Here is a 144,179-nt window from a genome sequence, read left to right on the forward strand (position 1 = left end):
TGGAGAGATGGTCCATCCCTTTCTAGTAAGAGCTAGCACTTCCCCCTTACGGAAAGATACCACAAAGGCGTCCGTCACTCACCCTGCGAATCAACAGGTGTGGAGTTCTCTCCACCTACACTCTGGGCTGCCAGGCCAATAACTGAAGTTAAATTTCAGCATTTCTTGGCTGGGGACAGGTTGGGCCTGACAAGAAAGGAAAGACATTACACACCAAAGGAACTATGAGAATTTGCTTGTGACTGGTGGGAGCCAGGTGACTGCTGGTGGAATTGAATCCTATGGGTGGTTGATCAAAAGGGCAAGAATGTAACACTAAAAAAGGAACAATGCATCAAATTGGGGCACTTCCTTATGTCATGGAATTGAGCACTCTGGCAAGGCCCCAGGGGATGGGGTAAACTCAATGCTAGGGTGGCTCTTAGATGCCTGGAGAAAGTGCTGGTCAATGGTGAGCAAAATGGAACATACCTGTGTTGTCCTTGTAGCTTGTAGAGGAAGAAATGAAGAGCTGGGGGGAGATGGCATGCTGGATGGATATATTATGCAAGGCCAGAAGACTACCAGATTCTGTTCCATGGGGGAGTCTAGAAGATACATTACTCACCAAGGCCAACAGGAACGTGCTAGTGAGAGGAGCACTAACACCCAAAAGTTCAGTGCTGGTCGTCCTCTGGAGGCCAGAGTGAACGGTAAGAGAGCAGTCCCAGAGCTGGGCTCTTTAAATTGCAGGTGATCATGTCCTCACCCTCAAATACATGCCAGTAATAGAGGCCAGGTGGCAGTGCTTTAACCATTAGAAGCCAGGAGGCCATAATGTTCAGCAAGGTTGGAGAAGCAGTCAAACAGCCTTAGTCTGCAGGGAGTTAAGGCATGGTGTCCCTGAGGCAAAATGGACATCCAGTGAGGATTCTCCTTGACATGTACAACCAGAAAAAGGCAAGAATGGAGGAGTTGGGGTTTGAGTGAAGTCACAATAAAAAGGCACAATCTCTTGCCCAGTTACCAGACCCAGGCCAATTTTCATACCATGGAACCACTGAGTGAAGAGGTGGCTCGGTCCCTAGGAGAAAAGACTTCACAAACCCCACCCACCCACCCACCCACCCAGGTATGTGCTACAGTGGTTCCTCAAAAGAACCTATGGCCATTTACTTAGGTAACTGCGCTAGGGGAAGGAGAATACCCAAATATTTCAAAGACTATTGAACCCATGGTCTGAGATGACATTTGATTCCCAAAGCTATGAAGAGTCATCATGACCCTGTTGGAATGGCAGCTTATGGCGGTCATTTAACAAATGGAGATCTAAAGTCGAACTTAACCACATCTTTTCTCCAATGATGGGCACTTGGGCTGCTTCCAAATCTTGGCTATTGTACATAACACTGCAATGAACATAGGGGTGCATATATCCTTTCAAATTACTGTTCCCAGTTTCTTTGTATACAGTCCCAGAAATGGAATTTCTGGGTCATAAGGCAGTTGCACTTTAAACTTCAACTTTCCACAGTGGCTGCACCAATCTGCATTCCCAACAGTGCACATTGGATACCTTTTCTCCACATTCTCACCAACACTTGGTTGTTAGTGGATTTATTGATAATAGCCATTCTAACGGGTGGTATCTCATTGTGGTTTTAATTTGCATTTCTCTGATGATTAGTGACTGACACCTTTTCATATGACTGAGTAGAGGGTACTAGCAATGGCCCAATCTTACACGTGGGAATCCTTTGACAAGCTACTTTGGTCTAAGGACACTCCATCAGCCTTGCCCAACCTTTTTTAAGAACTGCGCTGCAGTCTGAGGCTCTTCTGACCCAGGCCCCCTTCCTACCCCCTCTCCTGTCAAGCCTACAGTACAGAAGGCTCTCCTTGCCTATTCCTGCTCCCTTCTCTTCATCCTTCAGACAGTTCCTTTTAATAAATCTCTTGCATGTCTTATCCCATTCAGGAATGTGCTTTTTAAAGGACTCAAACTGACACACAGGATCATGCTTATGGATCATTATTTACATATTGTCTTTGAAACCACACCCAAACTATTAGCAGTACAGTGATACCTTGGCTAACAAGTGACCCTGCTAACAAATTTTTCAGCTAACGAAGGTTTTTTTCGCTGTTTTTGGACTCGGCTAATGAATGTTTTAGTGGATGCACACGCTAACATAGAGCAGCAAACATGAACAGTCAGGCCATTCCAGGAGATTATCTTTCCGTCTGTATGTGTGTGACAAAGAAATGAGCTGACCACATCACACAGGGGAGACCCACCAACCCGACTGGGTTGTTTACGTTGGAGACAGAAGTGAGACGCCCGATAATGTAGGCTGCTTTGGATTGGATGACGATGTGCTGTAATGGTTGTAAAGACCGTCAGTTTTTCATTCTACTTTCCATTCTCCTTCATCCATTTGGGTAGCTGTTCATCTCAACCTTTGGTGAGTTTTTGCCCTTTTATAGTGTGCTTTTTACTATTTTATAAAACTTAACCTTAAATAGTGGGCAGCATCCAGAACAAATTAAATGATTTTCTATAGAAACTTACAGGAAATCACGTTTCGGCTAACGAAGGTTTCAGCTAATGAATGTGATTCCAGAACAAATTATCTTCGTTAGCCAAGGTATCACTGAATAGGTTCACAAGAGAATTTGGTTCACCTTGAAAGTCAAGTAATCTGTGGCCTACACTAGATCATGAGGATTAAGATAGGTGATCTTTTCTCAGCCTTAAAAAAGATGATGATGCCAAAAAAGCATAAAAAATAAACACAGAGCTTAAGAAATAAACCTCACCAAAGAGTTGAAGTCTTGTGTATCCCACCCTAACCATATCCTCCTCCCACTCTCCAGCTTTAGATCTTTATCATCCCTGTGCATTTATTTTTACTACAAATATATGTATTCATAAGTTTTTTCCTTTGGATTTTTAAAATGTCTTTTCTTAAAATTTCCTAAAATTTAGGTGTATATATATTTATAGTAGAGTTTACTACACTGATTTGAAAAAAAAAAACAAAAACCCATGTCACAAAGAACTATGTACAACTTAGTGAGATTGAAATTATTTAGCAGAAATGGATGAAAGTTACAATGCTGAAAAAAATGTTTTATTATTGCAACTTGACAATAAATCATTTATGCAAGTTAAATAAATGCAAGCTGATTACCTTTAAAGTCTCAAAATGCCAAACATAAAGCACAGAAAATACATTCGACTGAAAAACATACTGACATAATTCTTCTACATGTTATGTGAAAACCTAGGAAGTATCATGGCAATAATTACTCAAAGTAATATGAAAGGTAGCACAAGAAATGTTCAGTCTTATATGTTAATTTAACTGTATAGTGTCTACAATAATAGATCATTAAAGTAATTTGCAATTCCTAACAGAAAAAATAAGTTAGTTTGCAAATACTCTCTGTATACTTCAATGAAATAAGAAAGTAGATCAAGGATAAAATGTTGGACAGTCTTATCAACCAGGCCACCTTTTAAAGATAACTTTTTAGGGTAGCTAAAATGAGTAACAATAAAGGTTTACACATACAATACTAAACTGTTATACTACAGCCAGTACAGCTGACCCTTGAAGAATGTTGACTGACCCCGAGCAGTTGAAAATCTGTATAACTTCAGTCGGCCCTCCACATGCAGGGATTCCCAACCTTTGATAGAAAATAGCGTTTTGATCCAATGTTGGTTGAATCCATAGATGCACAACGTAGGAATAAGAAAGGCCAACTGTATATTTATTGGGAAAAGAATGTTGCATTTAAGTGAATCTGGCCAGTTCAAACCCATGTTGTTAAAAGATTAACTGCATTTTTATTTGTAGAGTTTGCAAATCAAAATGTAAAAAATAATTATCTATCAGTATTGGCCAGAATGCAAATATTATTTCACAACTGCCACTATGTGTTTCTTCTTCTCTGACACAATCGGCACAGATCCAGGCTTGCTATGTTTGAGACGATTCACTTCCCTAGAATAAGACAAAATACACAAAAATATAAGCAAGTTCACAAGAAATCATCTTAACTAAAGAAATCTTTCCCCCCAAAAAATTACAAAGTGTTTTCTTTCATTGGAAAACCAGTCACTGAAAAAGAAGTTTTCACAATGAGATCAGGTAAAAGTGGCTAGAAAAACAATTTTGTTAACCTAATTACTTGTTACAATCAGTGTCCTTTATAAGTTAAAAAATGTGCCACAGTTGTTAAAATATTTAAAAGGGACTCAACCCCAACATCTATCCAAAGACAGCAAAAATAATAATCATTTGTATAGTATAATTTAAAAAAGAAGAGTTTCATTTTAGAAGTTCTATAATACTTTTCATGAATTGAAGAACTGCATAGAGAAGACTATTCCACAGGGGAAATAGTGGTGGTACTTCAGAGTCAAAAATGTTAGACCCAAATGTTATAATGAAGCATATTAGAAAAATTCTTACTTAAGAAATGTGCACACTGAGTTCTTTGCATAAATACCTCTTAAGTCTAGCTACATTAGAAATCATTTTTTAGACCCTGGCTGCTGTGGCTCAGTGGACTGAGCATCGGCCTGCGAGCCAAGTGTCGCTGGTTCGATTCCCAGTCGGGGCACATATGACTAGGTTGCAAGTCAGGTCCCCAGTTGGGGGCGCGAGTGAGAGGCAACCACACAGTGGTATTTCTCTCCCTCTTTCTCCTTTCCTCTCTCTCTAAAAATAAACAAATAATAAATAAAAAATAAATTAAAAAAATAAAATAAAAAGAAATCATTTTTTAAAACATTATCTAATTACTATAGTTCTCTAGTATGAGCAGAAGCATTTTCATATTTTGATAAAAGTAATTTTCACTGTCCTTTAAACATGGTCTCAAAAATAGGTATCAGAAATTCTCACAATCTTATAGGACCGTTGTTCCCCCTTTTAATAGGAAAAAACACCAAATGTACAATAGCACATAAACTATTCCCTTGAAAGGCAGGTTTTTTGTTTGTTTTGGGTGATAAGGGGCAGGAGGGTGAGTTAGAAAAAGGTAGTGAAATAGTCAAATGCCCCCAAACATACTTCCGTCGACGAGCTTCTTTCATGACGCGCTGTTCCTGAATCTGGCTGTAGATGGGTTTGGGCAGATGTCGGTGACGAGCGATACGTTTTATATGAGGATGATGCTGAAATTTCTCCTTCAACTTCTGGTTATAATCTTTGGCTGCCTTTTCTCGTGATGTAAGCTGAAAAAATGCATTTTGATATTTTAGCGAATGGTGTGTTGTTTTGCTTCAGTATAAGAAAGCTCGGAGGACCCCAGAATTCCTCCCCAAACTACACTTTTATGACATGCAACCTGTCAGGGCCCCCATGGGAAAGTATTGAGACTTGTAGCCCCATGCAGGACAGGAGAAGAAAATGAAGCCTGTAAGACCCGACCGGAAAACTGGGAAAGCTGGGTGCATTTGTGCCTTGATGCTATAAGCCAGTGGGCCCTGGTGGGAAGAGAGCCATGAGAAAATGCTTTATGTCCTTTGAAGCTTGCGCTGTTCTTTTACCTCACTTGATCACTTCGTCATACCAGCAGCAGAGGTTTTAACTTTAACTCAAAATGAACTTACCTTCCCTATTTTATGGCCACCTGAAGTCTTTCTGTCCAACACACCCTGACCTGAAGGAAATCTCAACGTTCCTTCAATTGTTATCCCTGAACAATATCTGTTTCCTATAATCAGCACTATTTAACACTGATTGATGAGCTTTACATGCACGCTATATGCCCTTAAACTTACTGCACTCAATAAAAGACCTTGGAGGGAGGTGGTCGAGGCATCTGTCTCTCAGAAATTTGCCGGCCTTCTCTCCCTAGCACAGCTGCCTGGAAGTCTCATTTCATCCGCGACACCAGGGGATCTCTGAGGGTTGGGGCTCCCCAACAGCAACCAAAACTGCCGATGTAATCCTACCCTCTGCAAGGTTACAAGGGTACTCCCAGCCCCGCGAGCCTGCATTTGCTATCAGGCAGCATGCCTATGATGCAGCCAAATGCCAGCAATGAAAAGCCGCAGTGCCAAGGGGGGCAGGCCCATGTGGACCACTGAGCTGGACCTTCCCTAGGCATAAGTAACATAGAGAACCACCTAAATCAATAACTGAATTTTTTTTTAATTGTAGAAATAACTACTGAAACAGAAAAGAATAAGTGTTCAATTGGTAACAACTAGCCTTTGTTTAATAATGTGAAGGATGATAAGATTTAGAGGAACATTTAATGATGAAGTGAAACCAGGGCAGAGTATAATACTTAGAAACCATTAAACCTAAAATAGAATTGTCTTTAATTATCTTGGATTTTTCTACCAGGGCTAAACAGAAAAAAATTACCCTTAACCTTTCCTCCTTAAACTTAATAACATTCTGTATGTTTCTTAGATAAAACATGAGACGATTAGAAAAACATCAAGAACAAAACAAGAAGAGCCATAACCCCACAACCCAGAGGTGGCGGCCAGTGATGACATTTGTTACCTTTTCACTGAGTCTTTTTGAAGTCTGAAGCTTTTGTATTCTTTTTAAAGTTAAGTGTTTCACTGTGTCTTCAATATTAAAAGACCCTGCAGAGAACTGCAGCCTTTAATCTGCCAAAGAAATAGCTGTTCTAAGTTCTGAGCCTCTAGACCCTATAGCTTGTCACCCCACCTCAAGGGAAACACAAAGAATCAAGAAGGCTCAAATTACTATCAAATATCTGAATTAACAAAGGCTTCTGAAGGTGCCTTTCAAGTGAAAGAAAGTAAATCTCAATACAGCCATGTCTGTTTTGGTGCCAACATTTCTTTTTATTACAACTATGCCAATTTGATCAAATACCTAAAGCACTTCAAATAAATTCTCTCTACAATATAATGATATCTAATAAAATTAGAAACGAGCTTTACTTGACAGTGAAAGAAAATGGGGTCTCTTACCACACCCAATTTTTCAGAAGCATTAGCTTTCCACAGACGAATGTTCATTTCATCAGATCCACACATAATGTACTTGCTGTCAGATGTCCATTTTACACAGATGACATGTTGCATTCTCTTTGTGTGATACACTTCCCTGTGGAAGAGGAATTAAGTTAAAACCTTTAGAATTATGGTGCCTAGCAATTATCAGAATACCATTTTTGAGTCCTAAGAGAGTATAAGAGAAGTTGAAATTCATTTTAATATAGTCTTATGGAACCAAACTAAAAAGATTCTATGTTAAATGCTGGAGAATTAAAACTATTCCTCAGAGAAGTTACAATCCAGTAAGAAAAACATAAACAAACTAAGCAAACTAGATGCTGAGAAAAGTTCACAAAATCACTAAAGGCATATAGCACAAATAAAATATGTTGAAGATGAAGAATTCTGTAACAATAGATACAAATTTTTTTTTACTAAGTCTCCACATACTCTCCAAATCAGTTCTGGTTAACCATCATCCTTTCCTTTTTTAATTTTACAGGAAAACAAGATAAATGAAATTGATATTCAAAGAATATGTTGATCCTAATATCTGAGTTTTATTTTGGCCAAATTGGTTAAAAAGCTTAATTAACTGAAGTGAGAGTTGATGTAACATGTGTGAAACAAAAGGGAGGGCTACACAAGTGTCTGATGAGTTGATGTAAGAATCATTTAATAAATGGAAATGTAAAATATCAGACCTATTCAGAAAAGCTGTGAAACATGCTAAGTGAATTCACAGAAGATACTATATTAAGAAGTGTGAAGAAGAGCATTAAAAAGCAAGCAAAAGACAAAGTCAGAAAAAAAATAAAAATGATGAGCCTTCTGGAGAAATAAATTTTCCATATCTGGATTAAAAATTATTCAAAGTGCAGACCACTTGAGAGCAAGGAAATAAGCTCAGCAAATCGACAGTAAAGGAAAATCTATACATGGTGACCAAATCAGAGCTCACGTCTACAAAAGTATCTCTGAGGTTCACTCACAAAACCAGTCTTTTACACTGTTTCTAAGATGTTTGTTTTGAGCTCTTAAAGGAATTACTTCTAAAAGTGGGGAAATGGTTTGAAAGAACATCCGGTTAAAATGAATATAGATGAGACAGACTGCTTTTTCTTATCCCCCCAATACTCTGCTTCTACAAGACTCAGTTCTTATATCTCTACATATTTAAGAGACCTCCCTTTTTCCCATAGCCATGTAATGAATTTCAGTATTAGGAAATTCAATCAGGCTTTGGCAACCATTAAAAATAACCTGTTCATATATTAGACCAGTCAAATCCAATAATTAGTCACTTAACCAACTTAGAATCCTCCCTACTGGTAAACTATGCAGAGTTTTAAATTTCTAGATATGTATTTGCTTGCACATATGATAGAAACTAATTGTTTCATGTGAATGCAATTGATTTACTTGGCTGCTTAGTTATTAATATCAATTTAACTATAGTTTTTTTTAATCTACTCAAAATTTACTTTACAAATACACTTTAACAATTTTAAGGTCTTTCAAAGGAAAATATTTTTAAAATACAGATCACTTAAAGCACTGCCTATGTCATTTGATGTTTGTAATGATAGGAAACTAAAGGAGACCACACAGAAACAAACTAGAACCCTCTTTCAAGCAAATGAAGGCAAAGGGCAGAGGGAATACCATTTATAGCAAAACCCAACAGGAAGTAAGACAGATGATAAAACCCCCAAATGATATCAGCAGACAATCCCTTGAAAATGGGGTGTAAGAACACCTCACGTCACATAATTTTAGAATAATTTGATCTCTGTAGCCAGATCTGTATTTAGTTGTCCACACTGGCTTTGGAACAATTCAGAATGAATTTAGCTACTACGCCCTTGGGGTTATAGACGTCTGAACAGTCCCATTTCTTACTTTTTCCTCTTTGTTCCTTTACCATGTTTTCTTCTGTGTGTCTACTTATTCATTCTGTTGGAAAAATACTGTCCTACTACCTTTGGAGGTTCTGGTGTGAAGAAATGATGAAGGGCCACATTCTCTTGATTCTTAATATTTTCCAGAGGCGAGAAAAATATAAACTACCAGCCTCACCTTGGGCCTGACTGAATAATCCCAACAACCATTCATGACAGTTTGGATGATCTCAAGTCAGTTGCAACAGCCATATAGAAACCAACACTGGGAGTTCTACCATGAAGATGATAGAATGAAGATTTGGAAATGGAATGAATATCAGTCACCAAACATTCTAGTCAGTATGCTTTGGATTTAATCAGATGCACAGTGATAATGACAATTATTTGCTGGCAATTGATACACTGTGCTTTAGGAATCAATATGGCTTTCTCAAATTGGAGGGGAGAAGGATGCAACTATGTAAATAAAAACACCCAAGGAATTAGAGAAGTAGATTGGCTATGACCGAAAAAGGTATGGAGGAACTGCCCAGCTCTCAGGAGGAGAGTCTGTCTGAAAGGCCTTTCGGCCGTGAACACAGGGCTGGGGCTACGGTGAGGCAAACAAGGTGCCTAGCACATCAACTCTTACAGAGGCAGGCACTCGGGGTGGACACTTGCTTAGCCCTGAGGATGAGGAACTCCCTAATTCTGCACCCAAGGCACCTCACTCAGTGGCCCTGCTGGAACAGAAAGACACTGAATCAGGAAGAGGACACAATATGCCTTTGAAAACGAACAGCATTGTTTCAAAAGGTTCAGAAACTTTCAGCATTGTAGAAACCAGGCTAGCTTTGATTAAGAGTAATGATTAAAACTCTCATCACTGTACTAAAATGGTGAGATTTCTCCACCCTGTTGTAGTAAGAATAGCAAACTAAATGTTCTCCAGATTTTTTAAGTGAAGGAAGGGTCCCATCCATTTTTATGAAGCCACGGACACTGTTTTCCCAGCTCCACACTGTTGTCCTCTCGCACGGATCATCCCCTCCCACCTTCACTACAGAGGTTCTCTCTGTCCCTTCTTCCTGTTCTGGATTCTACCCATTTTTCTCCTTTCCTTTATTACTGTCTCCAATCATTCCGTTATCTTCCACCAAGTCCCTCGTTCGTCTCCCCACTAAACGATTATAATTTCATTAAGAAAGACCAGGCAATTCCATAAAGTATGTGTGTATATGTATGTATATGCATGTATCTATTGTGTGTACATATATATTTTTATTGTATTTTAGAGAGTAGTTAGATTTCCTTTTGAAATTTCAAGGTTATGAATATGATTATATTAAAATGGAGGTGGTCATATCTTCAAGTGTGAGTGACATGACCGTAATCCTGTAATTATCATTATTTTTATGGGTAAATTTCCTCCAGTTTACTTGGAATTGCTTTGAATATGTTTCCAGGAACACATATATGACCTTACTAAGAATTAAGAAGAATGTGTATAAAAGTGCTGTGTAAACTGAGAGGCTTTACACAGGGGTTAGGTTTTAGTCAGCCTGTAGAGTAAAAATCAAGTGCAGTCAAAAGTGCCCTTAAAAACGTTAAAATGTCAGTTTTCTGTGAACTACCTCAATACAAAAATATATAATACAATACAGATGTATAAATGTATACCACATTCAGTAATGTGTAATATATAACAGAGAGCCAAGTTGTACAAAACATGTCTTAAACACGAGAATTACATTCAATGTGCTGACAGAAGAGACACACAGAGAGTACAGGAGAGCAGAGAATCACATTGCCCACCTCTTGAGGCTTTCAGGGCATATGCCTACTAAATGGAATAGAGGGAGAATCATCCTGACAACCGATATTTTGCTCTTTTATATGTTTACCTCAGTGTATAAAAGCTGAATTTGAATAAATAAAAAATAACAAAATGTAAAGCATTAGTTTTTTGAAAGCTTAATATTTTGGTACAATGATGGATATATGTCATTTTATACATTTGTTCAAACCCAAGAGTGAACCCTAAGGTAAATTATAGGTTTGGGGTGACTAAGATGCATCAATGAAGGTTCATCCCTGGCACAATTTTGGTGAGTGATGTTGCTAATGGGGAAGGCTAGGCATGTGTTGGGTAGGGAGTGAATGGGAAATCTCTGTATCTTCTTCTTAATTTTGTTATGAACCTAAAACTGTTCTAAAAAACAAATGAAATCTGTATTTTAAAAAGTTTACTAAATAATTCTAAAATAAAAAGGCTTTGTCCTAAGGCAAACACTAAAATTTCATATCAACAAATTATGTAAACACAACATCCTACTTAATGAAAGAAAATGCGCAGCAGGCTGATGTTTCACCCATACATGACAGAGTGAAAGTTGGTACTCCAAGTCACATCACCAGGGTGTGAGCCCCATCATATATACACAACCAAACAACCTTTCAACAAAGATAAATGATGATCAAAGCCAGGAAAAAATAAATAAAAATAAATGGTTTATTGGCAGTAACATACCTGCTTCTACTTTTGTCCACAGGAAAGATACGAATAGATTTATCAAAACTGGCAGAAACGAACTCTTTCCCAGTGGGAGAGTAATCCACATCAAGCACCGCAGATACGTGATCCATGTGCACCATGACAGGCGTGTCCAGGGCACGCATATCAAAAGTATATAAGCTGTGAAAGGATGTTTAGTTATTTGATACATATTTCTATAAAGCAGCACATGCACTACTACAAGACACTAGTGAAAGTAACACTGACAGCAAAATAATGCACATCCAAATAAACAGCTCAATTCTTCACACAGCAGGTAAGAAACAGGGAAAAATATCAATTGTTACTATTCCTTAGGATTACACTTACACACTTTCATCCTGATAAATACAAATCCTCTTGTAGAAAATGGGAATTTCAAACAAGTACAGAATACAAAACTTACCTTTAATTCTATCACCCAGAAAAAGTCGCATAGTGATTTCTAATCTTTTCACAATACAAATTAAATGTATACTTTTAATAAAACTGAGATAATATTATATAAAGCTCTGTATTTTGGTATTTCATGTAGCATATTATGAACATTTAACCATTAAATAATCTTTGCAACTATTTTACTGGTTGCATTTTTAAATGAGTTGAAGTAATTTATAATTTAAGTTCATTTATAAATCTTAAATGAAATGCCAATATTTGAATTTTTGACACTTAATCTTTGATTGAATGAGGTGATCTCAGTTAAGTCTGGACAGACTCCTGCAAGTAGAATTTTTAAGTCCAAAGGCACGAGCATTTTTGAGGCTTTTGAGTTGACAAGTGATTTCTAACAAAATTGTACTAATTTATATACCTATCAATGACATACAGGATGAGCACAACTTTTCAAAGAGTGTACTAAAATTAGAAAACTATACTTTGTGCACAATTGATAAAAACAATTAACTGCATGATTGTCGAGGTTTAAAAATTCTTAATGAACAGCTAAAAGAATAACGAGTGCTTCAAATGAGCCAGTATGTTCCATGGACAATCTAAGATTAGGGTGGGCTGGGTGTGGGGGAGAAATGGGGGGGACAACTGTAATGGAAAAACAATAAATAAATCAAAAATATTTTTAAAAATGAGCAAAAGTTTAAGGAGAAATAGGATATCTACATAATTTCAAAGTCATCTCCCCCAAATATATATTAATTACAAAAGAGAAAAATAGTAACTTCATAGCAGAGAAACCTGGCAGATTCCACCTTAAGTAAGTGATCAAAGTTAACATCACCAGTAATAAGACATAAAGACAGCATGTAATACTTCTTCAATGCACCAAGAAGGGCTTATCAGTTTTGTGGTATTCTTATCAAAAATGCATCATAATGAGAAATGCCAGTTAAGCCCCAATTCAGGGCAGTCTACAAAATAACTAACAAGTAAGTCCTTTTCAAAAGTACTCAGGTCATGAAAGACAAGGGTAGATTAAGGAACAAAGACTGAGCAGTTTAAAGAGACATGACAATCAAATGTAACATTTGATCCTGCACTGGATCCTAGAAGAGAAAAAGAACATTAGACTGGTGATGGAATAAGGTCTGTAGTTTAGTTAATAGTATTGTACCAATGCTAAAAGTCTTGTGAGTATCAGCTACCTGAAGAGCTATAAGTTTTGTAGGCAGATGTTTTTAGTTTCTATTGAAACATGTATGGTTCAGTCATTATATGGTTTCTATCAAAGATAGCAAACTTTTTCTGTAAAGGGGCAGATAAACATTTACAGCCTTGTGGGCCATACAGTCTCTGTTGCAACTACGCAACTCAGGCATGAAAGCACAAAAGCAGCCATATTCAGTACATAAATGATTGTGGCTATATTACAATAAACCTTCACAAAAAATAGGCAGCAGACAGGATTTGGTACACAGATCATAGTTTACAATTCCTTTTGTGTATCATTTTGAAAACTGAGAATACATTTATAATGACACTGTTCTCCAACTTGGGGAAGTGTGTGTGTGTGTGTGTGTGTGTGTGTGTGTGTGTGCGCACACACACAAAACAAATAAATTTTCTAACATATATGAAGAAACACTACATAGGAAACATTTCATTAGTAAAACATACAACTGAGCCATTTCTTTTTTTTTTTCTACTGAGCCATTTCTGATAGAAATAAATAAGTTTTAAGGGGGAAACTCACTTGTAATCTTCATTTGCAGCAGTAAAAATGAAAGCTTCCATAGGGTTCCAACAAATTGTGTTTGTTCTCATATCTAAGATGACCTGAGGAAAGAAGCACACACTAATCTATTACTATGTATTCAATTCCCTCAAAAATTAATAAACTTACCACTTCATTTCCTCTCTTTTTTTCACTGATTTAAGCAAATATTTAGTAAGTTCCTATTATGTGCTCAGTACTTCGTGCAACAGGAAAAGAAATCAATATTTGCTTTCTGAACACACATAGTGATAAATAGTGAAAAATATAAAAATGTCTAATAAATAGCCCCTGGACCTCAAACAACTTAATAGTTTAATTAGAAAAATAAGACATATATGAAAGTTAAAATATAAACAATGAAGTAGTAAATAAGTATTAAATCAGAGGCAAAATTAATGGTGAGCTTAAGAGTTAAAATAGAGAAGTTTCAAAAGACAAGCGTGACTGGAGCTAACAGGAGAAGAACCAGTATATTACAGTTTCTCAACAGGAACATTTTGGGTAGGACAATTTTTTCTGCTGTGTGTGACTGTCCATTGTAGGATGTTTAGCCTCTCAGGCATCTGTCTATTAAATGCCAGTAGCAGTCTCTAAAATGCCCCTCCCACGTTTCCAAAAATGTACCTGGTGAGAGAGTAATCTGATTGAGAACTACTGCAGTAAGGAGAGAAAAGATGAAAGAAACACTGAGAGTCTAGTAGACAGAACAAAGAATAATAAAATATAACACTGATGCATCCATCAAGGTGACTGTGACAACCCCTCTTTGTAAGCTGCCTTACTGACCAAAACAAAGAAATACATGGAGTACACACTGGGCCCAGGTTCTGGAGGGCCTTGAAAGCCAGGCTACCGCTCTTTTCTTCAACCAGAAAGTACCAGAACACCATTTCAAAACTGAGAATGCAGGGGCGGGGAGCGTGGGGCAGAAACTACTACTTATTAAACTAGTACTTCATATTGGCATTCTGCTAACTGCTTAAAGTATCATGTTTCATCCTCACCAATGTGTTGCAAGGTTGTTATTAATATCACCATTTTACAGGAGAAACACAGGTGAAGTTACCCACTTAAAGTTTAAAACCAAAGTTCATGTAGGACCTTCCCATTCTATGACATGAATGAGTAAAATGATAAAAGTGGTACTTTGGAAAGGGTGCCATACTTATCAAACTCAAACTTCAACAAATATAATATTTCTAAATGTATTAGATATTATAAAGTGATTTAGGAACAAAAATATTAAAAGCATTTCTTTTACATGTGGACTATAACAATGAACTTGTGGTCCATCAATGATGTCTAGCCCTTCCTGCATGCTCACAACTCTTCTATCAGCACGCCTCTCTTTACCAACAGTATTTCTGTCCCTTTATAGAGTTAGCCTAGGGTTGTATTAGCTTTGATATCTAACTCCTGGAGAGACTGCTTAGCATTGTTGGGAAATCTGTCACTTTGAACAGTTGAACAGGATAGTGTTTGTCTAAACAAAATGATAAACTAGTATCTGTCAGCATGTAACTAAACAAATAGAGCTGGTTATGTAAATCAGTTATAAAACTTTCTGGAATACTATATGTTTCATATGATAATCATGGGGCCTGAAATGAAGGGATGCAATACTTTTAATTAAAGAGCTTTCCATTTACTAAGTACTAACCAGATCCCTAAAATTTACTGGCATTATGGAAGCCACCAAGAAGACTACAATATAGTACCTAGTGGAAATGAGGGTCTCTAAAAAATAATAGGGAGCTGAGAGAATGCCACTGGGATCACTCTGGGTTCTAATAACATCTCTATGAAAAGAACTTTTTTTAGTTCTGAAGAAAGAGTGCTCCATATTTTGTCACTCAGTTTACCAAAGAATGCATGAACAGCTGTGTAAAGCAGTAGGTAAATTGAAACTCACCTTTTTCAGAGGGGTAGCTTGCCTCATATCATATAGTACGATATTCCTGTCAGAAGCACAACTTCCCAAGAGAAATGTCTAAAAATAAGTGTAACAATCACTAGTTAAAAGCCAGACTTGGCAGCAAATCATGTCCACTCGGTGTACCCTTAATGTTTATGTTTAAGATGCAAAGTTATAACATTAAAGTCCATTTTAAGAGAATGTAATAAATCACTCAATCTCAGCAACCTAAATATTGTCACTGTTAAATCCCCATGTGTGTTTTAGATGCCAATGATGACTGTTCAGATAATTCTGTATTCTATAACAGAACGTATTTTACTCATCCATTCTTCAACTTAGATCTGTTTTCTGTTTTTCAGTATTATAAATAACACTTCAGTCAACACTTTCATACACTTAGCTCTTCTCTTTCTACAGATAAAATTTCAGTAGTGACATTACTGAATCAAAAAACATTTAAAAATTTATGGCTTTTGATATTTAGGGCTAACTGGTTTCCAGAGAGCTGTACCAGTATACACTGCAATCTGGGAATCTGTCAATTTTACTGCAACTGGGCAGCATTAGGCGGTGTCATTTAAAAGTTAGTATCTACATAGCAATATTTTCTAATTATATAAACTATTACTTTGAGTAAACATATCCTCAGGTAATACTAAGTCTCTGTATAAATTAGGTCTGTCCTTTAATTGTTTCACGATGTTTCAAATATTTATTTCTAAGTCAGTTATAAATGTGCAAGGTACTTACATAACCCTTGGCGTTTGTGGAAAATAAGCCCTCTAGCCACCAGTGAAGCCTTGACCCCTGCCCTTTATAGTACCATTGCTCCTCACTCAGACTCCCTGACACTAATAACTTTTGACTTCTCATATTAGTTACTTTCTATTGCAAGTTTAAGAGGAACAAGACTTATTTACTAAATATCTGTATGGCCAGTTCCTGCTACATGTATGTACAGAGTTCAAATAAAACACCATTATGACCTCCAAACCACTCCTTTAAAATCACTTCCTCTCTGAGACTTTCTCCTAGTTAGTGACTCCTCTCAAGCTCTCTTGGTGTTTCATTATGTCACCTCATGATCTGACCAGTTTCCACTTATAAAGACTTTGATGTGAGCAAAGCAAAAACTCTACCTGAACTGAAAACTGACTTCCACACTGTAAAATGTAGCAATGCTTAGTATCAAATTTCGGCTTTATTAGAATTCTACGCTTCAATATTTTCACAGAAAATTTATTATTAATACCTAGAAGAGACAAATATACTCTATTTGTCCAAAGCAATGTGCCCTTTCTATTAAGTTTAATACAGGATAAGAGACATGCACACCATTTGCTTTTACCACTAAGTCAGTGCACAAGGTTAAAAACAAAACCATATACACAGCTGAACAAATAGTTATTACATATGCAAATTTGAAAAACATGGTTGTCAGGTCATCACTAATTATTATAATTCTAGAACTGCCCATCAGTTCTTCTGACACAGGTGTTCACAAAAAGAGATACAAAAGATCTTCCCTCATAGAAGGAGAAATCAGTATCTGTCTGTTCCTTTTTTTTTTTGGTTTTTTAATTTACTAATAAGAAAGAGAAAGAGAGAGACAGACGGACAGACAGACAGAGAGAAACATCAATTTGTTGATCCACTTATTCATGCATTCAGCGGTTCCTCCTTGTATGTGTCTTGACCGAGGCTCAAACTTGCAACCTTGGCATATGGGGACACTGCTCTAACCAACTGAGTACCCAGCCAAGGCCTGTTTTGTTGTTGTTTTTAAAAATATAAATAACATTACCCGTTAAACTTGAATAGCACCTCCTAAAAATATTCACATACATTATCACATTTTACACTCACAACAAACCTATAAAGTATGCTGAAAAATAGAAGTTAATCTCATTTTAAAAATAAAGACACAAATACAGAGAAAAAGTCTGGATGGTATAAGGTCAAAGGCACACACACTGGCAGTGGGTTATGTGCTAGGGGTATCCTCTGACTGACTTCCTAGCAGCACAAGGCCAAGCTCATAAGGCAGCACCTCATGTTCTAATACATCATACAGTTTTTATACCTTGCTACTTTCGCTTGGCCTTTCTACCCTCCCTTTGTCAGCATAGGTCTCTGAGAGTGTAAAACTTGCATATCAATCAGGATTTTCTCTTATACTATCTAACATGATAATTTCCTGACAACTTCTAAAATCAGCTTACACATGCAGAGATTTCCTTTTTTTCTATAGGAAAAAGCATCTCTACTGAGTCTTCTGGGAAATGAGTCCACCTATAGTTATACATTCAGAAAAAGCTAATGAAAAGATCCAGAGTCCAAGGGCTAGCTTAGCCTGCAGGGCAGCCTCCTTTCCTAAATTCAAACCTAACTAAATAATTAGTAGTAGCCAATCTCCAACTCTTCCCTTGGACCTGGAAAGAGTTAGGAATCACAATTCATACTTCTTAGAAAAGAAAAATATAACTACTTATCATGCGGTACAGTAATCAGGCATATTATTAGGAAGCACTGGTACCCTTGACACTTACAAATAATTACAGAAAACAATGCACAATTGCCATTCGTGTGACCTCCAAGAGAGTTAATAAAAATCAACGTTTTCCTAAAGGTATAATGATGCACTGTACTCTATGGTACATGAGGGTTGAAGGTATAAGCAAAACTAAGTGTCACAGTATGGTATCTGCCTGAATTCTACCACCATGAGCACAAGCACACACCCTTCTCTAACAGTGCTTTACACTGGTAGCTGGGACTGAACTGTGGACAAACATGTTGAAATCTCATTAAAAGTGTCAGAACTCAGATGTAATCTGGAAAATTGACCAAAGACCAGAAACACAATGGAAACTCAGAAAAATTACAGCACATGTTAAAAAGTTTTCTACACATAGCTAAAATTATTAAATAATAAGGAAACAATAAGCAAAAACTAATTCAAAAAGAAACATTACCTCAATTGGGTTAAATTTAACACTACTTATACTGTCAAGTCCCCAGGTCATTGAACATATAGGGCTGGTTCGTTGTTCATCCCAAATGTCTACTTGCTGTCCACATGTGGCAAAAATAGCTTCTTTCCAGTGATGATCAATTCCTGTATACACTGTCTTTAAAAGCAAAGAGGTTGTTACAGATGGGTCTTCATTACTACTTCAAGTCTATTTTAATAGTAGTATTTTAAATATATTTATCTACTTTTTTTTTTTTCTTTTTGAGAAAAATCCCTGTTCACAAAGAAACTTCAAAGCCCTTAAAGGAGAAAACAGTACCATAAGGAGTGATGTGTCTTATCACACACTTAGGGAACAAAGAAAAAATATTAACACGGGATGCATTCAGTTAAGCGTGAAAACATATCACTGAAGCAATTTTTAAATCATCACCGGGTTCCTGAAGGACCTAATGAAATACAAAGGTAATTTCTAAAAAACTTCACTCCACATTTGCCATGTAAAATACTGACTCCCAGGACAGAAACATAGATAAAACAACTGGATTAAAATTTAGAGAGAAAAATAAAACTGGTGAGGGTGGATGCTGATATTGTTAAAAGCAATAAAATGTTATACATTTTATATTATCCACTTAAAATATGTGATTTATCTATTCAGATCCAAATTAAAGTCTGCCTTTGTACTATATGGTAAAAATTGTTTGCAAAGCAAGTTAGAGGAAAATATTTAGCCAATAATTGAAGATTTAAGAATTCTTGCAGCATCTGCAGGTTTCTAATTATTTTCTATTCATGAAGGCAAGTCCTACAAACTTTTTCACAATTAGCATTAATTGCATATACCAGAGGAAGAGGTAAAACTAAATATTTCAAACATCTTTTGGAACTTCTAGAGAAAAAGCATTTTACAAGTATGAAGCCGATTTTGATTCAGACACTGCTGACAATTTTTTTACCACCTGCAAGTTAGTTCCATCTCATTCTCACACCCTGCCTCCCTGTCCCTTTAAGAACACTGACAACTTCTTGAAACCTAAAAAGCAGAACCTAAATCTGTACTAACTATAATAGTGAAATGACAAAGTGAGTTTAAAAATGCATATATTTGAAGGTTAAATCTAATTTTAGAATTTTGCTTACTATCAAATGAAAGCATTATAAAACATTGGGTAACCAAACATTCTGAATTATACTTAAGCTAGAACTTGTCCATATCATGATATGTAGAATAATGTTCTAAAAAATATAAATAAGACTTATACAAAAAGCATCACCATATTATTACACTTCTTCATTTCCTAAAGGAGTCTTTCAAGCTAGACATTCTGAGCTTTGTGTAAGATCTATGACGGTATAAATCAGACAAAAGCTGACACACTATTTTTTCTCATCTTTTTACCTTACAGATGTCCCTCCCAGGGCCTTGCTAGAGAAAATGTCTCTTTGCATCCTCTAGCTAAAAACAAAAATTGAACCTTACTACAAGGACTGAAGAACTGTTCAAATTCTTTAGCTACAAAGGACAAAAATTGCATTAAATATTGCTTAAAATAGGTCAATTATTACAGTCTAAAATCTTTGAGTTCTTATTTACACCTTTTTTGGAAAAGAATTATGAAATAATTTGAAAAGAGAAGAATTTTAATAGACAAAGTATGGGTCGACTTATTTTTCTACCTTTCCTAATATTGTATGCAGCGGTTCTTCCTCTTCTCCAAAGCCTGGTCCGTCCATTTTCCACTGCTTCACAGTTTTGTCATCACCAACCTAAAAATATTTATTATGGTGATGATAATAAACAATCATTATGAATTATTAACTTGCCAACATATACATCAAAGTATAAACATCTCCACTTTTAAAAATAACATATATTTATTCTGTATCATAATGATTCATGCATTTATCTCACTCTGTTATAGCAAAGCTTTGTCACAAATACACATAGTACATAAAATTAAAAATAAAATAGTATCAGTAGAGCAAAAGAAAATGAGAGTGGGAAATTTAGGTAATAAAGGTTTACTTTCGCAACACTGTATATTAAATATTTTTTGAAACAATAAGAACTGAAATTATGCCCATAAGTAGTTTATGTGTGCACCTCATCTCTACCCAAGCACACATTACTTAAAAATATCTAAAGGCAGAAATGAATAGTGAATGTAAAACATTTTCAGCCTTTATTCATTTTTAAGCACTTAAAAAACAGCAAATCCTCTGGCTGGAATATTAAGCTAGTCAATATATCCAGAATAATAATCAACCAGAAGAAGTGTAGCCACAGTCTGCTCCAACTCCCTCCCCACTTCCTTCTGTAACACACACACCTATACAGGGTTATGAAACTTGTCCGCCGCCCCTCTAGTGAAAAGCTACTAAATGCTTTGCAATGTAGCCTATTTTAGTTTTTGACAGCAAGTAAGTTTTTCCTTACTTTTCACATTAACATCTATTCCTAATGCTCCTATATGAAACAACAAATAAGTCCCTTTCCTCTTTCACAGAGCAATCTTCCAAATATTTAAAGGTTGCTCTCAGGTTTCCCAGAAGTCATCTCCTTCCTTCATTATTCCCTTGCTATATGGGTTTTGTACCCAGTGTGCTACTCAACTTTTCTTTAAAAAACCACTCCTGAATAAAGAATAAGGAGGATTTACAAGTTGGTTAGTGTGTATGGAGACAAAAAAGGCTGTGTATATAGGGCAAAACATTTGAAAAGATATACATCAAACTTCTAACAGTGTTGTAACTGGAAGAGTACCTTAAACTTCCAATTTTTTGCAGGTCTACATTCCTAAAATATTCTTCTCAGTCTTCATTCTCATCATCCTCTGTAGCAGTTCACAAAACCAACTATCCCTTCCTTCTGGGACATTAAGCTTATTCGCAGGTTCTAGTTCTCCGGCTATTCCCAGAGTTTCCCCATTCTTAAAGGTGGGCTTCCTTCAAGGCTATTTCCCTGACATCTGATTTCTGTATTTCCCACCTTACTTTTCTCGCCAGTGATGCCATACCATGGCTTCAATAGTTATTTCGCTGGCTGCTGTGGCTCAGTGGATTGAGCGTCAGCCTGTGAACCAAGCGTCACTGGTTCGATTCCCAGTCAGGGCACATGACTAGGTTGCACGCCAGGTCCCCAGTTGGGGGCATGTGAGAGGCAACCGCGCATTGATGTTTCTCTACTTCTCTTTTTCCTTTCCCCTCTCTCTAAAAACAGACAAATAAAATAAAATAAAAATAAAATAAAGTCACCTTGTTAAAAAAAATTGTTATTTCTGTACTGATGCTTCCAAGTTTAACTCTGACTTCCCCCCTCCACCCCAGATCTGTATCTGCAAGGGTCCCATAGACATCTTTGCTTCAATAGCCCAAGGCAGTCCAACTCCTCACACCACATCCTTCCCATTCTCACTGTCTTCTAGTTTCTGACACTCCTGGCTTCCCCATTTCTGTAACAGAAAGCAACATCTTCTTAGGTATCCCACAATTATCAAGCCTGTCAAACTGCCAAAATGTTTCTAAACCTAAAAACTCATTTCCACTGTTTTTACTACCCAGTGTTGACTCATTATTGAACAAAATTATTAGAACAGCCTCCAAGCTGATCACTCACTGCTGTCAAAGTAATCATTTCAAAGCACAGCTTAGATTTTGTCATTCCCGTTAAAAAATTTCAATGAACTCAGACATTTGTACACCAATGTTGATGGCAGCATTATTCACAAAAGCCAAAAGGTGAAACCACCAAATGCCCACTGATGGATGAATGGATAAACAAAATGTGTTGTATACATACAATGGAATATGATTCAGCCTTAAAAAGGAAAGAAATTCGGACACATTCTAAAACATGGATGAACCCTAAGGACGTTATGCTAAGTTAAGTCAGAAGGACAAATATTATATGATTCCTTTAATATGAGCTACCTAGAATAATCAAATACACAGACAGAAAGTGGGACAGTGTTTATCAAGGGCTGAAGTCTGGGGGGATGGGAGTTTTTTATTGGAATACAGAGTTAGTTTGGGAAAATGAAAATATTCTGGAAATGGCTAGTGGTGATGGTTGCACTATATAATGTACTGAATGCCACTGCAATGTACACTTAAAAATGGTTAGAATGGCAAACTTTATGTTAGGTATATCTTACCTCCCCCCACTCCACACACACAACAGTTTACTTCAATGATTTACAACGGACATGGTACAATTTACTCATTCCTAGCACTGAAAATCCTCCAGAATGAACTACATTGTCTTTCTAGCCTCCCATGTATTAATCCCACTTCTCAGGATCCTATAGGATGTTAGTTTCACTATTATATTAAGTAAATATTTATTTAAAAATCAAATACAAAGAATTGGGAAGGCTGGATTACATAAAGAAAACTGGTACTTTTTAAGGTTTTAGTAAGTTATTTTGCATTGTGTAACTCCAAAAGAGCCCTGGAAGGAATAAATAAACTCAGAAAAGATTCAATTAGATCAATCTTATACATTTTGAAAGGAGTTAATAACTTAATTGAGTTATACTTACAGTAAAAAAAGAACTCCCACAAAAACGAGTACATATTCCTCGTACAAAACCTTCATGTGCTTGTATTGTACGGATACAGTTTCGTTTGGTCAAGTTCCAAATTCTAACCTATGGTAGAATATACCAGAAAACTTCAGTAAACTGTAAATATAAAATATTCAGGCCCAGGAATACTACATTCCAAGTAAAATGAATTCAGCACTGAAAAAGCTATGATTCATTCTACTAGACAGCTAAACACAAAATCTTCTGGATTAAAATAATGCAATCATTAAGGATAAGTATACCAACAAGGAGAACATTCAGTCTGTTAAATACTCTATTAATTCTAGTTTAAAGTGTTTCAAAGCTCTTTCTTTGCCAGAGTGGGAAATAAGTGTTGAATCATTACTAACATCCTGTTATTAATAAAACTCACACTTAAATCTTTATTATAAACATGTTTTATTATTTACTATCAAAGTAAGCCTTAAGCTATTACATTTTCAATTTCTTGGGTTTAGAAAAGAAACAACAGAAGTTACTAATTCAGTCTTCAGAATTAAAAGAAAACAGAACATATAAAAATGAAATCAAACCAATTAAAACCCACAGTAAGCCAAAACTAAAAAAAGAACATTTGTAATATATTTTTAGTTTAAAGTATCAACATTTAGAATGACACTTGCCTCTCCATCACATGCCCCAGAAAGGACAGTAGCCAGGCTCTTTGGATGCTTTGCCAAGCAATTGACTCCATCTCGGTGACCATCCAGAGAAGCAAGGAATGGTTTTGCAAATACACGTTCCAGTTTGGTAGCATTTAGAGCTCTTACATATTCTCGCGGGACCTCAAAAGGATGTAAGGTTGGATCATAGTTTCTTGGAACTGAAATAAGAATGACTCCTCTTAATAAAAACAATTCACATTTAATATTTCCTGTGGTCTTCTTTAGCTAATCATTCAATCTGTTATTCAATAAACCATTGTCAGGGACATTGTTCTATACCTACATTGTGAAGAATACAAAAGTAGAAGATCTTTTGTCCAGAAACCTTTCCAAAACTGCCAAAAAATCATGGAATGCATATATTATGCAAATAATTATAGATGTTATACATACATACAACTCTTCCTTTAAAATTTATTTTACTTATTTATTTTTAGAGAGAGGGAAAGGAAGAGAGAGAGAAACATTAATGTGAAAGAAACATCAATCGGTTGCCCCTCACACGCCCCCATCCGGGTACCTAGCACACAACCCAAGCATGTGCTCTGAATGGGAATTGAACCTGCAACCCTATGATTTATGGGAGGATGCCTACCCCACTGAGCCACACCAGTCAGGGCAGCTTTTCCTTCTATGTGTCCTATTATACCTTTCCACTGGTTATAAGCGTTCATAGGCAGGGCCTCTACTACCTTCTTCACTTGTACTCCTATGCCTAGCACAGTACCTGGCACAAAACAAGTGCATGGTAAATGTTTGCCTAGCTAAATTCTAAACAACTAGTGGGGCAAGGAATATTATTAACCTCCAGCGCTAATCACTGTAGTGACAGGTAAACACTGTTGTGATTATGATTATACCTACTAGTTATTGAGCACTTTCCATGTTTGTTTACTTATTTTAGAAAGAGATTACCATGTGCCAGGCCCTGTTGCAAATACCTTATATATTTTTTAAATAACTTTTTAAAGATTTTATTTATTTATTTTTAGAGAGAAGGGAAGGGAGAGTGAAAGAGGAGGAGAGAAACATCGATCAAGTTGCCTTTCACAGGCCCCCAACCAGGGGCCTGGCCCGAAACGCCAGCCACATGTGCCCTGACTGGGAATTGAACTGGTTTGCAGGCTGGTGCTCAATCCACTGAGCCACACCAGCCAGGGGGAAAATACTGTATTAACTCATTTAGTCTCCACAGCACCTTATGGGTTAGGTTCTACCACTATTTCCCATTGTATAGATGGGGAAACTAAGGGACAGAGCAATAACTTGCCTATGAAGTGATGGAGTCAGGATTCAAACCTGGACAGTCTGACTCCAGAATAAATGTCTTTAACTATTACGCTATGCTGCTTCATATGCTGTCACAGTTAATATCCTCAATGTCTAAAAGTAAGCCTATCTTCTCACCCACGACTCCACCCTGCTGTCTCTTCTTTCTGACGCCCTGTTAATGGTCCTGTGGACAAAAAGAGGTTCTCCAGAAAGCAGCCTCACAGGGTGATCTGATCACAAATTCCTAAAAGGCCAGTTCATGTGGGTAATTACAGCCTAGGCATAAAATTTCTTTAGTAAAAGGTTTATCTTCGCCTTAAGCAAGCTCTTTCCATTGTTTCTGTGCATCCAGATTCACACACCTTTGAAATCAGCTTTCTACCCTCAAGAGAGTACAAAATCTTTTTCAAATGTATAAAAGGAAGTGCAAAAATGTTTATTCTGAGCATTTGAAATCTTGCTTCCCAGCAACTGTCAGTTTGGTTCAAATAAATTCTTACAAAAATTCTCTACAAGTTCATAAGTTTCTTATATCAATAGTAATATATCCAACATTCAATCAAATTTACAGATCAATCATCCTTATGTATTCCACATTCCCCAATGCCAAAACTTAAAAAGTCCCAACTTATACTCTCTCAGAAATCCTTATTCACTCTTCCCTTTCTTTTTCTACCTCCATAAACTTAGTTTTGTCCCATATTACTTTATACTTGAAGTATTGTAATATCATCCCTATTTGGTGGCAATTTACACAATCACCAGATTAATCATTCTAAAACACAGCTTTCTGCATGTCACTCCCATGCTCAAAAACTTTCAAAGGCTCCCTACCAAGCTCCCTACCAGAGTCTTTAAACTCTTCTGATGGTGTGCCCATTAATAAAATTTTTGAGCAGATCTCTGTTGCTCAAATACACACACACACACATACACACACACAGAATTTATTTAGTGAGAGCATGTGATTAAAGATGCTGTTTCTTAAAATCTCAATCTAACACTATTCCAAAGTTTTAATTACAATGTTTGTTTTTAATTGCTACTGCAGTTGCAAAAGATACAAGCAGAACTTGCTTATCCATGGTCCTGTGTTACTAGGAATACAGACATACTATAACCAATTCCTCATTTTGCAGTTTTCTGGTAACAGATGTGACTTTGACATGTCACTGTGAGCATGTCATAGTGGGAATGGTTGAGTTAATACGGTACTGTGCAAAGTGAGGACTACCTGCACTTTCCGAAGACAAGCAGATCCAAAGAGAAGACACCCATAGTCGGATATGTTTATTTAGTACATTTAATTTTAGTCAATACACCAGTTTTATAAAGGTATTTTTTCTAAAATACATCTAGAAAATTTCCATTTACTCTGATATCTCTAGCTGTTCCTACAACTATTTGGCATTTTAATAAATTTTTAAAAGATTTTATTTATTTATTTTTAGAGAGAGGAGAAGGGAGGGAGAAAGAGAGGATGAGAAACATGATGTGTGGTTGCCTCACACGCCCCCAACTGGGGACCTGGCCTGCAACCCAGGCATGTGCCCTGACTGGGAATCAAACCAGCAACTTTTTGGTTCACAGGTCAGTGCTCAACCCACAGAGCCATACCGGCCAGGGCCATTTTAATAATTTTAATAGTTAAAAAAAACTCAACAAGGTAGATTATTTTGTTTACTAATATTTATGTGTAGTCAAAAATTAATTTTTTATAGAAGACATCATTTTCAGGACAAAATTTTTTAATGAAAACAGTTCTAAATGTACATTTTAAAAATGATCTTCCATAGCAAAATATATTTTTTGAAAAGTAATCTCTCCCTTACTCATCACTAAAATGGACATTGAAGTAGCAGATTATTTCTGTTTTTTAATAATAAAAAATAAAAACTCCTACCTAGTATTCACAGACACAGAAAAGTCAGTAAATTTTATAATACTTAAATTATTATTATGTTCCACAACTCTTCTAAGAACTTTGCCATATGTTACCAAGGAACCTCTGCAGAAAAAAAATTGTCATGCCTCCATCACTTTACAAACTAAAGATTCTGTTATTTAAAATAATATAATCCCCCAATTAATGTAAACTAATAATATGCTGTAATATTCTAAAGGAGGAAGCAAGCACACCTTTGTTAACCCTCTATAGTCTTTTCTTGGGATACCTGAATTACCACATACAGCATATGACTACTTAACATATTCCTGAAATGAGAATGTCAGTATCAATGCAAGTATTATCTAAATAAAGATTTTTTAATATAAGAAATATAAATTGGAATATTATTTGTTTCTTTCTACTCTGCAATGAAGAGCCCAGTACATCCGTTTTTGGTACCTCTGACCAATGGAATTAACTTCAGGCTCTTTTCTGGTCTTTAGCCATGTGGTCCCAACCTACTTCTCCAGCATCATGTACATGAAATTCAGCTCCAGTCAAACCAGTTTATTCACCGTCACCTAAAACTGTCCTGACCTTTCCCTCTCTTGAGTACTTGTAGAAGTCATTTCTTCCCACCAAGAATGTACTCCAACTTTCATCCTGACCTATCTAAACCCTACATATGCTTTAAAAATATTCAGCTTAAATCTCATGTCTTCTATAAATTGTTTCAAATCACTACAACCATACCCATCTCTAAATTCATACATTCAGTCAACAATAAGCAGTCAGTAAGTATATATGGAGTATCTGCTATATGTCACAAGCTCCAAGGATATCACAGCTGACAAACACATGGCATATATTTATGTAAGTTCTTCTCGTACATCTGTAATGTTAACCAATGTATCAGAATACATTGGTTAATGGAATGTTAATACAGATTCTCTGATGTCCACCCCAGGTCAATGAATCAAAGTACTCAAATAAGTATTTGAACACTGAACAAAATGTACAAGGAAATAACAGCTAAATAAGAATAAAATAATAAAGAAAGATAGCAAACGTCTTCCTTATTTTATGTTTAACAGAGCTCCAATAATTCTATTTTTCCACTTTGCTATTAACACTTCCATCATAAAGTATAAATAAATAGGAAGTCGTTATAAAAAAATAAGACCCTTAACACCACGTTCATATAACAAATCACCTTATAACATTGAGATTCTATGACCAGCCAGTCATACACTCATTCCTGCATTAACAAAATGCCTAAAATGCACTCAGATTGGCAAGGGTAAATATAAGCTACTCGTGAGAAAAGTAATGACTAGCAAAACTAGAGAGGAAGATGGGACCAGGTTCAAGAAATAGAAATGATGTCAAATCCAAGTGACACAACCTAATGTATATTAGAAACATTATTGTCCTGTTGCTTAATCTGCAAACATCTTGTAAGTAGTTATTTACTTAGCAATCTCGCGTATATGTTGATAACCTCTACTACTCAATCAAAATAACGAACTATTGTTCCAGCCTCATCTTCTATCATTCATCCCTTCCTTACTCAAACTCCGATGACATGACCCCCAAGTTCATTTCTGCTTTATGGCCTTTAAACTTGTTATTTTCTTCACTTAAAGTAATCTGTTCACATATGGCTGGTCCCTTGTCAGACATCATGAGCAATGATATGATTAATTCATAAGCAGTCAGCATGTTAATGAGGGCACAGACCAATACGGATAAATAAAACTCATTAATTTCATTTTAATCATTTCTAATTCCAAGACTGTTGATAAAACTGATGGCTTTAGGTTTCACCTTTGTCTCTTCCTACATCCAGACGTACGTAATTTTAAGTAGTCCAATGGCCAGAAGTTAGAGCATCAGAAAGGTTTAAAGAAGCCAGTTTAATTGTTAAATTCTTCAACCCACGAGTCTGGCTTTTTCAAGTCGCACTTTTCCACAGGAACCTGAGAACACTGAGAGAGGGGCAGGGGGAGCGGAAGCAGTCTCCACATGGCTAACTTTCCCACTAACCACTAAAGTTCTTTTAAAAAGGACTTCAACGAAAGTTACCTGCTACCCAGTCCCGCCATGGCCTGGACTGTAAGGTTTGCCTCGGAGACAGGGAGCAGTGAAAGAACGAGACGGAAGCACCAGTCTCCCCGCCAGCTTTTCTCCGTGGAAGCCCAGGCCAGACCCAAGGCTGGCGGGCTCTGGACTAACTGGTCTCACCTCTCTGTAAATCCAACTTCGTTTCGCGGACGTAGTTGTCCGGGTTCCGGCTCAGCATCTTCACCTTCATCTTGGCTGCGAGCTCACGCCAACTCCACTAGTGTTTCCTCCAGGTTCCGGTTACCACGCCCTCCCATGGCACATGCTGCTTCCGCTTCTTCTAGACTACTTCCTGCCATGTGACCTCCACAGAATGAAAACCGGCAGCCTCGGCTGGACCCCGCGGCGCCCCGTAGTTTCACGGACAAAGATTGGTTAGGGGCGGTCCTGCGCACTCCCATCCAGGTCCCTCAGTCCCAGCCTGTCACAGCTGTGGGCGAGGCTGGGCGGGGCCCCGGAGGAGGCAGGGGACCCGCCCCCTTCGCGATCTGTGTCGGTGTGACTTGCGGCTGGCGCCCTGTCATGCCTTGTTTGCAGCAGGGTCTCCCGGCCTCGTGCATCCCAGTCCGCGCACCGGTCCCGGAAGTTGGTTAGCGCCCCGGAGTTCTACCTCAGGGTGGCTACCGTCGCCACGGTGGCGGCCACTGCATCTCGTCCCACCTCTTCGGCCCTAGGCGCCGTGGCATCAGCAGGCTCCGAGCCAATGACGGGCCAGAGCCAGTCCGCGCCCGGGTCGTCGGTGTGGAGCACAATATTCCGCCACGTCCAGTATGAAAACCTGGTGGCGGGTGTGAGCGGCGGGGTCCTGTCCAACTTCGCGCTGCACCCGCTGGACCTAGTGAAGATACGCTTTGCAGGTAAGAGCCCGCGCTGACCCTCGGTTCTTTCTCCTTGCTGGCACCCTGAACTGGTGGTAAAGATGCTAAAGGAAGCCTTGGTCTTCCCTGCTCCTTCCATACTAAGAGGCAAGTGTTGAAGATTGCTCTTATGTCCGGACTCACCTGGAACTAGATTTGAAAAAGGGGGCCTTGGTAAAGATCCGGGGGCCTCGTAAAGGGATCTGGCCTCTGTCACCCGCGTTACCCAAGAGTAAGGGATGGGGAGCGTGGGTATAAAAGTCAGAAAAGTTCTCACTGGTATAGAATGTGGGACTCAAAGCCTGATTTGTAAATAAAAAAGGGATTGTTAACAATTTAAACTTCGCCCTTAGCACACGCAAAGCATTCGCTGTTGAAGGTAGTTTGAAATCTTAGGACAGCCACATGTTTGGCAGCGCCGCGGAGGAAAGTGCCAGTGCTTAGTGCAAGGTGTAGTCTCCAGCAGATATGAGATAGAATTCCCTTGAAGATTTGTTGTTTGGCGTTTATTGTGTGGTACAAGGTCGTCCCGTGATGGAATAGGTAGCTAGAATCCAAATACTCTTCTGTTTTTTACTTAGAATTATTGAATTAAGTGCCTTAAGTAAATTAAGTATATTGAAATTAACAAAGTACTTGAAAACACTAAAATCAGGAAAAGATAGTTTCAAAGAAGGCCTTTGATAACTTTATTTGCAAGCTATTTTCTGTCATTTCAGTTCTCTTACCACTATATATTAAGTTCTGGGTTGAGAATTAGATCTGCAGTAGTGGTTTATCTTAAACAGGTTAATTCCATCCTATTCACTTGACATATTTGTAGACCACAGTAGGGGATACAGCAGAGGCACCTAAACAAAGTTCTTGCCCTAGGGGAACTTACTGTCTAATTGTAGGCTTGAGACTTAGTCATATAAAAGATCATTCTAGACATCATACAAGGGGGAACCCCCCCCAAAAAAACAAATTTTTAATTAAAAATTTGTGTATTTGTGTATTCTTACATGTTTAAACTTGTCACTTTCAAAGTACTCTCCATTTGATACAATACACCTATCAAACGTTTTTTTCCACTGCTCAGAACAGTTTTCAAACATGTTGATTTTGAGTCTTTTTAGTGCTTCTGCCATTTTTTGTTTCACCTCTTCCACATCAGCGAAATATTTTCCTTGGAGAACGTTTTTCACCTGGGGAAACAAAAAAAGTTGTTAAGGTTGAGATCAGGTGAATAGGGAGGGTGGGGCATGGGGGTTGTGTCATTTTTGGTCAAAAACTGCTGAATACTCAGTGTGGTGTGGGTAGGTGTGCTTGTAAATCACCCATCATGAAATGGACAAATGCTTTGAAAGAGTCTTCAAAAAAATTCACTGAAGCCGAACACAGCTACTCACAACAATGCCTACAGATGGGTCCATAGAACACTTACCTAGCAGGGGAAACCTGTACTGTTTTTTTTTACCCATCCCCCCTCGTAAAGCCAAAGACAAAATGGAATAAATCTTAATTCCAAACTATGAGCAGAGGTAGACTCTCAAGAAAATTAGAGATTGCTCATAGCCATATGTGTCTGTATCTGTAAAGGTTCCATCAGATCTTAAGGTTTCCCATAGAAGAACTAATATTTTGACAGTTGCAGGAGATAAGAAGCCATTCTGTGAAGGAAAAACCAGTGAACATTATCCATCAGAGAAAACCTGCAAAAACATATAATTTCCATGGAGTTTATGATGCATGCACAAATAATTTATGATGGAACATTCATTGAGCATTTACTAGGAGCAAGGCAATGAACTATGCATTTTCTTATTGACTACTCTGAACAACCCTGTAACTTTATTTTCCACATAATACAGATGAGGCTAACAGTAATTGACAAACTTGCCCAAGCCACAGGTTTAAAACGATAGAGCTGGGATTTGAACCCAGGCAGTGTAATCTAGAACCCTCTGGTACTTAACCATGCACCATGCTAGGAATCCCTGGTATACGGTGGCTTGAACACAAAGGAAAGAATTTTGGATTCGGCTATCTGCACTAACCTGTGTGACTTGGTCTCTCTCTTTGGCAGTTTTTGTCTATGAGCAGAAGAGATATCAGTTGAAATTGAGAAATAGCCATGGTTGGCCTAGTGAGTTTCAGACTGTTTGATAAGCATACCATGCCTGAAGGAAGGGAATTCTTGGTACCCGAGAAGATTGGAGACAAGTGGGGCTGAGGTGACAGATAAAGCAATTGAAATTGGGTGGGAGGACAAAGTTAAAGATCTAGGTGTTGAAGCAGGGTTTTGTAATAATAAAGCCCACAGTGTGGCTGTGCAATGGTGATAGAAAAGAAGAAAATTTAGCAAAATGGGTAACTGAAATAAAAATAGTTGGCCATAAGCATTGATGTGGTAGTTATTTTGCTTTAGAAAAATTAAGCACTTACAATAAAATTGTATTATCTAGTGACTGAGGGTGTTAGTCTTGAATTTAATGAAACCTGGACTATTTCAGTGAGCCAAATGCAAACTGGAACTCAAAGGTGTCCAGAGTAGTAGAAAAATTAGAAATCATTTCATATGAGAAATGACTGGAGGAACTAGCTTAGCTTGGTGCGGGGGAGGACATGGAAACTAACGTATTTAGAGATCTGTCATGTAGGGAAGGGGGCTGCCTTATTGTATGTTGATGTGAAGGGCAGACGGAAGTTGGGTGGAAATTACAGGGAAGCAAATTTTGGCCTGGCAAAGTAGCGGTGTCCAGAAATGAAACCATGATGACTATAAGTGGTTCAGTGGCTGAATGACAGAGGCTAGAAGATATTCTTGCATTGGGTGGGAAGGTTGGATAAGGTAGATCTCTTCTAACTTGAAGATATGCAGTCATCCCATGATACCTGCAGCAGATGGTTTCCAGGACCCCCTGTGGGGACCAGAATCCCCAGATGCTCAAGTCCCTTATATAAAATGATGTATTTGCATATAACTTACATACAGCCTCCCATATACTTTAAATCCTCTCTAGATTAGTGATAATAACTAATACCAATACAATGTAAATGCTCTGTAAATAGTTGTTACACTGTATTATTTAGGGAATAATGACAAGGAAAATAAAGTGCACATCTTCAGTACAGATGCAACCATCAGAGGCCTAATTACATAGTACACATCAGCCACATAACGTGTTTTTTTTTTCTTCTTCGATATCTTTTATCCTGGTTGGTTGAATCTGCAGGTGCAGATGGTGAACTGTAATTTTAAATCATCAGGAATGAGGAGAGATCCTGAAATAACCTGAAAATCTAATAATCCACAGATAAATCAAGGAACCAAATGTGGAATCCAGTAACAAGAATAGCATACAGTTGCGTTTCTATATATACTATTTCAAGAGCAAGTAGCATAAATAAACTAACACTCATTAATGATTGCTATGTGCCAGGCAGAATTTTAAGGGCTTTATATATAATCCTTTATAATTTTTAGAGTTAGGTTCTATTATTTTTCTAATTTCATGGCTGAGAAAACTCAGTCACAGAGTAATCAAGTAACTTAGGGTCACGTACATAGTAAATGTTGAAATTGGGATTCAAACCTAGTTAAGTCTGGTTCCATAGCATATGCAGTTAGTTTGAAACCGTGGGTAGGTATAACTAAATGGTAAAATGCTAATGGTTGGAAATGAAAATGATTCCAGAAAGTTAAGAAGCTGCCAGATTGACATCCTTTATGCCATGTAAAAACGGGAGCCAGGTCTGGGTGTTGGGAATGAGATTAGGACTAAAGATGCAGAAACTGTGAACACAGGGACAGTAATAGAAGCTACTTAGTAGTTAAGAGACTATAAATTAGCATTTGAAAGATGGGCGGAAGACTAGAGGCTGCAAAGGAAATTTAGTGGCCAATGAGGAAAATCGGGAGAGTGTGGTTTGAAACTAAACAAAAGAAGAATGTTTTAGGAGGTAAACAATGACAGGAGCTAATGAAGGACTAGTAAATTTATTTATTTATTTTTATTGACTTAATGAGTCGTAAATTTATTTTTTGAATAATGTTTTATTTATTTGGATTCTTAATCTTGGATATCTATAACAAAAACAAAACTTGTGTTGAAATTTATTTACTTAAGAGGCGTTTGGATTATTTAAGAGCTGCTAATCCAAAACTTCCTACAATATTATTTGAGTGTTCAGTATGCCCTCAATAAAAACGAATACAATTCACAAATGTGTTTATTTTAAAACACATTTTATTTTACTTTATTTTATAACAATCCTGAAATATTTATTTTAAAACAACCCTGGAAAATAATTTCCTTAACCTAAATGTTTTTCTTCTGAATTTATCTTCTTTACATGATTGTATGATATCTATGTCTATATGTGATTCAGAGCTTGAATTTTGCTCTCATCTGACTTTGTGTGTCTTTTACTGCAGTGAGTGATGGATTGGAAGTGAGACCAAAATATAAAGGAATTCTGCATTGCTTGACTACCATTTGGAAACTTGATGGACTACGAGGACTTTACCAAGGAGTAACCCCAAATGTGTGGGGTGCAGGTTTATCCTGGGGACTCTACTTTTTCTTGTGAGTAGATCTAGGAGATTTTCCGGTATTAAATAAAAGGAATTTTTGTTTTTAGTGATTTTTTGCATATTGGTTAATAATATACAAGGTTAGTCATTTAGTCAGTTTCTCTGAATTGAAAGGTTCAGGAAACATGAAATAGCTTATTTCATTCTCTGTTAGCTATTATCAGAGGCATTTGGTCTGGAAGAAAGTTCTTAATAGAAAGAAGACAAAGGGATGGAATGGAGAAGCACTTATGGAAGTCATTCCTGTGAGATGAATTCAGGAAAATGGGTTACCAAAATGAAGTTGGAAAAGCAGAGGGGAACAGATCTTGGGGTTCCTATAAGAACATGTACCACAGGAAAATCCCTATTGGAAACAGAAAGTAGAAGCCAGTTTATAGCTGGAAAGAGTTATCCTTAACCTGTAAGATACCATCACCATTTGAAATAACTGCTATTGCATGCTTACCGAAAAAGCCACGGAAAGTGCCTATGGTAGGCACAGTCAACCTATTGAGAGCACAAGAGCATGGGAACAAGGCATCACCACACTGCGGTGGAGGAGCTTGTGCTGCCTAAGTGAAAGCAAAATAGAATTCGGTTCTAGTATTGTTTAGATTTTCTTTTTTTCAGTTCTAAGACATAAGGGTGAAACTATATGTAGTATAAAATTCATGCTATTATGAATTTGAGAGTTGGGTAGGTTCTCCAAAGACAGTTTCTGAGAACAAGACATATAAGTAAGGTTTATGTGTTGAAATTTTTTTTATAATAAAACAGTATATTTGTTTCATGTTAGAATGGTGTTGATAAAGCTTGGGAAGATTTATTTAGCTGAAATCTTCTTTCAAAAGAACGTGGAAATTGGAGGTAGAGAAAATGAGTTGATTGACTCTCCTGCTGAGGAACACATTAGTGGTTTTCTCTTTTCTGCCAACTAAAGCCTAAATGTCAGTCTGCCACTCAAGTTGTGGCTCAGTTTTTCCTGTCTTTCCATTCACATTTATAACTTTTGCTCATGCTCATCCAGTTCCCTATTATAAATGTACCTGTCTCTCCATACGCAGCCAGTGCCACTTCCTACACAAAGTCTTCTGTGATCTCAGTTTCTCAATCTCTTATGATGCTGTCTGTGCTATCCTTTATTGTTATTATTTGCTGCCTATATTCCTTATTAATCTGTTAAGAAGGAACTATCGAGAGAGTTTATCTTTATTTATTTATTTATTTATTTATTTATTTATTTTTTGAGAGAGGGGAGGGAGGGAGAAAGGAAGGGAGAGAAACATCACTGTGTGGTTGCCTCTTGCTCGCTCCCAACTGGGGACCTGGCCTGCAACCCAGGCATGTGCCCTGACTGGGAAGCAAACTGTGGACCCTTCAGATCGCAGGCTGGCAATCCACTGAGCCACAACAGCCAGGGCAAGTGTTTATCTTTTTATCTACTATACTTGCCAATCATAGTACCTGAACAAAGATGTTCAGCACATATTTGTTAGGTGCCTTTTCTGGTTTCTTTGTCTTGTCTGCCCACCGTTCACCACCACTGCACCTTCTCCTCTCCTGATTTTCCCTGTTGTTTTTGTTAATTGTTGAATCTGTGATTAAAATATTTTACATATATATTGCTAGCCATATATATTTGGGGGGAGGAGAGGTATAATCTTTACAGTAAACCATTCCAGCAAATGCATTCTTGAAAAAGGTCTTATTTTGTGGCTGCATTATGCATTGACTTTTACTTTTGAGACATTATTGTTAAGTTACACACCACTTTAAAACAGACTTGACTGCTTTATGACACCTACTCAAATATTTATTAAACTGCTTGTGTTTTATTCTTTTAGTTACAATGCCATCAAATCATATAAAACAGAAGGAAGAGCTGAACGGTTAGAGGCAACAGAATACCTCGTCTCAGCTGCTGAGGCTGGTAAGACAATGTGAAATTTAAAATGTCAGATTGTGACTTGTTTTTTATTTTATTTGTCTTTTTTTTTCTTTGCATACCAGAGCTTAAATATGCTTATCTAACTATTCTAACCACAGACTATATGAAATTTCTTTAAAAAGTAGGTATTCTTATTGATTTCTCTGGATAGATTTCAAGAATTTTACTTACCACAGGGTCGTAAAATTTAGAAAAGTTATAAATCTCTAATAGTTTAAAATGATTCAGTATAGCGTTTCTTCAATTAAAGTATAATATTTCAGTTTTCAAATTATACGAGTACAATTTAGTAGCCCCGTTTAATTGCTTCATGTGTATAATACTCAGAAGGGCAAAACAAAGACCCATAAGTCTTTAAAATTCCTACTTTGAGCCCTGACCAGTGTAGCTCAGTTGACTGGAAGTTTCTCTGCAAACCAAAAGGTTACCAGTTCTATTACAGGTCAAGGTCAGTGCCTGGGCTGTGGGTTCAGCCTCTGGTTGGGTGTATGCAAGAGGCAAGTGGTTAATGTTTCTCCCTTTCTCTTTCTCCCTCCTTTCCCTTCTCTCTGCAAATAAAAATTTTGAAAAATTACAATGAAATTTTTACTTTGATACTTTGTGTGCTTTACTTTCTTAATGTTGATATGTAAGACAAGAACTATCTTACTCACTTTTTAATACCTAGCTGCTGATAGAGATCTGAATCACACAGGAACAATAAGTATCTGTTGAATGAAAGACTGCTTAGAAAACTCAGCAAATGAGAAACTTACCCAGATAGGGGTTTTGTTTTGTTCTTTGTTTGTTTGTTTTACAAAATTGTCACTTTGAATTGACTTAAGCAAGATTGTGGTAAAGTTGAGGTGGATATATGTGTGCACACCTACACGTTATTGAGGTGCTGGATTCCTGGTCCTTTTCCCCTAATCTTCCACCCCTCTGGGTTATACTGTGTCCTGCTCCTAAGTAGCTATTTCCTTACCAGAGTCTGCTTCCTGGGACTGCCATCTGTTCTCTTACACAAGGTCACGTTGTTTAAGAGCTAGGACATCTTTATCCTCACACCTCAAAGGCAGAGTGTTTCACATTTCCATCTCCTTTTTAATTTACGTCTCACTAACCACTTAGGAACTTTAACTGCCCCAAACTATGTCTCCTTTTTAGCTGTAAGACTGTGTATCAGAGACCACATCCCCATGGCAGATACAGACCCTGGGTAACCCCATTCTTTGTATAAATGGACTGTTCTTAATTTGGATTGTCATAAGTGAAAAAGTACCTGTATGCTGAGTAATCGTATTTAAATCTGCTTTTAGGAGCCATGACTCTCTGCATTACAAACCCATTCTGGGTAGCAAAAACTCGCCTTATGTTGCAGTATGATGGTGTTGTTAACTCCCCACAGCGGCAATATAAAGGAATGGTTGATACACTTCTGAAAATATATAAGTATGAAGGTGTGCGTGGATTGTATAAGGTAACGAATTATTATCAATACATTTTTAATAATAACTGACCATTGTAATTTCCCTTGGCACTACTGTCCGAGTTCTGAATGACCTGTAATCATTCCTAAAAAGAAGCCAAACCCAGGCAAGAAACAAATTAATGAAAACTGAAATCTAGTTTACAGTTTTGGGATTGTACTTTAAGCTGTGTATCCCCATTACCATAAGATGTGTTATCATGACACAGGGGGGCGTGAGAACTGTCTAAAACTTTGTGGAGTCACCCTTTCCCTTGAGTCACACACCGAGGTCACTCATTCCGTACTCCCCTCCCTGGAAACGGTGGTCCTTTGGGACTTTGCTTACTTAGTTCAGCTTTTTGTTTGTTTCATTTTAGGGGTTTGTTCCTGGGCTATTTGGAACATCACATGGTGCCCTTCAGTTTATGGCATATGAATTGCTGAAATTGAAATACAACCAGCATATCAATAGATTACCAGAAGCCCAGTTGGTAAGATGATTCTTGAAAAAAATGTACAGTATTATTTACTTTGGGGGGCATAAAATAGGCAGAAATGTTGTCATGTTTACTTTGGGAGTATTCTTGTGATGATGAGTGGTAAGTACTGACCCTGCCAGTAATTTAATTTATAGTTAAATATTTTATAGGCTAATGACACAGATGTTAAAAAAAGAACCCATTAATTGCTCAGAGCCTGTGTTAAGGGGGGAAATAGTATTTTTCACTTACAGATCCATTTAAATGTTTGTTTTCCTGTATAGTTTATATATACTTATATATTTTTAAATAAATCCTATCTAAAGAAAAGCACATGTTTTGTATTGTCATTTTAGAGCACAGTGGAATATATATCTGTTGCAGCACTATCCAAAATATTCGCCGTAGCAGCAACATACCCATATCAAGTTGTGAGAGCACGTCTTCAGGATCAGCATATGTCTTATGAGGGTGTATTGGATGTAATCACGAGGACGTGGAGGTGAGAGCATGTGGTATATCAGGATGGCTTCTAGGAGGTACCTTGCAAATCTTAAACTGTCTAGTTGACATTAGTTGTATAGCAAAGGCCAGTGTGCTGTGATGAGAACGTGGCTGGTGGCCCCTGCTTTCCCATTTCCCACTTCCTGCATATAGGAGCATGGACTTTACCTCCCTAAGGCTTGATTTGTAAAATTAGAATGTCTGGACTGATAAGGTTATAAAACTCAAATGAGATCTGTGACAAATTAATAAAACAAAATTTAGATGTTATAAAATATTTGAATGACCTAGAACATAGGAAGTCATAAAAGACTTGGTTTAATACAGTTAAGAAGACACCACACCTGCTAGGGACACCATAACTTTTGCAAATATAGCAGGTCCTGGAACAACATTGTTTCAGTATGATGTTAATGAGGTGCCATAGGACCTTAACTCTTGTTTATATCATTAGCATATGGTAAAATTGGTTTTGTTATGTGGCATTTCACTTAAAGTTGCAGAACCTATTGACTACTTAAATGAGAACTTATGCATTAGTCTTCATGTTTGGGGGAAAAGTGCTCGTTCGTTACCATGGGAACAGTTAAAACTGTTATAGGTAGATATCCTTATATTTATCTTTAGTTCTAAAAGGCCGGAGAAGAATATTTAGAATGTTTAAATTCAGTTCAGATTTGTAAATTTTATCAAGAACCCAAGTGACTCGTTCCAAGGCCATCGTTCTATTCTAGTCATTAAGGAAATTAAGTTTTATCTTGGCATATCCTCTATTTAGTATTGTCTCACATTTGTATAATATATGAGGTTTTTAATGCCTACATTAGATCAGTTAATACTCTTGCATGTTTATACATTTAAAGGCTTTTGAAAGATGGTTATTGTTAAAGCACTTTTCAGTTCGGTTTCATGGTGAGCTTTGATTGCTGGCTCCATGCCCTATGTCAGTTAAACTTTTTTATCTTCAGACTAGCTGTATAGGAAATTAAGCATCTATCTATTTTTCCTCCTAAAGGAAAGAAGGCATCAGTGGATTTTACAAAGGAATTGCTCCCAATTTGATTAGAGTGACTCCAGCCTGCTGTATTACCTTTGTGGTGTATGAAAATGTTTCACATTTTTTACTTGACCTTAGAAAAGAGGAAAAGTAAGCTAAAAGAAGATAAGTCCAGTACATCTGTCCAAGGCAGCAACATGCTCCTTTATGTTGGAAATATAAAACTCAGAAGAATATTACACAGCAACTTGACTCATAATCAAAATCGGTCAATAATCAAACTGGCTGCCATCGACACAACAGTAAAACTGACACCAAGTGGAGAGTTTCACAGATTTCTCCATCTCATTGTTTAAGCAGAAGCTGAATTACCGCATTTGCTAAATGGATTGGATGAAGTGCTTCTTTTTCTGAACTCATTTGCCTGGATTAGCTTTAAAACTGACCTCTGTGCAATAGCAAGAAAATGGCTTCTTATAAGAATGTCATCACTGTTTTATGGGTAAATTAAACTTTAAGAATTTGCTGGGAAAGATGTTGCCCAAATCCAGACCATTTTAGAATTGGGAATTTTTGGTGAGACATATTTAGTTTAATTCATTTGGAACACGCTAGAGAAATTTGAGGAGTTATGAACTTCTCTTAATTTGAGAAATATCTGACATCTGTTGTCATTCTACCACTGATTTTATTTCCAGAGGTTCTTCCATAACTTAAAATGTAATACTGGATCCCATTATTTTTTGGCATGGGTACCTAGTGCCTTTAAATTTATAAAATCTGAACTAGAATCCAGCTGTGTCAGCCCTTATTTAGCACATTTGGCTATCAATCATTTACTGGAGTGGCAAATGGATCACCTTACACAGATACTGGAATGACCGGAATTTGTTGACAAACTGCATGGAGCTGAGAAGCTTTAATTTCCTACTTCAGTTTTCAGATATATGGGTCCAGATCCCAAATAAATGACTAATCTACATTGGTTATTCCAATTCAGGTTCAAATACAAATTTCATTAATGACCATTATTGGTTTTACTTTTATGAGTCATTGTAAATATCTATAAAGTTCTGCCCCCAAAGGGATGCCAAAATAATGCTAATATTTTCATTTGCCATAAGAATCTGTAACTGCTATTTGCACTACCATCTATTTGTTGTAAATAAAACATGATTTTCAAAGCCATATTTAAAAGGTTCTTTGAAAATAAGTATTTTTAATATTTTGAAAATGTCATTGTTTTAAAAATAAAGGTGAAATTAAGTACTTAATTACATTTACTATAGTTTCTTGTAACATGCCCAGGAATACTTTATGAATTAAATGTATTTTTTTCACACTTCTGGATTATACTATAATTCATATGAAATCCTGATTATCAGTCACTATATAAAAAGTCACTATATGCAGTTGGTAGTTGGAATTTTAGAATTAGTGTGTCATTATTTGAATACCTCCTATGTACCCCAAATTAATAAAACACAATTTCTGTCCTTTAAGAGTATACCAACTTGAAGAATACATAAGTAAACATAAAATAACTATAGTTCAAGATTTCTACAAAGCTCTATAATAGTTCAGAGAAAAGAACTCATTTCACTTCTTCAACAAATAGTTACTAAGGTTTACCCTGTGCCAGGTATGTTACCAAGCATTGAGGATATAACAATAAATAAGCCGGACAAAATTCCGGCCCTCAAGGAACTTTCATTTTAGTGTGAGTGACAGAAAAACATACAAATATAAGCATAATATAATTTCAGGAATTACTATAAATTTAAAAAGCATGCTTGTGAATAGAGTTGCTATGCTAGGTAGGATGGTTGGGATCAGGAAAGCTCTCTTTGAGGAGGTAATAATCTGAAACATTTTGGCATAACTGAGGAAGTAAGCCACAGTGAGATAGAGGAAACACGCTGATAGAGAATAGGAAGTGTAAAGGCCCTGAGGTAGGAATTAACTTGGCTAGAGGGAGTGAGTGGCCCAAGGAGACTGGCCACATGGCCATTACAGTGTGGTGAGAAAGAAATGCAGGTTAAGAAAGCAGACTGGCTTCCAGTTGCAGCTTTCTCATTTTATGTTCGACCTTAGGCAGATCACTTTACCTGTTGGTCTCGTTTTCTCATCTGTAAAATGATGTCTTGGATGAGTTCCTTGATAGCAATTCCTGAGATGGGAATTCTTAGGAAAGTAACATACTTATTGAGGGAATACTCTTAGGAGAAATCTGTACTTGAGTGAAGAAAACAGGATCCAGTAGGGGAAGAAGAGGTTTCAGAAAATTAAGCCTCAGCCTTACCCTACAGTGTATTCTGCAGTATGGATTGAACCAGGTAGGTTGTCCTGCCCATAGGTGTGGGGCTGAGCCATTACTACCTGCAATGGGGGAGGAACTGGAGGAGTGGCTAGGTGCCTCTGCTCAGCTGAGGGCGATCCTCTAAATAAGGTGAAGGTATGGACTGTTAGCAGCCAGCACCTGCTGCCGCTGAGTTGTGGGTGCACCAGCCCTGTGAAAGGGTTCTGGGTGGGTCATCAACAGAATCTACTACAAATCAGTATATTAAAAATATATAAGCATAGGATTACTGATGGGATTAAATGGACTAATCCAAGTAAAGTGTTTAGCACAGTCTCTGGGCTGGTAAACATTAGCAGGGGTCAGGTCTTATAGGTCATGGTAAGGGGTTTAGAGTGCGTAAGAGATCATTCTGTGGCCGTGTGGAGAAATAATTAGGAGATAGGCAAGAAGCAGGATACTAGTTAGGCTAGTTAGGAAGCTGGTGGTAGTGTGGACCTGGTTGATGTCGAAGGTAGTTTATAGCCTGGGGAGACTAGAACAGGGTTCACATTTAAGCTGGGCATTGAAGGGAGATATTTTAAAGGGAACTTTGGAACAATGGGGAAAAAGTACAGGTGACATGTCTTGAGCAGTAAGTTGACAATGATAATGAAATGGAAGACAAAGCTGAAAGACTGGGACTAGAACCTGAGTCCTCTCAGAGCCTTACTAAACCTGTTTGGGTGTTTTGATGGATAAAGGGAAGTGAGGGGAATTAATGGAACAGAAAGATATGGCTACATCTTAGGGGTGATGAAGGAAGATTAATCAGGAGAAGCACACTTAAAAAGAAGGGGTTATCAACCATGTAAATATTTCAGTGGGATGAAGCTTAATGCCATGGAATACTAAGTAGATTCAAATTATAGAGGATAAAGACAGATTGCTAAGCAAGTCGGGCAAACTGCAAGTATTCATTTCACCATACACTTCTTTCTTGGATTTCAGCAGATAAAGGAAAGGTAAAGAACTTGAGCTTGAAAAAGTGCTGGGCATCTAGGAAGGAGTGGAAGTGGGGGAGGCTGGCAAAGCGAAAACCAGAACATGATTGTAGGGAGAATATGTGAAGATTTAAGATACAGGATTTATAAAAAAAAAAAAAAAAGCTTGCTGGAGTTTGGCACCAGCAAACAAATGGGGTGGAACGAATGTGATCCAATGATCCAAGACAATGGTGTGAGCCATGCTTTGTGAAAAGAAGACTATTATGTTTCAACATGTGCTTTTGTGGCTTGGCAATTTTAGAAAGTCATGTTGTTTTTTAAACACCACACTAAAAAAAGAGATATCAACTAATAAAAAGTATGTTTGAGTTCATGAGGCATCAGAGAGAAATTTCTTTTGGATGTAGACACTTTACTAAATATAAAATCATCCAGATAAACTGTATTACCACTTATATAGCAAGGTCCTTTTAGTGATTATAAAATTACTATATTATAGAAATAAAATACTGGGAAATGATTTATTTAACCTTTATGTCTGCTTTCTAAAAATGTGTTAGGTAAGATGGAGAATGTATGTGAGGAAAGTTGGTTAAAGTCTTAAATTTCTTTCTAAGTGAGTAAATAGAAGATAGGCTCTGGAAGTGTTGTACTTACAATGACTATCTGTTATTGGCTGCCCAGCATCTATTTCTCCTCCTAGTAGCCCAAATTTCTTGGCAGAATCTACCCTCTCCCTTCATTCTTGCCTTTGTGATTTAGATGGAATGGGCCTCAACTGCCCCAGAGGAAGGCCCTGATTAGCAGAGCCAACCTGCAGGTGCCATCTCTGTTCATAACAAATGGTTTGAAATTGGCACGGTAACCTAAGCTGGTCCAGCAGACTGACTCTCAAGGACATTATTTTCTGAGTATACTGACGTAGATTCTCTGCTGTTCGTGAAGGAGGATTCATGTAACTCTCAGAGCTCCTCAAATCCAATTCAGGATCATGAATTGGGGGCGTGAGTCCAAAAGGGAGTCAACACCAAGGCAATGACAGTTTAAGAGAAAGAAATTAGGTCCTACTTCAAACTGGGGGAAGAGAAGAAAAACTTTTCTTTCAGATAAGCTTAAGATTTAACCATCTAGAAAAAGGACTTCTGAAAAATGAAGAAACTCAGTCACAGTCACATTATATGAGATTCTGGATCAATTCTCACCCCTCACACATGGACCTCTGTAGTTTCAAATGGGTGAACCATTAATATTTTTTTATTTTGTTAGCCAGACTCACCTGAGGTTTTTTTTATTGTTGCAACTGAAAGCTTCCTACACGACACAGAATCTGCGCTACAGACCCTAAGTCTGTCACTTTCCCATCAGCTGTCATGATGCTGGTGAACTCTTGTTTCTGTGGAAATGGATGCCACCTTTATTAAAAGTGAGCACTTTCGGATCCTAACATATATTGTGTAGGTTCTTCAAAATGTTTTCAGTTTTATAGAAAAAACATTACATTATTTAATATTTATAAAAATTAAAGATTCTTCAACTGACCATGAGGGCAAAAAAGAAGATAGACCAGTAGACTTAGAAAAATAACTAAAACCTCCTTATGGTAAAAGGCCCATGATTTGGAAGTGCTCCCTATATGTTTTCTGAGAACAAATATTACCAGACGGTATGTTTATATTAAATTTCAATATATGTTAATTATGACATTAGGCTTGTTCTACTAAAGGCTACAAAATAATTAAACCAGTTCACACTCAACATGTCAAAAGAAAAAGCAACAAGATGCTTTTGAATGAATCACATTAACCTCTTCCCCACCCGGGGTCTAAACTAATTCAGAAGTAGACAAGAGGTAAGTGAAGCGTGAAATATTATCTTTATTAATAATAAGGCTGCAATGAGAGAATATGGCTTAACATCTGTATAGAGGTGGGCTTCCTAATACCACGCCCCAGACCCTTGCAGACATACACATCCAGCCACAGACAACAATGGACCAAGACTATTTTACAACCTGCCCTTTTAAAATTTATGGCAAGAAGTAAGGAGGCAAAATGCATGCTCTCTGCAAGCAGCTTATTTCCAAGGAGAGAAGAGGAAGTACTACTCATGTTCACTTCCTTGTCCCGAACTCACCCAGTGATCACAGCTTTAGCAATCAAGGTACAACCAGGAGACAGAACACACAGTAAATTTAACCAGAAGTTGAAATAATTGTTAAGTTAGGATACAGTAATATAACTATGTTAAGAGAATTCTAAGTGGCACCCTGGCACTGAGGGAGAGAGTACCCAAGGAAGGACAAGCTTGGATGAGGGCCCCCTCTGGCACTCAGACGTCATTGGATATGTGGTTGCAGACCACTGGGTGGTGAGAAAGTTTGCTGGTTTGCCTGGCCAGAGCTGGCTTAGAATCATCTGCTCAGCAGGAAATGACCCATTGGGGCGCAAGCAAGGCAAGGCTGCTGAGCAGTTTGTGAGGAATGTTGGGTGTTTCTGCAGGTGCAAAGTCAGGAGCTGAACTTTTCCACATTGGAAAGGACTCAGGAACCACACTGCTGAGGGCTGGCAAGCTAAGACGGGTGGATGGACATGCCAGGGAGTTATAGCGCAGCTAAAAGCGCGAGACTAGGAACATGCGGTGTCCCTCTCAAGAAGCCTGCAGTAAGGTGATCACCTGGCCTCCCAGGCTGGGGCTGCAAGGTAGTTGAGGGACTGTGGGTTCTGGGTATGCAAACAGCAAGGCACCATCAGATGTCCACAAACTGACACATACACACACCACTGACAGATGATGCAGCAAGAGCAAGAAAAAAGCTGCTGTACACTGAAACCAGGAAAAGAAGCTTCTTTCCTCCTGCAAAGTCCCTCCAGTATCCTCTACTTAATGTGCTCATTGTAAAGGAGAAATGCCTCGAGTCCAGCCTATTATCTCAGAGCAGGTACAGTACTGAAGGATGAGTTTGCAGCTGATAAGAGGCTTAATCAACCCCTTTGACTACTCAGCTTCCACAGCAAGATGCAGCTATCCCCTGATAAGTGAAGTTCTTGCCCTTCTCCCAGATGGGAAGACATAAAGCCTCAACAGTCAATGAACCCCTTGCTGGCTATTAATTACCACTCAAATTCAGTCATGGTCTCAGGGAATAGTCTATTAACTAAAGACTGCTTTGTAGAGTTGACCTCCACTAACTTGAAAGAGAAAACAGGAAAGAGAAGGAAAGAAGAATGATTAGCATATATAAATAAGCATGTGCATATAATGAAGAGAAAACAGGTAAAGCTCTCACAGTCCTGGTTTCTGTAACTGGACACAATTATAGTTGATATCTCGAGCTTCCACCCTCAACTACCCATTCCATATTTTCCTTACCTGTAGTGCTGGGTTCTTTACCTACCTGGTGGAGTGATCCAAATCTTTCCTCTCGAGGTGTCTGAGTCCTCAATTATCCTGCCTTTTTCTGGTTCCCATAGTTTTCCATTAACCTTTACTGCTGGCATGGAAGCTTTAGGAGAAACCTTATAAAATGTCCATGTTTTAGAATCATTTTCTGGTTCAGGCAAATCAGCAAACTCCCTTCTCACCACTCAACGGTCTGCAATTACACCTTCTCTAACTAACAAAGGGTTCTCTAACATGGCCCCCCTTGCTTCCGCCGTTGCAGCAACCAATTTCCCTTGGCAGTTGGGATCAATCCATACAGCCAATTGATTAACCTTTTGTTTTTCACCTGTTGGTTCAGTGGTACTGTATAAGGAAAGCAAAATGGCCAGGTGGCAGTCTGTAGTAGGCAGAATTCTAGGATGGACCCCGTGGTGTACACACCCTGTGTAATTTTGCCTTATGCATTGTTGGGACCTGTAAATATAATTGGATATCACCTTCGTGATTATGTTATATGGCAAAGGGATTTTTCAGGTGCAATTAAGGTCCCTAATCAGTTAAATAAAATCCAGATGGAGATAATCCTGGGTGGGTCTGACCTACCTAACTAGGAAAGTCTTAAAAGCAGAAGAGTTCATTCCCTTATCAGTTTAGAAGAAAACCAGCCCCATGGTGAAAGGATGGTCTACATGGCAAGAACCTGAGAACAACCTCTAGGACCAGAGAGCAGTCTTCCACTAACAAGAAAACTAGGGCTTCAATCACACAGCTGTAAGGAATTGACTTCTGCTAACAACCAGAAGACCTGGGAAGAGGATCTGGAGCTTCAGATGAGATCACAGCCCCAGTCAACACTTTGGTTTAAGCCTGGTGCCACCCTGAGCAGAAGACCCAGCTAACCTGTACCTAGACCTTTGACCCACAGAAAAATATACTTAAAAATATATTTGTGTTGTTTTAGGCCACTAAATGTGTGACAATTTGTTATGCAGCCAATAGAAAACTAATACAGTCTCATCTTCCAACTGGGTGAAATCATTGTTGGTTCCCTGGTAGAAGCATTCTCTTTTTGGAATTAAGATCTCCAACCCAGCAGAGCCCAAATGTCCCAGGAGAGGAAGCAGAAAGTCTGCAAATGGGTTATTATGGGTAATAGTGAGCAAAGCCAGTTCCACTTCTACAGCTTGGAGTCTGGCTATAGGAAAGAGAATACCATATAATGCTTTCTGATCCAAAGCATATTGCACCCTGTAAGAGAGAACCCCATTCTTTCAGGCTATTGTCTACCAGCTGGTACCATAATGAGTCTTGAGTAAGCCATTTCACCTTCTGTGTAGGTCAACCTCTCCCAGGTGATGGGGTGTGTGGTAAAACCAGTTTCATTCCATGGGTGAGCCCCACTGCTGTACGTCTTTGCTGAGAAATGAAGCTTCTTGAGCAGAAGCAATGCTGTGTGGGATGCCGTGACAGTGGATACAGCATTCTGTGAATCTGTGGATGGTAGTGCTGGCCGAAGAATTACAGTCAGAAAAGGCACATTTGTATCCAGAATATATGTCCGTTTCTTTGAGAAGGAATCTCGGCCCCTCCACGATCAAAGTCCAATGTAATCAGCCTGCCACTATGTGGCCGGCTTGGCCCCCCAGGAAATAGTGCCATATTAGGGACTCAGGTTGGTGTCTACTCAACAGTAGCACTAGCGTTCTATGTTGTTGAATTCATACGTAGCCTCCATCCTTGCCACCGTGGCTTCTCTGTTCATGGGCCCATTGAACTAGCACTGGAGTGTCTGGGGGAAGAAGCTGACTGACACCCAGAGTACTATTTCCCACCTCATTATTAAGAGTCTGCCCTGCAGTGAAAGCTCTTTGGTAGGCATTCTCATGGAACACAAATATCTTCTTGGTCTATGACTATTCAGAGGTCTTAACTAGTATTCTTGTCCCCACCCAAAATGTCCTTAATCCCAGTTTCTATGTGTCAAAAAAGGGACCCATCTTGGTTAACTTCCATCTGTCTTCAACATTTTTTCATCTAGATCCCCTCTCACCCACTTCTCATTTCCAGATTATTTTGAAGCAAGTGCCAGGCATCAATATCACTTCATCTTAAATATTTCAGTATCTCTTAAAGATAAGCACTATTTTAAAAGAACCACAATACCATTATTATACCTAAAATACATAATTATTCAATATCAACTATTTAATGTTCAAATGTCTTCTATTACCTTAAGCATCCAAATAAAGTTCAAATGTTGAAATGGGTTGATATTATATGAAATCTCTTTTACTTCATTTTTTTTTTCCCCTCTTTCTCTTTTCTTGCTATTTGCTGAAGATATCAAATTGTCTTTTGAGTTTTCTAGTCTGGATTTGCTGATTATAACTCTGTCATGTCAATTAGCATTTTCTTCTATCCTCTGTATATCCTAAAATTTAGTGCTTATACTAGAGGCTAAATCAGATCCAGGTTTGTTTTCTGAGCAAAACTACTTCTTGGGTAGTATTATATACTTTCTTTAGGAAGCATATAGTTTGCTCTTTCTCTTTGGAATGTTATCAGTCATTGATCATCATTGCTAGATCTAATTCATGAAGGGTTGTGTACACGCACACCCACATCCACACACTTCTGTAAGGAAAAATTTCCCTTCATCAACAATTTGGTTACCCAGAAATACAATTCATATACAGAAAGCAGAGTAAATGCTTTTTTTATAAAAATGTATTAATATCAATTTTCAAAGTAACAATTTCATTTGCCAGTGCCCTCTAAGTTGACCAATGAATTTTGTGTTAATATCATTATGAACTCATGCATTTAAACATATTTGGTGTGTTTCAAACCATTGCAGTTATTATCTTTATTAATGCTTAAATCATATCATCTTTGCCAGTGGGAACCAATTCAAGTTGCCTCTTAGATCCTTTTGAGTTGTCTTTGATAGTTTCCTTGTTTTCCAGTAATGCCAAGATGACCTGGGCTCATACTGTACATTTCTTGCCCCAGAGCTGAAATCCTCCATTAATTCATGGAGCCTTAATTCCTTTTAGTAGGAAATGATATGCAGAAATCACAATCTGAGCATTACTTAATTGGTCATTGTTTCTAGGCTTTTTCAGTAAAAAATATTAGTTGTTGTTTTACAGCTTTAAAATACTTTATGAATTTATATTGATAATTTCAACTCAAGCACAGGATTTATTTAATTTTATCAGTCTTATACCTGTACTTCCTTCTTCATGAATTCTTTCTGAGCACCTCAACCCAAATTGATAGCTCATTCTTTGAATTATATTGCCTCCTTCAGCAACTTTCATGGCAATCAACATATAATCTTTAATTTGTTGTTATTATATATATATTTTTTCTTCCCTACCAAATGGTAAGCAATTTGAGGCCAGAATTCATGCCTTTTTACTCTTTGTTAAATAAAGACAAAACTCCTAAAGTGCTAGTGTATTTCCTGACACATAAATTTTTTTCTTTGTATCCCTCAAAATATGAAACACTACTATATGTATACTTTAAATTTGATATATCACTTTAAAATAAATAAATACAAAATTTGGTTTATACTCAATTTTTCAGATATAAAGTACTAGACACTCTAATTTTAGTAGGAATTAAGTTAAAGATATCGAGGTTGTTTGAAATAAGTTTTATTTCACAGATATAAAACAATTTTGAACATTTACAACTTGTACAAAGACTGGTAACATTTATATTTTTTAAGGTGTTATACTAAGAGAATAGGAAAAAAATTAAAGACCACAATGACATTCTAAAGTACAGGTTCAGGAAATGGGAATATGAAGACAGTATTCTATTCAACTACAAAGTCCTGAAACCATATTTGGTTGAAGGAAAATGAATAATACTGGACTTAAAAAACTGTGTGAAATCACACTTTGGTCTGTAAACACTTTTTCATTCAGATATATACCTAAAAATTATATAAAATGTCAGTAAAATGAACCATTCAAAGGTATAATCAAAAAGAGGTAGGGAATGAAAATTAAAGGATTTATTTTGGTAGTTCTTCAATAATGATGCGAGATACTGAATTCCATCCAGTAGAGGCATCTCCTTTGGGGTAATCTGCACAAGTACCAACCCAGATAGCAACATCCACTAATCCGGCTCCGATTCCTTCACAAAGTCCTTCCACTGCAAAACAAAGAGGAAAGGTACATACATCTTTCTTTAGAAAACAACAACCTTTAGTTAAACTTTGTTACTTTAGCAAGCCAGATAATAAATCTACTTAATGTACAGTAAATTATAAAGTCTAATACTTGATAAGTGTTTTTCTTAGCATATAACTACTTTAAAAAGACAAATACACATCCATTCTATGACATAAGTTTAACAGACATTTTTCTTACAGGTTTTAACTATAAAACCAGAATTTGTTTAAGATGTAACCTAAAACAGAAAGCAATTTATTTGACTAAACAAAGGAAGCCTACACTTTTAAAAGCCAAGACTTTGATTTGATTTGCAAGTCTTTTTTATTTAAAAAAATATTTATAGAATTTATTGGGGTAACATTGATTAATAAAATTATACAGGTTTCAAGTGTACAATTCCAAACTGTATCATCTTTATATTGTATTGTGTTCACCACCCAAATTCAAGTCTCTTTCCATCACATTTACCCACCCTGTACCTCTTCTACCTCCTCTAACCCCCTCTTCCCCTCTGTAATCGACATATGGTTGTCTGTGTCTATGTGGTTGGTTTTTTTGCTTAATCCCTTCACCAACCCCCCTCCCCTCTGACAGCTATCATTCTGTTCTCTATATTTATGAGTCTGTTTGTATTTTGTTGGTTTATTTTGTTCATTAGATTCCACTTCCATATATGAGTGAAATCATATGGTACTTGTCTTTCTCTGACTGGCTTATTTCACTTAGCACAATATTCTCCAGGCCCATTCAGGCTGTTGCAGAAGGTCACATTGCCTTCTTTTTTTTTTTTTTTTTTACAGCCAAGTAGTATTCCATTGTGTAGATGTACCACTTTGTTATCCACTCATCTATGGATGGGCACTTGGGCTTCTTCAAAATCTTGGCTATTATGAATAACACTGCAATGAATATAGGGGTGCATATATTAATTCAGATCATTGTTTCAGGGTTTTTTTTATATATTTCCAGAAGTTGAACCATTGGGTCATAAGGCAGTTCCAGTTCTAATTTTTTGAGTTATCACCATACTGCTTTCCAGAGTGGCTGCACCAGTCTGCATTCCCACCAACAGTGCACTAGGGTTCCCTTTTCACCATGTCCTTGACAATACTTGTTGTTTGTTGATTTACTGATGATAGCAATTCTGACAGGTGTGAGGTGATATCTCATTGTGGTTTTAATTTGCATTTCTCTAATGGTTAGTGACATTGACCATCTGCATGTTCTCTTTGGAGAACTGTTTATTCAGATCCTTTGCCCATTTTCTAATTGGATTGTTTGTTTTTTTTGGTGTTCGAGTTGTATAAGTTCTGTATAAATTTTGGATACCAGCTCCTTATCAGATGTATCACTGGCAAATACGGTCTCCTGAAAGTCTGTTTTGAAGAAAGCCCTTTCCAATACTTACTTGTACCCTTGATGGTATTCAAGTAGAGGAAAGAACTTCTATAACATTAAAAGAAATTCTAGCATAATCATTATACCAGTCCCACAATTTGGGAGCCCATTTTACACAGAATTTCCTCATAGTGAAAAAAATGAACAACTCCACTTTTCCCCTTCTGCTATATAAATATGTACTTTTCCTCAGGGTCTCTTGACTTTCACATACTAAGACACAACTTGCATTTGATCTTCTTCACCTACATTAAAAATAAAAATAAAAACACTTCCCCCAGTGGTCATTTTAACAAGCAAAAAGATATAATCTCTTTGATATCTGTGTAAAAGGTAAAGGGAACCCGAGTTTCAGAGTTTCAGATTTTTTTAGAAAATGAGTCCTGACATATACAGAATGTAGGGGTGACATCAGGTGACTGGTCACATTTCCTATCTGGTAGGCACTGCCTTCCAGCTGAGCCTCAGGGATACAGGCCTGGAGCAATATGATGAGGCAAGACCTTCAGGGTCCAGGGCCCTGGCTCTGGTTCAGGTCTCTTGCAAAGTTGGGAGAACTAAGTAGTGTGCCCAGAGTCCCATTTAATCTAATGCCCTCAGTGCCACGCCAGGTGAGAATGCCCAGAAGTCCACATGTTTTTCTGAGGTCTTGCCATCCATGGCCTAGAAACATGTTCACTTAAACCTATAGGACTTCAGACAAGCTTGGTCTAGCATTAACGTCACACAGGTTTTCAACAAATGAAAGAAATATTTTGAATGAACATTTTTGCTATGATAAGATAGCACTTCAGTTTATTGAGCAGCTAAAATATGTTGGACTAGAGGTTCTCAACCTATTTTCTCCTAGAACCAGGTAACAAGATGGCATTTAAATGTTTTTCAAACTCCCCTAGGCATATACAAGGTGTCAAGTTATCCTCTGATGTGTTAGTAAAAGTACTGCAATTCCCTTTTCCTTTTCCTCAAGAAAGAGTATCAGTGAACAGGGGACAGTAATTTTACTATAGAGGTCACCTTCAATCCATCTTAATATAAAAACTGTTAAGAATATAAATCACTTCTGATCACACTAAATCAGGTTTCACACCATGGCGGGTAAATGCCATGTTAAATAATTTATAAAGTGTATGTGTATATAGAGCACAGTGCCTAGGCCCAAGGGCTTTTATTATAGCAAGATATTAACACAGAGACCTTAAAGACAATATAATAAAAAGTAAGTTGTTTATATCAACTGCTGTCTAACACATATCACTTTCTAATCAAATTTTAATTTTATATCTAGATTTTTCTTATTTTAGAGACCTCTCAGAGCGAAAGTACACCTTTCCCTCCAGCACATATATCTAAGGTCCTAGTGATGAGGCTTTTTAATCTGACCAAAGAGAGGGCTGAGAGACGGGAGGGCAGGACCTGGTTTCTGCTCTCCTGAACATTGATTCTGCTGTCCTGGATGAGACATTTTATTTCCCTGGGCCTTCTCTATGTGCAAAGACAGGGACTTAAAATATCTCCTTCATATCTTGAGGATATTGTAGGGATCTGAGGAAGAATGTGGAAAGCTTGCCCTTGATTTCTTAGAGATAATTGGTTTGAGGGGGTTAAGTATTTGACTTTATCCCTGAAGCATGTTGTAATATAAATTCCTCTGGTTAACAGTGGATGGGGGTTGGGGGGGGCTATCTTTTCTTCTCTCTGCCATTTTTAAGTACAAGATTAGTGAGAAATCCCTTCAAGAAACCAGGTAAATGAAGCTCATGATACACACTTCTTGGGATTCTCCCAGCTTGCACCGTCATGGAGTGCCACCCCACAGCCACTCAAGAAACCAACATGGCCAATAGCCAGATATTAATAGTGGTATGTCTGGGTGATGATATTAAAAGATAGTCTTCCCATTTCTACTTTTGGCATCTTCTAAGCTTTCTTTAATGAACCTTAAAATAGAATAAAATAAACCAATAACTTTTTTTTACAGCTTAAGCGACCACTGGTTTAACTGAATGTCTTTTCTCTCAGACTAGGTAGAAACAAACCAAGAGTGCAGGGACAGTATAGAGATGTTGTCTCTTACAAATACAGCAAACTGTATCTACTCTTTGAAAAGACAAGACAGAAAAAGCAGTCTCCACATCAATCTCAGCTAGAGGTTCTCAACCTTGGTGGGACATTATAGGAGCCAGGAAAGGGTTTGGAAGTCCCGCTGCGAAGGCTGCACCCAGGCCCATTAAGTTAGACTCCCTGGAGGGGTGGTAAGCAGGTCTTGGGCTGTTTTAAAGTTCCCTAGTTGAGCCCACTGTGTAGCCAAGGCTGAAAACCAGGGCTCTGTGGCGTTACAGGCGCTGTTTTGCCATTTCATCTAATCAGTGACCTTCAACCATGGGGAACTTTAAAAAAAAAAAATGCAGTATTACCCCCAGAGATTCTGATTCAGTTGGTCAGAGATGGGACCCAGGCATCTGCATATTTTTTAAAAGATCCATTTCAAGAAATTCTTAAATGCAACCATGGTGGAGCATTATGGGCTAAAAACTTGCTGTCTTAGTGATCCGCCGTGATAGTGGAGTCAAACGAATCTTTAGTCTCTAAAGATCTGAGACACATTCTGCAAAATGTCACTGTTCTACATACCAGAAGAAGTGCGATGAATGTTGATTGTTGAATTTAGTTCAGGGCTTCCTTGGTCCAAATAAATGATGGCTTCAACGGGAAGAGGTCCTGAACACTCAGCTCCGTTGAACGTGAAATACCAACGCTGGCAGCATGCGCTTCTGCACTTCAGCCGGAGCGAGCCGCTGAACAAGACCCGCAGAGCACTGTTGGAGCGCATCTTTGTGAAGGTACACTCCTGTAACACACCCAGAAATGCGGTTTGGTTAGCATTTCCTATTTTAATTAAAAAGATCCTTTCACATTGTATTGTGAATTGTAACTATCCTTTACCCCAACCACATTTAAAAAGCTTAACTTTTACAGAGGGAAAAGGATTTTCTGCTAGATAGATAAGTGACTCTGATATTAGAAATTCTAAAAAAATCAAATTATGGCATTCTTAGAATTAGCACCCCACTGAAGGTATCTTTCAGTTTTACCAAAGGAGCTAGTCTTCAGTACTGCGAACAAATCAACCCATATATTTACTTGTTTTTTTTCATTCCAAAAAATATTTCCTGAGCCCAATGTACTGATGCTACAGATACAGCAGTAAATGAAACAGATTCTCTGCCCTCATAGAACTCACATTCTAGACTAGTACTGTCCAGATATATTCAGTCTTGACCTATTTTTATTTGATCAACAGCAAATAGTACCAGGGGTTCAAGCATGGGTGGGGTGTTTATAGTCTTTACCTATGTGACACAATTATAAGCCCAGGTCTTCCTTTCTTTCTTCCTTTCTTTCTTTTTTTTCCTCTAACTGATCTGTAAAAATTATCTGTCAATTGGGTCATGATCTTACTATCTTTTACATGCAGAAGGCACCCAAACCCATTCTGACCACTGCTAAAAGGAACTTAAAAACACATGAATAATTCAGAGACCATTAGGAATAGCTTTTAGCTACAACTCAGCGACTTTGGATGAACTATAAATAAGCAACACGTCTATCAGTGTCAGATATTTAAAGAAGTAGGCAACATTTCAACAAAATGCTTTCTAAGAAATCACAAATGAAACTAAAAATGGTCCCAGCCACCAAAATATGGAAGAATTTTTATGGAAATTCTATCACATAAAAATCAAATCAAGACAGTTGCAAATAATTTTATAGATAATAGAGCAGACATCAAAGAGCAGAGTTAAAAATTAGGGATAATACACATAAGATTAAAACCGTAGAGTTTAACAAAAATAAAATATCTTGTACTTGTCTGGTGACAGTAGTGGTTAATATCATGAGGTACTACATTGTGGATATAGAACCATATATAGAGTTGGTCAACAAAAGAGGAAAGGCTTAGAAATAGTACCAACTTCAATTCTATGACATCCCAGAAGACTTCCCAATTACTTTTGAAGCAGTCACTGATCAAAGTAACTGAGTTATTAATCATAATACATTGCCAGCCAGGCTATTTTGAGTAATTTGGCCATTCTATTTCTCCTAGGCTAAGCAGTTTTAAGTTAGGCCAGCTAACCAGAAAAAGGACAAATACCAACGGACTTGCCACTTCCAGATGATTCCTATCATGTGGTAACGTCTTTGAAATTTCTTCCCACCTTTACGTTTGGAGCCACAGCAAAATTTTTTAGACTAACTTAAATTTACTTTAGGATAAGATTGGAAAGTTGCTTACTATCCAATCTTGTGAACACAGACACATATGCTCTCCCTTTTCATTTGCATTTTTTAAAAAGTAAGTTATGTGAGGTATTAGAGTTAAAATAATATGGTAATTTATTTGTCTTAGAAATACCTTTTTAAAATTAACTCTGAAATGTTATCAATTTTTTCTCATTAAGACACATGTTACCTGTGCCTTAATTTTTTAAAGTCTTTTGATAAAAATAAAATAAAACCTCACCTAAAATTAACACTCAACTTTAAAAACCCTTAAGTTTTGCTTCAATTTTAAAATCATTCGGATTTTACTTACCGCAATTTTTCCAAGGTCTATGCCATAATTCAGTGAACTCCATGAACACTGCTTGTAGTTAGGGGTCCAGGACTCCTCAAAAGTCTCCCGCAGGCATTCCCCCTTTTCTCCTTTGAATCCATCCCGCCCTGGGATCCCAGGGGTACCAGGAATGCCATTGGCCCCAGGGCTCCCATCTCTACCAGGTACCCCCGCAGGACCTTGAATGCACATTCCATTATACTGCAGCGGAAAAAGGAAAGGGAGAAAAACTCTCACCAGTTAACATTCAAAGACTCTGATCGGATTAGAATTGCATTTATGTTGAGCCCTTGGAGGCAAGAATCCTTTCATATCACTTGCTCATGTTCTAGATGATTTATTAGAGAACTGATTTTAAAATTATTTCTAAAATATTGTGATTTGATTTCTTTCCTATTCTTTACACATTTTATGTGCAGGACATGTCACTAGGGTAACACTTCTGACCGCCAACACCACTCGTCCTCCCTGAGAAGGAGTCAGTGACCATATTGCAGGTGACTAGTAGTCTTCAATAGGATGCCAGTGATCTAGCAAACATCTTGAGTGCTAGGATTCTCTGTTTTCCTTAGCGGGGAAGGGCAGCAGCAGTTATCACATAGAAGTTAAGAGCATGGATTCTAGAGCCAGGTTCTCTGGATTTTAATCCCAACTCTATCGCTATTAGCTATGTGAGATGGAGCAATCCGCTCAACATGTCAGTGCGTCCTTCCTTATCTGTACAATGGGGGAAATACAGTATTCCCTCACTTATTGCGGGTATTACATTCTAGAACCGCCGTGATAGGTGAAAATCCGCGAAGTAGGAACCTTACATTTATTTTAGTATTTATGTATATTTTAAGGCTTTATAAACCTTTCCCAGCCCCTTATAAACCATTCCCAGCCCCTTATTAGCCTTTCCCACTCCCTTATTAACCTTTTCCACACTTTTATAAACACTACTTATGTTCTTAAACATATTCTACACTCTTAAACCTACATAACTTTAACACATGTATACAGTACCGCAAAATCCCGCGATATAGTGAAAAATCCGCAATAAATAATTAAATATTTTTAAAAATCCCGTGATACAGTGAGGCCGCGATAAGTGAACTGCGATATAGACGGGGACTACTGTAATAAAGATTCTTAAATATCTTGTAAGGTTTGTCAGAGATGTAACATAATACACAAAATGTGCTTAGAACAGTGACTGGTACACTGTAAACAGTGCATATGCCAGTCATGATTACTCTTCTCATTCCCCCAAAAGCATGAACCCTGGGCAAGGGACCCTGGGCAAGTGTGTCCACTCCCTTGGTTGGACCTTACAAGGAAGAGGAGAGTATTAACAAACCCTCCAGTTAACACCCTAAAGCCAATGTAGTTATATATTTTGATCCCCATCAGTCTAATTCCTGAATTGGTCCACTTCTTAGACAGTCCAAATCTCAAACCCAGTCCACTTAAATTTTTATTTTAATATTCTCCCATTTGCACAGATGGTCACAATCTACAATTCTATGTAAATATACTATCATTTTATATAAATATACTGTCCAATCAGAATTAAAAACAAGGTTCCTTATATATTAAAATAACTTCAAAGCTTATCTTTTAAGTTCACCATCTGGGAATAGACATTGTCATGTTATTAAATCTAATAATAACACGACTTAGGCAGCAGCCTTATGTCTCTAATGTTTGCCAATCAATTTGCTTTTTACATCACCTCTTTGGTCTTTGTTTTCATAAAAGATTTTTGTGACTTTGACCAGTGCTATTTTCTTGATTGTAAGGGAAAAAAGGACAGTGCTATTTATTTTCTGCCAGAGAAACAGTAAGAAAAGCAACAAAAGTGCCAAAGTATTAGAAGACTTGCTAAAGTATAAAGTATTGTAAATCAATCTAGTTAATTATACATTTAATTTTCATTTTGGTAATTTCATTCACTCACACTAGCAGACACATGCAATGCTTGGACATAGATTTCAGGTGGAAAAGGAGAAACAATAATATGTGGTATTCTTTGATTTCTTCGTTATCATTACCCTCAAGGCAAATGCTACACAAAGTTTTATTTTCATATCAGTAGTTCTCTGCTGAGGCCATTTTTTCCCCAGAGGACACTGGCAATGTCTGGAGACATTTTTGGTTGTCACAACTTGGGATGCAAGATTGCTCTTAGCATCTAGGGAGTACAGGCTAGGGATGCTGCTAAATATGCTACAATGCACAGGACAGTCCCAACAACAAAAAATGATCAGCCCAAAATGTCCATAGTGCCATGGATGAGAATTTTTATCCACATTTTACTCTAAAATACCACATAATTTTACTTAATTTGTTTTCACAGATACTGCATCTGTCTTCTTTCACATTAAAATGCTAACAGCACCCATTTTGGTACCTACCAGGTCAGGGGTAAGATACGTAAAAGTCTGCGGAATGAAACCCTATTTCTTTCACCGGTCACCAGGGGGCAGAGCTTGCTGGAAGCTTGAAAGAACTGCTTTGAAAGATCTGTACAAAGAAGTTGCTTTATAGACACTGTTGAAACTTTCTTAACGACTATGTGGACTTTTTTCCTCCAACAAAACCAAATCCAAGCTCCAGGACGCACCTGAACCTGGTTGCAGTAAGCTTTTCCAAGTCAGGCTAGAATTATGGGAAACCACAGGTACTGTAAATCTTTGCAGGGGAAGAAAAAAATTGCTAGCTTTACAGGGAAAGGGGTTATTTTGTGTATCGTAACTACAAATTCACAAAATGCAAGCTTCACATGAACCACATTCATTTGGTACAATTTTAAACAATTTAGACACTTAAAATAGAACTGCAGTCCCGAACACATATTCTGCTTTGTGGGGCAAAATTACACAGCACATCACCGAAAAGCGCTGCATGAAATGGCAGGAATTTTCTTCCAGAGCTTTTGAATCTGGCTCTTGAAGTTGCCACGGAGCTTGGTTTATTAGCTCAATTTACAAGGGCAGCTTAACATATTCAAAACAGTTTTTTTTTGTTGTTTTTTTTTAATCAAAAAATGCCCCCTCTCACGTCCGGCAATGCCTGTAAACCTTATTTGTCCGCAATTAGGATTGACTTAAGGATTGACTCAAGGAATATGGTAGTTGTGAACGCATCACTCTTACCCTCCCCTGGGTTTGTTGACTTTTAGACGGAAAGAGCGTTAAGCAAACAGACCTTCCCATAGATTAGCCCGTCAGAAAGCACTTGGGCTATTTATTTGCTCTCCTGGAAACTGTCTTCTTGCTTTTAGCTCAACTGGGATGCTCCCACCTGGTGACCTCGGGCTGAAAACTCAGGGTGTCTGAAAGGAGTGACTGCCTAGCTGTCTAAACAGAACAATAAAATGGGTCCTTGGAGAGTGAGTGCCGGGGTCTTCATCTCCTCTTCCGGCCGTAAACTCTCTGAACCATTCCTGGCCCCAGCTGTGGTCGTCCAACAAAGTAAATTGCAGCCCATACTCCCTAGGAAGATGACCCAACGTGACTCATAGTCTTCAAGTTACAAAGTGTTGGACGGAGGCTTTCTAAGGGGTTGTTTTTCTCTCCTGCGGGCAGACGTGGCCCTCAGTCCCAACAAAGGACACGTTGCATGTCCCTGGCCCAGCCCACCCAGGCAATCAGCCGGTCTGGGGTCTCTCCCAGGCAGCTCCCACGCGTTCTAACCTACCCAAACTTCTCATTCTACTCTCATTGCTGTTCTAACCCTCTCCATTCTCACAGGGGAGTGAAGGAGTAGGGGGCTTCAGAGGCCAGAAATTATTGGGCAAATCCCTGTACTTTGGGGCGTCCCACCCGTCTGACGTCGCATCTCCGCTCCACAATGGCCCCTTAATTCTGATCCCAGGACATCATTACACTCACAGCCCAGGTTCTTCCTTACCTATAGACTCGGACAAAGCAGGACACCCAGGCGCACGCAAGTAACACACACACACACACCCATCTGTACAGACCCCACCTTCCCCAACACCTGGACTGACGCTCTGCCCCCTCCATCAGCGCAGCGGAGTGCCCGGCTCCCTGCACTCACCAGATCCACCACCTCCCTCTGCCGGAGCAGCGCCTTTTGCTTCCCCTTAGGGGTCTCGGAGGCGCTCGACGGCACCCGAAGCTGCAGCAGCAGGAGCAGCAGGAGACCTAGGAGCTGCTGCACAGAGGCAGCGGCCGGGGTCTGGGGGCGCATGGCGCGCGGCGGCCCCGGGCAGCGCAGAGCTGGAGCTGGAGGAGCCGAGGAGAACGGACGTGATCTGAGTCTGGCCCCGCCGCGTTCCCAGGTCGGCGCAGGCAGCATCAATGCGCCTTTCACCCGTGCGCCTCCCTCCTTCCCCCTCTCCTCCCGCCCCTCTGGACACCAGGAGTTTCCATCCGGTAATAGGCCGGAGCCCCCATCCCGAGCCTGATGTAGGGCGGGCCAAGAGCCGAGCCCGCCTCCTCTTGCGGCCGCTGCTTAGCCCGCTGGGACCCTCGCGGGGCTGTAGAGGCAGCGTGGAGAAGCCTCTTGCAAAGTCGGGGTGAGATGGCTGTCGTCAGGTAGCCACAAGTGGAGACTTCGAGGACGGGAGTGGAGATAGTACTGCCTAAATGGACACTGTAGTGGCACGTGCCTTCACAAGGGTCCAGCGACAACCCACAAGAATTGTCAAAACCTGGCACCTTCTGCAAGCTTTTTTGGGGGGAGGGTGACTTTTTTGAGGGGTAGGGAAAGAACCATAGGTATCATCGGGTTCTCTCAGCGGCCCACGACCCAAATGATTAAGAAACGCTGCTTAATGATCAGTGCTAACACTTGCTAAGCTCCAGGAACTACACAGGTCTCTTATACCTACTCTGTCCTATGGGACAATGGCGGGGGGTAGGGGGCGGTGTATTTCATTTGCCTCGTTCACAGATGAGGAAACTGATGCTCAGGGAGGTTAAGCAACATTCAGTGGCAGAAGTTCACGTTTGAGGAATCACTCTTGATCTTTGATATCTTTTTTTAACCCCTTATTTCCAATACACCAAGCATAGGACCCTTCTAACTGCAGCTGCAAGGGTTGCTCACGCATAAAACTAGTCCCATGTAAAGCTAAACAAGGTCCCAGCTGATATACTTTTGCAGCCAAACCACTATGGAGGCAGCAGTCTACAGGCTGGATAAGAGAGGAGGCACCATCAGAATCTGTCTTCTAGTCGGCTGTAATTCCTGCTACTGCTCCTATTTCCTAGTGACTTCAGATGGGTCCCCTCTGTGCAAATTTGGGATTCAGATTGGGGTTTCACCAAAGAGCTAATCCTGTACTACTAGCATTCATGCATTTTTAAACTACACATTCACATGATTAATCAAATTACTCTACAAGGCAAGTTAATAAGATATCATCATGTATATCATTCAAAGATAATAATATAACAATGTATATGTATATACGAGGTCTGTCCAGAAAAATTCCAGCCATTGTTAATATAATGAGAACGGTTCGTGTGATATCGATGTAACCTGGGAGCCAAGGAGAGTAGACTGGAATGCACATGTGTGAACAATGGTGACTTCACTGTACTAGTCAGTGGGGACAGTAGATGCCATTGAGTGAGCATGTGTACTGTGCGGCCATCACATTCAAATGACTGAGTGAGGAGAGCAACTAATCTGCATTCAATTTTGTGTTAAGGTTGAACATTCCTCCATGGAAACTATTCTGATGATTCAAAAGGCCTCAGCTGTGGGCAACTGGTGATTGGCAGCTTCATCACAACATACCCGCTCATGCATCATGTCTGGTGCAGGGCTTTTTGGCAAAACATCAAATCAGCCAGGAGACTAAGGCCCCCTACAGCCCAGATTTGGCGCCCCATGACTTCTGGCTTTTCCCAAAACTAAAATCATCTTTGAAAGGGAAGGATTTCAGACCATTGATGACACTCAAGAAAACAGGATGGGGCAGCTGATGGCGACTGGGAGAACTGTGTGAGATCACAACATGCCTACTTGGAAGGGGACTGAGGCATCATCGTCCTATGTACAATGTTTCTTGTATCTTGTATCTTCTTCAGTAAATGTCTCTTTTTCATATTACATGGCTGGATACTTTATGGACAGACCTTGTATTTATAGCATACAGAGGGCTTGCACATACCCAATCTCCCAGGTCCAAACAAATATCACAAAAGTATTCTCACTATGGGTTTGATTAACGTCACTGTCTCTGTGCTTACTTCTTTGCCTTTGTGGTTTGCAAAGCCATTTATCCTTCCACCTCTGGAATTTACCATCTTAGTCTAGTTGAGTTCTCTTGGTCTAAGACTTAGGCCCATTCTACCATTATAGATGTTAGTTCTAGTTAGAGATTATGGATTAGTTTAGGATCCTGGGTGTTATTTTCACAGTGATCTTTCCCAAAGATTTTCAAAGGCTCTGCATATTTTCTGCTCAAATAGTCTACTTTTTTTCTATTGAACTATTGATGCATTCCTTATCTGTCATAAAACTTTTTTAAAATTTATATCTTCAAAATATTTCATCTTCCCATTTAGGGACATAATATATCCTTCTATTTTTCCAAACCTTCTTTTATGCATTTTATAATTTTTTAATGTAGCTTTTCTATATTTCTTATTAGAGCTGTTAGTGGATTTTGCTGCTGTTGCAAATGGAATCTACTTGTATTGATTCCCCATTGACTGTATTGTTTTGCTATTACTATGTTGAATTACTACAATTTTAGTGACTTAACACAAATTTATTTTCTCCCAGTTTTGTGGATCAGGAGTTAAGTACAGGTTAGTGTCATACAAAGCTGATGTCAGATGTCAACCAGGTGAATGCTCATCTGGAAGTCTGACTACAGAAAGATACTTTTCCAACCTTCCTTAGGTTATTGGCAGAACTCATTTCCTGGGGTTACAGAACTGAGGTCCCTGCTTTCTTACTCTCTGTTTCCTGGGGGCCAATCTCAGCTACTAGAGACCACTCTTGGGTCTCTGCAAAGTGACCCCTTCCAAAGGTCCTCTCTGTTACACTTTGAATCTCTGGCTTTGAGAAGGCTGCAGTCCCTTTTAAGGGCTCACCGGAGTAAGTCAGGCCCACCCAGGATAATCTCCCCTTTGATTAAGTCACAGTCAACTGATTAAGCAACTTAATTACACCTGCAAAATCCCTTCTGCCATGTGATATAATTTAGTCAGGGGAGTGGCATCATCATATTCACAGGTTCACTCATCCTCAAAGAGAGGGGATTATACACTATAGGCAGAAATCTTAGGAGGCCTTCTTAGAATTCTATCTGTCACATGTATCAATGGGCTATGGCTGCAAGCTTTTGAGTTTCATCTCTGCCTGCTTATAACATAAAAAGTAATCTGTCTGGCAGGGGCAAGAAGATCAAGATAGCCAATAGACATATGAATTATAATCACACTAGCGATAGGAGTCTGCCAACAGAGTTCTGTTATTGTTTTTGCAGGAAAGCAAATACAGAATTTCCTCAACTTTTAAATCTTTAAGTATTCACATATCTCTCAATCACCCTTTGCATGCCAAGTGTATCTTTTATGTATCAGTTGCTAATGAACTTCCAAGTATCCCATAGTCACTGCCTGCCAGTCAAAAATTCTGTGTTTGTAAACAATATTTATGCAATTATTTGACAATGATTGTATTTGTTCTTATTATTTTCTAAAAAACAGCAAAAATAAGGGGAAATGAAAAGTGATAGAAATAAGAGCTCATAAATTTAGTATAGTTGAAAGAAATATAGAAATAAATGGGCTGAAAGTGCCAATTTTTTGGAATCAATGCGACACTCAGTGGAATTAAGGTGGAAGAACCTATGTATCAGTCAGAGTCTAATCAGAGTAACATAAACCCTGCTAGATGTTTTGGCCACAGGAGATTGTTTTCCAGATATTGGAAGCCAGGATGCTGAGAAAAACAAGGGCTGGAACCTGAAAGAGAATAGGTGTCTCTGGGAGAGGTCCTAGAAGCTGGAGCTTAGAGAAAGTCCCATCCCCATCTCAGGGAACATAGTTTGTTCACAGACTTCTGGTTGGAGTACTAAGTACACAGTACCCGGACCACCAAGGGGCCCTGGGTAGCTAGTACCTCTGAGGGATGTAGCACACTTGCTGCCAAGAGAAGCTGGAGGTGAAAATCGTCATTATTCTCTGCTTAGTGACTAACCAAATACTTTTACCTGATACTTACAAAGTCTTCTCTCTATACATATTAGGTGTTACTATTTTTATTATGCAAGTAGGGGCTTCCATATAAAATTAAAGGAAGCCATTACTCAATAGATGACAATTAACCTATTTGTACATCAGTTATATCATTCAGGGTCTGACTAGAAACCACTCTGAGTATTAAAAACAGAAGGAATTTAATGTAGGAAATTGCCTACAAAGGCTTGAAGCTCAACAGAGGACAGTGAAGCAACCCAAAATTGTCCATAGCTGTAAGCTGCTACCATTCTTAAAGCCAGAGAGACGTAAGGTGATTCCAGTCAAAACTGGAATCATGTTGGGCTTGTCCAATGAAAGCTGCAGCCGCAAAAGAGAGGAAGACACTGCCAGAGAAGAAAGATAAGCAATACCCTGGCTTCTCCCCTCCTCTCACCCTCCAATCTCTGCTTGCCCAAAGGCACCATGAAACAGAAGCCTGGGAAACAGGCTGCAGAGGTCCATCAGCCTCCTGTGATGCACAGCAGAGTGGCAGCAGCATGGAGAATGGGCCTGAGGGCAAACAGAACTGTTCAGTCCTGCTGGAGGGAACTGAATTTCTCCCACCATGGGCTCCAGTTCACATACAGTCATCTCTGAAGTCCAACAATGTGGTGGCTTCATCCACATTTCTAAATACCTAAATCACCAGACTCTTCAGACTGGTACTAAATGGTTAATCTATCCACATCCTGCACTAATAATTGTTAAATATACAGCACACATGCCATCCCATGAATGAGTGGAATTTTTATAGTTCCAAGGAGAATGAAAGTTGATGGCAAATTATAGAACCTAAATGTCATTCATAAAAGATGAGTGGCAGTCCCTTGATGTGATCATGTTAAGTACATTTTACATGTGTCCTTTTTTAGTTGTGCTTATTTACACAACTAGAAGCTGACTCCTTTGCAGTGCTTGAGGGCAAGTACTGGTCTTTTTTAGACCTCGAAGAATTACATGTCATTTATTCTGAATCATAGCATGCTACACTCTTTCAAATTGGGTAGTTTTTCCTTTCCCATAGAATTTTCTTCCTTTTTCTTAAGTTATCCAAAGCTGTGCACTTTCTTCCCCCTTCATTATGCGTTGTGTACAGAGGTTTTGAAATAAGGCAGCATCCTCTGAACAAACTCTGCATTGTAAGGAGTCCTCAGAAAATTGTTCACCACGGAGGTCTGTGTTTGAAAATGGTCAAGATTAAAGACGTTTCTGGGCAGTTCAGATGACTTTTTGCAGCCTGCATGTCTCTGTCAAGGCACAAAGAGTGGCCTGTTTTATGATAAAAGAAAGCCAAAGTAAGCAGGATACTTGGAATTACATCTTAAAACATTTAGGTTTACAAAATACATCCAGGTCTCCCTTCTTCCTAAACCACAGTTTCTGGTCATTTCTCCCCCTGACAGCTCCTCCTGACAGTTATAGATACGATTGTTTTGTTGATATAAAGTTAGGTTATTGCGATAGAAATTGGAACAAGTCAATAATATTAATCTCCTCCCTCACCTATCAGAGTTTTTACTAAGTGACAAAACAAGCTGAATGCAATTTCACCTCTCCCCAAACTGCCTCATAGAGAATGCTAAACACTGACAAAATGAGACTTGACTGGTGACAGGAGGGAGAAAAATATCAAGAGGTTTGGCTACAACTCAATAAATGGGCAACTGGCCAAAGAAAAAACAAGAGTTAATGGGATAATTCATTGTAATTATGGTGTAGAAGTTACCAGTTATGGAAGTTGCCAACCACTGTGTATAAAATTAAGTTAAGTCCAGGAAAATTCCCTTCCCATGTTCCTTACCATGATTTTAAAATATCCCTTTGGCAATATTATCAGACACATTGGCAGTATCATCAGAATTATGAATGTAACAGTATTATTAGTATTATCAGAAACATCCTCTCACTGCCTTTACTTTCTAACTCTTGGCTAGATTAATGATTCCTATTTTTATAACCACTATTGACCCCCAATTTATTTATGGAGTCTATATAATGTGTGCTTTGCATCTTAGAGACGACCCAAAGCTGGACGAGATAGCTCAAGTTGCTTGTATCAAAGCCAGATGGGAAAAATCTGCTTGGCTGCAGTTTCTGAGAAAAAGATCAGGATGGATAGGTCTGGGGTTTTGGAGGGAGCAGGGAAAAATATTGAATTAACTACTTGCTAAATGAAAACCAAAGGACTGTTATATAGAAGAAAGTCAACTGAGATTGAATAAAGAGAGTTAATAAAAATTCTTACTATCTTTTCACCCCCAACCATATACAAGTTTTCTTTTGGATCTTAAATTTGATGGCTAGATGCTGTTATTATTTCTATGTGATTCACACACCAGGGGTGATAAGACATGCCCTGGAGTTCGGTCCCCTCAGGGTTTCATTATGAAATTTCTTTATCAGGTAACTAGAGTCCTTGGCATGGGCCATAATTTTTTTTATGGAGACATAATTGACATATCTTATATGAGTGTCAGGTGTACAATAGAATGTTGAAATATTTGTATATATTGCGAAATGGTCACAATGAGTCTAGTTAACATCCATCACCATACATAGTTACAATATTTTTGCTTGTAATGAGATTTTTTTTAAAGATTTTATTTATTTATAGAAAGAAAGGAAGGCAGGGAGAAAGACAGGGAGAGAAACTTCATTCGGTTGCCACTCACACACTCCCCAACCAGGTACAGGGCCGCAACCCAGGCATGTGCTCTGACCAAGAATTGAACCAGCAATCTTTTGCTTTGCAGGACGACATCCAACCAACTGAACCACACCAGTCAGGTCTGTAATGAGAACTTTTAAGATCTACTCTCTTAGCAACTTTCAAAGGTATAATACAGTATTATTAACTATAGTCTGATTCCAAAAAACCTCCGCTGCCTTGCGGCATACCTCTTCAGGGGAAAGGCTAAGGGAGTAAACCCCGACAGAAAATCCGGAGCCGGAGTCCCTAAGGCGGTTTGACGTTGTAGTCAACACCGGCAACTCCTGCGGCGCACCTGAAGCCAAGCTGTATCGACTCCGTCTTTCCCTTGGACCCTTCAGCTGCGAAGAGAGGGGGGGTCTGCTGCATGGGCAACAGCAGACCCTCCATATCACCCTGCCCAGGCTCTGTAGCTTCAGCTCCACTGGAGAGGACACTCCAGGGTCATCGCAAGATGTCGATTCAACACGGGAGGAGACAGATACCGTGTCACTCCCGAGTCGGACTGCACAGCCATTCTCGGCGGTGCAGATAGACTCTTAAGAAGCTACACCATCGTCTCTCGAGACGGACGGCTGCCGACGATTAACTATAGTCACCATGCTGTACATTACATCCCCATGACTTACTTATTTTATAACTGGAAATTTGTACCTTTTGACCACCTTTATTCACTCCTTAAGGAGATTGCTCCTTTGGGCATGACAGGAAATTTTCATCTGTGTTCTAGTCCTTTCTCCCCTTTGGTTTAGGTAGATGTCTTCTAAGAACCAGGTCACATCTTCGGCACCTACTTAATATGTCTCCAGAAACTTCTGCTTCTCGTTAACCCTTTATGAAGTATATGATGACATGTTAAGGTTATGGCTGAAATATTACATTCTGGGGTTCTCTCCCAGTCACCTTGCCACCCTAACCCATATTCACAAACAGAGACAAATGCCAAGTCCTGCATCTCTGCTCTGATTATAACTATATTCCTCCATATTTCACAGTTATCAAGACGGAGTGATATGGCTTCTAAAACCCAAGGTAATCTTAGTGATATCATAATCAGTGTAAGAAATAAATGCATTGACAGACATGAATTGTCCTGCATGATTAAGAACACTGTTGGAAATTAAAATCAAACCTTGGACCCAAGATGACAGAGGACTAAGTGGAAACTACACTAGCCTCCTCCAAGGACTGGAATTGCAACTAAATTGTAGAGAAAGGATCCTGAATAACCAACTAAACACTAGCCAGAGAGAAGCCTTATAACCACAGACAGACAGAAGAAACTACTTCATCACAACATGACTTGTAGGGAGTGTGGAGGAGGCACCAGAGGGTTAGCTAGGCTCCCATGGGTGATAGCTGAAGTTCCAGAGGGATATTTCAGTTGCTAGAGGGCTTCTCCTTGAGAAGTGTGGGATTTAAATTCCAACCTGAGCTCCCCAGCCTATAGCACCAGGGTTGGAAAGGAACCCAGATAACATCTAGCTGTAAAAAACAGCAGGGTTTCAGTCTGTCAGGGAGAGATAGCTGGAGACTCAAGAGAGCCTCTTAAAGGGCCAAAACACAAAATTTCATTTGCAGCCATGTACCCTGGGCTCTGGCAGAGGGAGGGCAGAGTGGACTAGAGACATTTGAGGAGAGTCTGGGGCTGGTGGTGCTTGGGAGAGAACTGAAGGAAAAGCCACCAGGATCCCTATGCTGAGTTATTCTCCATACTGCAGAAGCCATCTTTCTTAGGCAGAGCACTACTCTCCAAGTGGCATCAGCCTGAGGGGAAGCAATAGCCCCGCCTGCAGGAATTACTCTGCCCCACCCTGTGGAGAGTAAGCTGGGCTGCTAATTACAGCTTGGTGATCTTAACAACTGATTAGCTTAATAACTAATTAGTTTAATAACTAAGGCACAGTACAAGGAAGGAGCCAAAATGGGGAGGCAAAGAAACAGACCCCAAATGAAAGAACAAGAGAAGTCTCCAGAAGGACTAGATGAAGTAAAGGCAAGTAATTTATCAGATAGAGTTTAGAGTAATGATTATAAGAATACTCGACAACATGAAAAATGACATAGAAACCATAAAAAAGGACCAGTCAGAAATAAAGACTACAATATCTAAAATAAATAATACACTGGAGGGAATAAACAGTAGGTTAGATGAAGCAGAGGATCTAGTCAGTGATTTAGAAGACAAGATAGAAAAAAACACCCAGGCAGAGCAGCAAAAAGAAAAAGGAACTTTAAAAAATGAAGAGAGCTTAAGAAACATTTTGGACAACATGAAAGGTAACAGCATCCAAATCATGGGAATACCAGAAGGAGAAGAGAGTGAACAAGGGAATGAGAACCTATTCGAAGAAATAATGACAAAAAACTTCCCTAATCCGGTGAAGGAAAAGGTCACACAAGTCCAGAAAGCTCAGAGAGCCCCAAGGAGGTTGAACCCAAAGAGGCCTACACTGAGACACATCACCATTAAAAAGACAAGGCTTAAAGACAAGGAGAGAATTCTAAAAGCCTCAAGAGAAAAGCAAGTAATTATCTGCAAGGGAGCACCAATTAGACTGGCATCTGATTACTCAATAGAAACATTTCAGGCCAGAAGGGAATGACGTGAAATATTCAAGGTGATGAAAAGCAAGGACCTATAACCAAGACTACTTTACCCAGCAAAGCTATCATTTAAAATTGAAGGAGAAATAAGAAGCTTCCCAGACCAAAAAAAAAAAAAGCTGAAGTAATTTGTTAACACCAAATCAGTACTGCAAAAAAAATGTTAAAAGGCTTGTTTTAATAAAAAAAAAAAAGAGAGAGAAAGAAAAAGACAAAGGAAAACAGTCTAACAATAAAATGATACTATATGCATACCTATTAATAATCACCTTCAATGTAAATGGCTTATATGCTCCAACCAAAAGACACATATAGTAGCTAAATGGATAAGAAAACAAGACCCATATGCATGCTTCCTCCAAAAGACCCATCTCAGATAGAAAGATACACACAGACTAATAAAGGGTTGGAAAAAGATATTTCATGCAAGTGGAAAATTTTAAAAAGCTGGGGTAGCAGTACTTATATCCAACAAAAAAGACTTTACAACCAAGGCTATAGTAAGAGACAAAGAAGGACACTACATAATGAAGGGAACAATCCAGTAAGAGGACATAACCCTAGTAAACATTTATGCACCCAACATAGGAGCACCTAAATATGTGAAGCAAATCTTGATGAACATAAAGGGGAAAGACTGACAGAGATAGAGGCATAGTTGGGATTTTAACACTCCATTGACTTTAGTGGGTAGATCTTCCAGGCAGAAAATCAACAGGGAGACAATCTCCTTAAATGACACTAGATCAGATGGATTTAATTTGGATACCTTCAGAGCATTTCCCCCGGAAGCAGCAGAATATACCTACTATTCAAGTGCACATGGAATGTTTTCTAGGATAGACCACATGTTAGGAGACAAAACAAGTCTCAGTAAATTTAAGAAGATTGAAATCATATCATCTCCTCTGATCACAATGCTAAGAAACTAGAAGTGAATCACAAGAAGAACCCTGAAAACACGTAAAGGCATGGAAGCTAAATAACATCTTATTAAACAATGATGAATGGGTCAACAACAAGATCAAGGAAGAAGTCAAAAGATACCTTGAAATACATGAAAATGAGGACACAACAACCCGAAATCTGTGGGGTACTGGGAAAGCAATCCTAAGAGGGAAATTCATAGCATTACAAGCCTATCTCAAAAAACAAACAAACAAACAAAAAAACAACAACAACAACAACAAAGAAAAACCTCAAATAATCTAATTTTACACTTAAAGAAACTTGAAAAAGAACAACAAACAAAACCCAAAGTGAGTAGAAGGAAGGAAATAATAAAGATCACAGCAGAAATATAAATTTAAAAGAAATAACCTTAAAAAGTGATACAAAAATCAATGAATCCAAGAGCTGATTCTTTGAAAAGATAAATGAGTTTGACAAACCTTTAATCGGGTTTATTAAGAAAAAAAGAGAAAGAATCCAAATAAATAAAATTAGAAATGAAAGAGGAGAAATAACAACTGACACTAAAAAAAATACAAAGTACTGTAAGAAAATATTATGAACAACTACATGCCAACAAACTGAACAACCTGGATGAAATGGATAAATTCCTAGAAATATACAATCTTCCCAAACGAAATCAGGAAGAATCAGAGAATCTGAATTAGACAGATTATGCCTAGTGAAATTGAAAGAGTAACCAAAAAACTCCCAAAAAATAAAAGCCCTGGACAGGATGACTTCAAAGGTGAATTTTACAAAACATTCCAAGAAGAACTAACACCTCTCCTTCTCAAAATATTTCATAAAATTCAAGAGAAGGGAATGCTTCTAAACTCATTTTATGAGGCCAGCAGTATCGTAATTCCAAAATCAGGTAAAGACACAACAAAGAAAGGAAATTATAAACCAATATCCTTGATGAACATAGGCACTAAAATCCTCAATAAAATATTAGCAAACTGAATACAGGAATGCATCCAGAAGATCATACACCATGATCAATTGGGATTTTTTTCTGGGAATGCAAGGTTGGTACAACATTTGCAGATCAATGAATTCACCACATAAACAAAGTGAAGAATAAAGACCACAGGATCATATCAATAGATGCAGAAGAAACATTTGATAAAATCCAGCACCTCTTTATGATAAAAATTTTCAGCAAAGTAGGAATAGAGGGAACATACCTAAACATAATAAAGGCCATATATGACAAACCCACTGCCAGCATCATACTCAATGGGCAAAAACTACAAGCTTTCCCCTTAAGACTGGGAACAAGACAGGGATGTCTGCTTTCACCTTCCTTATTCAACTTAGTAATGGAAGTCCTATTCATAGACATGAACAAGAAATAAAAGGCATGCAAATTGAAAAAGAAGCAGTAAAACTGTCATTTTTTGCAGATGACATGATACTGTACATAGAGAACCCCAAAGATTCCACCAAGGAACTACTAGAACTGATAAATGTATTCAGCAAAGTAGCAAGATACAAAATTAATATCCAGAAATCAGTTGCATTTTTATATGCCACTAACAAACTAACAGAAAGGGAAATTAAGAAAACAATCCCATTCACAGTTGCTACAAAAAGAATAAAATACCTAGAAATAAACCTAACCAAAGATGTAAAAGACCTGTACTTGGAAAATTATAAGACACTGAAGAAAGAAACTGAAGTGGATACTAATACTTCATGGGTTGGAAGTATTAACATCATTAAAACATCTTTACTATCCAAAGCAATCTATAGATTCAGTGCAATTCCTACCAAGATTCCAATGACATATTTCACAGAACTAGAACAAATATTTCAAACATTTATATGGAACCACAAATGGACCCTCATAGCAACTGTGATCCTGAGGAAGAAGAACAAAGTTGGAGGAATTATGTTACCTAATATTAGACTATACTTAAGGCCATAGTAATCAAAACATCATGGCACTGGCATAAAAACAGACACATAGATCAATGGAACTGAATAGAGAGCCCAGAAATAAACCCACACCTCTATAGTCAATTAATATTTGACAGAGGAAGCAAGCACATACAGTAGGCTAAAGGTAGTTTATTCAATAAATGGTGTTGGGAAAACTGGACATATCATGCAGAATAATGAAAATTAGACAACCTTCTTACACCACATGCAAGAATAAATTCAAAATGGATCAAAGATGTAAATGTTAGACCTGAAACCATAAAAATTATAGAAGATAACATAGGCAGCTAAATCTCAGATATTACTCGTAGCAATATTTTGACAGACATATCTCACCAGGCAAGGGAAACAAAAGAAAAAATAAACAAGTGGGATGACATCAAACTAAAAAGTTTCTGCACAGCAAAGGAAACCATCAACAAAATAAAAAGACAGCCCACAGAATGGGAGAACATATTCACTGATACATCTGATAAGGGGTTAATATCCAAAGTTTATAAAGTACTTACAAAACTCAACACCAAAAAAACAAACAACCCATTTAGAAAATGGAGAAAGGACCTGAAGAGACGCTTCTCCAAAGAGGACATACATATGGCCAATAGACATATGAAAAGATGCTTAATGTCACTGATCATTAGATAAATGCAAATTAAAACCACAATGAGATATCACCTCACACCTGTCAGAATGGCTATCATCAATAAATCCACCAAGTGCTGGGGAGGATGTGAAGGAAGAACATTTTGCACTATTGGTGGGAATGCAGATTGATGCAGCCACCATGGAAAGCAGTGGAGATACCTCAAAAAATTAAAAATGAATCTGCTTTTCAATCCAGCAATCCTGCATCTGAGAATATGTTCGAAGGAACCCAAAACACTAATTTGAAAGAACATAATCACCCCTACATTCACTGCAGTGTTATTTACAATTGCCAAGATATGGAAGCAGCCCTAGAATCCATCAGTAGAAGAATGGATAAAACAACCATGGGGTATTTACACAATGGAATACAACTCAGCCATAAAAAAGAAGAAACTTTTACCCTTTGTGACAGTATGGTTGGACCTGGAGAACATTATGCTAAGGGGAATAACCCAGTCAGAGAAAGATAAGTACCAGATGATTTCACTCATACATGGAATCTAATGAACAAACTGAACTAACGAGAAAATGGGGACAGACTCGCGATGGAGAGCAGGACGACAGCTAGGAGGGAGGGATGGTTTGGGAGTGGAGGGATTAAAGGAAAAAGAAGTCATGGACATGGACAACAGTGTGGTGATTGCTGAGTGGGGGTCAGGTATAAGGGGACTCAATAGTAATGAAAAATATACGATAAAGATTAAATTTAAAAAAGAAAAAGAATAAAAGAACACTGCTGGAGTACTGTGTTCAATTCCAGGCAATGTGTTTGAAGAGGAACATTGGCAAATACAGCACATGATGTTTCTAAGTAGAGTGAGCATGATTATGAGGGGGGTTACACATCTCAAAGAAGGAGCAGTTGAAACAATGGAGCAGGGTGGGTAACAGGGGACAAGATGCAAAAATCTGAAGGATTGTCACAAAAGGGAGAGAGGAAGCTCCATCTACTATACTCAAGAGGGTGGTATAAACTCTGAAATTATCTGCTGCATTCTAAAAGTTCAAAGAGTGAGCTGAGGATGCTGTTTGCATCTAACAGTCCTGTTGCCCTGGCAGTGGGTAGGCAGGAGCAGAGGTACCTTCTGAATGTGCAGTGGCCCCCCCGGTGAGTCATCCTATTTGGGGGCAGCTTGCATAGGGCAACTGCAGTTGATTCTAGAAGACAGAGATTACATTTAAGAAATAGGATAAGAATTGGCAATGTCTAAGTCCCCCAAACTGAGCTTAATAGGTAGTGCATATCTTGGGAACGGAAAGTGGATACCTACTCTCAAAACAGACTTGAAACACAGCGAGTCTTGGTGGCAGGCTGTGAGGCCAGACCCCAGGCTCTGAAAAGCGTGGCTTGGCACACTACTTTCCTCTCAACTTTATCTCAGGACTTTTCATGCTGAGGATATCCCACCCAGCCCTGCCTAGCCCAGCAACTTTGCCAATCCCTCCTACACTTTGGATTCTCTCTGATGTATCTCTCTTGTTGACTCTGCCACTTGAGTCAGTGCCATTATTCCTGGAAGTCATTTACTTAGTCATCTAATTTATGGGGCACCCACTATGAATTAGGATCTTGTGCTAAGACACTGAGAATAAAAATTTTAAAGAGGCAGCATCTCTGTCCTCACAGATCTCTGAGTCTAGAGAACAAGACAGTTCTGTAGATATGCGTGTAGAGCAGGATGGTGAGTACAGGTTGCCTGCAATGGGGAGAGGGAGTTGGAAGAGGCTCTTCCTTGGAAGGCTTCCTGGCGGAGGTGATATATGGCTGTTTTAAAGAGTATGGCATGGTGAGTAACGAAAGGAAAGGCTTTCAGTCAGGGTGGCAGCATGAGGACTGGCATGGAGGTAAGGGAAATTTTCAGGGGACTGTACAGTTGGGGTGCTGGGGTTGATGGTGCCAGGCAGGAACTGTACAGCAATGAGGCTGGAGAGGCCAGCAGAGGTTAGAGAATGGCGAGCTCTCTATTCCTTGTGAAGGTGGTTGGGTTTTATTCTGTGGTTGGTGAGAAGCTTCACATGGTTTGTAACCAGGACTGGCTTGGTTGGGTGGTTTGGGCAGAGCCTTCTGGCCGCATGTAGACACTGGACTTGAGCAAGCTATGTTGTATCCTATCTGGAGATTCTTCAGAAGGCCATTGCTGCCATGCAGGCCAGCAGATCTCAGCAACAGCACTGTGTCCTGGTCAATCTGGTAACCATCTCTAGTGCCCATGAGGGGCCAGAAAACTACCCCATATCTGAAGCCCTTTTATCTATGCTGCATCCCCACGGCCAAAGGACTGTCCTGCTGTGGTGATGCATGAGGGTGTTTTTCCCAGAAGGAAAAGGTGACCCACTAGTATAGGTGAGAGATGACAAGAATTTTAGCTTGCACATCTGTAGCTGGGTTCATGAGGAGGCGATAAAGAAGAGAAAAGCCTAGAAGAAACAATCAGAGGATGTAGTGATTGATTTGTCCTAGGAGTTGCGAGAGAGTGAGAAGACCGCAATAATTCTCACTCCCTGCCAGTATTTCTAGCTTAGATGACAACTCATGGGTTGGGATGCCAACAACTGGGATATAAAGTTCAGCAGAAGAAACAGTTTTCAGAATGCGCAGAGGAAAGACTATGCGAGGACACAGCAACAAGGTGGCTACCTGCCAGCCAAGGAGAGAGACCTCAGAAAAAAACCAAACCTGTTCACACATCAATCCCAGACATTTACTTTTAAGTACTGTGGGAAAATCAGTTCCTGTTGTTCAAGCCACCCAGACTGTGGGGTTTTGTTATGGCGGCCCAAGCAGACTAAGACAGGTCCATAGCCCAGAACTGAAGCCACGACCTCTTGAGACAGACTTGCATTCAGAGGACTCAGGGTGGGCCTGTGTCCCCGCTAACACTGGAGAAATGGTGAAAGATGACTCTCCAGCTTCCATGAACAGGAGCATCACCTGGAGGGCTTCTCAGTCAATAGATCTGGGGAGGGGCCTGAGAATCTGCATGTCTTACGAGCTCTGAGGCTGCTGGTCCAGGCACCACACCTTAAAAATTGAAATTGAGAAACTTAAAACATATTTTTAAATAATTCATTTTAAAAGAGTAACAACTAGCCTCATTATACGTTAGAATAAATAACATATTTTAGGACATCTGTAGTAATGTCAGAAATAAAAATAAAGAAAAACATATTTTAATGAAAGTAGCTATATTTTGTAAAACAAAAAAGTTAAAGAGAAGGCATTATTTTGCATTTTTGCAAATCTTTTTGTAGCTAGAATCTCGCATTTGCTTCTGTCTTCAGTCTGTTGCCATATCACACATCTGATAGCCTCTGGAAAGCTACTCTGTGCACCTGCGAGAGCATGAGAGTGAAAAGACAAATAGCATTGTTATTATTATAAAAATAGTTTTAACGTTACACTTTCCCTGAAAGTGCCTCGGTCATCCCTGAAGAGTCCCTGGACCACATTTTGAGGGCAGATAATTCATGGGATGGGCAGAAAAAAAGAGCCCCAAAGAAGAGGCCAGAGAAATAGGAGGAAATTGAGGAGAACCTTGGTCTGTGCCGGAATCAGGATCCACCCAGCTGAGTCCTGTGTAGTGAGGAAGTTAAAACCACAGACGAGAGCAAACAGCCCCAGAATGAGATTAGAAGTCTCACCCTGTTCCAAGTACACATTGGTCTTCTAGATTCTCAGACTGTTTGTTCTCCTCACCTTGGGACGCAGGCACTGCATCCTCCTATGAATCTTTGGTGACCTCCTGCGCTTTGCATCTGGTTGATGTTCTTGAAACCCTGGTGCTGTTCTTCTTCCTCTCTCTCTGCCTTTAGCTTTTGTCCACAGCATGCATTTCCTCCTCCCGACCTCTCCATCAAACTAGGCCTTTAGAACTGTTCAGCTGGCGACCTAGTGTCTGCCATTTTTCTTATACTTCCACTCTATTTTTAAAGTATTGGGTTGGCGAAAAAGTTTGTTTGGGACTTCTGGCCAAGATGGAGGCATAGACAGACACCCTACATCTCCCTCTACAACTAAGAAGGAATACAACTACCTCAAAACTAGAAACAACCAGAAGTTCCAGAAAATCAAACTACATGGAATTCCAGCAAGCAAAGATATTAAGAAGAAATACTCATCCAGACAGGTGGGAGGGTCGGAGCTGGGGCGGAGAGGACACAGTGTGGTGACAGCGGCAGCAGCAGCAGTGGCAGGATAGCGGAAAGCACAGTCACACATTTTAAAAAGTCAGGAGGGTCACCTGGGGAGCATTCGCAGCTCCTCACTGGACCTCACAGTTCCCAGGCCCAGCACCAGGAAAAATCAACTCTCATTGCTTCTGACTGTGCAGACCAGTGGGGGTTGGGATGGAGACAGAAACTACCAGTCTCTCAACAGAGTCCGCTTGTTTAAAGGGCCCCCATGGTACTAGAATGTCCACAGACCCACCCACTCTGGGAACAACAGCCAGGGCAGCAGCTGTGTGTGGGGGGGGGGCGCCAGTTTGGTGAGGAAGTGGGAGAGGTGCCTGGAAAAGGGACGAGTGCTGGGCAGGCAGCATTGTTCCCTCTCAGACCCCCTCCTTCTCATACAGTGCCGCAACGTGGTGAAACAGGTCACTCTGTACTGATGAATACCTAAGGCTCCACCCCTTACAATGTAACAGGAGCTACAGCTCTATCTGGGGCCCGGAGGCAAACAAACACAGGAGCCTGTCAGAATGAGGGGACAGAGAAGTATGGCCAAAAAGGGGGACTGGATCAAGGTTCCAGTGGGAGAACTAAACGACAAGGAGATAGCCAGTCTCACAGATGAGCAGATAGACAACCTAACAGATGCAGAATTCAAAACACTGGTGATAAAGATGCTCACAGGCTTGACAGATATGCTTGAGTATGGCAAACGCATAAGAGAAGAAGTGAAGGCTATGCTAAGTGAAACGAAGGAAAATCCACACAAAACCAATGGTGAAGGGAAGGAAACCGAGGTTCAAAATCAATGATTTGGAACATAAGGAAGAAAAAATAAACAGTCAACCAGTGCAAAATGAGGAAGCAAGAATTGAAAAAAATGGGGAAAACTTCCCAAATTTTGTGAAGGAGATGGACATACAGGTCCGGGAAGCACGAAAGGTCCCAGGCGAGCTGGACCCAGAGGGGACCACACCAGGACCCATCATGACTGAGATGCCAAAGGTGAAAGATAAAGACAGAGACCTAGGGGCAGCAAGAGAGAGGCCAAGAGTTGTCTACAGAGGGGTGCCTATAGGACTACCAGCTGATTTCTCAGAGGATGCTTTGCAGGCAAGAAGGGACTGGCAAGCTGTATTCAATGTGATGAAAAGCAACCTGCAACCAGGATTGTTCTATCCAGCAAAACTATCATTTGGAATGGAAGGGCAGATGAAATGCTTCCCAGACAAGATAAAGCTAAAGGAACTTATCATCACCAAGCATTTATTATATGAAATGTCAGAGGGACTTACTTAAGAAAAAGAAGATCAAAACTATGAACACTAAAATGACAATAAACTTACAACTATCAACAACTGAATCTAAAAAATAAAAACAAAATCCAACTAAGCAAATCAGAATAGGAACAGAATCATAGGTATGGGGATCATTTGGAGAGTTATCAGCTGGGAGAGGGGAGGGGGAGAAATGGGGAAATGGTTCGAGGACTAAGAAGCATAATCAGTTGGTACAAAATAGACAGGGGGAAGTTAAGAATAATATAGGAAAGGGTGAAGTCAAAGAACTTATATGCACCACCCATGGACATGAACTAAGGGGGGTGGGATTGCCTGAGGGAAGGGGGGTACTGGGCAGAGGGGAGCAAAGGGGGAAAAAATGAAACTACTGTAACAATCAATAAAATATACTTTTAAAAAAGTTTGTTTGGTTTTTCCATAAGGTGGCTCTAGCAGCACTTAGTTGTCTTTAACTTCATTCAAAACAATTTTGTTAGATTGTATTGTGACAGTTGTCATACCAGTATGCATTTTTTAAAAAATCTAAGTTGGTGAATTTTTGTGTAGCCATTTTAATATTAAAGATGGAGAAATACACAACATTTTTGGCATGTTATGCTTTATTATTTCAAGAAAGGTAAATACAAAACTGGAATATATGAAAAAAGATTTGTGTAATGTTTGGAGAAGGTGCTGTGACGGATTGAATGCATCAAGTTGTTTACAAAGTTTCATGCTGGAGATTTCTCGCTGGGCAATGCTCCACAGTAGGGTAGATCAATTAAAGTTAATAGTGAAAAAATCGAGACATTAATTGAGAGCAATCAACATTATACCACATGGGAGATAGCTGATCTACTCAAAATATCCAAATCAGTAAATCCATTGGTGAAAGTGAAAACTGTGTGTTTTATTTTATGGAAAAACCATATGCACTTTTTGGCCAACCCAACACAAGACTTTATTAGAATGTGCCTTTGAAACTTATATATATATATATATATTATCCTCATTTAAGGACATTTTTCCATTGCTTTTAGAGAGGGGAAGGGGAGAGAAAGAGAGAGAGAGAAGCATTGATGTGAAAAAGAAACATTGATTGGTTGCCTCTTGTAGGCTTTCAGATGGAGGATCCAACCCAAAACCTAGGTATGTGGCCTTACCAGGAAGTGACCCAGCAACCTTTTCGTGTCTGGGACAGTGCTCCAACCAGCCAAGCCACACCAGCCAGGGCTGAAACTTACCTGCAGTTTAAAGCCATTTCTTTCCAGTTCAAGAACAGGTAGACTTTGGATTTGAGGGCACAGGCTGAGTAATAAATATTTATTAAATGAATGAAAAAAATATGGATTACCATTCTTCCAGAGGCAAAAACGTGAAATGACCCTGTCATGTGTCCCCTTTCAAGACTGAGAAAATTCTTTCCAGAGTTCTCCCCACACACTTGCTTCCTGTCTGATCGGCCAGGATAGTTGACATGCCTGTCACCTAAAACAAATCACTTGGCAAGAAAGGTTAGCCACGTGGGGCTAGAAGGAGACTGCCTCCCCTGTAGGGCACAGCTGCTTGGAGAACAGCAAACAATATTTGAGTTACATTAGCAAGGAAGGGGGGATGGTAGGCAGAGTCAGTTGATTATTCGGTAGACAACTCACAGTGTTTGCCATAAAATAAAATAAAAATAAAAATTTTCATAGTGATAATTTTACCATTTCTCCATTCCTAGAAAGTCCTTGGCTTGTTTTTCTAACTTACTATCAGTTGTTTCAGTTCTGGCATCTTTCAGAAATCAGAGACCTCCAGGAGACAAGCTTAGCATGAAGCACCAGGGGAAGGAAACCCAAAGTTCAAAGGATATATCACAAAGTTCCGTGCATAGATATTAACCCATAATACCACTCTCTTTCTGCACCAGTAGTTATCTTAGGACACAAAGGCTAACCAGACAACTCAGTTCTATTTTCAGGGAAGTAGCCCCCAGTGTGATTACAATGGAGTTTTCCTGGAAAGATCCATTTTCATGAATGCTTTATGCAAAGTTGAAAATCTTCCACAAATTTCTCTGCCTAATAAATCAGTCTCTTGTCAGGGATACTAATCTCAATGGAATGTGCTTTTTTTCCTTCCTGGGGTGAACATTTGTGGGGTCCCACTTACTGAGGAATCTTGTGTAAGGCTGGGAAATGTCACTGACAAGCTGGATTTTCTGACCATTTTTCCCCAGGCATTTTATCTCTTGATAAGTCCTCAGACAAAACTTAGGCTCTCTCGCAAGGCTTGTATTCGTTCCCAGACTCATTAGAGTCTTCGGGTTCCTGAAGGATTTGTCCACTGGCAGAAACTCAAGTATTAACCATGTGTTTCCAAATTGCTATTAATGATTGCTACCATCCCTCTCATATTGATCACTATTACACTTTAGCTTACTACACTGGTTGTTTCTACACTGGTTTTTATTTCACTGATGCGTCCTTTATTTCTCCATGAAAGAAGAAAGTATGAGTTCTTGTGATGATTTTTCTCCACTGACAGAGGTCTCCACCAATTTATCCATTTCGAAGAGATACAATCTAAGACAATTGTTCCATTCCTTTTTCTGCTGTGCCTGCTATATTTCAGGGTACCAGTAAAGATGAAATGTATATGCAGTTTATAAATTTATAGAGTAATAGTTTTCAGTAAAATGCTTGCTTAATCAATCATTACCTCTCAATTAACTTTAAAATGTATGTATATAGAAAATGTGAATTTTAATTAGATTAAAAAAGGTTCCATGGGAAGTACTTAGAAGGGATACTACACATTTGGCAATTAACTTTTTATGTCCCTTGGTATTGTCCATTTTTTTTATTGCCATATTTTTTATTTCCCCAAAGACTGCCAATATCTCAGGGATTGTATCTGACATTTCTTTATATCTTCCACAATATTTAAAACAAAGCGTTGAGCACATATTAAGTGCTAAATAATGTGTATTGCATTAAATTGAAATTCTAGCCTTGCCTTCATATGAGTTTCAGAGCACCTAGAACAGAAGGAGAGAGCCAGGTTGGAAAGAGGATCAATCTCTTTAGAAACCTGTCACCAACATGAAGTTAAAAATTTGGCTCAACATAAAAAAACAAATAACACAATTTAAAAAGGAGCCAAAGAAACTGAACAGACACCTTGCCAAAGATATTCAGATGGCTTATAATCATATAAAAGGGTATTATGTATTTGCAAGTTGCTAAAGACTAAATCTTACGTTTTTGTTGCAAGAAAAATATTGGTAACTAGGTATGGTGATGAATGTTAACTACACTTATTGTGGTGATCATTTCAAAATATGTACAAATATCAAATTATTATGTTGTATATCTGAAACTAATATAATGTAATGTTATATGTCAATTATGCTCAATTAAAACAAATAAATAAAGATATGGTAACAAAGGTAAAAAAAAAAAAAAAACCTAAGAAAATATGTAAAGATGCTTTATATCATATGTCATTAGGAAATTGCATACTAAAACAACTATGGGATGCCATGGCACCCCTCTAAGATGGCCAAAATCCAGAACACTGACAACACCAAATGCTGATGAAGATGTGGAGCAACAGGAATTCTCGTTCATTGCTGGTGGAAATACAAATGGTGCAGCCACGTTAGAACACAGTTTGGTGGTTTCTTACAAAACAAAACATACTCTTACCCTGTGGTCTAGCAATTATGCTCCTTGGGATTTGCATGAGTTGAAATGAGTTGAAAACCTATGTCCACACAACCACCTGCACATGGCTATTTATAGCAGCTTTATTTATAAGTGACAAAACTTGGAAGCAACCAAGATGTCCTTCAGTAGGTAGATAGAAATAAACTGTGGTATCCAGACACTAGAATGTTATTCAGCACTAAAAAGAAATGAAAAGACATGGAGGAAAATTAAATGCATATTATTAACTGAAAGAAGTCAATTTGAAAAGGCTACATACTATAGTGTGATTTCAACTAGATGACATTCTGGAAAAGTTACAACTATGGAGACAGAAAAAAAAAATCAGTGAGGGGCAGAGGTGGTGGGGGAGGGATGAATACACAAAACACGGCGAATTTTTTAGGGTGGTGAAACTACTCTGTGTGATGGATATATATCATTATACATTTGTCAACCCATAGAATGTACAGCACCAAGAGTGAACCCTAATGTAGAGAAATTGGGTGATGATAATGTGTCAATGTAGGTTCAATCAGTTGTAACAAATGTGCCACTCCTGTAAGTGATGGTGATGATGGGTAGGCTATGCGTGTGTGGGCCAGGAGGCATGTGGAGAATCTCTGTACTTTACATTCATTTTTGCTGTAAACTTAAAACTGCTTAAAAAAAAGTCTGTTTTTTAAGAGTCAGGTATGATTGGGTGGAACAGTACAGTGTTGACGAAGGTCCCCACGAAGTCATGGCTCTGAGTCATTGTTTGAACAAAGGCCTCCTAGAATTACCATTTCCCTTATTGTAAAAATCACTTTGGCTTTGGTAATATGCAAAAAAAAAAAAAAAAAAGAACATATGGAGTGGCATTTCTTTAAGTATAAAAGAATACAGGAACTCAGGTCATAAACAAAAGCTTTAAACCTTTTACTCTAGAGGCTCATTATCCGTTTCATTTATCATCACCGGAGCTCAGACTGAGAAGCACTCTCAGCTTGTCCCTTATTACCCTGCTGTGCCATCATTCCTCTATGTTGGAGGCAGACTTTTCAAGGATTCCATTCCGAAGGCTGGAGTCCCTGTGGGCATCAATCGCATTTCCCCAGCCAGGTGGTTACTGTTGCGTTCCCTGCTGAGTCTCCACCGTCAGTGATTCCCAGATGTACTCACTCCCCATAAATCCCACCATGTCCTTTTACTTTGCTACTCATTTTGCAGTATAAACAAGCTCAAATCCAGGCTTATTTAGAGGGAATGATGCAACTCTGCTTGAGGTCATCAGAGGGTCTGAGATATATACATTCTCATACTATTTCAACAAACATTTACTGAGTGGCTTTTATGTGACAAACACTCTGTGTCAGGGGCTATGTATCTCTCCCGAGGAGTTGATTGTTCTATCAGTTAAGATGCTTTCAGTAGCGAGGAACAGAAAAGTCAACTCAGTGTAGCTTGAACAATAAGGAAATTTATTTTTTCTCTTAACGTGAAGTTCAGAGGGGGGCAGCAACTCAAACATGTCATCAAGGATTCCAAGTTTTTCTGTCTATGTTCTGCCACTCTTATGGTTTTGGCTTTGTCCCCATGTCATCATCTTCCCAGCCCCCACCCCAGGGAGACAGCTGGTCCAGGTGTCCCTGTTGGATGCAGCAATATCTAGAAGAGAAGAGGTCCATCTCTTTGGAAGAAAAAAAAAAATTTTTTTTTCTTTTATTGATTCTAGAGAGAGGGGAAACATCGATTCAAGAGAGAAACATCCATCAGTTATCTTTCGCTCGCATCCTGACCGGGGACTGAACCCGCAACCCAGGCCTGTGCCCTGACTGGGAATCAAAGCAGCAAACTTCTGGTCTGCAGGACAGTGCCCAACCAACTGAACCACACCAGCCAGGGTAGGAAGAGGACCATCTCTTGTAGTATCTTTTTGTTAAGAGGAAAAGAATCTTTCCCAGAAGCTCCCCGTCCTTTCATATCTCATTGGCCAGAAGGGGGTCACATACGCAAACCTAAAATAATCCTTAACCAGACGAAGGAGATAACCACAATAGACTTAAGCAAATCCAGAAGAAACTTCATGTGGAATAGAATTGCTACTTTAGGAAACTGGGGTTCTGGAGTGCAAAAGGAAGGCGGAATGAATGCTGAGTCAGGAACCAAGAGCTTCTGTTTGAGGACACAGATATGTATAACAGGAGGTTAAAAATAACTGTTTATTTTTCCTCAGAACTTCGGATGGACCCAGATCAGACCCTCCCATTCTGCAGGGAGATGCTAGACTTGCCTAAGCAATCTTTTGACCCTTCAGCAGGTCTAGCCTCATCTCTCATTCACCTTTAGAATATGCACTGTGTGCGTACTCATTTGTGCCTGGTCTCCTTTGCTGAGCATAATGTTTCTGAGATCCACTTATTATTGCAAGTGTCAGTAGTTCTTTTTTTTTTTTAATCACTGAGCAAAATTCCATAGTTTGCTCATCCATTTCTCTGAGAAGATTACAGTTTAGGGTGAGCAAGTGTATCAGCTCCTTTCCAGAGAGCAGGGTTTGACACCAGAGGGCTGGAACTTGGGGATGACCCCCAAAGCCAGGAATGTGCTGAGAGGAGATGACAGTGTGCCAGTGAGTGTCCCTGGATGTGTCCACTGGTGGGGGGAGGCCCAGGTTCATATAGGATTTTCCTGGAGGGTCCCCGAGGATTCCCTCTGAAGCTGAGGAAGGACAGATTTCCCTTCATTTATAAATTATGACCAGACTGCTTTTGTTCTTTAAATCTTGGACTTTGCATCAGAAGCAAGAATCCAAATTGCACCATGGGCTGCTGCAAAAATATTTTCCCCCTTCTACCAGAGAGAGTCTTGGAAAACAGAAGGCAGAAGAGACAGGGAGGTTCCCTCCTGTCTGAGCCCCACAGGGTGCATCTTGGCCTTGAAGTTAGAAGTCAAGTCCAGTCTATCTAATTCAATTCCAGTTTTTTGTTGGAGTTACAGTAACCCTAGACTTCAGTACACCCAGAACTATGAACTAAACATTTAATTCCTCAGTATATTTAATTCATGTGGTTATGAGTCATTTTTAATATGTTCAACAGATATGCTGGCTTCCAAGCTGCATATCCCAAGTAAGGGTTTTAATTGTTTTTCTTAGTGATTTGCTCATGTCTGCATTCCAACAGTCAGGCTTGGCTGACCAAAGCCATCTTGAAATATTTAACTCAGAATTCAGTATAGGACTAAAACATGTCAAATATTTCTAAGATCTCTATCCAGAGACACAGATCACTCATCAAAGTTAAGTTCCAAACCAAGTTACAGTAGGAGGTAGAATCAGCTATGTATTTTGCACATTAATATTATATATGGAATGAATTAATATTATATATGGGGTAAAATTGTACAAGTCTTATAGGACATTCTTATGCATGTAGGAACAAGTATATTGTGTCTTTTACAAAACTAAAAAATCCTAGAATAATATTAAAGATAATGAGATTCATAAAGCTGCTTATCTTTGTATTAATGTACATCTTGAACTGAAATATTCTTTTATTTACTTGAAATGTCAAATTAAGCAAGTAATAGGAGTTTGCAAAACAGACTGTTCTTTCTTACCACTTTGAGCAGCCCCCACCCCGGCAGCTTGGAGGGGATGGGAAATAGCATATGCTCATTTTGAAGTTAAACAATATAGAAATGCATAAAGCAGAAAGAGTAAGGTTTTCCTGTCATTAAACCTCATTTCAACCTCACTCCTTTAAAATAATGATTGTCCATATTTTTGTATATATGTTGCCAGCCATTAAACATACACACAACAGTATTTAAGTATAAATTAAACAGGATTATTGTAAAACTATGTGATGTGATTTATAAGAAATACATATTTGCTCTATGTCCCCATTTCTGGCACAGAGCTCCTAAAACTCTTCGAATTTCAGAAGTGAGAAGATCAATAAGATGTCTTAGATATTTCTAGATCCTTACTATGATCCAAGGGCAAATTGGGGTGAGGTGTCTACTTCTGGCCCTCTTCTTGCCTTATTTCCTGGCTCAATGACTTAGAACTTCTTCCTACCTAAAGGTGCCCTTTTGGGGATTCTGTTTCTCTAAAACCTTGAAATCTTCAGTTTGAAAATTAAGGTCCAGTTTGGGGCTTAGAAATTCCACCCTCGCCCCAACTGCTTCTCTCTTTGTAACTTATCTGGCTGTATGGGGTGGACGGGGGATCAGGACACCTTCAGTCACTCACACCTCTTGACATCTTTGCTCTTAGCATCCAGTGGCTAATTTGCTGTCTGTATATCTTCTTTGGGGAGGTGTCTGTTAAAGTCTTTAGCTCATTTTTTAACCAGGTTGTTTGTTTTCTTATAGTTGGGTTTTAAGACTTATATTTTGGATAACAGTCCTTTATTAGATATTATCTTTTGGAAATATTTTCTCCAAGACTGTGGCTTGTCTTCTCATTCTTTTGACATTTTCTTTCACAGAGCAGAAGTTTTTAATGTTAATGAAGTCTAGCTTATCAGTTATTTCTTTCGTGGATTGTGGTTTTGGTGTTGTATCTAAAAAGTCATCACCAAACCCACAGTCATCTAGGTTTTCTCCTATGTTATCTTCTAGGAGTTGTATAGTTTGCATTATATTATACATTCAGGTCTATGATCAATTTTGAGTTAATTTTGGTGAAGGGTGTAATGTCTGTGTCTAGATTCATTCTCTTGCAAGTGAACGTCCAACTCTCCCAGCACCACTTATTGAAGTATGTAAGTTTTTTCAGTCTTTACTTTTACCCAGTCAACTGTGATCAGTAACACAGGGTTGAGAACAAAGAACAACCTGTCTTTTCCCATTTGATTTATCAATACATTTATCAAAAATCTCTACAGCCTGCCTGAATAATTCCTCATCTTGTTTTACCTCCCCTAATTTTTGAGTCTGTATGCTAATTTTTTGTGTTCGAGAGTCCCTAATATACGCTACCTATTTCTGAAAGCAATTGAGAAGTTGACACAAGAGTCAGATGGGTGGAGATAAAACTCCTGCTTTTGTTAATGTCGAACCTGGTGCTGGAGAATGCAGCTTACGGGGAGAGCCACGTGGGTTTGCTTGTGCTCTTTTCCACTGAACCCCCTGAGTTTAGACCTTAGAACAAGTCATCCAAGGACAAACTGGGTTTTGTTGAACAAAGCCCTTTACCTGAGTATGCGTAATGGAGACTTGATGTGGGATTTTCTTAGAAGTTTTAAGTGGGGAAAAAAAGAAATTCTAAGTGGTGTCCCAAAAGCTTACATGCACTTCCCCCCCAAATGCGCGTTTGATATTTATCAATTTAAAAATCCAGAATCCAAGTTCACCTTTCAGTTTGTTTTAGTATATAGGCCTTTATAACCAGGAAATGGCCCTGTTTCCTAATCCAAAGCCATGTGAAATAGGTGTCTTAGTAAAAAAAAAAAAAAAAAAAGTATATATATATGTATGTATGTATAACAATATAACAGTATAACATATATATGGGCCCTTGTTCTTTGTATGAGGCATGTCATTTTAACTCCTTGGTATACCTCAAGTTCCTTACCACGAGGAACTTGCCTGAAGCTGAAGTATACACAATAGTTGACTTTATCACCTTACCCTCAATCCCCTAGAAAATGACAAGGAGGAACTGTGGCATATGCCTCAGCTCACAGGAGGAACACAATCCAATTTGGACACCAGCCTCTAGTTCTGCAGAAACCATAACATTGATCCAAAATATACAAACAAAATAACCATCAGGAGTCACTGAGTTCTCTGTCTACAGTGTGTATGCTATCTTGCCAAAATATACTTTACATTTTCTTCTTGGCTGCATTCTAGAGGTGAATGACAGATCCAGTAGTGATAGAGGAATTGCTCCAGAAGTCTCTGGTGGAACATTTTGCCCTCTTAGTGAAAAATAATGAAACTTTGGTTAAGTATGCTATTTTTTCTCTTTGCAAACATGTCAAGAGAAAAAGTCTAATTACCTGGTCTGGAGGGAAAGGTCTAGGTCAATTTCTAAAATTAAGACCTAATCTCAGCAGTTAGGCAGCAGGCAGGTGCAGACAAGAAATGCATTTACTTCACAGTTCAGCCTAAGTTTGGAACAAATTAGCCAGTGGGAAGCTCTTGATGAAAACTGGGTGATACATGGCTATCAGAACAGAGCCCACTATGAACAGCCAACTTCCTTCTCAGATCCATGGGCCGCTCTCCCTCAGTCCAGAGTCAGGAGCCTGGGCCAGCTGCCTACTCAGAGGGGTGTGGGTGAATACACTGGGGGACTCTCTAAAGAAGAACAGGGTTCTGCCTTCTGCAGAAAGCCACACATACCTTAGACTCTCCCTGACCTTCAGGCCTCAGATACTTGATGAATATGGAAGCAAGTTCTACTGATGAATTACCCTCTGCTGGGGGCACTTAAGGTGGTGATGGTCTATGTGTGTGTTGGGGGAGGTGGTGAGGATGGTGAATGGAAAGAATTTGCCATCCTGGGTGTTCTGATGACCTTGGCCTACCAGAAGCCTCTCTTCTTTCCCTATCACACCCTGGGTGGCTGCTGCATCTGCCTCCACCACCCTGCCTCCCAGTGCTGGGATCAAATCAGCAGGTGCAGGCTTTCTTTGTGGGGATGAGAGCAGAGTCTGGGCAAGGGACTGGAGAGAAAGAACTAGTTACAGAGGTTCTCAAAACACATGCGGTGACTGCCAACTAAGTAGAAAATGGTTTTGGGGAGCAAGAAGCACAAGACAGAGGGACCAAAGGGAGTTTGAACTGGATGAACTGGTAGTCTTCCTGGATCTCAGTGGTGTGGGATGACCCTCCCTGCAGGTGTGAGGCTCATGTCATTGAAGCAACCACTGCATTCAGCACAGACCCTCTCAGGCAGATGTGGCTGGACCCACTGAGTCACCACTAGCTAGATATGTGCTTAGATTTTTTAAATGAGTTCTTAATTACACCATGTGATATATTAATAATCCTCCTTATAAAAATTTAAGCATTCCATATTGAACAAAACTCTGCTTTGATCATTACCTACAATGCTGACTCCTGCCACAGAGATAACCCATGCTACATTTTCCACAGCCTTCTCCTGTGCATGTACACACACATATATGTGATTATAGAAAATATACAGCATGCTTCTGTGGGGTGGGGCTTGCTCACATACATGGTATTATTCTGTAAGTATAGTTTTACCACTTGCCCTTTTGTGCTTACCAATGCCATGTCAGTGCATTTAGATTTCATTCCTTTTAACTGAGAATTCTTTAGATGTTCTTGCCTGTTGCACATATGGGTTCAGTCTCCTCCATCACTCTGCACCTTTTTTGAGTAGAGAGAATAGGTTTTTCTATTGTTCTTGGTCTCTTCAGGGTGTACTGAGTGGCCTGACTGCCCTGCTTCCCAGGTGCCCGAGCAGCCTCCTCCTAGTTTCGGATGGATTGTACACCCCTCTCCTGGCCTTTGCTTTCATAAAGAAAGTGTTTGGACTTCTCCATGTCTTTGGGGCCAGCCTGGAAAGCCCTGCCTGGAGTCTGAGGCCTAGTGACAAAGGGGAGTGATGCCTCTCAGTTGAGGAAACACAGTCCTCCTGTTTTGTTTTCACTGTATTTTTTATTTGCCTACAACCTGCCATCCAGGTCAGCTCTGGACACATAGCGTGCCATTCCTCTTCATTTGGAGTCGCACAAACAGAGTGGCAGTTAAGAGGCTGAAAGGGCCAGCCAGGGTTTTGCCAGTGGCCAACTTTGTGTATAGGTTCTGGAGGGTTATTTTAAGTGAAGTTTTTAGAGAGCCACTCCACTGGCCATTCAGAAGGACTAAAATCACCAGGGGCTCATGCTTTGCTGGTGAATTTTTTTCAGGTAAAGTCTGGAGACTTCATAGTCAAATTTATATCTTTCTTGATAGTGGAACTAATTAGATACCAGAGTAGTCCCCAAAGGAAATAAATCCACAAACTAGAGAATTTCAGTTTAGTTAGCACTCTGGAAAATAAGAGGGAGAAGATATTAATATATTTTCTTTTTTTGACTTTAGGAAACATTTTTTATTAATCTCTATTGATTTTGTGCTTCTCTTCTCAATATAGTTTAAATATAATTGTATATTTATGAACAGGTATTAAACTCAGGGTTTAGTAGAGTCTTTGCTCTTAGGTATGTTAAAAATCAGTAGAAAATAAAGTGTGTTTAACGGTAATGAAGATGATGGCATGCATTTGAAAAATGATTTATTTGAAAAACTTTCCCTAAGAGGTTCCTATTAAAAACTAAGTATGCTCACCCTCTCTCATCCCCTCCTTTTGTGGTGGAAAATTTGAAAACCTATCTTTAGAAGGTTTTCCTGATTTTCTCTTTTTCCTTCTAAAGATGGAAAATAAAAACCACAGATATGACTCTGAAATGTGTTCGTTTTAGCAGTCATTTTCTCATTCATTTTTTTTTGTTTTAAAAATTTTATTTACTTATTTATTTTTAGAGAGGGGGGAAGGGAGGGGTAAAAAAGAGGGAAAGAAGCATCAATCAGTTGCCTCTTGCACACCCCCAACTGGGGACCTGGCCCACAACCCAGGCATGTGCCCTGACCAGGAACGGAATGGGCAACCTTTCAGTTTGGCTTGCGGGGCAATGCCCAACCCACTGAGCCACACCAGTCAGAGCTCATTTATTTTCATTTCTAATTAGTGTTTACCAGTTCCAGTCCTTCCTTCTTTTCATTTTCTCATCCTTCTTTTCTTCTTGCTCCATTTTGTCTCTGCTCCTCCAGGAATGGCCATCACAAACTTCACACGACTGTTGATTTCTGGGCCACTGTCTTTGTATAATTTTGGATTAGCCGTTTAATCTTTCCTCTCTTTTCTCTTTGTTGACACACTGCCATTGTGACTTAATGAAATTTAATTCTTTCCCACATGATGGATCACAGTGGCTTCTGTTAAAACCTTCAGCATCTGTAATGGTCTTTGATTTGTGCTATGGGCAGTGAGGTATTAACGATTATGCTTTCCATGCAGAAAAGGAACAGCAGGGCTTCTTGTGGTCATTAAAAATTATATCCTTCATTTCCTGAGAGTAGCAGTGCCTGCCTTGGCAATGCTGAAACTTTCCATTAGTGGTAACTGGAAACACCCACCCGTGGTACATTTCTGAGAAGATGAGAGTAAGGAAGCACTAAAACTGTGATTTTGATGACGGGTGGCAATTACAAGGTGTTTGGGTCTAGTTTTTCGAGGAATGTCTAGAGGAGTTTTCTTTGGTACCATGAATAGCATAGCAGTCATGGATCCCAACAGATGTACTGAGTCTTTTTGAAAGATGGCATTCCATAAAACTCTATGGAGGCCTTGTGGCCGACTTCCAAACTGAAATGCTGTTTTGTCACATCTTTACTGCTGCTGAGTTTCGCTGCGAATGCAGATGCCAGCCTTGTTATTAGAAATGGAAATATGTAATTTAGGTAAAACTTCTTGTTTAAAAAGTGCTATGAAATTCTTGTAAAAGGTAATGTCAACCCCTGCCTCAGAAACAGTAGGTTCTTTTTGCATCAAAGATTCTGGCCCCAGGAAAAAGAAAAACTGCTGCTTTCTTGTGAATTAGATGGTATTTTTGAAGTGTGCTATTAAAAGTGAATACCTTTATAATTCAAGCTTACTGATTACAAATAGAAAATTTATGAACTACCTCACATTTGTAGACTGAAACATTGCTGGCCAACTGTTCCTGTTCCTTCTCCCTCCAAGGCACACACCTACACTACATTTCTTAGCTTCCCTTGCAGTTAAGTATAAATCTGTGCTTGAATTCAGGCAAATGGAATGTAGCTGGAAATTATGTGTGCCATTTTCCTCTCTGACCCCCAAAAATTGCTGTCTCTTCTACCTACTGGCTGGGTGCAGAGAATTCTGCAGAGGAATCTGAGGCCCTAACAGATGGCAGAGTCACAAGACGGAAATGGTGGATCCTTAAAATAATCACCTGAAAGGCTACTTCAAGAACACTTGCACCTCACTGTCACTTGATAGTTTTTTAAGCTAGTAAGGATTTTGAGGACTGTTCGTTACAGCAGTAAGCCTGCCTTGGCTAATATTGATAGCAAAAAGATAGTTGATAAAATCCAACACTTGCTGCTTTTCTAAAAATTGAAATAGAATTCTTTAGTAACTTGTTAAAATGTTTATTTTCTATCAAATGTCAACATTGTGATTAATGATTATGTACTATAAGCATTTTCATTAAAATAAAGAAATGAGAAGGATCCAAGAGGCAACAGAGTAGGTCGATGTTACACTCACCTCTTTCCAGGACTGAACTGCAATTACAACTAAAATATTGAACAATCAACCTGAAGAAGACTAACTGATCAGAAGTCTTATAACCAAGGATTTACAGAAACCACATCAAGACTGGTAGGAAGGGCAGAGACATGAAAATGGCTGGCCCTGCTCTCATAAGTGACAGCTGAAATTCCGGAGGGATATCTCAGCTGCAAAGGTTCCCCCTGAGAAGTGTGAGCTCTCAACCAGCCCAGAGCACCAGAGCCAGGAAGAGGCACCCACATAACATATGGCTGTGAATATCAGTGGGAATTCTATTTGCCAGGGAGATGGCAGTCTGATAGAGACAGAGGTGCCCTCTTAAAGGGCCAACACAAAATCTCATTCACAGCCACTCACCCTGGGCAGAGAAAAAAAAATGGTTTCACTTATATGGGGAATCTAAAAAACAAAATAAAGAAAGCAGAAGTAAACTCATATAGAGAACAAACTGATGGTTGCCATATGGGAGGAGGGTTGGATGGAAAAAGTAAAGGGATTAAGAAGTACAAATTGATAGTTACAAAATAATCATGGAAATGTAAAATATAGCAGAGGGAATATAGTCAATAATAATGTAATAACCATATATGGTATCAAATGGGTACTAGATTCATCAAAGTGATCACTTCATAAGATATATAAATGTCTAATCACAATGTTGTACACATGAAACTAATATTGTATGTGAACTGTAATGGAAAAATAAAAAAAATTTAAGTGTATTTTATTATGCTGTTACAGTTGTCGCAACTTCTTTTCCCTTTGCTCCCCTCTACCCATTTATCCCCTTTCCCTCCAACAATCCCACCCTCCTTAGTTCATTGTCCATGAGTCATGCATATAAATTCTTTGGCTTTACCCTTTCCTGTACTATTCTTAACATCCCCCTGTTTTCTACCTATCAATTATGCTTCTTAATCCCTGCACCATTTCCCCATTTCTTCCCCTTCCACCTCCCTGCTGATACCCCTCTAAATGCTCCCCATACTATGATTCTGTTCCTATTCTGGTTGTTTGCTTAGTTTGTTTTTATTTTTTAGATTCTGTTGTTGATAGTTGTGAGTTTGTTGTCATTTTAATGTTCATAGTTTTGATCTTTTTTCTTAAATTAAGTCCCCTTAACATTTCATATAATAATGGCTTGATGATGATGTACTCCTTTAGCTTCACCTTATATGGGAAGCACTTCATTTGCCCTTCCGTTCTAAATGATAGCTTTGCTGGATAGAGTAGTCTTGGTTGTAGGTCCTTTTCATTACTTTGAATACTTCTTGCCAGTCCCTTCATGCCTGCAAAGTTTCTTTTGAGAAATCAGCTGATAGTCTTATAGAAACCCCTTTGTAGGTAACTTTTTCTCTTGCTGCTTTTAAGATTCTCTATCTTTAACCTTTAGCATTTTAATTATGATGTGTCTTTGTGTGGTCCTCTTTGGGCCTAGCTTGTTTGGGACTCTTTGTGCTTCCTGGACTTGTATGTCTATTTCCTTCACCAAATTAGGGAAGTTTTCCTTCATTATTTTTTCACTTAAGTTTTCAATTTCTTGTTCTTCCTCTTCTCCTTCTGGCACCCCTATGATTTGGATGTTGGCATGTTTAATGTTGTTCCAGAGGTTCCTAAGCCTGTCCTTATTTTCTCAATTTTGTTTCTTCATTCTGTACTGGTGTACTGGTAGACTTACTTCTTCCTTATGTTCCAGATCATTGATCTGATCCCTTGTTTCCTTCCCTTCACTGCTGGTTTCATGTGGTTTTCCTTCATTTCACTTACTATAGCCCTCATTTCTTCCCTTATGCATTTGTCATACTTAATATTGTCTGTGAAGTCTGTGAGCATCGTTATCATCACTGTTTTTAACTCTGTATCTGTTAGGTTGGCTATCTCCTTATCACTTAGTTCTCCCACTGGAATCTTGATCTGCTCCCTCTTTTGGGCCATACTTCTCTGTCTCCTCAACTTGACAGCTTTCTGTGTTTGCTTCTGTGTCTTAGGTAGAGCTGTCACACCTGTTGAAAGGGGCAAAGCCTTAGGTGTTTATCAGTACTTGTGGCACTGTATGGGGGGGAGGGGTCTGAGAGGGAACAATGCCACTTGCTCAGAATTTGCCCTTTCCAGGCACTTGTGCTTTCCGTATGGGACTGGCGCCCCTCTATCTGTTGCCCTGGTTGTGGTTCCCAGAGTGGGTGGGTTTTTGGACATTCTAGGACCGTGGGGGCCCTCTAAACAAACAGATTCTGCTGAGAGGCCGGCAGTTTCTTCCTCCGCCCCAACCTTCACTGATTTTCACAGTCAGAAGCAATGTGGCTTTATTTTCCCTGGCACTGAAACTATGAGCTGCACAGTCTGGGCTAGGGCTGGGGTTGCTTTCCAGGTGTCCCTCCCTACTTTTAAAATGTAGGCATAGTCACTACTCCGCTGCCACCACAGTGTGTGTCCTCTCCACCCTGGCTCCACCCCTCCTACCTGTCTGGATGAGTATTTCTTCTTTATTCCTTCATTTGTTGGACTTCCATGCAGTTCTATTTTTTGGTACTTCTGGTTGTTTTTTTAGTTTTGAGGTAGTTGTAATTCCTTCTTAGGGTGTCTACCTATGCCTCCATCTTGGCCAGAAAACCAATAAAAAATTATTAAATAATAAAATAAAAAGAAGCTTTTGGCTTATTAGTCATGGAGCCACTGATCTGAAAAATTATTCTACTTTCTGGGCCAAGACCACAATATGTAACACAGAATATTCTATAATTTCTTATATAAAGAAAATTTTATTATTGAAAAGATCATATAAAACAAGTGTTTGTATACAAACTTAACAAATGTGGAAAAGTTAATATTTACAACATTTTCCCATACAGTACACGATAATTTTCTTTTTATGCTTTAACAGAATGCTAAATACAGAAAAAATCAAAAGCATCAGAAGATCTGTTCAAGGAATAATACTTAATTGGAAACAAAATTTAAAAAATTATTTAGTATTTTTAAAGTATGTTATATGAAGGACATTTTATTTTATCAGGACTACATTTTTTTCATTTAATTGGCACTAATATTGCTAACACACTTTTTAATGTTCATAAAAATCCTATTTAGTTGCAGAAATGGATTCTATATAATATCTGAGGAAAATATTGCACAAATAAAAAGCATTTGTAGTATTCAAAATGTTAATAAACAAAAGTATAAACAACTGTAAATGGTCATAATAATACAATATTGGGTGGTCATGAAACATTGAAAAAAATAAAGTCAATTGCACTTGGCTTAATTTATAAAGGAATAACATTTCATCTACTAATCCTTCAGGACATTTTATTTTTTAAATGCATAAGGATCAGCAAGCAACATAAAACAATCAACATCAGATACTCTTTCAAAAAGCACCTTATTTCAGTTGCACAATAAAGCTGTGAAATACCTAAAATAATAAGACTTTATAAAATTCACACATTGAAGATGATAAGGTAGAGTAGTGGATTTTTTAAGTTGAATTCTCATTATAACACCTTCTGGTGTGCCAACTATTTTTTATAGCACAAAAGAATACTATTTTTCAATTTTCTTAGAAATTCAGTGTCAAAGCTACCAAAGTAGTGTGAAAATAAAATATCAGAATAACATAATAAAATATTTGAGTAGATTTTCCAGGATTTCTAATAAAAGTTCTAATACATATAAACTTGTTTTCAAATATATAAAAAAGATACAAAGATAAGTTTTTAATACTTAAGCAAAAAAAATCTTGATTTCATATCATAAACATGAAATAGCATGGTACATCTTAAAAAACTTTTAACAAGAGTAGAATCTTCATAAATAAAAGAAAGATTCCTCTAACTCCCTCCTCCCACTCAATTAAAAAATATTATTCATCTGCACATTTCTGTTTTTCAGGTATATTGTTATCATTAACCTCTGTGTGTGAGGTTACTCTCAGCATCTATTGTTTCCAGTGTAACAGCAGTCAATGTAGCTTTAAATAAAAAGAAGACTATTACAGTGATTCTTATACAACCTGTACTGGTCACCTCCAGTGTAACATAAATCCGCTTCTAAGTAACAGGATAACCTAGATTTCAAGTGTCTGAGTGACTGCCAGCGCCCTGCTCTTTTCTGCCTCCTGAAGCTGAGTGAACAAGCAGTGATGTGGAGCCTTTCAGGCTGCTTGGTTCCGAAGAACTGGGGACCTGCAAGTTGTTGCTCTGCACCAGGCCGGTTTCAGTAACATCACTTTTTGGAGTCACCCTAGGTAAAAGAACAAAAGTTGACAGACATACAAACCAAGCACGAATGTGATGCCAGATGTCCTTAAAACTGCTATCCACTTTTCATGAGTTTTACTTCCAACCAGTGTCTACTTTTACCATAGGATAATTAACTAAAACTCCTTATGTCTGCTCTAACATCTCAAAATACAAATACTTTATTTTCAAATAATTTTTGCTAACTTTGGAGACTGTCGAGCACCACCCATTCATAGGCTGAGCATGGGGTAATAGAATAAAAGGATTTCTGCCCTCGAGTTAGCAAACATTTTATTGATTTCCCACCATGGATCAGATACTATGTAAGCAGTTGGGAATACAAAGATAAGTAAGACCTCAGCTCTGCCTTTAAGGAGTTTACAAATCTAGTGGAGGATAAAAGCATGTATCTAATTATAATCCAGGTATGCAAAAGCTGTTAAAGGAACACAGAGAAGGTATATTTGGCCTACTTTGGAAGGATGAGGTAAGACAACCTACAGACCTTCAAGTCATTCTGGCTAGTTTCATATTTAAATTCATTAAAGATAATATCAATATCCTTTTATGCTCAGAAAATAAAAACAATCATCTTTGTCTAAACTGACAAGCATAATGCAGTACTAATTTTTTTTAAAGATTTTATTTATTTTTTAAATGTTTGAGAGAAACATCAATTGGCTGCCTCTGGGCCAGGCATGTCCCCTGACCAGGAGCTGAACCGGTGCCCTTATGGTTCACAAGCCAGCACTCAACACACTGAGCCGTACCAGCCAGGGTGGTAATATGGTACTAATTAAAACTGAGCCTGAAGATGACAACAGAGTAGGTGGAAGTTACACTCACCTCTTCCCAAGACCAAACTGGAATTACAACTAAAATATAGATCAACCTTAATAAAACTTAACCTATATGTCTGATGAATCTTAAACATTTACCTAAATTACCATAGAAATGAACATTACTGTTCTACTTGAACAACATACATGAAGTCTATTCTCAATGCTAAGAATTTAACTACAAAGTAGTATATTTATAGGCTGAACTTCAACTTCTTAAACCCAAGCTTCCTTGGATTGGTGTATAAACATGTCATCTCACAGAATGTCTTCTTTTCCAACATGTTACGCTTTAATAAAAAGTGTATAATGCAGTATTCAGAACAGTCATGATTTAAGAAAATAAAGTCAAAGCTCACCTTCCTTCACTCCGAGCACTGTCACTCTTATCATTCACAGTGACTGCCCGGCCTTTCCTGTTGGCCTGTTCCCCACAAAGGATGGAGCTCGGTACTGCTGGGGAGGCAGGTTCCCTGCCATCCTGCTCTCTTGATTTGGGAGTGCTCACTCCATCTTCTCTCACTTCCCTCACTGATGTGTCTGCAGAGGTTTGAATTTCTGTCAAAGTTTCTTGTCCCAAGCAGTCATGGTTAGTGATTGCCACTGCAGAAGTTCCATGATTTGGTGAAGTTCCTGTGCTGGTTCCCATGGATTTGGAAATGACCTTCAGCTTATGTGAACTTGGTTTGTAGTGCTTCTTTTTGTGTTTAACTTTAGAATTGTGCTTTAAGAAAAACTCACATGACTCCTGTAGTACTCTTCGACTTTCACTAATTGGACTGTAAGAAAATCCAAGGAGAGGATTAACTTACACTAAATGTTAAGTGTTATGTTATAAGTCATAAAGCATATCACATAGCTATGCTAAAAGTCCTTATTCAATAGTTAAAAATTATATAAGATATATATTAGTTACAAAATCTGGGATCATACACACTGAGATGTAAGTACGTTGTCATAAATGAAATCTTTACAACTCTTTGTTGCTTTTGTCAGCATAAGTAGCAGACTGGTAAGGAATTAAACAGGCACAATCAAAGAATGAAGGTGAGGAAACGCAAACCAGCCTAAAGTAGAGGACTAACTGAATGTGCATCATATATAAGTATATCAAATAAAAAAGTAAACCAGAAGAGAGGGCACACAGAATATGATTAGTGGTCTTTGCTTAAATTCAATTATTTTCTTTCTAACATTAAAGGAAGCAGGTTATTCTTAAGTTAGTGTGGGTATATAAATATGGGATAGACATATTATAGTAGCGCAAAAAATGTGAAGTCCAGTTAAATGCAATTCTTCAGATTTCAAAAACTTATTTGTGAAAAAGCCTGCAGTTCTGAAACTTTCACCACAAAAATGTTCATTAATCAAACCAATGGGGAACAGTTTAAAAAACTCTATGGTACACTGGCGAAAGTACATATAATGTATGTAAATAATTAAATTGAGCTATTTACTCATAAATGTAAATCTACTATATTGTTACAGAATATTCCTTAAGTTTGAATTTTTACCATCTTTGGCAAGGTAAATAAGTTAAAATTTTAACTCAATACCGTGTGTAATAAAATTTAAAGGTAAATAATGATCATAATACATCACATCTGAATCATACTTTATAGATTTCCTTACATGGATTTGACCTCATTTAATATTATATCACTGATGAAAAGGATAAAATTATTTAAAGTGCTACACCCAAAATAATGACTCCAATGAAAGCAGTAATAATATTGGATATATTATAAACCATGGAAAGAAAAATGCACATTTTACAAATCTTTCATTCATATTTAAATAGAATAGTGTGTGTCAAACACTATTATAATGAATGTCAAAGTAAAGGATCTCTCTCCATGAAGATTTCCAAACTTGAAACAACAACTGATATAATAATCCAGTACAGTGATGATTTTTAAATAGTCCCTTGGTATTTGAGCTACTTATTTTTAAAACAATGTGAGATGATTCAATAGGTTCTTACTCTCTCTTGCGATTTCGTTTAAAAAACCCAGCCCATTCTGTGCATGTCTTTTTGCTTCCAACCCAGAAGACAGCAGAGATGCCAACGATTAACGTCATCAGATATTTTATCATAAATAAAGCCAATTCTGGTCGAGCTTTTGTTTTTGCCTGTAAAAAACAGTAAATAACAATAATTTTAGTGATATAGTCTAAATGGAGAGAAATCTATATAGTCAGTGTCAAATGTGAACAAAAAGTATAAATTTTCAGTCTGTTTCATTATAAAATATCTAATACAACATATTACACTATGAACAGTGCCTTAAGTATAACACATTATTTACCTAAGTTCTGAACAAATAATCTCATATGTGTGTCATAATTTATAGTTAGGAAGGGGAAAATACTTAAATATATTTAGGAAGGATATCCTTCCTAATCTTGGCTACATTTTCTTCTCTTTTTTCCTTAGAAGTATAATTGCCAAATATTTGCTTCTAAATATTCATCTTTTCCCTCACTTTACCACAAAAAACATATTTAAACTCATTATAACAACACATTATTTTAGAATCTTTACATATTGTTGATATGTACGTTAGAAAAACTTGATAAAAATAAATATCATTAAAGTAAAAATGTGGAAATTCCACAAAAAATTAATTCATGCTTTCCTCAAGTATCAACTTTCAAATATTATTTTTACATGTTACACAAGTGTCAAAACACTACATTTGGTATTATATCTTGCCTTTTTTCACACTATTTCTTGGAGACCATTCTATATTGGTAGAAATAAAGCTCTTCATTTATTTTTAAAGGCTGTCCTATTGTGTGGGTGAAGCATAATTTATTAATGGATATTTAAGTTATTTTCAACCTATTGCCATTGCAAATGTTACAGTAACTATCTTTGTATGTGTGCAATCACTCACATTTGTGGGCAGATTTGTCAATAAAGTCCCATGAGGGTAAGATCAAGAGTATGTGCATATTAAATGATAGATACTGCCAAACTGCTTTCCACAGAAGGTTGAACTAATTAAATAACAAAGAATGTGTATTTTGCCGGTTTCACTCATGCAGTGGCTATAACACTTTCAGATGTTTGCCATGTCATAAGTAGACATATAATTTTATTCTGATTTTAATTTGCATTTCTCTTTTAATATTTTACACATTTAAGAGGGTCCCTTTTCTGTGAACCTTCTTCATATCCTTTTTTCACTTTTACATCAGATTGTGGGTTTTTTCTTATTGATCTACAGGAACTATTTATAAGTTAAAGAACTATATCCTCCAAATATGATGTGATATACAAAAAAATTTTTCCCACCTGGTTTTCTGACTTTGGTTATGATGGGGCTTTTTGCCATGCAAAAATTTTTTTTTTACTTAGTCAAATTTAGCATCTTTTTTTTTAATAGTTCCTGAATTTATAAAGTCCTACTTCACTTTAAGTTTAGAATTTTCTCATGTTATCTTCTAATACTGTGTAGTAGTATATAACAATGATATTTTCCTACTTTGCCAGAAATACTGAAAATAGAAAACATTTAATATATCAGAACCACCCTAAGACATAGCTTCCTTATACAGTAAATACAGCCTATTGATAATGGACTGTAGACAGTAAGGCAAGTAAAACTATTATTCCCACCCATCAGTATATAAAACAGGCCCCACTATGTTAAAATATGAACCTTTCTAGAGTATAAATTATTATGTAAAATAATTCAGCTTACACATTGCTTGATTTGATACACTATGATGACAGGACTCACAATCAATATAATTTAATATCATGTATAAATATTTTTAAATGTATAAAATCTATTTAAAAATTTTTCTGTTAGAAACCTCAACTAAAATGCTTTAAAATTCTATTTTCAGAAATTTATTTTCTTAAAAACACCACCTTTATACTAATCATAAACATCAAGAACATATGAAATACATTTCGTTTCAATTGTACTTTTTCAGTTAATAAATCACAGCATAGTTTAGGCAAAAATCAAGTTCTGTTTTTATAAGCAAATATTCTGTTAAAAAAAAAAAACCCTGTAAGATAATATGATCAAATTAAATATACCCAAATAAAGTGTTCCCCTATTAACTGAAGAATTTAAAACAACTCCCAATTCAGAAGTTACAATACTTCTCTTTTTCTCCCTATGCCAAGACCTGTTTTTCTGATTCTTTTCTTCATTACTACTAATCTGCCTTTGCAACCCCATGTAATTTTTAAAAGAATAGCTAAAGAAGGCACTTTACTATTGTAACAAACTGAAAAACCTTACGACACTTATCCCAGTTTCAGCTGATACATAGGGAACCAATCCTAAGTCTACTGGATTTCTCACCTGAAATCTTAATTTATGTTCATAACTAATTCAAGTATATTTCCACAGAACATTTTCTACATTAGAATTAAATCATGAAACAATACAAATGATAGCTTTTTACCTGATAAGGACATGGGATATGGTACTGATGACAATGGTCAGAGACCCAAGTTATCTCCCAGGTAATCCTGTTCACTTGCTCATAGACGTAACATCCAAGAAGTGTCACTAATGGCACAAGATACAGGCCACTGAAGACTCCAATTCGAATCATAAATTTCTTTAGTTTCTCTTGGTTACGGCCATCATGTTGTATAACTTGTCGAACATGATTTAAGGAAATAATGCCAGCTAAAAGAAGAGACAGCCCAACAAACACACAAAGGCACAGTGGCAAGAGTACAAAGTAGCGAGAAGCAGTCAGGTCATAAAGACCGACAAAGCAAACTCCACTAATGTTATCTCCCTCAACTTTGTTCATAGCAAGAAGCATAACAGTCAGAAAACCTGGTGTTCCCCACGCAACAGCATGAAACCACACTGCTTTCTGTTCAATGGCTTCACAGCTCCATTTTCTCCCTGCAGCTAAGAACCACGTAATGGTAAGAATCACCCACCACACAGTGCCGGCCATGGTGAAAAAATACAAAAACATAAACAAAACGGTGCAAGCCTTATTTTGAGAGCCTAGAACAACTGTATCACCAACTTCTAGCTTCTCATCGGCCTTATTGCAGGCTGTGCTATTGCCTAGCAAGAATCCAATAAAATACATAAGAGATACAATGCTGTAACAGACAGAGTAATATATTATTGGTCTTTCTGGGTATCTGAATCTTTTAACATCAATTAAAAATGTAAGGAATGTGAACAGAGTTGCACAAAGACAAAATATTGAAACTATTCCAATGAAACTTTTTGCAAACTCTAGCTCATCACTTTTAAAATACATGTTGGGGCATGGAGGTGCGCATTGGTCAATTCCCAGAAACTTGTAGCCTTGTCCCCCAGAGGTCTTAAGATGCCTTGGACACCAAATTCCAATGTCTCTTCGAACTTGTTCTGTTTTCTTCTGAGGACCGAGAAACTCTGTGTGTAGATCAAGAGTTACAGGAAAAGTCTCATCACAATACTGTAATCTGTAAAGATTATAAAAATTAAATATATAAGGTCAATATTTTTACTGAGTCACTTTTTTAATGCTATGCTTTCCAACTATAAACTATTTCCCTATGTATTCACAACTGATGAGAAGCAACACAAACCTATCTACAAAGATTACAGGTTAGAGTTCAGTAGAAAGTTTTGAAGTTGACTAAAAATTTATGGTTGTTAATGAGGTCCTAACACACTAACATACAAGGTCTGTCCAGAAAAGTCCAGCCATTGTTATTATAATAAGAATGGTTTGCATGACATTGATGTAACCTGGTAGCCAAGGGGAGTGGACTAGAATGCACATGCATGAACAATGGCAACTTCACTGCAATAGTCAGTGGGGTGGTAGATACTGTTGAGTGAGCATGTGTACTGTGTGGCTGTTACATTTAAATGACTGAGCGAGTAGAGTAATGAATATGCATCCATGTTGCATTATGCTTGAACATTCCTCTGCAGAAACCATTCGGATTCAGAAGGCCACAGCTATGGGCAACTGGTGACTGGCAGTTTCACCACAACAATGCACCCACACATGCATCACATCTGGTGCAGAGTTGTTTGGCAAAACATCGAATCACCAAGGTGACTCGGCCCTCCTACAGCCCAGATTTGGCGCCCTGCAACTTCTGGCTTTTCCAAAAACTAAAATCACCTTTGAAAGAGTAGAGATTTCAGATATTCAGTGAGATTCAGGAAAATATGACAGGGCAGCTGATGGCAATTGCGAGAACTGTGTGAGGCCCCAAAGTGCCTACTTTGAAGGGGACTGAGGTGTCATTGTCTTATGTACAGTGTTTCTTGTATCTTGTTTCTTCTTCAATAAATGTCTCTATTTTTCATAGTACATGGCTGGATACCTTCTGGAAAGACCTTGTATATATTAAACACAAGGCAAGTGAACATAAAAATTCCCTTACTTGGAAATCAATCAGTTAATAATTTTAAAATAATGTTTGCTCTTAAGATTAAATATTTAAGAAAATTGTATCCTGCTTGGTACTCTTCAGAAAAAGAAGTACTGGCTTGTCTGTTTATAAGCATATGAAATATGTCTTAAAAATTAATTCTTATTATCTAATGTCCACAAGCAAAATAAATAAAACACATAATTAAAGTGATGACTGAAATAAAATCATTTCCTGGATTAGTAGGGTAAAGTACAAGTGATCTATAAGTTATTAAAGAAGGGCCAGAAGATCCCCAAGAAGTGGCTGAGGGCCAGCCTGACTCACATCACCATTCGATTTGGTTTGGCTGTTTGCCTCCCTGTTTACAGGTATACCTGAGTGATACACAGGAGTATTTGTTTTGTGCAGAACTTTATCACTGAGTTGAATTTCTGTGTTCCAGTATTATTTTGAAGGATCTATATGGTTTAAAAATTAGTGGGGGTTTTAAATAGAAAGCATTTAAAATGTACTTAGTTAAGAACAGAAAATAATAAAATGGATGCCCATAAAAAGAACACTCAGCATCCACCAGCTTTTCAAAACTTAATATTACATCAGTTTTGCTTTATATCTTTTAAAATAAAGCAATATAACATTACAGATGAAGTTGGGGCCTGTTTCTGGTTCTGTCCTCCTTTCTCTCCCCAGAAGTATTCATTACCACAAGTTCTGTTTTTATTCTCCTCATGCATTTTTTTAGTGTTTTTACTACATTATTTTCTAACTATAATGTTATATAGTTGTTTCACAGGTTTTGAACTTTATATAAATGACATCATGCTCTATATATCATACTCTAATTTCCTTTTTTTACTTAACACTATTATTTTTAGGTTTATCCATATTGACAGATGTAGGTCACCTGCATTCAGTTTATCAGTTGCATGGTAATATTCTACCTAGCATGTAAGCACATCACAGTTTACTCATCATGTTTACGACAGACTTTCAGACTTTTCCCATTTAAAAAAATTAGGAATAATGCTACAATTAATATTTTTGTACATGATTCCTTGTTGGTGTAAAAGTCTCTATGTAAGAAGATTTCCTATGATGTAGCGTATGAGCATCTTCAACTCTGCTACATATAGTTGATCCTTGAACAATACAGGTTTGAACTGCATGGGTCCACTTATATACAGATTTTTTCAATAAATAGCTTAAGTGTATTTTCTCTTCCTTACGATTTTCTTCATAACATCTTTTCTCTAGCTTGCTTTAATATAAGAATACAGTATATAATACATTAACATACAAAATATCAGTTAACTGATTGTTTATGTTATCAGTAAGGCTTCTGGTCAATGGTAGACTATTAGTAGTTAAGTTTTGGGAAAGTTAAAAGTTATGTGTGAATTTTTGACTGCTTGGAAGGTTGGTACCCTTAACCCCTGCATTGTTCAAGGGTCACCAGTATTACTCAATTATTTGTGGAAATGATTATGAATCTACTAGAAATGTATGAGTTCTACAAAGATTTTACAGTTTACAGACAAAGAAACAAGGTAGCCAGCTTCCTTCCCAAATTTATTATATGAGTTCTCATTATATCAATAGATTATTTCAAACTACAAGCTACCAATGTCCAAAGAAAAGGAGACAAGAGTAATTAATCAAGACTAATGTGCAAAAAGGTCAGTGAATTGGTGATAAGGTTCATTTCTTCCCAGATAAGGTCAAAGGAACCATTATATTTTCTCAAAGAACTATGCACCTCTCCTTTGCTACCTCTAGCACAGTTGTAGATTTGCATTTCTTTGTATAATTATTTTAATACCCTCCATTCCTTCCACACCTTGTAAGTCCCCTGAGAATAAGAACCAAGTCTATTATGCTCACCACTGTGTCTGCAACACTTATCACCACAGTGCCTGGTGTATATTAAGGTATAATAAACATGTGTTCAATCAAAAAATGAAAGCCTGTCACTAACATTCTGGAAAGCTAACACCAACATTAAAGTATCATTATCAATACTAGTTTTCAGTTGAAAACATCATTTACCTGTCACACTTAAGTTCCTCAGGCCACTGGATCCCAAAAGTATCAATTAATTTTTTGCAATCGGCATATACTTTCTCACAAAATTTACGACAAGGTGGAACCACATGAATTTGCTCTGTGCAGGTTGGTACAAAAGCTTTGCAGAGGAATGTTTCAACATTTGGTGAACATTCCAGATTTGCAAGAGGAAGAAAGTGCTGTTAAGAAAAACAGCAAGATAAGGTTAGAAAACATTATAATAACAAATGGAGAAGTTAATTCATTTACTGTTTAAAGTAAATACATTTTCACTTACACTCCAAGAGAATCTTTAACTATCACTCTCAATACAATCAAATTTTGAGATCATTCTGTTTAGTTTGTTAGACTTAGGAGCCTTCAGACACATGCAATAGTATTTTATTCAATTAATAATTCTTCAAGAAGACATGCTAAGTCAAAGGAAATCAAAAGCATGAGTTGATTGCTAGGTGAAATAAATATATGCTGAAATACCCAATAACCAGTACCGTAACACTATTCTCCTGAGTACTCTGGAGAATAAAGCAAGTTGGGAGACAGAGGGAGCAGTGTGAAAAAGATGCGAGGATCACGGGAACATAGTGCATTCAGGGCAAGAAGTTCAGTGTGACTAGAATATAAGGTCAAAGAGGTGGAATCAAGGAGAGACTAGAGAGAGAGAGAGGTGAGACTGGAGTACGCTGGGCCTGATCATGGAGAATACAAATGACATGTTAGGTTGCTTGGATTTTAAAATAAAGAAAGGGGATATTACTGGAGAGTTTTAAGCGGGAAGTGACTCTACAGTCTGACAGCTGAGTGTGAATCCTAGGTCCACACTTACTGACTGTGTATGTCTGACAAGTTACTTAACTTCTCTGATTTAGTTTCTTCATCCGTAAAATGGCAACAATCACAGTAACTGTCTTATGAGATTGCCGTGAATACTACGTTAATAAGTGTAAGCATTCAACAAATGTTAGTTCTTGTGATGCTTATACACTAGAGCATAGGGATGGGTCCTGGATAAACACGGTATACTGACCACATGGCTTATTTCCCTTGTTTCCTCACCAAAGCGAAAATAAAGAAAAAAAGGTACTAACCCATTAATAAGTGAGCAGGAAAGACTACATTAGGGTATCTGAGTTTTCCAAAGAACAAAAACATCTAAAGAGACAGTCCCCAAAGTTTGAGTGACAGAAAGCTATTAGAGGAGTGAGAGGTGACTTTAACGGACATGGAGTGGATTAGAGAGTAGAAATGGTGGGATTCGTATGAGAATAAACTGATTTGCCTTAAAGAATCTGAGAGTCTCAGTTCTTCCAAGCACCAAGTAGCATACGAGGCTAAAACTGAAGGGATGTTGACAAATCAATTCCTCTCTCTGTTATCTCCCCCACCCCCATCCCAGGAAGCCAAATGCCCACCAACTTCTACCAGGGTTGTTTCCAGGAGAAATGGAGCTACAGACATTCTTGCACTTGAGCTATACCTGACCCAAATCTGGACCAAGATACAGCAGAGAGAAAAGAGTGTGATCTGAGTAGCTGTCTGTCTGGGGAAATGGGAAGCCTCATCCTATTCCTGCCCTGTTCCCAAAAGGCTGGTAGACAGGCATATACCACCAACCCCAATTTTTGAAAAAACTTAACAGTCTTGGAGGAAAACACCTCCACATATTGATAATGAAAAAGCTTGATTTAACCTTACTATGAAGCCCACCAGTAACAGGCCCCTTTATTGCACATGAAGCGTCTCAATGTACACAGATAGAAATGGGCAGCCAAGCATCAACAGGCATTTGAAGAAAGCCCTGTGAGAGACAGAGACCAAAACAAGCAAACAGATAGAAGGAAAGTGGGAGGAAACAGATTATGCAGGGGAAAGAAGAAAATAAAACAAAATAAATCACAAAATAAACAAAAATGTTAATATCTTAAAAGAGAAACTATTATATTCATTAAAAAAGAGTGCTACGGAAAATTAAAATAATAAGATGGCTGAAATAAAGAACGCTATAGAAGGATTAGAAGACAAAACTGAGGGAAGAGATGGACAGTTAAGAGAGAAAACCCTCCCAATCAGAGGATCAATCTAGGTGTGCAACATCTGACTAAATGGGCTTCAGAAAGAAGTAACAGGGAAAACGGAAGTGGGGGGTGATAATCAAATAAAGAATAAGAACATTGCTCTGAATTGAAAGATACTAGACCTCAAACTGAAAAGGCCAGCATCACACTTTAAAAAGATCTCTCTCTCCTTCTCCTCTCTTTTCAAACCCCCAATTCCATGCTCCATCTTAGTTAATGATTTTGTTTCTAGTTCAGAGAAAACAGAAACAACTGCGTAATTTCCTCATCCTCTAACTAAACGTACTAACATACCTGCTACTTAATCCACGTTCTCTGCAATGGATGAACAGTTGAACTCCTAATCAACCAAGTCCTCCACTTGTAAACTGCATGCTGCCTCCTTGATGAGCCAAGGACTTTGTTTCTGCAATTGTCTCCCATTCTGGCAATAATTTCCCCCATCTATGCTACAGTGATTCCTCCATCAGAAAAACTTGCTCTATTACCTCCCACCATTTAAAAAAACCACAAAACAATACCTTTCCTTGACTGTACATCCCAATCCCCATCCAGCCGTTGTTCCATCTTCCTATTCCCCTTTATAAAAAACTTCTCAGAACAGTTGTGGATGCTCTCTTTCTCCAATTCTACCCTTCCCCTTCCCTATTGAGCCCACTCTCCAATCAGGTTTTATCCCCCACACTCCACTGAAAATGGCTTTCAGAGTCAAAATCACCTCCTCACTGTCAAAACCAATAGTCAATTTTGAGTCATCATTCTACTCAAATCAACATTTGACACAGTGGACTGCCCTCCTTCTGAGCTATGAATACTTTTTTAACTTGGCTTCTAGAATACCAGTTCCCCTGGATTTCTACCTATCTCTCTGGCTGTTCCTTTTCTTCCCTTTTTTTTTTTTTTTTTAATTGATTTGAGAGAGAGAGATCAATTTGCTGCTCTACCACTGATGCATTCATTGGTCAATTCTTCTATGTGCCCTGATCAGGGGTGGAACCTGCAACCTTGGCATAGCAGGGACAATGCTCTAACCAACTGAGTTACCCAGCCAGGCTGGTTTTCCTTTTCTGATTCTCTTCTATTCCTAATTCTAAATAATGAAGTGCCCCAGAGCTCAATCCTCAGACCTCCTCTCACTTCTCAGGGGAAGCTCATCCAGAACCATGGTATTAAATACCAACTATACATGAAAGATTCCCTAAATTTATCTCTGGCACCCAGCTCTCCTGTGAACACTACACCTGAATGACCATCCACTTCCTGGATAATTCCACTTGCTGTCACCGAGCATCTCAAACTCATGTCCAGAATACAACTCAACTGCACTGCATCCTACCCCCCAAATACTCCCTTAGTCTTCCCCACCTCAATAAGGTGGTACCACCCACCATTCACCAAGTTTCTCAAGCCAAGAATCTAAAGATTCATTCTTTTCTCTTTCTCTTACTCCATATCTAACCCATCAGCAAATCCTGTTCATTCTCCCTTCAAAATACATTTCAAGTCTATTTCCCTCTATTACAACCCAGTCTAAGGCACTACATCTTTTACCTAGATTACTGAAACCTTCTAACAGGTCTTACTGCTTCTTAGTCAATTTTCATACCAATCCATACTCCCACCAAAGTGATTCTTTAAAACCTAAGTTTTAAAAGACTTACATTGTTCAAAATACTCCAATATAATAAATTCCAAAGTCCTTACCAAGTCATAGCAATAAAAATTTTCAGAGAATCATGGTAAACAAATAATAAATGTTTCCAGGGAGAAAAAAAGATTACATGCAAAGGAATTAAATTCTGAATATTTGATAATATCAGATGCTAGAAGACATGAGGAAATAACTAATATTCTGAAGGAATACTGCTTTCAACCCAGAATGCTATACTCCACTAAACATTCAGGTGAGGGCAAAATAATGACCATTTTGGTCCTGTAAGGAGTAAATTTTAACTTTAAAGAATCACTTTTAAAAAATCAACTATAGGACATTGTATTTCTGAAACAAAGTGAAGAATTATACAAATCAAGCAGAAAGAAAAATGACATAGGATTCAGGAATTAGTGAATCCAACACTGGGGAATGGCAAGAGGAAGCCTCAGCATGACAGCTACGCATCTAGTTCAGAAAGCAGTCAGAGTATATTGACAGGAAGACAGACAGCTGAAGGAGAAAGGTCTCCATGACCACGGACGTGAAGAATTAGAATGCCAGGTTACATATTTTGAGCATTTGAGAAGATTGCTGCTAGGTGTTAACAAGTCTGTTGGAACATCTAAAAAAAATTAACAATAGCTACATAGAAAACAAAGCAAATGGGGGAAAATGCATTAGTACATTAACTATGGGGCATAAGGTATTAAAGAAATAAATGCAATCAAAGTATACTACTTGCCTCTGTGATACACAATATTTACTATTCCTAGTAATGTTAGCACTGACTATTGATTTAACCGAAAATTATATTAGGAGGTTGGGAGGAGAAGTAAAAGTGGTGGCGTAAGAGAAATCAATTACCAACTACCATAATATAAAAGAATAAACAGATACTACCTGAAGTTCTGAGTTGATGTACAAATGACAGAGGAAGCATATTAGTCATTAACATTGTTGATAGATCTGTGACTTTAAGTAAAATGATGTAAAATCAATTTTTATCATAGGCTAATTGATATAAACAAGAATTAGGTTACTACAACATCTCATCAATGTTATAATGAAATGATGTTGAACAAACTGTTATTCAAGAAATAAATATTTGGTGCTATATAGTCTGTGTATCAGAATAACACCTAAAGGAGTTCAAAGTGGCTTCTTTTGGGGAGAAGACTCCAATGAGAGTGGAGAAGGGTGGGTAGGGACCCCTGCTTTTCTGTTAAAAGCCTTTAATATTGAGGGTTTTTCAGCTTTATTCAGGTATAAATGGTATTTGATAAATTGAACCATTTATAAAGGGTACACTCTGATGACTTTTGAAGCATTATCACAACCAAGGTAATAAGTAAATCCTTCACCACCAAAAGTTTTTTCTTGCCCCTTTATAATCCCTCCCTTTTACCCCTCTCTCATGCCTCCCCACTCCCCGGGAACCTCCCACCTCTGGCAACCACTGACCTTGTTATCATTGTACAGTAGTTTTTCCTAGAATTTTACATAAATAGAACCATACAGTATATACTCTTTTTTTGTCTGGCTTCTTAGCATCATTATTTTAAGATTCACCCATGTTGTTCGATGTATCAATAGTTCCTTCTTTTTAGTTGCTGAGTAGTATTCCATTGTATGGTTCTACCATAATTTGCTTACCCATTCACAAGTTGATGGACAATTTGAAGTGTCCTTGGGACATTTGAGTGTGGATAGCCACTAGTAGGCAGTTAATAAATAGAGCTATGCAGCTGAAAGATTTAGGTTAAGGATTTGGAAGTCATCACTATAAAAAAGGTCACTGAAATAATTTAATTAAATTACCTAAAGAGAACATATAGAGAAGATGAAAATTCTGATTCAAGGAGAATGCATTGAACTTATATATTAACATCTTTCTTTCCCAAATGCCACTGAAATGAGAAAGTTTATAGATAAAAAAAATAAAATCTACAGCTATACACACACACACACACACACACACACATACAATACACACAAATAGGGAAACATCTTATTAGTTTGAAAGATTAAAAAGAAGGAATAAGGACTTCCATTTTTAGCGGTATGACCAACTATATATCTCCTGCCATAAAACATGCAGATTCTGAATAAACTTCAACAAATATACTTTAAAATGCATTGCTGAGCACTGTATACAACTAATAAAACAGTATAAAATCTATAAAGTGAAAAGCAACAAAACTACAAGGAGAAATGGACAATTCCATGATCAGAATAGGAAATTTCAATCAATACACATTTCTTAGTAAATGTAAGGTCAAGCAGACAAAAAGCAATAAGTAAATATGAGATGTGATTAACAAATCTGATTTAAAGGGCATTTACAGAACCCACATGCAACAATTAGAGGACAACAACTTTACAGGACACTGGACCAGTGAAGAGTTCACCCTCTCTTGATGGGGCAAAGTGACTGAGCAGACAGACCTGCCACGGTTGGCATACTATTGTTTCTCTCCCTTATTTGAACAATGCTGAGACCTGACCCTTTGCACCTAACAGGAGCTTGTTGGAGAGCAAACAGTAGAGTGTTTTCTCAATTTTCTCTACCCAGAGGGGGAGAATGCCTAGACTGTGTGAGTATACCCCTCTGGGACGGAGGTGGAGAAGGGGAGGCGTGGGAAACTGGTAGCATTTTCTTTGTTTACTGTCCCAAATAAGCCTAGTTCCTAAAATTTTTGATTGTCTGGTAACTAGATCCTATGGTAGAAAGAAATAAAACACACTGTATTTCATATTCTTCTAAATCAGAAGCCAGTTTGCAATAGCTATGATAAACTCATGGTCCACACTTAAGGGCAGGCAAAATAAAAGTAACACACGTAGTTTTGCTGTATTAAAATAATTTTCTTACAGGGCAAACATGGCAAATCATACCCTTTGTTTAATTCTTCCAGAGGGCCAACACTGGTTAATTCAACAATGTTGACATTCATGCAATCTGCAGAGGATAAATCAGATGTTGAAAACTAAATAACTTCAGAGGCCAGGCAGGTAAATTCCAGAAGGTATAGAACAATAGGGAGTAGCTGGGTAGCAGCTGCTACTCAGCTCCATCAGATGGTATGTGGGAATGTGGGCCCAGATATATAATTTTCAAAGAAAACAAAATCTGGATTTTTACATGAAATCTCCAAATTTTTTTATTCTGTCACTTTTATTTTTTCCAAATCATAACATTTTTATTTTATTTTTTCATCCCCTGAAAGCCCCCCAAAAGCTTGTAGCAGGAAAAAAATTTGTGGGTAATAAAACTTATTTCATTCAGTCTTCATCATAAGCAACTGGGTTTTTTGTTTGTTTTTTAAAGACAAGCTCACAAGGTACATTGTCAAATAGAAATCTTGTCACTTAATATAAACATTTAAAATACTGTACAGGACAAGCAAAATGTCTTCAGATCAGATCCATTAACTTTCAAGTCTGTTGCAAACTAATAGACATGAAGAATTGTATACTTGGAAGGGACCTGAGGGGACTTTAAAGTCTATTATTTTAAAAGGGAGTGTGTGTGTGTGTGTGTATGTGTGTTTTGCGAAGGGACATGTTCTTTAAATAAGAGGTTACAAAGAGCCTGATATACTGAATAAATAAAAGCACAGCTGCTCTGGCTGAAGAGGAAGCCCTCCCTCTGAGATACCTCTCCCGGCTCCCCCGCAACTTCAAAGCACCTCCTGAGATCAGTTTGTAACCAATGACCTGGCCCAAATCCTCAAATTATAGTGAGAAAAGGAAACTCAATTTCTTACTGAAATCCCCAAATCTAGTCTGAATTAAAACTTAAGCATCCAGATCTAATGCTACTTTTATCAATACTATAGCTCCTAATAATAAATCAGACCTTTGATTTATTCAACACTTAGCATAAGTTAGGTGCTGTGGTTTTTCATATATCAATTCTTTGTACAACGGTCCTATGAGATAGCTGTTCTTATCCTCACCTTGTAGATGAGGAAACTGAGAGCTTAACAGGTGAAGCAACTTTTATAGTCACATGTGTAGTAAGTGGTAATCAGGATATGAATCCAGAGTATGTCCTCTTCAACCCTGACATTATGCTGTCACCCAACTCTCCCTGAAAATTACCCTTTCCTAAAACACAAGACAGTCACAAATGTCAACAAGGATTGAGGGAAAAAATATATCAAAAGAGGCTTGGAAATCTTATACATAAAACAAAACTCTTCAGTTTGGAAAAACAAGTGCTCATAATAGGACACATAATCATAGACTATAAAACCATGAGTCATGTTTAGAACATTCCAGATGTTGCATATACCTCCAGAAGCAAATAATTCTGGAACAAATGATTTTAGAACAAATAGCACTTTAAATAATGGGTAGTCAGCCTATTATTGAACTCATCCCAACTGGTTAAAAACATAAACCAAATGAGCATATTTCCCTAATCTTCTGAAGTAAAAACCTAGATTGGAGTCTTTTATGCTGTTCCACAAAATGTCCTGAGTATTATTCTCAGAAACCAAACTTTGAGATGAAAAGGCTTACTGACTTGGCTTATTGTGATATTTATTATGTCCTTGATCTTACACTCAGAATTGCTGACTGGTACAGCAATTATATAAAGAATGGGTTATAAATGACTTCAGTAAGAGGAATTCTAGAACTGGTTTTCTAGCCTACCTGGGACAGGAAGCAGTAGATAGTCTGTCAGTTCTTCAGCTCTGCCTCAATTTCACTGTCAGAGGCTCTAATCATATCACTGTTTGACAGGACATTATACTGATCCATTATATTCAGGACATAAAGTGGATGAGGCCTATTAGATTAACCCTACATAAATAAAAGGGACCTTCCGACTTGGTTTTGCTAATACTTGCTGGGACCAACTGGATACAACTATGGAACACCGAGAGTTATCAACCCAAGCTACCTCTCATGAATGGGGTGTTATCTAACCCACCTACTTATGATATCAGGTGTACTCAAATAGCATTCCATTTTCAAGTGGCCTGAGCAGAATTAAAGGCCTGGGAAAGAAGTGTGAGCACATTACTCATAGTATCAGAATGCCTACTTATGCCATACTACCACCTTTTCCTTAAAGCGCACCAACTAGTCCCCATGCTATAATGACACAATAATGGAAGGAACTCATAATATTGGCCTGGCATTTGTAGCAATGTAAGATCCTGTAGAAAAAGTCTAGGTTAGAATTCTAATAAATAGGAATCAAAAGAAGAAAGATATTTTGATGTTTTAAAAATCTATAAAGCTAACCCTAAGCAGAGGGGTTCTGCAGCAGTGTCTTGGTTATGCCTTGCCTCCCTTAGGGCTAAAGGCACAAGAGAGATAAACATTTGCTGCTTTTCTGAAGCGTGAATCAGAACCCCACCAGTACAGGGAAACAAGCCACTTTACTGGTGAAGAAGGCCAAGTGACTGCAAAGCATCCAATTCTCAGCATTTATGCTTTCTACTCATGGTGGCATATACAGTAACTTTCAAAAAATATTAAAAGTTTTAGTTCTTACTTTAAAATGGCACCAAAAAGAAAGGTAACTTCTAGTGATGGTAATGAAAATAGAGAGAAAGTGACTGGAAAAAAAAGTGATGGGCCTTAGCTAGACAACAGACCCATTAAAGATCTAAAGTGGTCCTTAAAGATTTACACCTCATGGAAAAGATACTGCTGAAGTGGTTACAAGGGTCTTGCTATTCCCTTTGAGAATATTAATGGGCTACTGTATGACAAAGTGGTAAAAATTTTGTCACTTATTTTCATAAATGTGACCAATCTCAGGCAAGTCATCTTCTTTAACAAATGCAAAGTGGAGCCTGGAATATAAGAGAAAAACAAAAAGCAAAAGATTGCAATATTTCCATGGTGGAAAAGTTTCTATTTTTAAAATATTTCTTAGCAGAGAGCATTACAAATTTTTAATTATTTATCCAAAAGAGCTTTTCTTTGGAAATTAGACAAATAAACACAGTAAACAGTTGGCACTGTTAAAAAATAATCTGTCTACTGACGTGTCAATTTTTTAAATTTAGAACTTGTAACTTGAAAAATTGTAATTCTGGGGAAGCTACACATTCAGCTACAAAGTCAATAAACATTAATGAATGAATGCATGAAAAATATACAAACTACAGTAATAAGGCTTCATTATCTACATGCTACCTCCTCAAGAAGAAATAATCACAACACAACAGTCACCCAATGGTCTTAAAGAACCACGGCCCTTTGTGGCCAGGTTTCTCCTGAGAGTATAATTAATAATATCCTACACCCAGAATATCAGGGAGTGCTTAAATGCAGAGCCTCCCAGGAGAATTACTGCTCTGTTCACACCCAGGTCTAACCCTGATTCTGTAGACTAAGAAGTATTCAATGTACTTTCCCTTCTACTCCCAACACAACATGCAAAAGAAAGGATGCTTGTGGTTTCTACCTTTAAAATACAATAGCCACTACACATAAAACTGACTTGGAACACTTTTCAATATCTATTTTTTAAAAAGATTTTACTTATTTATTTTTAGAGAAGGGAAGGGGAGGGAGAAAGAGAAACACTGATTGGCTGCCTTTCACACGCCCCCCAGCTGGGGAACCCAGGCACAAGCCCTGACTGGGAATTGAACCAGCGACCTTTCAGTTTGCAGGTCGATGCCCAACCCACTGAGCCAGAACAGTCAGGGCTCAATATCTATTTCATTTTAAGTGACTCAATAGCTTACTTTCAGAAAGCCTTCCCTGAAAATTAAGAGGTCAGTCACCCTAAACATTTTCTTGCCTGTGTATGGGGTACAAGAGTAGAGAAGGAGGAAAGGAAGGGGTCCATTAGACTCTTCTACGAGCAGAAAAGTGAAAATGTTTAAAAACTATTGTCCAATAGAAATAGATTTATTTAAGTTTGTTTACACAGTTTTTCTCCGTCCCTTTATTTTTAATTGAATAGACATTTTAGTAGTGCATATTAACAGGTGGAAAGGAAAGGGGTTGGGGTTTTTTCCCTTTGGCTCACTTCCCTTTAGACTTTTCAAAAGTAGAATGACCACATGCTGTTCCAAACATAATACATGACTTTGCTTTTGCCTAGACCTCAATGAAGGCAATTCAAAAAGAAAAATAAATATTTCTTTTTCCATTTTCCCTAGGCCAGCCTCAGCTCTTTTTGGATGAAATCAGTCTCTCAGGGGACATCAACCTAACAATTTGAGAAACAATGCTCTAGATATGAAACAAAAAGGAACACAATGGAAAACCAGTAGCCATTTGTTTTTCCACCTGGGAAAATTAGACTGTACAACATCCTTTTTAAAAGGCCAAGTTGCTATTCAGAATTGTAAATGGACTCTCTTGTAATACAAATTAATTTAGCTTCAGTTAATCAAATAAGGAAATGAACCTAAGTCCTTGATTTCAAGCAATCTCTGAAACAAAACTAAAAAACCAGGATATCCCCAGTCTTTTGGTTTGTGATAAATTTGACTTAAAAAAATTTTTGTGTAAAGTAAATAACATAACTCAGGTAACATTAATAATGTTTATTATTAATCCACAATAATGTTTATTTAAACAGGTTATACATGTATAACACTTAAGAACACTTTCAAGTACTTTAAACCAGGGTTCAGCAAACCACAGCCTATGGGCCAAAAAAAAAAACTCAAAACCAAAACCCCCCCAAAACAGCCTACTGCCTATTTTGGTAAATAAAATTTTGCTGAAACACATCTACACTCATTTGTTCATGTCTTGTCTGTGGCTGCTTTTTGCTGCAACTGCAGAGTCGAAGAGCTGTGACAGAGACTGCACGGTTTGCAGGCGGTCTCAAATATTAACATTCATAAGAAACACTTGGACAGCTTGTTAAAATACAGTTCCTCATGCTCTGTCTTCATAGATCATGATTCACTAGGTTGGGATGGGGTCCATGGGCTTGCATTTCTAACAAATTCACAAGCTGCTGGTCTAATGAACTACACTTTGAGATTCACTATTCTAAAGTATCTCATATAATCACAGATCTGCAATGACCATAAATGCTGTAAGGTCTATAAAACAGGATAGCCATCATACAAAATGGAAACTGAGGCATAAAAGAGTGAGATAGATCTCTTGAATTATATGAAATTCCTGGAAGCTAAGAAAGCGCTACATCAGATATTTCTTCAGCCCCTCATCCTAACATTGATTCCTAGTGAACACTGGAAATTCAACAGGGACCAGGAGAAATCAAAGGCAGTTGGAATGGAGATTTAAAATCCAATCTACTCTTTAAAGAAGATATAAAACACTTAAAAAAAAAGTAAAAGTCAAGGTATATGCAGTTAATAATTTAGTAGTTGTCTGGACTATAAGTTTAAGTATTAAAAAACAATGTTTGAAAAAAAATCTGGCACAGATAGTTTATAATATAATGGTCCAATCAAAGGATGGATTCCTTCGCTCCACATAAATAAATGCAAATGGTTAAAAATGAAATTCTTTAAATAAATTCTAACACACGTGTGGCAAGCTAATATGGAAAAGAACATAGAGGATGTCAACTGATATATTTTATTAGAACTAGGCTCAGGCAGAAAGTGGATGATATGTAAACCACCTAAATATATTAGAATGTGTTTTACTTAGACACTGCAGAAGATATATGTGTAAGGTAAAGATTTGGGGGAAAATTCTCTTTGCTGATTCATTAGGACAGGAAACACCACTTTTTTCTTTATTCAGCCTTTATTGAGCATCTACCATGCTCAGAGGCTCTGTACTTGGCATTAGAGATGGAAATGAAAAAACACCATCTCTACTCTTAATAAGTTTTCAATCTAGTGAGAGAGCCATGTAAATAATTGCAACACAGTACGATAAGAATAAGAACAGTCGTATATACCGGGTTGAACAAAAATAGGTTTACAGTTGTGAGTATGCAAAACAGAGTTTATTCTTGTATTATTATTTATTATTATATGATTTGTCATATGAACAACTGTAAACCTATTTTTGCCCAACCCTGTATTGAGCTGATTAAATAAGTTTAGGAGAAAGGTAAAAGCAGGCTTCACTAGGCAGAGATAATAGCTTTAAATGAGACCTGAAGAAACTGAGCAAATGAAGGACAGGTAGAGCGCCCAGGAGACAGTAGATGCCATACTATATGCAAAGGTACAAAAATGAGTGAGAATAAATAGGTCAGTTTGGCTGAAGCAGAGTGTGTACAAAGAAAGGGAGGCTGAACAGGAAGGCAGGTCCAACATGAAATGTCACATGGGTGCCACACTAGAGTCAGGTCTTTATTTTTTCAGTTTTAGGAAAATAGTGAAGAATTTAATCCCAAAGTGGACTGGGTGGATTTCCATTTTGATAAAATCACTTTGGTACCACAGAGAGGAGCCACTGAAGGCTAACAACTTTATCTTTGATCTAAAAGTTCAAACTCAGGTTGATATTTTGCCTTCCCATTTCCCTTCCTTATTCATAGACTTAAGTTAATGCTGTATGGCTTTCTTCTTTTACATCCTTAAACCTACTGAAGTATGATTTATATATTAAAACTTAATAGTAAAGGCTATGAGGAAGCTTAGTGTACAAGGAAGGTTATATCATGAAGATATCCTTAAGTAAAGGAGGTAAGAACAAAAAAGTCTTCTTGATAATGTACAGACACAAAATTACCTGGAAAAGAAGCTAGGTGAATAAAAATAAATAACTTTTTACACAGAAACAATTGGTTTTAAAAAGACATGTTTAGAACGAAAACTAGTTCTTATCATCCTACAATTACAGGCGTTTATTAGCAGGATGCATCTCTCCCCTACGAAGTCTAAATGATCTATATTTATAAGGTTGATGTTAGCATTCAAATTTAATTTACACAGAAAGAGAACCAGATTTAAAAAAATTTTAAGAACACTATAAAACATATCATCAAAGAAACGATGAATAAATGATATAATTATTCCTTGAAGGTATTACCACTACATATTTTATTTAGACCATATTAAACCATCAAAATAGTTCTGATTAATCAATAAAAGTCTCACTGCATCATTTGTTCAGTGTTCAAAATCACATCTTGCACTGATTTGAAAGACCACTGAAAGAGTACAATAATATAATTAGTAATAGCCTTTTAAAGTACACCAACTTAGTATTTAAAAGCCCTCCTATTTTAGACATGAGTCTACAATGAGGTAGTCCAACAACTATTCAACTAAACAACAATGGAAGACTTCTGAAGCTGCAAAATCAAGTCTAGTTAGTTTTTTAAGTAGTGTCTATATTAAAATTATAGGGGTTTCATCTCTTAGCAACAATCTGAGGGCGGGGGGAGCTTTTACCATCCTTGGTCAGTTTTTCTGGAGAAAAAATACAAGAACATTTGTCTTCTTTCCTTCATGAAACTTATCAACCTAACAGATCTTTACAGGAGGGCGGGTTCCCGTCTCTATAGGTAACTCTTTCTTCCCACACTGCCCTAGCAATCTGCCTATCTCTAAACCAGGGGCAGGTAACAGGCACCCAAGGCAATCTTTAGGGTTACTCTGCTCCCACCCCATGTGGTTTCTTTTTAAAAGTATCCTACAAAGAATATTTAAGTGTCTAAAAAAAGGTCACTTTTTAGCAAAACCCTATCTACAGCACCAAAATCTTTCAATAATTGATTTGCTTCAGAAAACTGTGCAAAGTGAACATTACAACTACTTATGAAATGTTCAATGAATCAGGAAAAATTCAGAATTCACATTATTAGAACTACCATAATTGATTCAGGAAAGCAAAAACGTTGCCAGGTGCAAGATACTTCAAAATCATTCATAACTCTATATAAAACAAACCGTATATTAAGCAAGTCCACTAAACAGGGCCACAGATGTATATAAAACATAAATTCGTAGTGAGATTTAATTTTCAAAAGGGTTTATTCCAAATATGACTTATACACAACTGAAAGAACCCCTGTCTTTTTAAAAAGTCACATTTATAGTTTATTCAAGAACTGAGCATAAAATATTTTTCAATGAAGGTATAAAGAACTACTCACCTCCATTTCTATAGCAGCAGCACTCTGGTCATAATGACCCATCAGATTAGGGAAAAATGTCATGTTGTAGGTCATTTTCATACATCTGGGCACATTAATTGGTTCACAGGTGAAAAGGCTGTGCCCTCTTATGAGGGGTAGAAAAACACATGTCCACACCAATGTAAACATTTCCATTTTCTTCAAATTCCTGTTTTTACCACATGGCTTGGATTAATCGCTCTTTTCATTCTCAGATTTCCTCCCAAAGATAAAATGTTCAAATTTCTCGCTTCACTATTTCACCATTTTGAAAGAAGCTCTCTTCCTGAAAATGAGTTCCGGGTCAATTACTGTAAAAACAACCAAGCGGGATTATCAGCAACATTTGTCATAAACGCAGACGTCCAAGTGCAGAGCTAAGACTTTCACTGTAGGTAACTAATACTGTACTAGAAAAACGATGGAAAATTCCATCCTATCGAGATCCTCTTCCACCTTGCCTTGGCCCAGACGACATCATTTGCAGAGGAAATCTTATCACTAGGGAATCAATGATAGAAGGTTTGTGCTGCTCAGAACACAGGGTAAAGGGGGGTGGGGGTGGGGCATTGGATACGTGAGATGGAGAAAAAAGTAATGCGGGGCGTCAGGAACAAGTTAAAAAGGATTAATAGAATAATAAAATCTAAGGAACTCTGCTGGACACGTTATTACGTAGTGGAAAACTGGGTCCAGGGAAATTCTTGAGACCTAATGAGTTCTTAAATCAATTCTTTAAAGACTCTAAAGAGGTAGTTTTTGTGGCAGTGTTCTAAGGATCTAATACTTCGCTGTCTTTTTAAAAGAGAGGTTCCCAGGATTCGCACCTGCGGAGGAGCGAAACTAGTTTTCAGGAGCTGGAGGGAGCAGTGGTCCCGCCGAAAGGGGACATCCCAGTAGGGCGACGGAGTGCCTGCGAGAGCGAGGCTGTGGGCCCGGACGCACGAACGGCCCCCACCCCACCCCCAAACACACACCCGAGCCCAGGCTTCCAGAGCCGCGCGCGCTGACTCGCCCGGCGCCTGGGCACCTGCCCCAGGCCTGCAGCCGGGCGGCAACGTCCCTGGCCGCGCGGGGACCCGGCATTGCCTTTCAGGAGCCGGCCCCAACTTCCGCAGAAACTTCGCGCGGTGCCGCCCGTCTGGCCGCCGTCTTCCCCGCACCTGCTGCCCAGCGGTCGCCCCTGTTCCGCCCCGCGCAGCTCGAGCCCCCCACCCCCACCCCGGCCCCCGATCGCCCCGGGACTCGCCGGGCCGCGGCCGCCCGCCCAGTCGGTACCCGAGGAGCCTCACCTCGGCCGACGGTCGAAGGCAGCTCTCCCTCCCCGTCTCCGTCCCCGTCCAGCCCACCATTCACCCGCGACCTGAGCCCGCTCCGGGCACGTCCGGGACGCCAGCCGCCCCGGGGAGCCGCACGGGGAGCGAGAGCTGAGCGATCCCGCGAGACTGCGCCGCCAGGTCGGCGGGCAGGTCCGGGCTCGTGGCGGCCGCCCCGGTGGTGGCGGCGGCGGCGGCGGCGGTGGAGGTGTCGGGGTTGGCCTTCCGCCCGAGCTCCGCCCGCCGGGCTTGGCTCTGGGCGGGCCCGGGCTGGGCTGGGGTCAACGGTGTCGGGGTGCCGTCCGGCTCAGGGGCAGGGACATCCCCTCCACCGTGCCGTCTGTGACGGTACCTGAAGCACTGGGCCGTGCCCTACCTCGCTGTCTCGTCCCGAGGGGTTCAGCCTAGAACCTCTTGGCTATGCCCCAGTTAAAGCTTGGTTTAAAAGCACCCACCTCGTTTTGGATTTCAGGAGCTAAGACTTTTTAAATTTACTTTTTCAATTACAGTTGACATCGAGTATTATATTAACTTCAGGCATACAGCATAGTGGGCCAACAATCGTATGCTTTACAAAGGGATCTCCCCCCAATATTTCCAGTACCCCCCTAGCATTAAACACAGTTATTACAGTATTATTGCCTATATTCCCTATGCTGTATCCCCATGGCTATTTTGTAACTACTAATTTGTACATCTTAATCCCTTCACATTTTTCACTCTGCCCCCCAACCCCTCCTCCCTCTGGCAAACGAACAGGCTGTTCTCTATGTGTCTGTTTCTGTTCTTTGCATGTTAGTTTATTTTGTTCTTTAGATTGCACATATAAGTGAAGTCATATGGTATCTGACTTTCTTTGGCTGACTTCATTTAACATAATACCTTCTAGGTCCATCCATGCTGTTACAAATGGCAAGATTTCATTCCTTTTATGGCCTAGTAACGTTCCATTCTATATATGTGCCACAACTTTTTTTTTATCCACTCTTCTACTGATGGGCACTTGGGTTGTTTCTATACCTCAAGAGCCAAGCTTTTTTATACAGGGCCAATTTGTTCTGTGAAGTCAATGGCCCAAGTGATCTTAGCTGGAAACAAAGTAACTTCCTGGATAACTGTACTAAAAAAAGCTTTTGTTACTTCCAGAAGTCTGGTCATGAACTCCAGACACAGGTGGTAATGGGATTCCAGCCCTGGCAGGTTCTACAGTTTTATTGATTCAAAAATCATAAGAAAAAGTTGAACTGCTTTAGAAGTTAACCTAGTTTTTAGTACCAACTATGACATACACAATCTCATGTGCCCAACCTAGTCATCCCTCCTTCCCTGCTAACACCTAACAACAAACAGAGCTTTTTACTGTCTCCGTAATTTTGTCTTTTCCAGAATGTCATATAGTTGGAATCATACAGGTGTGTCCTTTTCAGTTAGTAATATCTTCCACGTCTTCTCAGGGCTTGATAGCTCATTCCCTTTTAGTGCTGAAAACTATTCCTTTGTCTGCATGTACCACTGTTTATGTATTCCCCACTGAAGGACATTTTGGTTGATTCCAAGTTTTGGCAATTATGAACAAAACTATAAACATCTGCGTGCTGGTTTCGTGTGGACATAAGTTTTTGACTTTTCTGGGTAAATACCAAGGAGCACTATTGCTGGATCATATGGTAACAATATGTTTAGTTCTATGAGAAACTGCCAATCTGTCTTTCTAAGTGGCTATATACCATTTTTCATTCCCACCAGCAAAGTTTGAGAGTTGTGGTTGCTTCACATCCTTGCCAGCATTTGGTGTTGTCAGTGTTCCAGATTTTGGCCATTCTAATAGGTGTGTAATATTTCATTGTTGTTTTAATTTGCATTTCCCTGATGACATATGATGCGAGTATCCTTTCATGTGCTTATTTACCATCTGTATATCTTATTTGATGAGGTAGGTGTCTGTTAAGGTCTTCAGCCTATTTTTAAATCAGGTTGTTTGTTTTCTTTTGGTTGAGTTTTAAGAGTCCTTTATATATTTTGGATAACAATCTTTTATCAGATATATCTTTTGAAAATATTTTCTCTCAGTCTGTAGTTTATTTCCTAAATTTCTTGACATTATCTTTTGCAGAGCAGAAGTTTTAGATTTTAATGAAGTCCAGCTTACCAATTATATCTTTCACTAATGGTGCTTTAGGTATTGTATCTAAAAAATCATCACCAAACCCAAGGACTTCTAGACTTCTTCCTATTCTATCCCCCAAGAAGTTTAATAGTTTTGTGTTTTACATTCAGGTCTATGATCAATTTTGAGTTAATTTTTATAAGGGTGTAAGATTTGTAACTAGATTCATTTTTTTGTATGTGAATGCCCAGTTGTTCCAGCACTGTTTGTTGAAAAAGAAAATATTGGTTTTGCTTCTTTGTCAAAGATGAGTTGACTTTATTTATATGGGTCTATTTTTGGGCTCTCTGTTCTGTTCTGTTCCATTGATCTATTTGTCTATTCTTTTGCCAGTATCACAGTGACTTGATTACTGTAGCTTTACAGTAAGTTTTGAAATTAGGAAGCATCAGTCTCTAACTTTGTTTTTCAATATTGTGTTAGCTATTTGGGCCTTTTTCTCCTCTATATAAACTTCAGATTCAACTTGTTGATAGCCACAAAATAGCTTGCTGTGATTTTGATTGGGATTGCATTGAATCAACATGTCAAGTTGGGAAGCACTGACATCTTAGCAATACTGAGTCTTCCTTTCCGCAAAGATTGACTAGTTCACCATTTACTTAGTTCTTCTTGGATTTCTTTCAACAGAGTTTAGTAGTTTCCCTCACGTAAATTATATATATATTTGTTGTTGTTGTTAGATTTATACCTAAGTTTTTCATTATGGAGGGTGTTAATGTAAATGGTACGGTGGGGGTGTTTTGTGTTTTTTGTTTTCCAATTGGTATTACGCTGTTTTTTCTCCATCCATCACCATCATCACCATTTATCTCCCTTATATTCTCCTCCACCTTCCCCCCACCCCCCCTCTCCCCGACAATCACCACACTGGTGTCCATGTCCATGAGTTCCCTCTCTCTCTCCCCCCACCACCTCTATTCCTCTATGCATTATATTTTTAATTTCAATTCCACTTGTTCATTATTGGTATATAGGAATGGATTGACTTTTATGTTAACCTTGTATTCTGCAACCTTTCTATGATCACATTAGTTCCAGAGTTTTTCTGTATCTCCAATTTTGGGAGCAGCAAATTGCTGCTTAAATCTCTGACAGAGCTAAGAATTTTTGCTTTTCAGTTTATTCATCTTTTTACTTGTTAGAATGAAAAGATGGTTTCTATGCTCTTTACATGTCAGACCAGAAATCCCAATTCTTCATTTTCTAAAATAAATGTTACTTTAAGAATTTTGATTAACAATTCCAGTTACTACTGTCTTAGCAGAACAAAGTTTCTCCAAGTTAAAATTTGGCATTATTGTTAATAGAACACTGACTATATTAAAAATCTTGATTATAACAACATATTAAGTGATTTTGCTAAAACCAAAGGAAGAAAATAAATTTTATGGAGTAAATATATAATTTTTAAATTGTGTAAGTTTTAATTTTATTTCTTATCCAAATATCTTCAGTTTATCAACAGGCTATGTGACCATATAATACTACTCAAATTTATTCATCTTTGATAGTTTGCCCATGCTTTTCAGCTTATCAACAGGCTGTGTGACCATATAATAATACTTAAATTTATTAATCTTTGATAGTTTTCCCATGCTCACTAAAATATAGCTTCATACATTAAAGAATTTTATCTTAGGATAAAGGTAGGAGGTCAAAACATCTTTTATTTAACAGTTCATTAGCTTGATTTATAACTTCTAACTAAGTAGAGATATGGTATGGTGTCCTCCTTCATACTCTTGCCTGAAGACTACAGACAGATGTGGGTAGACCTGCTGGTGACCGCTGACCTGATGGCCAGGCATCAGTGGCCTGGGAAGCTAACAGCTGGAGGAAGCTGGGCTGAGCAGAGGCATAGAAAAGAACAGAGGGAAAGAAAGGACCTTGGGCTGCATGGGCTTCTTCCCTCCTGAAGTTCCCTCCCAAATTTTGTCACATTAGATCCCTTGTGGCTGGTTGGAATAAATAGCACCTAAGGCAGAGGCTGGTGTGCGGAGGGGACCCTTACCTATTAGGCATATATTGCTTTTATAAAAACATTTGGAAAGAAAATAGGAAAATCTCACAATGTAGTGAATATATAACAACAGAGGACAAAAATGAAGTGAAAACACAAGGATACAAGTGACAGCGAGATACCACTATACACCCTAGGAAAAAGGTCAAAATCCACAACACTGACAACACTGAATGTGGGTGAGGATGTGGAGCAACAGGAACTCTTTCCATTGCTGGTGGCAATGTAGAATGATACAGTCACTTTGGAAGACAGTGTGGCTGTTTCTTACAAAAGTAAATGTACTCTTACCAATACTCTTATCATGTATAATAATTCAACAAAGAAATGTTATTCAGTACCAAAAAGAAATGAGCCACCAGGCCATGAAAAAACATGAAGGAAACTTAAATGAATATTACTAACTGAAAGAAGCCAAAAGGCTACGTACTGTATAATTCGAACTACATAACATTCGGGAAAAGGCACGCTATGGAGACAGTAAAGAAGATCAGTGGTTGCCAGGGGTTGGAGGGAGAGAGGGATGAATAAGTAGAGCACAGAAGATTGTTAAGGCAGTGAAACTATTCTGTGTAATAGTATAATAGTTGGTACATGGCATGATACATCTGTCAAAATCTGTAGAATGTATACCAAGAGTAAACCCTAACATAAAGTATGGACTCCACGTTACGACATGTCAATGTAGGGTCTTCAGTTGTAACAAATATACCACTCTGGTCTGGGATGTTAATAGTGCGGGAGGCTGTGTGTCTCTGAGGACGGGGGTATATATGGGAACCCGATTTTGCTGTGAACCTAAAGCTGCTCTGAAAAATAAAGTTCATTAAAAAAAAAGAAAAGAAAGAGTTCCATAAAAAATTCCCAGAACGAGACTGATATTTTTCTTTTGAGAGCCTGATGGTTGATTTAAAGAGGTGGGAGAAGTGAGGGGTCGCTTGAAAAGCTATAGGTAAAAAGGAGTTGAGATTATAGGAAGGCTTAAAATAATTAGACAAATGGGTGAAATAAAAGGAAGTTCTGTAAGCAGATACACAGGTATTTATACTCTTCTGCCTACAGTCAGTGGTCAATCCTTAGCAGTGGGGTAGTGGTGGGGCAATAGGGGATTCCCACTAATTCCTCCATGTGGGGGTGGGGGGTGTAGTACTGCACCTGGGCCCCTAGAGGTGTCAAAAAAAAACCCACAACGGTAGAGAAATACGAGTAAGTGGTGCTGCCTGCCCTAATGGAGAAATTAGACTAGGCAGAGGAAATTTCTAGAAAAGTGTACATGTCTTAGTCATGTTTCATCCAGTTTGGCAAAGGCAGTTCTCATTTAAGAGATCTTTTAGTAGAGAGCTATACAGAGTGTGGAAAAAGTAGGTTTACAGTTGTTCATATAGAAAGCAATACAATAATTAATAAATAATAATAAAAGAATAAGCTCTGTGTTTCATGTGCTTACAACTGTGAACCTGCTTTTGCCCCACCCTGTATACTACCAGACTGCACAAAAAGTTGAATGGATACATTTCTTGGCTTTCTTCCTGTTGGACCGGTTTAACTCTGGTTGAAGTGTTCACAATTGATTGTACTCAACAAGAAAAACAGCAAGGAAACTATATCAGACAGGAGAGAAACCAACATATCTTAGGCATTAGGCATGATTATCACATCTGCATTTATAATTTTACTTAGCATTTGATTTTCTGCTTAATCCGTTTGCATAAGCCCATCTCATATTCTTTTCTAAAACTAATTTATATGCATTTCTTTTCCTAGCTAGGATGGAAACTCTGTTATTGGAAAATTGATTCTCTTTTGGAAAAGAAGTGTTTTTTTATAATTACTCTCGTGCTTTTTGGTAATGAGTCTTTTAAAACATTTCTCTTGATCATGGTTTTAAGCTTCAAGTATAATAATGAAATTCCTTAGAGACAGGACATAGGAAAACCTACTCTGAAGTGGGAAAGACCTGGAAAATGACACCCCAGACTTTGTAAAGAGAGCCTGGTGAAAGGCATTGTGGGAATCCTTACAACTACCAGGTTTTGTGAAGATAAGTATAGTCCCTGCAGACATTCTTCCCAGTTATGTCAGACAGCAAGAGGCAGTGTAGTGTGTCAAACAACAAGCACTGTAACATTAGACTTCCTGGGTTCAAAACCTGGGCTGGACATTTTCTAAGCTCTGTACCGTGGGTAAGTTCCTTCAGTTCTCTACCATGGTTTCTATATCTGTCAACTAGAATAATAATACATTCCAAAACTGGCTGTTGTGAGGCTTAAGAATTAATTTACCTAAAGCATTAGAACTATTGCCTCCAAGTATTAAGATGCCAAATTCACACTGGCTACTAAGTCCTCTGAGAAAGTCCTTGGGGGCCTTCTGGATCACAGGCGGGTGATGTTGGCATTCTGATTGGACGTCAGTCATTCCCCATATCTTCCTTCCATCTCAGCTGGTGCTTTTGAGAATCACACAGCAACCATTTACTATTGTCCCTGAATTTACAGTTTAACTGGGTGGTTTCTCTTGTCCCAGCTATGCTGTCTCCTGCATCCGTGGTCAGCTGCCTCAGCCAGATGGCTGATTATTGGCTGTGGCGCTTCTCTTCTCCCTGTTGTCTGGCATTCTCCAGCAGGTGAGTCTAGCCTGGGCTTTTTCACAAGGGTCTCAGAGTTTCTAGAAAAAGAGTGAAACTGTGCAACGCCTTTTGAGACATAGACTCAGAACTGGCATAATATTGCTTCTGTTGCATTATTTTGGATAAAGTGAGTCACAAGGCTAACCCAGATTCAAGGAGCAGTAAAATGCCATCTGTCAATGGAAGGCACTTCAAGGTCAACTTGCAAAGGGAAATAAAGGGAAGGGAACAACTGCAGCTATTTTTGTAAACAATCTCCTACACTACCCAATGTAATAGTTTCTTTTACAGCATTTCCCACTGGAACACCATCAATGATGGGCAGGTCACTGTTTTACAACACAGCTCTCACTGTTGGATTATCATGCCTCTAAAAGACATCAACTCTCATAGAATAATTGAGTCATAGTAATGAAGGTCATCCAGGCAATGAACTTTCTGAAGCCAGAATCCTGTACAGGAAGCCACAGGAAGTCTGCAGTTTCCAGTGATTTGTCCCAGTTCTACCTTTTAGAGAAAAAAAAAATATATATATATGCTTTTAAGAGCTTCTAATCAAGGTCTACTTGGATGTTATATAATAGGTACATACTCCATTCTAGCTTCCATTTATTGATTTTTTGTTCATTTATTCATACATTCTATACCTATTAAGTAGATTCCATGGGCCAGGCACTCATCTAAGATGAGTAAGAACATGGTATTTCAAGTCACTTAGATTTAACTCTAAGTTTTATTTTTACCACCTGCCAACTGGGTGACGTGGGAAAGTTACTTAATTTCTCTAATTCTCAGGGTCCTCATCTGAAAAATGGGTATATAATTATCCCTATTACATATCCATACCAAAAATAGATATATAATTAGTTCACAGGGTGGTTGTGATAATTAAATGAAATAACAAATATAAAGTGCCTGGCTTTTAGTAGCACTCGGTTAATGGTAGCTATGACTATTATTAACATTGTTAAGGGGTGGTTCCTGCCCTGGATATGTTTCCTGGGATTTCAGTCTCCTGGGGTCTTGAATTACCCTCCATGTCTTGGCAATGCTCCCTTCTTTAGAATGAGTAATATTCTACATAGACAATACAGTGTAGTACAGCAATTTGAATAAGTGGCCTTTGCAGTCAGACATATCGGGGTTCAAATCCTGGCTCAGCCATTTACTAACTCTGCAACTTAAACTCTCAAAATCTCAGTTTATAAATCTGCAAAATGAGAATAATAATAATTCCTAGGTTTGGTATGAGGATCATAAGAGGGAATGTACATACAATGAAACCTTTTGTGTGGGTCCTGATGTTTAATGAATCCCTCCACTGCCCACTCTCAACCAAATGGAAGCTGTGAATTTTATTTAATACATTTCATGATATGTAGCATGGTGTCATGGGAATCAGAGAGAACTTGGGTCAAGTCACTCCAGTTCTTCCAGTCTTTACTCAGTGTGTAAGGAGGGGATAAATTCTTGGTCCCCAGGGTTGCTCCAATAGCCCATGGTTTGCTTCCTCCAGGTTGTTCTCTTACTCCTTTTACTGGAAATAGAACTTTATAGGAGTGTTGGGGTGACTGTAGAGAGTGCCAAAAAAATAAAATTTAAAGCCATTCCAAGACTAAATGATCTCATATTGTGAGAGTCTCATATCCCCAAGAATGTGCCAGGCCACTCTCTTCTTGATAATCAAGGATGATGGCATCGAAAGCCAAAGTTAGAGAGAAATTGCCCTTTTTCATCTAGGCATCCTGCCAGGAGTTTCACATGATGCTTAGAATACAGGGCATCACAGCAGCTGCAACTCAGTGACCGGCAACTAGACAGCGTCAGTTTTTGGGAAGCGGTAATAGCACTGTCAAATGTTACAGGGAAATGCGTAACAGGCTTGACTGCTTTTCTTACGTTTCCCCTTCTGTGTGCTATAAACTGTAGAAAAACAGTTTGACTTCCTCTTCATCTGCATCTTCTCAAGTGTTTTCATGTGATTTTCTCCTTTACAGTCTTACACGTATAATCGATGTGAAATCACTTAAAGTTAAAAGACAGCACAAACTAATGACCAGGAGCTGATTTCCTGTCACTGGCTTAACTATTGTTGAGGGTCATTGGCAGCCGTCCGTCTCGAGAGACGATGGGGTAGCTTCTTGAGAGTCTATCTGCACCGCCGAGAATGGCTGTGCAGTCCGACTCGGGAGTGACAATCCCTGCCGCACTTGTTACAGGTGAAGGCAGATGGCTGTTGTTGCTGCTGTTGACGCTGCTTCCGCCTCGATCTTTTCTGGACCGCCTCCTCATTGCGCGCAGCCTCTGCGCGTGATGTACCTTGCCTGACCGCGAGCCTCCAGGCTAGGCGGTCGTCTGCTTGAACTTCCCATGTGTTGAGATTGATGGAGCATTGTGTCATGTCCTTTTTGCAGATGTCTTTGAACCGCAGTTTTGGGCGCCCTGTCATCCTCTGGCCTTCTGCTAGCTCGCCGTAGAGGAGGTCTTTGGGAATACGGCCTGCATCCATTCTTTTGACATGGCCGAGCCACCTGAGGCGTCTCTCACTAAGAACTGCATGCAAACTGCTCATGTTGGCTCGCTTCAGCACCTCGGTGTTGGGGACCTTATCCTGCCAGGCGACATGCAGGACGCGTCGCAGGCACCTCATGTGGAAGCTGTTGAGTTTCCTTTCGTGCCTTGCGTAGGTGGTCCACGTCTCGCTGCCATAGAGGAGAGTGCTGAGTACGCAGGCTTGGTAGATGCGCAGTCTGGTTTTCTCAGTGAGGCTGGAATTGTTCCACGCTCGCCGGTTCAGTTTGGCCATAACTGTGGCTGCCCTGGCGATTCTCCGATTGACCTCCAAGTCGACTGACAGAGAGCTCGAGATGGTGGACCCGAGGTAAGTGAAATCGTTGACAACCTCCAGGGTGTATCCGTCGATGGTGATGCATGGGGGAGTCCCGTGCCTTGAGCCATAACGTTCGTCTTCGTCAGGCTGATGGCTAGTCCGAACTCCTTGCATGCGTGGGAAAGGCAAGTGACTAGCTGCTGGAGTCCCTCTTCGGAGTGTGATGTCAAGGCTGCGTCGTCGGCGAAGAGCATCTCACAGATGAGCACCTCTTTGACTTTGGTCTTGGCTCGTAGACGGGCCAGGTTGTAGAGCTTGCCATCGGATCTGGTGTGAATGAAGACACCCTCGCTGCAGTCCTTAAAGGCGTATTGGAGGAGCATGGAGAAGAAGATTCCGAACAGCGTAGGCGTGAGGACGCAGCCCTGCTTTACTCCGCTGCTGACTGGGAAGGCCTCAGAGGTTGCGCCGTTGTAGGACACCGTGCTGTGCATGTTGTCGTGAAAGGACATGACCACAGCAAGCAGATGTGGTGGACAGCCAATCTTCCGTAGCAAGCCAATTTTCCGTAGAAAAGAAGATTATAGCAAATTACTTACTTCGATTTGCTAGTGCCTTAGCATGCATTGAGAAAAATTAATCCAAATCTTGGCAAATGATGAGCTTGAAGAAAACCCTCCCGTGACACGAGGACTAAAACTAACATGAAAGTGAGAGGGTGACAGAACAACAGTGGGCCTGTGATTTTTTTTTTTTTTTCTTAATGTAAAGAGCTCTCAATAGTGTTAATAGCATGTCCACAGGGGGAAAAAACACACCAATACCTGACTTTGGCTGACTGATGTGCCCATGGTCATGTTATCACATAATGCTAATAGCAGCCCACAGTGACAGCTCGAAGGTTAACTAATTGTTGGGTTAGGTTCCATTAAGGACTCAACATTCCTTTTATATTTACCCATGCCTCAGAAGGCTCTCTGGTAAGTTACCTATGAAATGTATCATGTTTAACAATATAGTTGACCAATGAGAAAGAACTTTTTACCCTCATGTTATAATTATGTCACTCCCAGGTGTGTCTCATTAGCACTGTTTCTGACTTGAACCAGGACTTGTCTTTCTCAACTGGAATATTGTTCTCTAAGCAGCTGACAATATATAGGCCATATCAGTGTGATTTGTGTAGAAAACAAGTATCCAGATTCTAGCCTGCTCCCCTAACCCACCAAAAGAGCAGAAGAGATTGTGGGAGAGAGAGCTAGTCTGTGCACAAAATTATTTTATAATAAAGTAAGCCTTGCAATGTATTATAAGTATTATTAAACATGTATAAACATTTATAAATCTTATCTTTAGGAACATGATAAGGAAAATTAGACAAAAACATATAGTGCAATGTGTTATGGCTGAAGCCTCCTAGCATGTCATAGTGGTATCAGAAAAATCAGCCCTGGGAACAAAACAGTAGATGGCAAAAAAACTTCCCAGGTTCAACAAACATTATATGGCAGTGGGCCACAGCTGCTGCTACACAGTGGGTGGCAGCTGTGGCAGCAGTGGGCCCAAGGGTCCCGCCCCTGGTTTTGGAAACAATAGTGAGCCTCAATGGTGACAGTGATGAATGCCTGGTGGGTCTGGTAACATCACCTTCATTGTTTTTTTTTTTTTCTCCCTTCTTTCCTCTAGCCTTGGGGTGGTAGCAAATTCCTGCAGTTACTAACCTCTCATTATCTCAATGTCCCCCTTTTGCTCCCTCAACCCTTCCAACACTTATGTAACTATCCTCTCTATTAAATCCGTTTCTGAGTAATCTCTGATTATGAGTCAAAGCTCTTAACCAGCAAGTGATGGTGGAAAGGAAATGAAGAGTTAGAATTTAACCAAGAGTAGAGTGATTATTGTCTAGACCAAAACTAGAGTGAATATTAACTAGAGTTAGTTCCTAAACAAAATAATTTGTCTGGGAACAAAAGATATAGTTTTTTCCTATGATAGGCATTATACTCACATAAATCAAAAACTACTTTTAAAAATAAGTTATAGATCTGCCTTTGACCCCTACCCAAAATTTTTGTTTACCAACCTAAAACCAGATTTCTTAGGAATGCCAAAACAGTTAATTAGGCTAATTCCGTGATTAATCAGTTGATCTGAGTTCAAATAACAGTGACAACTTACACCTACTCTACTAAATGTCTTTTAAGCTAACACTGTTCACTAATGATTAAAGGGACTTGAGATACAGAGGATGGGAAGATCCTAGGACGTGAACTCTCCTATTGTTTGCTCAAGAGAAACTTTCCAAAAAAGGAAGAAATTCGATCACTCACTGACTACTTACTCATGTTCCTCCCACCAACTGTGGATCAGGGAAGAAAAAGTAAGAAGGGTAAGGAAGGACTTCCAAAATCATAGGATAGGAAGCTCAGTACATAAATCCTTTCCAGCAAAACAGCAATATAATCGGTGATTTGATTCCTAGATGCTCACAGTAATAATCTGAATATTAATATATCCTGTATTTGCTAATTTTTAAGTTTATGAAAAAATGGCCACAAGAAAAAAATCAGATACAATATTGTATATATAGAATAATTTCAATTATATGTACATGTGTGCACACGCACGAAAGAAATATGGAAGAAAAAGATACCAAATGTTTACAGTGTTTATTTCTGAATTTGAGATTTTAGGTGATTTATATTTTTCTTCTTTATAATTATCTCTATTTTCAACATTCCCAGTGTGCCCTGCACTGCTTTTTAAATTAAAACAGATTATTATAAATTATTTTAAGTGCTTATGAAAACTGAAGAATGCTTTGCTTTCATTAGTACTTTTAAGTTTGTTGTCTCTGTCTAAAGGGTGGTCCCTGGAGCACCAGCAGCAGCATCCCCTGGGAACTTGTTGGACATGCAGGTGATCAGACCCTACCCAGGACTTCCTGAATGAGGTGGAACCCAGCCAATCTGTGTTTTAAGAAGGCCTCCAGGTGATTTTGATGCACTCTGAAATTTGAGAACCACTGGTCTGAAAACAATTTTCATTACCCATTCCTGTAAATTCCCCTGAAGTTCCACAAGTGGACTCCAAAATTTCAGTCACGTAAAAATGCAGGTTTGCATAATTGTGGGATTAATGAACTGATGGGGGTTAGCCTGCTGAGGAGAATGAAAGCTCATTGCTGTTATGCTATGTCTGATTTCAATGTGGGGCAAATTATGCTGGGGTTTTATGGTAAACATATTGGTCTGCAGGGTATGTACACTCTCTATCAAAATCCCTGGTGCTTTTAATCGATGAAAGGCTAGGTTAATTTAGATCTAACTCAATGATCATGGAGACCACTTGACACCTGTGATGTTTCACAGGATGGGAGAAAGCTTGCCTTAATTTTTTTTATTCCTACCTCTACTTGCCTGATGGCTTCAAGTAGAGGTCAAGTTTGATGTTTCTTCTGTAATTCTTCCTTCTCTCCTCCACTCTAGTAAAGATGGTAGATTTCAATATTCTGGGGGAAAAACCACCATCTCCTGGGTTGGGAAGGTCCTTTTCTCAGTTTCCCCCAGGGAGACTCTCACTAAATGGAAAACCCCAACCTCTTGTGCATAGGGACAGTTACGTACACCTCTTTCCATCCCTAGTTTTCAATCACAAGGCCTGGCAGACGACAAGAGCTCAGGACGTATTGGTTGAATGAATGAATGAGTGAATAATTCATGAAACACATTTATTTATTCAGCATCAAAGTGTTTTACATAGAAAATATTAATAAAAGAAATGCATCCCTGAAACTTTACCTACATTAATTTTTTAATATGTAAGAATTACATGTACTTAAAATACAATGTAGTATGCTGCTTATCATTTTATTCATCATAACCTCATCAATTTTTCAGAACTTACAGCAGACGGCATCAATAAATACTGTCATGGGACTGAATTGGGAATTGGTTGATATTTTTCAACATAAACCTTTTTTAAAAAGCTAAAATGAAATAAAACTTTCTCAGTTCAATTCATAATACTGGCATTTATTCAGCATTTCACAGTTAACGAAGTGCTTTTATATCTTTGCCTTAATTCTGTCTCAAACACTGTCAATGTATTGAGAAAGTTTTATTATGTACTTAAGATGTCTGTTAACTATTATTTAGTCACAGTAGCAGCATAATTTGTGCCAGTTAATGAGACTGAAATTTTCCATGGAAAATTTGGGCATAGTCCTATACATGAGAACTGAATAGTAACTCAGACTACTAATAAGTTAGTAAACTGCTTCTCTGGCTCATTCAACAGTAATGATTCCTTTCACTTATATGATGTACTGTGGACACAAAGCACTTGCACAAAGCACCTTTACTCTTGCAAAAGCCTTATGATTGGGCCAAACAAATATCATTTAGTGGGTGACTAGACAACTGTTCTCTTCTCTTTCTTCCTCACCCCTCAGCTCTCCTCCTGAGTGCCACTGTCGCCCTTCCTGGCTGGATTGGCTCAGGCTTAATATGTTACAAATCTTAACAAAACTCCAGGGATGTATGAATGGCAATTAATATTAGTTTCACTTAGAAAATTATAAGGAAATGCTTAGAAAGGTTAAAACTCATTTCTAAGGGCACAGTTATTTGATAATAGGATCCCAGACAGAAATATCTCCTTTTTCTCTCCTTGCCCAGCTAAACAACGTCAGACTAGGAAAAGGTGGTGTCCCATTCTTTGCTCATTGTCTGGGGTCTGAAAACTCACTCACATGAAGGAGTTAGAGACTTCATGTGGCAACGACCCTTGAAGCAATCAATATGCATTTTAAAAGGACACAGGGACATGGTAATATCTAGTATAAAGAAATAAATTGGTAATTGTGCTACTTCAGGCATATTGGAGAATACATGGTACATTTCTAGTTGATGCTGAAGTGAATATAGCTGAAGGTGGGTTAAGGCACAGAATTATTAACTTTCAACCCAATATAAATTTTATTAATTGAGATTAAATTCACATCCCATACAATGCACCTGTTTAAAGTGTACAGTTCAATCAGTTTTAGTACATCCAGAATGCTGTGCACATGTTACTGCTATCTAATTCCAGAACTCCAAGCAGAAACCCTGTACCCATTAGCAGTCACTCCCATTCACCCCTTCTCCACAGCACCTAGAACCACTTTATATCTCTATGGATTTGTCTATTCTGGATAATTTCTATAAATGGAATCATACAATATGTATCCTTTTGTGTCTAACATTCACTTAGCATTGTATTTTCTAGATCCATCCATGTCTGTTAAGTCTGATTGGCTTACAGTGTTCAATTAATTTATTTCCTTATCAGTTTTCTGCCCGGTTGTTATTATTAAAAGTGGAGGTCCTGAATTGTCCAACAACTATTGTTGTTAAATTGTCTTCTTGGATTGTGTTTCATGTATCTGGGCTCTATTGTTAGGTGTATATACATTTATTATTGTTACATATTTTGCTGGATTCACTCTTTTATCATTATATAATGTTTTTATATAATTTTTTTTTGGCTTAAAGTCTGTTTTGTCTGATATCAGTATAGCCAGTTCAGCTCCCTGTTGGTTACTGCTTGCATGGTACTGGTGCTCCTTGACTTACAGTGGAGTTCCATCCTGATAAACCCATCATAAGCTGAAAATATCATGAGTTGTAAATGCATTAAATACACCTAACCTGCCAAATATCTTTTATCATAATCTACCTTAAACATGCTCAGAACACTTACATTAGCCTAGTTGGACAATTATCTTGCATTTTATCTCAAAAGTAATTGCATTTCTCTCCTTCTCATCAAAAGCATGAGACATGGATGAGCATTTTGTAGACATGATGGAATGCAAAAACCCAAAACACATATTCAAAAAGCGGTGGCAACACAGTACACTGCAGAGCATCTGTTGTTTAGTGTGATTGTGTGGCTGGTTGATTGAGAACCGGGCCTAGCTGCCACTGCCCAATATCACAAGAGAGACTCCTACTATATATTGGTAGCCTGGGAAAAGGTTAAAATTCCAAATTTGAAGTATGGTTTCTATTGAATGCATATCACTTTCACACCATCATAAAGTTGAACAGTGTGGATGCAGCATACTAAAAGAGGGAGAAGGTGGCCAACAGCAAAGGGTGAGGCAAGGGACAGACCACAGAGGGCCTTGTCATATAACACTAAGGAGGAAGAAGAGGGTGAGGGAAGAAGGGAAAGAATAGCTAAGATTTACTGAGCACTTGCTATGTGCTGACACTGGAGTAAGAGTTTTACATTTATTAGCTTACATAAAACTCTAGACCAGAGGCCTGTTGTTGTGGACCATGTAAAGGAGTTTGTTTTTATTCTCAGTGCAATGGGAAACAATTGAGGAATTTTAATCAGTGAGAAACACAATCGAGTTTAAATTATACAAAGGCCCTGCTGCTGTGTTGAGGAGGGACCAGAGATAGATAAGAATAGAAAGAAGTCATTATATTGTCGACCACCCTTTTGCTCTTACCCCATAACTTGAAAATTTATTGTATATAAAAGTGCCTTCCAATAAATAGATGAGATAATTATGTTAAGTTTCATGGCAAGTGCAGCAGGGGAGACAAGCAGAAGGAAAAATGTAAAAACTGCAACATCTGAGGATTTTATACTTTGTATGTAGCTTAATAGGTAAAAAGCTTCTATTGGGATAAGAAGTCAAGTTTTGAGAGGGGAAAAGGATTATATTGATTCTTTGGTCTTAAAAGAAAAGGATCTTACAGAATCAAGATCAAATTTACATAAAGAGGGCTAGCTGCAATTATTTTGCGAATCAGAAGAGGATGTTTTAAATGAGTAAAATATGGCAGTGTAAGGTGCCTACGATGGCCTAGAAGAATCAGGCTCATGCAACGTGCAGCCCTTCTGGTATCTATGACACAGCATGGTGCTTTCAGTAACAATACTGTATTATAAACATGAAAGTGTCTAAGAGGAGGTCTTAAATGTTCTCACCACACATACAAAAATGGTAATTATGTAAGGTGATAAAGGTATAAGTAACATGATCGTGGTAATCATGTGTGTGTGTGTGTATGTGTGTGTCAAATCAAAACTTGCACAATGTTATTTGTCTATTATATATCAATAAACCTGGAAAATTAAACTAAACAAAATGCATAAAGTAAAATAAATAAACAACATTAAATGAAATATAAAAATGTGCTGTACTTACCTGAGTGTGTCAATGCCGTTGCTGACCAGCTTGCCAAGTGCTGCTTCATCGGGAGAAATATTAACTTTAATATCTAACACTGAGTTCTTACACATGCATAATTCAATTTCAAGGATTTAATCGGCATGTCTAAGTTAATATCAAGGGCTGGCTACATCGAGATTTCATGGTTTACTTTTTCCCCTTCCATGCTTGATTTAGCAAATTAGTGACCTTGTAGCCGAGCATATGTCTGCCATCTCTTTTTCCTTTCTACCTTACATGATGAATTATTTTTAAAGGACTCAATACAAATTTAAAAAGAACGGCTTTATAGTTGACTTCTTTAGAGATGAGTGAGAGTTTGGGGCACTTCTTTCTTCTGATTGTGTTTAAGTCTCTTAGCATGGTGGACCTGCGTCCCTGGTTCTGGCAAACTTCACTGGATTCAGGAGACTTTACTGCATCTACCACTTAGATTTATAATCTTCTAGGGTAAGATATTGTACTGGGGGAGGCTAGTTAGACAACACATAGCTCACCATGAACCCAAACCTGTTTATTCCATCTGTTAGAGAAATGCTTTTGTTGTATACAGAGTTAGAGACAGGCTATTGTTCTGATTCAGAGGAGGGCTGATGTCATTTCCCTGCTGACTGTAGTAATTGTTCAGGAATGTGTAGTATTGATACGGTTAGCTGGGTTTCTAAGTACTTTGCCTGTAAGTGGCTGAGGTGTGCAGGGGCATTTGCCTAGACAGGTTTTTGCACTCAGAAAATCTCTGCTTTTCCTTCTCCCCATGGTCCCTGAAATGCACACTAAACTCCTTTCCCCTTTCTTTTACTGTTTTTCAAACCCTGAATTCAATTGTCTCACAATTTATCACTTGGGATTCAGATACAGATAACAGAACTCTCTTTCAGTGGTTTTAGCAGGCGGGATTTCATATAAAACACTGAGTACTTGTAGAACTTCTGGAAGAGCTGGAGGGACAGGTGTAAGCCCCCAGGAATCAGCTCCAGATCAGTGACACATAGCTGGCCAGGCTGGGGAATTACTTTTTAAAAAGAAGAGAGACTTAAGATCTTGGTCAAAGCTTTTTCCACGAATTAGTCATTGATTAAATATAGGGATTGATATAATTGCTTTATTATGTTACTGTTGGGGGAAAACACTGAACTGTGACCTTAGGCCAGTACCACAGGGTTATAGACAAGCAGCATTAGTCTCTGGAAGCTTCTTACAAATGCACAATCTCGAGCCTCCCTGCTGAATTAGATGCTCTGGGGTGGAGCCCAGGAATCTGTGCTTCAGAAGTCCAGGGTGTTTCTGATTGAACAAGGGTGACCAACCTTCCTGCTTTGCCCAGGATTATTGAAAGAATTCCTGTTGAAAAACTCCTCACTCACCCACTGGGCAAGACGGGAGAAATTATTTTCCTTAGATGCAGCTAGCTAAAGTTTGGGATATCCATCCTAGGCCATCTGAGGAGACGCTTGTTGGCAGGGAGCAGGGAGGGTGTCTGTGAGTCATAGATATGAAGTACAGTGTTATTAAGGCAATGTGACAGTGAAGTTCTACTCACTCAAAATAGCTTCAGTCGAAACAGCAAAATGCTCATTTGCCACTAATTTTCATACACCATTGAAAAAAGAAGGTGCCAGACTTTGGGGCTGAATGGCTTTTGAGTGAGATATGACAAACTGAGGAAACCTGCATTGCAGATAAATTTTCACAAGTCATTCATTCAGTTATACAAAATGTAATAATACATATTTTTAATATAACGACTTAATTTTAAATTCAAGCCCCCAATCTCCTGCTAGCATAACTTAATCTTAGCCATTTTAGAGAAAACTCAGTCAAATCATAGTTTTCTGATTTTTTAAATCAGAATTATTTTTCCAGTCAATTCAGGATTTTCACATCCCTCCCGACAACCAATTCCCTGGATTATGTCTAAGTTCCAGGGAGCTTTCACAGAGCCCCAGTGTTGGAGGAGGGGGCGGCATGTGGAGATAGATGTACATCATCCCCACAGGAAATTTCCAGGACATCTGGATTTTTCCTCTGGTGTCTGCTAGTTGGTCCAGGAAGCTCACCCCTCATACCCCTCATCTCAGTCTCAAAGTATCTTTGGACATACTGGCCTCCCTTGGCTACTTTTGAGCCCCTCATAATGGAGTGGGAAGGGCTCAGGGACATACATTTTTGAGGCTCTTCCACACTACTCTAGTGTCACAGACGATCACATGCGCTTGGGTCAGGCTGCCATTTGTGTTATGGATATCTTACCACACAGGTCTGGGGAAGGTCCACGAGGCTGTCACCTCCCAGGTCTTCACCAAGGACCAAGGCACAGAGCCCCTGCTTTTGGATCCCCTAGTCTCTTTGAGGTTTTTCTCGAGTAGCTGGTGAGGAATCTTAGGGCACAGGAACCTACTTGAGGACCCACAATACCCATTTGCTCTTCACTTCCATCCTCTTCCTCTCTTTATTGCCCAGTCTAAAGGATGTTTATCTCATCTGGGATTTTTTAAAAAAACCTTGCTCTTGCATAATCAAGAACTATTCTCAATTTATGTTTATATCAACTTTATACCTTGAGTTCTTCAAGGATATGGCGGAGACCACTCTTTGCAACCCTACATCCATTCTCCCTTTCCACTTTAATAACAGAGTATTGATTTAATTTAAGTCAGCTATGTGCCCTATAAAAGATTATTATTTTCCGGGCTCCCTTGCAGCTAAGCACGTCCATGTGATTAAATACTGGCAAATGAAATTTAAGCATAAGTGTTTTGTGGGACTTCTGTGGTGGCTGCATGATCTGATTCAACAGGAAAGGACACTCTTTGCCTTTTCCTAGATGCCTCAGATGTGGATATAATAGTTACTGCTCCAGCCATCACCTTGTACCAGGAGGTGATCTTGCAGCTACAAGCTAATACTAGGAGGAAACTAAAATGCATATGGAGTCTGAGTATCTGAGGACAATATCAGCTCTACACTACCAGACTTCTTTTATAATAAGGAAAAATAAATTTCTATTTGTAAGTTTTTTAATTTTCTGTTTTATGAAGAAGCCAAACTAACTTAACAATGTTAACAAGATTAATAAGGGTATTTTTGAAAACCCTTTTCTCTCAAACTATTTTCTCTGCCATGTGTTTTCAAGGTCTTGACTGAAACCCAAAAGGTAAAATTGGACTCCTTTAGTTTTTCTGCATTTATATTCTAACAACCCTTTTTTAAGAACCATGAGGAGGATATCTTCTTGCTGCCAGACAGTGAAAAAAGCCAATGTTAATATTTCAAAATATTATGCTTACACATGAAATTTATTCAAGCAGTCACCATGCCTGGGACTAAAGCTTGGGATTTAGAACTTTAAAGATCTAAGAGAAGCCCTACAGAGATAATAAAAGTTATGAATAAATTTGACAATATCTGAAAGCAGCTCTTTAGGAGTTTCTCTGAAAACAGTAGCTGCAAACCACGTATTCTGCACTGTCTCTCCCAGCTGCTATTCAATACCTGAGTGTTGTCCCCTTAACAGCTGAGGAGTCAACATCTGTATCATATTTTTTGTATCGCCTGTTGAATTTTACATTATAACCTTAGTCAGCATTTGCTTGTTGATATGGAGCTTGTCAGGTTGTCCCTTTAATGATGGCACAAGTCATCAACTTCATGAATAATTTACTGCTCCTCTGTGCTGACACTTGGAGCAAATTCCTCCATCTTCAGGGTCGGGTCGGGTCGGCAGCCGTCCGTCTCGAGAGACGATGGTGTAGCTTCTTAAGAGTCTATCTGCACCGCCGAGAATGGCTGTGCAGTCCGACTCAGGAGTGACACGGTGTCTGTCTCCTCCCGTGTTGAATCGACATCTTGCGATGACGCTGGAGTGTCCTCTCCAGTGAAGCTACAGAGCCTGGGCAGGGTGATATGGAGGGTCTGCTGTTGCCCATGCAGCAGACCCTCCATCTTCAGGAAGCAATGGTTATTTAATTACAATTAAATTAAGTTTCTGACATAGGTATACATCACAGGTATGTATGTCTATCTTAATTTTATTTTTCTTGCAAGGTTGTGATTACTTTGTTTACCTAATTTGGTGGTATAGACATAGATTAACTCAGTAATCTAGAGAAATAGAATTAATTCCAATAAAAGTTCAATGTATACTAGAATACATTCAAATAAAAGTCAAGGTATTTATGTTTCATCTTCAGGAATATATCCTCTCTTTAAAGATTTACTTCCTCCATTTATTAAACATTCATAAGACATAATTTCAAGTTTCACAGTAAATAAATTAGTTTGATTCTTTGATCAGACACCACAGGAACAATCATGTTGACAAGGAGGCCATGTGACGTATTTTTTCAGGATAGTCTTGATTTTTTTTTTTTTTTTTTTTTTTTTTTTTCAAAGTTGGATATATTTTATTGACAAATAACATTTAGGTAC

At 38.4% G+C, this 144,179-nt stretch overlaps 4 protein-coding genes across 5 annotated transcripts; 1 reads left to right on the forward strand and 3 right to left on the reverse strand.

The window, feature by feature from the left end:
- Positions 1-3,738: 3,738 nt before the first annotated feature.
- On the reverse strand, positions 3,739-29,304 carry DCAF13 (DDB1 and CUL4 associated factor 13). The gene is made up of 11 exons (XM_090283472.1): positions 29,143-29,304; positions 23,697-23,896; positions 23,029-23,136; positions 20,165-20,254; positions 18,486-18,641; positions 15,505-15,582; positions 13,569-13,651; positions 11,396-11,560; positions 6,956-7,091; positions 5,067-5,230; positions 3,739-3,992 (listed from the first exon to the last, which is right to left on the reverse strand). The coding sequence occupies exons 1-11, from the start codon at positions 29,210-29,212 to the stop codon at positions 3,905-3,907; spliced, it is 1,338 nt and encodes a 445-aa protein (XP_090139598.1). The 5' UTR covers positions 29,213-29,304; the 3' UTR covers positions 3,739-3,904.
- Positions 29,305-29,418: 114 nt separating this feature from the next.
- On the forward strand, positions 29,419-41,004 carry SLC25A32 (solute carrier family 25 member 32). The gene is made up of 7 exons (XM_090283473.1): positions 29,419-29,879; positions 34,300-34,450; positions 36,285-36,370; positions 37,687-37,847; positions 38,216-38,329; positions 38,674-38,819; positions 39,837-41,004. The coding sequence occupies exons 1-7, from the start codon at positions 29,726-29,728 to the stop codon at positions 39,970-39,972; spliced, it is 948 nt and encodes a 315-aa protein (XP_090139599.1). The 5' UTR covers positions 29,419-29,725; the 3' UTR covers positions 39,973-41,004.
- Positions 41,005-50,294: 9,290 nt separating this feature from the next.
- On the reverse strand, positions 50,295-61,002 carry CTHRC1 (collagen triple helix repeat containing 1). Its single transcript, XM_090282770.1, has 4 exons — positions 60,747-61,002; positions 56,679-56,900; positions 54,713-54,929; positions 50,295-50,657 (listed from the first exon to the last, which is right to left on the reverse strand). Exons 1-4 carry the CDS (start codon positions 60,897-60,899, stop codon positions 50,515-50,517), a joined length of 735 nt encoding a protein of 244 aa, XP_090138896.1. The 5' UTR covers positions 60,900-61,002; the 3' UTR covers positions 50,295-50,514.
- Positions 61,003-96,238: 35,236 nt separating this feature from the next.
- On the reverse strand, positions 96,239-123,055 carry FZD6 (frizzled class receptor 6). Of its 2 annotated transcripts, none has more exons than XM_090283475.1 (7): positions 122,842-123,055; positions 121,529-121,835; positions 106,756-106,952; positions 102,762-103,779; positions 100,315-100,463; positions 98,690-99,109; positions 96,239-97,492 (listed from the first exon to the last, which is right to left on the reverse strand). In XM_090283475.1, exons 2-7 carry the CDS (start codon positions 121,703-121,705, stop codon positions 97,324-97,326), a joined length of 2,130 nt encoding a protein of 709 aa, XP_090139601.1. In that variant the 5' UTR covers positions 121,706-121,835; positions 122,842-123,055; the 3' UTR covers positions 96,239-97,323. The 2 variants fall into 2 exon arrangements, with proteins under 2 accessions (XP_090139601.1, XP_090139600.1); XM_090283474.1 differs by having other exon boundaries at positions 121,529-121,860.
- Positions 123,056-144,179: the final 21,124 nt, after the last annotated feature.

The sequence above is a fragment of the Furipterus horrens genome, unplaced genomic scaffold (assembly GCF_987537825.1).
Source record: "Furipterus horrens unplaced genomic scaffold, mFurHor1.1.pri manual_scaffold_7, whole genome shotgun sequence".
Classification (NCBI taxonomy): Eukaryota; Metazoa; Chordata; class Mammalia; order Chiroptera; family Furipteridae; genus Furipterus; species Furipterus horrens.

What these genes read in the sequence shown, in the direction of transcription:
- DCAF13 (XM_090283472.1), bottom strand. Translation starts at nt 29,212, where the DNA reads ATGAAGGTGAAGATGCTGAGCCGGAACCCGGACAACTACGTCCGCGAA. An exon ending in TGCATACAATATTAGGAAAG is followed by an intron (nt 18,642 to 20,164) that starts GTAGAAAAATAA and finishes TTGCTTTTAAAG; the next exon opens with ACAGTGTATACAGGAATTGA. An exon ending in AAGCTACCCCTCTGAAAAAG is followed by an intron (nt 13,652 to 15,504) that starts GTGAGTTTCAAT and finishes TTCTTTCCTCAG; the next exon opens with GTCATCTTAGATATGAGAAC.
- SLC25A32 (XM_090283473.1), top strand. Translation starts at nt 29,726, where the DNA reads ATGACGGGCCAGAGCCAGTCCGCGCCCGGGTCGTCGGTGTGGAGCACA. An exon ending in CGTCTCAGCTGCTGAGGCTG is followed by an intron (nt 36,371 to 37,686) that starts GTAAGACAATGT and finishes ATCTGCTTTTAG; the next exon opens with GAGCCATGACTCTCTGCATT. An exon ending in GTGTGCGTGGATTGTATAAG is followed by an intron (nt 37,848 to 38,215) that starts GTAACGAATTAT and finishes GTTTCATTTTAG; the next exon opens with GGGTTTGTTCCTGGGCTATT.
- CTHRC1 (XM_090282770.1), bottom strand. Translation starts at nt 60,899, where the DNA reads ATGCGCCCCCAGACCCCGGCCGCTGCCTCTGTGCAGCAGCTCCTAGGT. An exon ending in AGAGGGAGGTGGTGGATCTG is followed by an intron (nt 56,901 to 60,746) that starts GTGAGTGCAGGG and finishes TTTCCGCTGCAG; the next exon opens with TATAATGGAATGTGCATTCA. An exon ending in TAGACCTTGGAAAAATTGCG is followed by an intron (nt 54,930 to 56,678) that starts GTAAGTAAAATC and finishes GGTGTGTTACAG; the next exon opens with GAGTGTACCTTCACAAAGAT.
- FZD6 (XM_090283475.1), bottom strand. Translation starts at nt 121,705, where the DNA reads ATGGAAATGTTTACATTGGTGTGGACATGTGTTTTTCTACCCCTCATA. An exon ending in CTGCTGCTATAGAAATGGAG is followed by an intron (nt 106,953 to 121,528) that starts GTGAGTAGTTCT and finishes TTTTCTTAACAG; the next exon opens with CACTTTCTTCCTCTTGCAAA. An exon ending in AAACGAAATCGCAAGAGAGA is followed by an intron (nt 99,110 to 100,314) that starts GTAAGAACCTAT and finishes ATTTTCTTACAG; the next exon opens with TCCAATTAGTGAAAGTCGAA.